The 144,179-nt window shown below is 36.4% G+C and overlaps 1 protein-coding gene across 3 annotated transcripts; it reads right to left on the minus strand.

Moving 5' to 3' along the window:
* Nucleotides 1-14,193: 14,193 nt before the first annotated feature.
* Nucleotides 14,194-119,536, minus strand: VCAN (versican). 3 transcript variants are annotated; one of them, XM_081274857.1, is made up of 15 exons: nucleotides 119,101-119,536; nucleotides 105,090-105,165; nucleotides 98,348-98,722; nucleotides 95,236-95,410; nucleotides 95,022-95,149; nucleotides 80,564-80,857; nucleotides 71,384-74,371; nucleotides 48,644-53,887; nucleotides 45,377-45,490; nucleotides 43,800-43,913; nucleotides 38,531-38,689; nucleotides 37,260-37,342; nucleotides 21,597-21,741; nucleotides 16,484-16,666; nucleotides 14,194-16,340 (listed from the first exon to the last, which is right to left on the minus strand). In XM_081274857.1, exons 2-15 carry the CDS (start codon nucleotides 105,157-105,159, stop codon nucleotides 16,213-16,215), a joined length of 10,200 nt encoding a protein of 3,399 aa, XP_081130983.1. In that variant the 5' UTR covers nucleotides 105,160-105,165; nucleotides 119,101-119,536; the 3' UTR covers nucleotides 14,194-16,212. The 3 variants fall into 3 exon arrangements, with proteins under 3 accessions (XP_081130983.1, XP_081130984.1, XP_081130985.1); XM_081274858.1 differs by lacking the exon at nucleotides 71,384-74,371; XM_081274859.1 differs by lacking the exon at nucleotides 48,644-53,887.
* Nucleotides 119,537-144,179: the final 24,643 nt, after the last annotated feature.

Below are 144,179 nucleotides of genomic sequence, written 5' to 3' on the forward strand. Positions count from 1 at the left end.
TTTATATAGTCTGTTTTCATTTAATCATGTATATGTTATGTTAAAGTATACTCACCTATCCCCATGATACTGGGATTGAAGCCAGGGCCTCAAGCATGCTAGACAAGTGCTCTACCTCTGAACTATCCTTAGTCCACACCTAAGTCTTAACAGTTTAGTCTTTCTTTCTTTCTTTCTTTCTTTCTTTCTTTCTTTCTTTCTTTCTTTCTTTCTTTCTTTCTTTCTTTCTTCTTTTCTTTTCTTTTGGGCCTTTTCAACTCACCTTACATGTCACCTTCTTAGGGTGACCTTCTGATACCATATAAATACTTTCTCCCACCTATTCTCATTCCCCTTCACAATAACTATTTTGCCTTCATAAAATTTTACATCAATTTATATTACATATATTTGTGTTTTTATTCATCCAGTGTCTTTTTTGATAATAGGACAATGCTTCATTACTACATTACTTAGCATCTAGCACAAGGTCTGGCACACAATGATCAATAATAAATATTTATTGAATGAAAGGAATAGGAAACAGAAATTTGGCTTTTAAAATGAACAAGCTATGAGAAATGGGGAGAAAGATTATGTTAAGATACAGTTCTGTAAGAATGGTCACTCATTGCTCAGACTTTCAGAAAAAATGTGTGTAAGGGGACAGTTGGACATTCATTCAACAGATACTATTAGGTGCTTATTAAGGGCCAGGTTCTCTTGTAGTCACTGGGAGTGGATGCAGTAGTGAGCAAACCAGATAAAAACCCCTGCCCTTATGGAGCCTACAGCCTAATGAGAGCAGGCAGGCAATAAACAAAATCCATAAGCCTATGACATGCTAAAAAATAAAAATAAAATCGAAGAAGGAAGTCAAGAAGTGTTAGACAGGGAGTTCAGAATTTTAAAAAGCTGTTCAAAGGAGGCTTCACTGAAAATCTGACATTTTAGTAAATATCTGAAGGAGGTAAGAGAACAAACCAAGTAGATGTCTGGAGCATGAGTGGACCAGGCAGAGGGAAAGCAAGTGCAAAGCACCAGGGTGAGATGGGATTGCATGCTCTGGGAACAGCAAGGAGGCTGATAAGGCCACTGCAGGTGAGCAGGAGGGAGAGCAGCAGCAGAAGGAATTAGAGAGCTGCTGGGTGTCAGGCTATTCCCACAAAAACATGGACCACTAGGGATTTTTGCTCTGGAGATATGAACACGCACAGGAAGATATTCAATAGTAGAATAACATGCTCTGACTTGGGTTTTAGCAGGTTCACAATAGAAAGTCTGTCAAGGTTAAACCAATGTGAAGCAAGGATGATCCCAGACAGTAGTCCAGAAGAAAGGTTAATGCTCAATCCAGGTACAAGATAAGGGTGGCATAGACCAGGGTGTTAGCAGTACAGGTGCTGAAATAGGGAAGAGGATGGATGGAGGAAGTAGGAGGGGAATCCAGGAGTTTGTATTTGGATGTGTTTATTTTTAGATCCTATTAATACTTAAGTACAGATGCATTATAGGCAATAGACTAGAGTTGAATAGAGAGGTCCCAGTTGAGTAATCAAGACATAAATAACATTTGCAGCCAAAAGACTGGATGACAATAATAAGGGAGAAAGTAGATAGAAGACATGTGGAAGAACAAGGAAGGAAGGTGCCCAAGGAGTAGAAAAAAATTTCAGTAGAATGTGCTTCTTGTAAGTCAAATGAAGGAAGTTTGTGTAGGAGTAATTCACATAAATAATCAACTGGATCAAATGCTAACTGGTATAATGTGCAGCCAATGTGTCCTCCTTGGCCAAATGATCTTTGAAAAAAACCCATCATTATTAGTTTTTTTTTTTTAAAGTTTGAGGCAGGAAGAGAATTCACATTTTTCTCAATGGTCAAAGAAGGACCTTGGTCAGGACAAGTGGTAGGTTCTACCCATATTACATTCTAAATCATTAAGCCTATGGATTTTCATTACAAAGCAAATTAGCCCGAAAGATGAAAGCTAATGATGAAGACTAAGTGCTGCATGTTATGGTTTCTACAACCCCCACAAGGATTTCAATGAGCTGGAATAGGATTTTTGCTCCCCAAACCCCAAGTTGTAGATGGAGATAGAGGCACTTAGAGCTGCTATTTGTATAGCAATATGGAATAATGGTTCTGGAGCAATACACACTGAAGAATTTGGGAGTCATTTCTGTGAATCACAAAGAAATATTTACCACTAGCTATTACTTCAACCATAACTTGAGAAATTTGCACATTTTTTTTCTGTTTTTTACAAGATGTATCAGCATAAGTGATAATACTGCAAGATTCAAAGCTTCAGATGGACCATTTCAGAGCCAAAAGCTAAGAAGAAAATTTATATATTGTACTATATTTTATAATGTAATGATTATTTATATGTATATATTTAGTATAATGTGTAGATATAAATAGTGATGGCATGTTCTGAGACTATTTTCCATTTTCAAAAAAAATTGAGTGATTAAATTTCATAAAATAATAATATCCCATTTGATTCTAAAATCCAATTTCATATTCTTTCAAAAGAGCCACCATTTCCACTGAGGCTGTGTTAGCAACCTCAGAGTATTAATTCAGTAAAGAAGATTAAATATTAATACAAGTGTGGGGTAGATCATTTTCTTCCTTTTTTTAAATTTAAAACTTCCATTTCAGTTTTCATCCTGAATACATGAGGGGAATATACATAGACCAAATAAAATTAAGGATATTAGCATGTCATAATTAATGCCAAATGACAAAAAATAATTTTTGCAAGCTACATTGAAATGAGCTTTCTTGGACCCTTGTTAATTATCTATAGTTCCAGGTTTAATATGAACCACTAACTACTATAGCTGACTTCAATCAGTCTCATTTGTGTTTTAAGTAATTACTGTTTAATAATGTATTATACATTACACAGATATTCATAGAGAACCTAAGTTTCAATTACCTGTCACTTCAAATCACAGGCTCCCAGTAATTAGCTTCTGCCACATAACTCACAATGGAACAGACAGATCCAAATTAATACAAAGAGGGAGCAAAACTACATAGCCAGCTTAGCATGAGCAGATTTCAAAATTACCCAGTGTGGGTACCTTTTAACATATTTCTGTATAGGAATTAAAAAACTCTCTGTTCAACCTTTACAAGTCTCCTGTGTATGTAATGAAAGAGATGACAGAGATACCCATCAGGTGAAGGTATACCTCTCAGGTGTCAGGATTTTATCAGTGATCCACTTTAAAATGCCTTCAACCCAGTCAAGCATTATTTCTAAAAGCAGAGATGATTCATATCATCTTTAGAATAAAATCTGAAGTCCTGATATGATCCATGAGGCTTTATATCAATTGTTCTCAGACCTGCTGTACATTAGAATCACCCCGAGGACTTAAATCAGATTCTGTGAGGAACAAAAATGGGGGTGAGGGAGGGAAGCGGGGAGGAGTGCAGGTGCTCAGTATGAGGATGTTTTTATGAGTTTGCCAGTTGTGACCAGGTTTGAGACCATTGTCCTAGGTGATCATGCCCACAGTAATGTCACCTGTGAATGTATTAGAACTGCAAATTTTCAGATCCCACTGAATGAGAAACTCTGGGAATTGAGCACCCTGGAAAATATAATAAGTACCTGAGGAAATGTTGCTGCCCACTGAAGTGTGAGAACCAACGCTCCAAGATCCTGGAGTTATAATATGCTTTACCCACCAGCAGCATCTGCACCACCTGGGAGCTTGTTAAACCTGAGGCATCACAGACCCCATCTTGGGACCTCCTGAGTCAAAATTTGCACTTAACAAGATCCCAAGGTGATTGGTAAATACATTTGGAAGCTCTACTCTAAGATAGTGTTTCTCAACCTTGGCTGTAAATGGAAGCCCTTAAGAAAGCCATAAAAAAATACAATAATAAAAATATACTCTGATGAGCTGAGCTATGCAATGGCTCTCTGTTCTCATTTCAGCACAGTGAGCTCTACCTTGATCCGTTTCACATATACCTATGTTTGGAAGAAGCTTTCATTGTAAAGAAGAAGGGCTCTCCACTTGTACGAAACAAACATGTTTGAAACCCTTTGGCCTCATCTACAGCCCTCTCTGATGGGACGATTTATGGGGATCACAATGGATAATATAACTGAGTCTGACACTTACCTCCATCAACACAGAAGGTTTCACAGCATCCCTAGCTGGTTCTTCCTGGGTATCCAGACATTCCCATGGATGCCCTTTAAGTTTCCTGCAGCCCTCCCAGTCAGTTTCCATGGCCCCTCTCCAACTATCGATCACTCTTTTCCCTCTTTGCAGCAATGTGTAAGCTTTGGTTTCAATCTCTCATAGCTCCTTGAGTTTCTTTCTCAAGGGGTAGATACGAATGGGACAGGTCTCTGTCCTTAACACTTCTCCACTAGAAATAAAAAGAAAAAAGAAAACTTTTCTGGGCTGGGGATGTGGCTCAAGCGGTAGCGCGCTCGCCTGGCATGCGTGCAGCCCGGGTTCGATCCTCAGCACCACATACCAACAAAGATGTTGTGTCCGCCGAGAACTAAAAAATAAATATTAAAAAAAAATTCTCTCTCTCTCTCTCTCTCTCCTCTCTCACTCTCTCTTTAAAAAAAAAAACCTTCTTTCTATAGATATTTACTAACCCAATAGCTCCCATAGAAATGAATTCATAAAAAAATTTTTCTAAGAATCATCTCTTCACAGTTTATTGAACAACCCCAAACTGTAAACCCTAACTATCTTATGTGACTAAGTTGTTGAACAGATATTTTTTGGTGGATAGCATTTTTTTTTAGTCCATTATAGAGATGTATAACACTGGGGTTCATTTTGATGTAATTATACAACCATGGAATATTATTTGCTCTAATTCAGTCCCGTATTTCCTCTTTCCCCGCCATTTTCCCTCTCCATGTTCACCTTTCTCTTTTCTGCTAGCTTTCCATCTATTTACTTAAGTTTTTTTTTTAATTAGTGCATTACAAATACACATAAAGGCATAATCCACTGTGGCATAATATACTCATAGGAAGTTTAATAGACTTCATTTCACCCCTCTTCTCCTTTCCTGCCTTCCTCCCTCCCCTCAATCCCCTTCATCTACTCCATTGATAAATCTTCTATTTTCAGTCTTACAGATATTGAATCTAAAGAAGAGTCTTAGCTAGGAGATATATGCTGGGCCCTGTTCCTACATTTTCTGACTTCAGGCAGATCTACTTTCAACCACCCTGACTCTGCTCTGTTGGCTGTGGTCTGACAATTGTGGTCCCGCCCTCCATGGGGTCAACCCAGGATCTTTCAATGGTGTTCAGGACACACAAAGGGGCTTTCCTGTCCACTTTGACCATCAGAACACAGAACAAAGTAGACATGCAAGAACTAAAGTTCAGCTAAAATGATATTTGGCCAGCACATTGTGCATCTGCTTACAAGGTAACAGATGACATGGAAAAAATATTTGGGACAATACTTTCAAGATGTCCTTATTTGGTACAGAATTATTGCAAGCTACTTGTTGCTTGAATGCAAATCTTTCATCCTACCCTGATTCCAACTTGAACTCACAATTTGTAGTTTCCAACAAAGCTTAATTTACTTTGAAATATCTTCAATCCTGAGACAGATAACATACATGTTCAGTGTGTCAGAAGAGATGTTGGATATTTTCAGGCCATTTCTGGACAGTTGAAACTTTCACAGTTCCAGAACAATTACTAAAAAACAGAAGCATCTTATCCTATTGTAGTAATGATGTAATAAAGTCTGAAAAGAATCCAAGAAATAAAATAGAATAATTTCTGAAGTGCATATAATACTTGCTCAAAAGACGTTTGTTGAATCAATGAATAAAATGAATGTATGAAGAAATGAATTTGCACTCTTACATTTATAGTATAAATCTAAGTAGATTTCTTTTTCGGTACATTTCCTTTAAAAACAAAAATTGGATTGATTATGTAATCTCTATTCACTTCAAAAAAATCACATATTCACCATACTATTGCGAATATTCTTAGAACACATGTCCAAGCAGACCAGAGACTACTGTTAATGCTGGAAAGTGGACTGCATTTGCAAATTTCATGCGCTCATTTCTTGAATTCTGGGGTCAAGTTAAATGGCTATGTGGAGATTTGTCCACATCTTGCTGGAAAACAACTTCCAGTTCTGTTCTACTGCTAAATATTCACTTTGGTAAAATAGGCAACTGTGAAAGTCACAATGTACTGACATCCAATATGAAATGACTGATGTTCCTGATAACCCTGGAAGCTTAGATACATGTGATTGTATGCATATTTTTCTAAATATTTATTTGTATGATAGTCTTGAAATCTCAGTATCCTCTGTAATTCTTATTTGCTAAACCATTGTGCCACTAATTTAGTGGCAGATGACCATTTTTCTGGTGTAGAGTATATGAGACAAATGGCTTAACATTTTTCTTTGTTGTCCTCAGCTTCAGATGCTGCCAATTAATAGAACTGTTTGATCAATAATTAATGATTTTAAAAAAATTTAAAAAATATTTATTTATTTATGTATCTTTAGTTTTAGGTGGATACATTAGTTTGTTTTTATGTGGTGCCAAGGATCGAAACCAGTGCCCCACGCATGCTAGGTGAGCAGCCTACCATTAAGCCACCACCCCAGCCCCTTAATGCATTCTTTCTTATTTTTATTTTTACTAGTTCATAATAGTTATAAATAAGATTAGTATTCATTCTGATATTTATATAAATTCACGGAATATAATTTGCTTCAATTAAGTTCCTAGTACTTAACCTTACTCTCCCCTTCTTCTCTTCCCCTGATCACTTTCCTCTACTTTACTGATATCTTTATTTACACTTTTTGTAAAATTAGTGTCTTGTGGATATGCATAATGGTGAGATTTGATGGTTTCTGTTGTAAAGAGGTAAGGGGTTTCTGATCCAGTTTCAGTATGTTATTAACATCATCCCATTGACTTCCCTTTCTACAGGATCCCCTCTATGTAAGGAAATGTGTTACTGAGCTCCAGAGTCAGCCTTTCTGTGTGCACATTCTAGCTCTACTGCTTGGGCGCTAAGCAACTTTGGCAGTCGACACAATCTCCCTATGCCTCTGTTTCCTCATCAGTAAATAGGAATGACAAGAAATTGATGTGAATATTAAGAGAGGTGATTTAGTCATTCATTTAAGAAATATTTATTGAGTGCCTGCTACATGCTGGGCACATTGCAGGTGTTAGGGACATGATGATGTACAAGACAGAGGAGGCCCTGTGCTCATGGGGCTTACGTTCTTGTGAAGAGAAACAGATGGCAATGCAGTTAGGAGAGTGACTGGCACCCAATAAATAGTTCCTTCTACACATAGTTATTGGCCACACTTTAGAGCCATGTGCGTTAAAAATAATGATCTGATGCAAATCTTCTCTTGAACACTTACTTTCCTACTTGTGCTTTTCTATATTTTCCAGCAAGTTTACAATGAGCAGATATTACTTAGCTAATAAATTAACAAAAACAACGAAAGAGCAATGACATAATTTAATGCATATCTGAAAATGTTTTCATGGTGTCTGGTAGGCAGAGTTATGATTTAGGTAATGATTCCATAAACATTAATTGCTTGTGCTGTTTTCAACCTAGATGCATATTTTCCAACATTAGCACAGTGGCCCATTCATTCCCAGGTATTTTAGCATCTCTTATCCTTTGGTCTAATCTCTATTCTTTGTGGATGAACAGGACTGTTTTTTTTTTAATGTTTTAAGCCCTCACTTAATTAAAAATAATTCTACATCTGTTTCATCCTTCTATAATCAGATATTTCCAAACCTCTTGCTGATGTTTTTCCTGTTAATGAGCTTCTAATTTTTCTTGGTTTTCCACATAAATTATTTTCTCTATTTGGCATGAGTGTTTTAAAGTATTTCTATCTTCCTCAACTCTACATGCAAATGTTATACTTAATATTTTTTCTCCTTTTGTAATCAGAGCATCAGTAAATCCAAGTGCCTGACTTTTAATAACATGTTTTGGTTCAACTTAGATTAATAATCTCCAGAATCCCAGCAAGATCTTTCTCCAAAACCATGAATGAGATTACTCTCATTCTTCAGGAATTACTTTGCTAATTTTTTAAAATTTATTTTCCTAGATTAGTTTTTCTTTGTATTATACATTTATTTCAAAATTCATAAATTACACTTTTGAACTACATACTGTTGTTATTGTTAATTGTTGTTAATTTTTTAGCTAAGTAATATCTGTTCATTGTAAACTTGATGAAAAATACAGAAAAGCACAAATAGGAAAGTAAGTGTTCAAGAGAAGATTTGCATCAGATCATAATAAGAGTATCTTCAATTTACTTCACACTTTAGGAGCAGAGTCTTAAAGTTAAAAGTCAAAGGATTGTCACATAGTAAATGATAAAGGTGCTAGTTATTAGGAAGCCTGAGTAATACAGATGTTCCCACATTCAATTTTAAGAAGTGGCACTTCCTTTTAGTGCTAAAATAGTATTCCCAAGACCACATGTTACTTGACCAAAAATATAAATTATCAGACTCCTTTCCCCCAAAACTTTGTTTATTTATTCCATTATGGAATGCTACCCTGTTCCAGAAATCTACCTTGTATGTCAATCTGGCCCCAGCCAGCCTTCTGGTACTGGGATTATTACTCCAGACAAACTTTATGGCTTCATAACACTGTTGCTGATCTTTCTCCCTCTTTGCTATACCCAAATGAAGCCATAGTTCATTTTTTTTCAATTTTGAAAAACAATTATGACAGAACAAAAATATATGGAGCACCTGAGGAAATAAAGAATTGTAACATGCTGAGCAATATTTAAAACTTTGCAGTTTATCAGATTACTTAAAAATTTCCTAGGCCCTGCTACAGATTTATACTAGAAGTTTCTCTTAGTTTCAGCACCTCTTCCACCATGTTGCTGAAACCATCTTCCCTCTTTAACAGAGAAGGCCTCCTGCCAAGAATTTCCAGCTCCCTGGAATCAAGACCCAGAGAAAATAAACAGAATATGTAGTAAAGCAAAAATTTAATCTAAAAGATACAATGTTTTTTTTTAAAAGAATAGCATCTATGTTTTAATGTAGGGCAGCTCAGCTTCTCTGTTTGCCAATTCATTGGGAAGGATGATCTTGGTCTTAGCTTGTGTAACTGAAGGCCCCCAGATTCCAGATGGTTTCTTCAAAATGAAAGGGAGAAATTCTTCTTTGAAAGATAAAGGAATACCTCTATCCAGAGAAATAAAATCTGCTTGCATGTTTAAAATGGCAATCTCCTTTCCCTTCTTGCCCTACTCTGTTCATGGATAAGCTTTAAGGTTTCAAACATACTGGGGTTTAGTCTCAGAGAAACTTGCTGTGCACGTACATAACTTTCCTACTCTTTTCTTGACTCCAAATTATAAAAGCATTGAAAACAGAACTTGATTGTGATCTGAAGTATCATGTTTTATTTTTTAAACTAAAATAGGACCAACCAGTCAACAGTGTGGCCATGTTTATGGAGAACAGAGGCAAAAAAAAAAAATGACTGGTAGTTGCGACAATCACATGGTTAATGTTTAGTGATTAAAAAGACAGAACTAAAGACAAAACCTTATACAAACACGTGATGAAATGCTATGGAAGAAGCCCAAAGGTACTAATATAGAGACTTCCAGAATGTCATGTAGCATCCTATGATTGATATGAACTGGGTTACTTCCATAATTTCCCTGAAGAAATACATAAGAGGATCCTTAAAAATCCAATGGGAAATAGATGAGCCATCAGATTGGACAAATCAAAGAGAGTTGAACAAAGGGGCTATTTACACAGGTGAGCAGCTTAAGAAAATCTCAGTTTACAGCACAGTGTTCCTAGGTCAGTGACAACAGGGTCTCACTGAGTTGCTTAGTGCCTCACTTTTGCTGAGGCAGCTTTGAACTGCTATCCTCCTGTCTCAGCCTCCCAAGCCACCACTGGGATTACAGATGTACGCCACCATGCCTGGCCTCAGTTTTTAAATTTATTGTAAATCCTGCATTTAAAACTTTGCTACAGGTCTTTAAGAAATGGATATTTTAATCACAATATTTTATTCAGTTTTCCCTTTAGCAAAAGCCTTTCTCACTGCTTCTTTATAAAACCAGAGACCCATTCATAAGCTAGAAAGTAACAACCACCTGACAGATACAACACATGCTCACAAATGCAGACCCTCGCTGCACTAGAAGCCTGATAAAACTGTGCAGTGTACTGGTCTCCAAACCTAGACTGCCTACATTGGAAGTATGCCAACATACTCCAAGGAATTCATAGGCATACCAAGGAAAGCAATTTCCAAAGCTTTACCATCCATATGGCATCTTTCCTAACACTCATCTTCCAAAAATGATGTTTGTAGTGGAGGCTGCAATTCCACTTTTGTATCTCTCTTTACATTAATTCTAACAAATTCTAGAATGTGTCAGAATCATCTGGAATGCTTTGCAAAAGCCCAGATTGCTGTCGCCTTTCCCAAAATCTCCAGTTCAGTGGAGTAGGGTCTGAAGATTTGCTCTTCTTACAAATTCCTAGATACTATGTTGTTGTTTCAGGAAACAAACTTTGAAAACCAGAGACCAAATAACTGTCCTTTTGCTATTTCATTAAATAAATATATAATAACTTAAAACCAACCACCTTATGAAACACACCACTCATCAATTTCAAGTCTTATGTTGTGTTACCATGGAATGTAAATCTCTGAACAAAGACAATGAATGATTTTTTATAACTGTAAGAAATTTTTTTCAAGTAAAATGTTTCTGAAAAAAATCAGAACTTCATTGTGCCATAGCTGAAAGGCAATGGAAAATAACTTTTGATAGAACACCATACACCACTTTTTTTTTTTTTTTTTTGAGGATACCAGGGATTAAACTCTGGGCCACTCAACCACTGAACCACATCCCCAGCCCTATTTTTTGCATTTTATTTAGAGACAGGGTCTCATTGCATCACTTAGGACCATACTGAGTTGCTAAGGCTGGCTTTGAACCTACAATCCTTCTGCCTCAGCTTCCCGAGCTGCTGGGATTACAGGCATATGCCACCACGTTGAGCCCACCATACAACTTTTGCCAATAAGTCTTTAAGAGCATAAAAAATTGGGTAGCACTGTGTAATAAAACTACCATTTCCATCTAGTTATTTATGTGGAAAAAAAAATCCCTGTGTTTAAATCTATAAAAACAGAGTAGGAATAGAAGCTGCTAAACCATGCTACAATCTAATTGTAAGTTATGCTTATCCATGGAAAAGTGAATTGGGAAAAACTTCTCTAGTCATATCTCACTAAGATGTGTTCCTAATACATTTTTTAAATTTATCTAATTATCTTTCAAATTTTATAATGTTTTATATTATTTTGATCAATAAATTATACATCAATAAATTATAATGATAGCTCAGTCCAGGAAATTGCTAACTTTTATAGCTTTAGGTTCATAAGAAAAACTTAACTTTCAAATTTTAAGTACAAATTTTGATGCATATATATCTGGAACACTTTCAAACATGTAAATGTTTAATATTTAGAAAAAATCCATGGGGAGGGTCTAATGAAAACACTGAGTCCAAAGAAGATTTTAAAAAACATGTAAAATTTCTGACTACCTAAAAATCTTCAAGTTTTTCTTAAAAGAATAGTGGTATGTACATATTAAATTACTGTGATATCTCACCCAGCATGATGGTACACTCCTGTAATCCCTGCAGTTCAGGAACCTGGCAGGAGGATCACGAGTTCAAAGCCAGCCTCAGCAACAGCAAGGCACTAAGCAACTCAGTGAGACCCTGTCTCTAAATAAAATACAAAATAGGGCTGGGGATGTGGCTCAGTGGTCTAGTGCCCTGAGTTCAATCTCCAGTACCCCTCCCTACCAAAAACAGAAAAAGAAAGTAATCACTGTGATATCTAAATTCCATTGAATACCTTTAAAAGAATGATGTATGTGCATATTTTAGAATGGTAACATTTGAAACATGCCAAAAATGACATTTTTTTAAAATCATTTAACTTCTTGATGAAATCCAAATTTTGTTGATAATTTAAAATTTGAGGGGGTACATACATAGTTTTAAATTGTTATTTTGATATAAACACCATCAAAAATAATTTAAAAGTAACTGCCTAAGGAGGTGAACTTTTATAAGGTTTGGCAGGGATCATTTGATGGACTCAGACTAAATTCTGAATTAAATTTCAATTAAAACTCAGACTTTGCTTATTCTGTAAACACCTTAACAAAAACCTTTCTTGTTCTATTTTGGCATTTGCTCTTTCTTGTCCAGCTGGGATCCAAACACATAGAAATGAGTAATGGTAGGAAAAGATTATACAGTCTTGAATGACTCATTCAAAGACCTTTATAAACTTTCTGTTTAGACTTGTTTTAGAAAGCATCATTCGGGTAAATTATTCTGATTTGTTTAGCAAATATGAGTTGCAGCGCAGAAAAAAAAAAGATGCACCAATGTGAGAGCTAACACATCATTGTGGACATTGCTCTTCAAAAACTGTTTCTCTGCACCTCTAATATTAGGCAGAATAAAAAGAAGCACATAAAAATGGATATCCTTGAATCTTCAATTACTTGATAACATTTGTTACCTAGGACATATTTTGTCTCAGATTCTTGTCTTGGGGAATAGTCCTGCATAGGTCATGCACAAAATCAACTCTGAACCATTTTTACAACCTATTTGCATTTTTTCAATCCACTTCCAAACTTGATAACTTTGTTGTAGATGATAAATGATTTCTAGGCAATTGGCTCATGGCTAACCTAATTCCTGCTCCCTATAATATATTGAAAATTCACTTCTGATCAGCAATGGTCTAGTTACTAACACACTAAAATGACATTTCTCCCTATAAAATCTCTCTTAACTCTTTTCCATTTCCAGATGGAAAGCCCACCTCTCTTAATAGCCCCCCATGACAGAGGCACATACTTCTTCCTGATGTGACAGTCTTTAAAAATGTCCACTTCTTTACAAAAGACCACCTCTTGCTGACTTTGAATAATACAAGTCTCCTTAAACTTCTCACTCTGTCCCAGTGTTCCGAACATCCCACAGATTCCATTATTTGTACCTAAATACATCAAAAAGTAAGAGGATTCCAAATTTAATAAAGGCATATTTGCATGATGCAAATTACTGCATACTTCCGTGGGTCATTTATATTCAACTTCTGTGTAAAAGAAATGATGGGATATGCACAGAAAGGACAGCTCAAAAATGAAGAGAATCTCTTCTATGTCTATTCATGTTTGACTCCATGAGTAGTTTTGATATTCCAAAAAAGAAACCTCAAAATAATTTTCAACCCACATTTGTGCTTTCCGATAGCTCCTATACAACATCATGATATATAATGAATTCTTTCAGATTGTTAATATAGATGCTGTATAAAAAAATGGGCTGTCATATACTTCCCATAGAATGTTATCCAGTATAAAAAACTTTATGTGGGTAGAGACATGTCTAGCTCATTCACTGATGAATCCTCTGGGCATAGCACAGTGCCTGGCACACACTAAAAATTTAGGAAATAGTGAACAAATAAAAAATGAAGGACTAGATGGATAACTGAATAGATTAGAACTTGATGTCTTTGACATCTGATAATGATTTAGACATGAGCATTTATCCAGTAAATTGAGCTTCTAAATATATAAAAATAAGGAACATAACGTTTTACGTTTTTCTTGGGAATGGCATGCAGGCTGTAGAGAATATCTGCTTCCACTACACACTAACTATGTACTTTTAGACACATAATTTGATATCACTCTGCTAGATCCCTCATCAAACAGTAACAGCATGCCTTTTATCTACCTTTTGTGAGATAATGTATGCAAAACACCTGGCTTGGTTCATAGGAAGCAGTCTCTAATGTGAGCTTTACTTTTCCTATTGCATATTTCTTTCGTGTTTGAGATTAATGCATAGTATGTATATAAAAAAACACTACCAGAATTACTGAATTTTTGCAAGTACACATATAATCATCATTTTATAGACATAAATCATTTCATCCAAGTCAGAAACTGCTTCTCTATGATGGAACCATAATATAAAAATGTTGGTGCACATCGGGATTTAAAGTTATAAATAACCAGACAAGTCACAGTATAGTAAAAGAAGGATTTTAGGTTTCTTTGGTGAAACAAAAGCAGATATAAAAAGTTACAAAGATTTTAGATTTTCATTCACAAAAAAAGTCATTCACATTTTACACTATACACGTTATAATATAAATACAAGAAAGTATTATGTGCATTGTAATGAAAAAAGAAAAAAACAAAAACCTAATAGGTCAACACCATGTTTTTCAGTGTTCTAGAACATCTAAGGGTGGGTTACATTTAATGCAGGAACCAAGGGAACTTGCTTAAAGACACCTTGTATGATTGTGAGCTATAGTCATTCTTTCTAAGCCAAAGAGTTTTCATGAAAAACAATCAATGTTGGGTTAACTCCCATCTGCTGTTATTCTAAGTTTTCTTTCCCTTTTTTAAAAATTTAAATTAAATTTTTTATACTGATACATAAAAACATTAAAGGGTTACATACTTATGGGATATCATGTGATCATTCAATACCTGTATACATTGTGTAATATTTAAATCAGGTTACACATGTCTATCTCCTCAGACATGTGTCATTCCTATTTGCATTTTATTTGTCGTCTACCCTTCTTAATGTTGCTGTAACTGAAACTAGGGAAAGAGTTGTAAATGCCTTCTTCCCATTACAGTTTTCTTCACACATTAAATTAAGTGGATAAGGATTCAAAGTCATCTTCAGCAGTCACTTTATTCAAATAGGAAGGAGAAAATGGAGTGGGAAGAGATAGGAGAAATTTCCACATATACACTCCACCTGATGGGAAGAAATGCCCACACTATCTCTACAAAAACACTCAGGACATGGGCAAACACCACTTGCTGAAAGCCATACACTTTTCCACTCTTTTTATAGTAAACACTCGATGCATTCTATCCATCACATTATTTAATCAGGGACAAAGTACCTCTATTATATGTTCCAAACTGTGTGAGCAAAGTATAAAGGCTAACACTGAAAAGTAACTAGCATACTACACCAATTTTCAGGTCTTGGGGAAAATAACATCGAATAAATTAAATCAGTATGGCTTACTTCATTTATTTATGTATGCTTCACAGCTGCAGCATTCATACATGAACATTCAAAACTTTATAAAAGATTAAAATGGTTATATATACAAAATTTCTCTTTTTTTCTGCATGTGTGTGGTTTTAACAATCCCCCACCCTCCAGAGCCCTCAGTCTCTATCCATGTGAAATGCCTTGAATCTGTAACCTTACCAGAGTTAGTGTTATGAAAGCTATTAAAAAGTAGACCTGGTTGAGTTAATAATTAGCACTTTGACCCCTAAAAAAAAATGCTCCTGGTCATAGAAAAGTCCTCTGTTCAGGCCTTTCTTGTGAGTGAAGAAAAAGGGATGCAGCAAAGAAGAGGTCCACAGTGGAGTCCTTAGTTCCATCAGGATCCCATTAGCCAGGTTTTAGCATCACTCGGAGGCAAACCGCACCTCTGACTGAGATGGGTGCAGTTCGGTCCAAGGTTTTGTTTGCTAGTTGCCCAGGAAAAGCTATCCTCAGTCTTGCTGTCAAAGAGCAAGTGAAACCATTTCCAGCCTAAACAAACTACATATAAGCAGCCAAACCAATGATTAAAGACCTGTAAAGTCTCCATAATCATCATTAAATATGCCAGAACTCAGTGTGATTTTTTAAATTTTATATACAGGATTAAAATCAACATTAAATCATCTTATTTACATGGCCACTGGTGCTAAAATTGAGTGTTTTAAATAGTACAGTAGGCTGGTGGACATGATGAAATGGTCTGCACCGAGACAAATAGAAAACTAAAGAAATCGGATAGGCTGGAAACGCTCACTTTCTGCCCTCATTTACTTTCATTGTGTTTGCTTTCTTTTTAAATGCCAATACTTTCACTTAAAATGTTTTGGGAGCACAGCAACCCCAAATGACTGGAATGTGGTCCAAAAATCCAAACCAACTGATAATACTTCTCGAGGTGATAGGAAAGGCACAGGAAGTTAGGACTTTGGCTGAAATGATGAAAACACATATTCGCCATTTTAGGGATCAGCGCCTGGACTCCTGCCACCTCCGGCTCCAACGATGATCATGTTTTGATGTATTTACTGAATTGTCCTTTGCTGATGAGGAATTTTTAAAATATTTCTTAGAATAAGTCCTTTGGTATGCAGATGCTACATGGAAGAAAAGAAAGAAAGAAAGAAAACACAACAATATTACTTGCTCCATACCCTAAACTATCCATACCACAGCCGAAAAATGAGGTTCTAGAAGTGGTTATAGCACGGTTGTCCATTCTTTCTAAAGGACCACTTACGGTTCATGCAGGTAATTTTAGGCATAGCCCATTTTCCATTTCCTAGGCATCGGATGGTTGGAAGGTGGCGTTGAATGAAACCATCTTTGCAGTGATATCTAATCAAGGAGTTGATTTCATAACGAGGTTTCATCTTTCCAAAAGTCTTGGCATTTTCTACAACAGGGGGCTGGCCGCAAGCAACTAAGGAAAAGTAAATTTGGTTATTTCCAAATAATCTAAGTATTTCAATGAGTGTGGATCTCACACTCACTCTCTCTTTCTTTTCCTCTTTCTCTTATAGCACCAAACCAGACACCTTCATAAAAGGCAATCATCTAGAATCAAAATTAAAAATTGTTCAAGATAAAAATTAATTTGAGTCTCTGGGCCTAGTTTGAATCTCAGATTAAGTTAACTTGAATCACATTTTATTAAAGAACCATAAAACTAAGTAATCATACATTCATTTGGCATGGCCACTTTTCCGAAAAATTCCAAATTACAAAGCACCTGTCCTCAACACCATCCCACAATTTTTATTTATTACCCACCCTTGCTTGGGATAATAATAACTTCATAACAATTAGCTATTTATTATCACTTCCTGAGAAAATGTACAATGTATAATAACATTATAGTTTTAAAATGGGGAATACACTCCACTTATGTTTGTTTGCTCTTTTCTATTCTGTTTTGAAACAGGTTGAAATTACAAGTAGTAATCATGCCTCAGTTTTATAATTACAAATATAATTTTAAACTCTCGAGAAGAGTCAATAAGGGCAAAGCTAGAAATACTTATTTATCATTTTAAATTAAAATGAAAAATTCTAGTCATCAAAAAAAAAACTTAGCCATAAATAGAAATAATTTTAAAAGTAGAAATAAAAATTCCTATTTCAAAATTCAAGAAATGGAAAAATGATCCAATCAAATTTGTATTAACCTATATATCTATTCCATATTAGCATATTTATTTAAATGATACTTTTAAAATTGCTACAAATTTATTGTTTTGCTGCATTATTTCTTTAATAGAAATGTAACAGCTTAAATATAATTCTCCTTAACTGGCATTTCTTATCTATAGTTGAGGAATTCTGACACCACAGATCCATAAGAATATTTCACTTGTCTCAGGAATAATGCAAATCTTCAGTGAGAGTGTGGCTACCAAGAACCTTATTACCTTATATTAAAAGTTTATAATTATTAGACTTATTTGCATATTCAGAAGGCTGTCTAAATTTGCAATGACAAATTTGGGTTTGAAGTAAATGTTTAGTTTCTCTAATTTAGTTTTGCTTGATTCCAATCTGGATACCTGTGTACTGCTTCTGTTGTAATGTGAAAAGCCCATATGAGACTTCAGATACTAGCAAGCATCAGAGAGAATGAGATCCAAGTGGTCCAAGATTAAAATGATCAATTAGATCATTCATTATATGTGATTCTGTGCTATGCTGGTGAATTAGAAGTTTTTTTTTATTATTGGAAGAAAAGAATTGAATGATTTCTTCTAAAACTATTACTATGTGAAGATTATTTAAAAAGCTAAAATAATTCAGCAAGTATGACATTGGCAAGGACAGGAATACAGACTAGAAATAGATCCACACACAGATGTCTTGATATTTTATAGAAACAACAGTGTAGAGAAGGGGAAAGGGTAGTTTTAAAACTTGGGCAGTTGGAATTCATATGGAAAAATATATTTAGTCCCTTACCTCAGAGAATATATGAAAAAAAATCAATTCCAGGTGGTTTAAGTATATAAATATAAAAGATAAAACTATAAAATATTTCAAAAATAATATTAGAATATCTTTATGACTTTAGGGTAGGTATAGATTCTTTTAGACACAAAAAGCTTTAAACCATAAAGGAGTATTTGACAAAATTAAGAATTCTGTCCATCAAAAAATGCCCTAAGAGACAGTTACAGTGGTATATACCCATAATCCCAGCAATTCTGGAGGCTGAGGCAGGAGGATCACAAGTTCAAGGCCAACCTCAGCAATTTAGCAAGTCCCTAAGCAACTTATTGAGACCCTGTCTCAAAATAAAAACTAAAAAGGCTGGGGATGTAGTTCAGTGGTGGAGCATCCCTGGGTTCAATCCCTACTTCCAAAAAAAGAAAAGAAGCCATAAAATAAGGTCAAAGACAAGTTACAAACTGGGAGAAGTTTGTAGCATATATAATTGTCAGTTATTAGTGATAAGACTTTAAAAATAACTACAAATTAATATGTAAAAGATCAGCAAAAATATAAAAACTAAGCAAAAGACACAAACAGAAACTTTACCAAATAAGAGCGATATATAACCTACAAGTTTTTGAAAAGATATCCAGGGAGAAGTAATGAAGAAATGTTAAATTAAATCACAGAGGTATTGTTTTATACCCACCATATTGGCAAAAATTTCCAAGTCCAATAATACCAAATGTTGGCGAAGATATGGAGTGACAAGACCTCTTACACAGAGCTGCTGGGAGTGTGAATTGGCACAACTCCTTTGGTAAATAATTTGGTATTTTCTAGTAAATTTGATGATAACATGTATCCTATGAGTCAGCAACTTCACTTCTGGAAATATACCTGATAGAAACTTAACAAAAATCTACCAAGAACAAGTTTACAGATGTTCATAGAAACATTGCTATGATGTTACCATAAACACCAACTATAACCCAAATGTCCATTGACGGGAGAACTGATGAATAAAATACATGGACATAATGAAATGGTCCACAGCAGCACAAACAAAGGAAATATCAGTTACATGCATCAACATAGATAAGCTTCACAAACACAATGCTGCACAATGAGAAAGGCAAGGTAGAGAAGATACACAGTAGGATTTTGCTTATATAAAGTTCAAACATTGACAAAACTATAAACAATTTGTCGTTTAGGGATACAAGCATGTGCCAAGGAATTGATTCACTGTCTCAGGAGGGGGAATTGGAGAGTAAATGAATGGAATTAGAAGGACACCAAAGGTACTCCAAAGATGCTTGCATGGTGTGCATGAAGCATTCTTCTTTGAAAAAAAGTCTTTCTTACATATTATAACCCTCTTTACACATATTTAAGAATTAATTAAAATTATAACTACTAAGGTTGACTTAGACTTAAAGGCATTTAAAGTACCTGAAAGGAGAAAAGACTGTTTTACAAAAGTCTATAAACATTTATAAAACTCCTCTGGGCATTGATTAGGAAAAAACCACAATTGTATGTAAATAAAAATCAGACAGTGGGGAGATAAAATAATAAGTGTTTCTTCCTTCAATAAAATAGAGCCATCATTTTATCAAACTCATTTCCCATTGGAAAATGTAAAGAGTAAAAACATAATTTTTTGTGTGTGCCTTTTTTGGCTGGAGGGCAGGAGTTCTCCAGCCATTTTTGCCCTCTCCCTCAACACTCTCCCCCTTCCCAGAAACACTTGGCAATGTCTAGAGACACTTTTGGCTGCCACTATACAGAGGAGATGTGAAGTGTAGAGGGTGTCTCTGGCATTCAGAATATGGAAGGCAGGAATGATGTTAACCATTTTCCAACGTACCGCACAGCCTCCCACCATTAAGAACGATCTGGCTCAAATTCAGATGAACTGCTGTTGAGAAGCCCTGCTATAGGAAATACAAGGATGTTTAGGCCATAAATAGAAAGCATGACTCCAGGGGCTACTGGAAGACCTAAGAAGGCAAACATGACATATGGATAGAGACAAATTGTTTAGTAGAAACTTCTTACACAGGAAAAAATAAAACAGCAGATACTTGATTTGCTGTTAGTACAAGTTCCACCACAGAAGTGCTGGAGTAGGAGGCAGGTGAGAAAAGCTTCTTATGGAGCCAGGATATTGAGACTGAGCAGCAGAACAGCCACTGTTAAAGCCAAGTATCTTTCTTCTCTTCTACTAGAGTCTAAGACTGGTGTTTTTAAGTCTTGCTTAAAATATTTATACAATGTGTATTTTCAATTTTATTATTTTTATATTTGAAGATGAATCAAATGGGTTTTACATTTTGCATTTGAACCATTTACCCTTACCAGAGGTAGGTAAAAATCTTAGCCTCTGGACCAGATAATCATATTTTAATACTATCACAAAAAATAGTATTTAAAATTTTTATGAAATTTCAATGTGTTTAGGGAAGAGGACTATATAGCATACTTTAGAAATTCAAACATATCAACCAGTAATAAACACATGTTTACAAATTAGCTTTCTTTTTTTTTTAAAGAGGGAGAGAGTGGGAGAGAGAGAGAGAATTTTAATATTTAGTTTTTAGTTTTCAGCGGACACAACATCTTTGTTGGTATGTGGTGCTGAGGATCAAACCCGGGCCGCACGCATGCTAGGCGTGCGCGCTACCGCTTGAGCCACATCCCCAGCCCCACAAATTAGCTTTCTTGATAAATTTTTTTTTCTGTTTAATGTTAACCAAGCAATTCTTAGTATGGATCTTTCATTATAAATATCTTTATTTTGTCTCATCTTCAAAGTATTTAACTAAAGAGGCAAGGATGGCATTTTTTTTGTTTCATGGTTTATAAGCATAAGATAAATATTCTAAGGGAATGATTTAAAAACTATAATGCCTACAGAGATCAAGCAATTAGAAAAATAAGGAAAAGACTGAATGAAGACTGCAATGAACTGGAGACCAAGCTCTTACCAAGGGTGGCTCTCAGCTCCCTCTACCTCCCTCTACTGACAAACTTGAACATGAGATATTAATACCACATCTTCTTATTTTATGAGTGCCAAAAATCCAGAATATTTTATAATATTTTCAAATTTTTAACTCTTGACCACTTTTTAAAAAAATATTTTCTCTTAATTAAAATAACGAGATCTTAAGTCCTTGGACTAGCAGGTGTTCTTCTTAAAGGTACTACCTGGAAATTTTTCTATATAAATCTACACTGGTATGTTAAGCATGTGAAATCTGAGGTGGGAACAGTACTGAAAACAAACTTTAACTTTTTTGAAAGAGTTCACTAACTCTTCTAGAGCAATAAGAAGTGACAACACATATCCAGTTTGTATTCTTCCTGATTTCCGTTGATCACTGAAATGCAGATTATAGAATACTAAACGGGGTAATTGTTACCTGTTCCTTTCTTGCAGGTATAAGTGAGATGGTAATTGCAGGGAACATCATTCCATTGACCATTCTCATGCCAAATGATCACAACACAGTCTTCTCCAGCAGAAAAGAAGCTATCTGGCTGGTTGGGTCTCCAATTTTCATATTGCTGTAAAAGAAATTGAAAAAAGAAGAATAACTATTTGATGGTCAAAATGATAATCAATCTAAACAGATGGACTCAACAATTTTTGTGGAATCACATAGCTGAAGTAATTTCCATGATGAAGACTTTCAAACTCAAAGTAGAAAATATATGTGTCTCATGGTGTTTGTTTAACAAATATTTATTTTTTGGCAGTGAGATATCTTTGAGGAAATTTGGTCAAGATTTCTAAGTACATAGTCCACTGTCAATTTAAGAAATTGTATTGTATTATTATCATTGAACTCCTACTGGTAATCTAACAGTATCATGGTTATTTTTATGTTCTTTAAAATGCATAAAATGTCAGACCCATTTTACTTTTTATTTTCCAAAGTACTTTATTTGGCTATTTGCTCTGTTTTCCCTACCAAATATTTCCTTATTATATTTAATACTTGGGACATTAGATCCTCCCCCCCAAAAGCATTTATTTACCTAGCTATAAACTCAAATGTAATTACTATACTACAAAAAGACTGTATTTTTTCTTCTCAGAAAAGAAGTGGTTTTAAAACTTTTACATATGATAAACACCTAGATTTTCCATAAAATAATCTGTGAAAAGACAAAAATTTGAAAACCTCTACATCTCTTTGGATCACTTTGCTTAGCTTTAAAGACCTCCTCAATCAAGCCAAAATTAAGATAGGAGACTAGAGATTCCAGTCATGAGAAGGAGAGAGAGAGAGAGAGAGAGAGAGAGAGAGAGAGAGTCTTTGAAGAATAATAAAATTGCAGAGAATGAAGGGAAGCTTAATGAAGTTGCTTTTTTGCCAAAACACAGATGGAGGGCGTTTTTATTTCTCTGGGGAAAACCTAATCCTGAAAGAGATGAATTTAAATCCTAGTCTAGTAATATGAATGGTACCACAGAGTCCTCCCCCAGATGGCCCTGGGAAGGATGCTCAGAGGACCATGCTCAGCAAAGCACTCTGACTGGCAGGTTTCCCTGCAACCAGGAACTGACCTTGGCTCTGAAATGGGTTTCTAATTATTTCTCTATTTTTCTTTGCTTACTTCCTTTCCCTTGTCATCCCTCACACTCTACATACCAAGCCTCTTTTTTTTTTTTTAATTTGAAACTTCACTTTCATAGATAAGCAAATAAACAGAGGTATAAATGTCAGGTTCTGCTTGTTGCTTTTTGTTTTTAACAGATGAATTAAAGCAGGATAAATTGTTTAAAAAAACCCAAAAGAGTAAGAATTTATTAAATGAATTAAAACATATACTTAAAATTTTCCATGATCAAGAATTCCAGAGTTTTCCAAATATTTAATTTGAATTTCACAGCCCAATAGTTTCTAACTTACTTTCTAATTTGACCTCTTAAAACGAAACCAGTAAATGTCTTCAAAGGTGGAAAACTTCCAACCTCCTATTTTCAAAGGTGGAATTTTCCAACCACCCAATAATATGTGTAAAACATTCTTTAACCCACCCACATTGCCCATCTCCCTTTTCTTCTTCCTAACTTTTACTGTTTATTGAATTTCCTCTAGTAAAATATATGATCACTGTGGAAAGGATTTGGTTTCTTTTGTTTACTACTGGATCCTCAGTGCCACAGGAACTACATCAGGAACTAACTGATGATATTTAATAAGCAGCTTGATATTTAGAAATAACAAACCATAAAGGACATTACTTACACCTACTCTAATCAAAGATATTGCTTGCTGCTAGCAAATTTCAGGTGAGAAAAAGCAGCATAGGTTAAGCCTTTCTGCAAAATAGGTGGTGACATGTATCAACAGACTTAAAATCTTCCTGTCCTTGGACCTTGTAATTCTACTTCTAAGATTTTATCTAAAAAATAATCTGAGGCATGAAGAACAACAAATTATGGTATAGCCAGATAAAAGGAATACTATATAGCCATTAAATATTTTGTATTTAAAGAATATTTAAGGAAATAAGAAAGAGTAAAAGTAGTATTAAATTAAGATATGTAATGATACAGATTTTACACATACTCTCAGATATCTCTCTCTCTCTCTCTCTCTCTCTCTCTCTCTCTCTCTCTCTCTCTCTCCCTCTCGCTCTCTTTCTCTCCGTGTGTGTGTGTGTGTGTGTGTGTGTGTGTGTGTGGGTAAGACTAAAGGGAAATACATTAAAATCTTAGAAAGCTTTATCCTAATGAGACTGTAAGAAAATATTTTATTCAATGCATTTTTGCAAATTTTCTAAGTTCTTTCAGAGTGAGCATAAATTATTTTATATCAGTAAAAAGTGGTCATTATAAAATGTTCTAAAGTGTTTTCAAAAAACACTCAGATTTTCTAGCTAAATTTTTGCATCCCTCCTCAACAAATAACATTTTAAGTCAGCAAAATTACTCGAGTGCCATGTATTTTCAACTGACATTCCCTCCTGATCTGAACAATATCAGTCTCATTTTCACAGGGAAATGAAATTCAAATTCTATGCTACTTAAGTGATTCTTGGGGTTTAAGTTGCCCAGACCTCTGGTAAAACATTTAATTGTCTTTGGTGAGAATTACATTTGGCTTGTAGTAATGATTTAAAACGTGTGTTCCTGTTGTTACTTGGCAGAGCTGTGGCTTAATGGTGCAGGACCAAATTTTAGTTGTATGGTTTTTATAAGAATGTCTGACACCCACAGGCATGTCACAGTATTACCTCATATCTGAGTGCTCCATTGTGCACATTTATTTTGGCTAGGATGCTTTGATTTTTGCTCCATATTATTGCCAAACTGACTTAGCAAAGGAAACGCTAGTTTTCTGAACAACTTTCTTTGTTTCCTCCTTAATTCTTTTATAGCCTTATTTAATGTTACTTACAGGGAGAAAGATTATAAAAATAAATAAATAAATATGACTTCAGGTTCCAAAACATATTTCCTTTCTTTCAGTTCAATGTTAGGAAGAAATCCCTCCTCAGGAAATCAATTCTGAGTGGAATATAACAGGTCCTCTTTTCATATACAGTGCCTCTTTCTTACATATGGATATAGATTTTTGGCAGAGAGAAACTTACCACCTCCCACCCGGATTGTTTTTTTTCTCTCCTCATATAGAATTATGAGCAAACAACTTGGGCAATCTGTTCTTAACTGACCCACTTCTGGCCTGGTTGGGCGCAAAAGGAATTATTCTAAAAAGCCAACATGGGTTGGGGAAATTCATTTTAACACCTTTGATATAAACAAATGCCAGTCATGCCTCAGCATATCAGTGCCTCAGGTACTCATGTTTCTCACTCCAAACCCTTACCTCTTGTTACCTCCCCATGGATAAGAATTAGACCACAAGAATTAGATTGCCAGGAAAAGAACCCTAAAATTACATTGTACTTTCATTCTCTTCTGCTGGCAGAGAAAATCATGACATAAAATTCAAAGGGTCAACATGGAGGAAAGCCAGCTCACATGTAAACTTTTCTTGCATTTTATTATAAGATAATTATTTCATACCTATTATGAAATAATATTATTATTAAATTGTTTTATTTTTAAGTTCTAATTAAATAATGAGCTCTCCATGAATGTAAAAAAGAAAAATGTCAAAAAAAAAGAAAACCATTTCAATTAAATTGAATTCAGTCATTTTTCAGTTATTGTTTTCTCTTTCTCCCCCAAGTTGGATTCAAGTAAATCAGCTGCCAAAATAATAAAATGATTCAAAAAACCCTGGGCACAATCCAACAGTTAGTAAGTATGGTTCTTGGTTCTCTCACAGGAAAACTGTCTCCACCAACCAGAGTGTGCATTGAAAACCAATTCTCACACTGAAAGGAAAAAAAAAACTCACAGCAAGACTGAAGTTATTCATCACTCTACCAAAATATAAATACTGATTATTTCATTCCAAATAATCTTCCTTGTAAAAAAAAATTTACTCCTCTCTCACATTAACATAAAGGGGAAGATTCCTCCTGAAGGAAGGTCTTTGGCAGCAGGCACAGCTTCCCAGGCAACATCCCTCACCCTGAGAGTGACTTCACACCTTTGTGAATGAACTGGTTTTCTCAGAGTAGGTGGAGAGCTACTTTTCCTTTCCAGTCTCCGTAATTTTCCCAATTGATTCAGTCATCATACTGGGGGCAGAAGGTGAGGGGTAGTGTTTCCTGGGAGAAGTCTCTGCTTTTAAAAGCTATGGATAATCTTCTAAATTTAGACAGGGTCACATCAGTTCAAGGTGAGTCTCTGGTTGATTATATAGTGTGGAGAAGGTCCTAAAGGTCATTCAGAGATACCAGGTGATCTCTCTCCTAAAGACACACTACATGGACATGATCAATGGCTGTAAAATTTCAGCAGATAACTAGCATTACATTATGAGCAAAACAAACTGATAAGATGGGATATAACTAATTCACCTTTTCCTTATGTAGTGATGGGGAACTGACTTTCTGCTGTGGTTGGTCTAGCATGTGTTCAGAATATACACAAGATTTAGAATTAAACCAGGAGCTCCCCACCTACTTTCCTTTAAAAAAAGAGTTTCCTCAGGTTCAGTTTTGATATTTGTTTGAAAGAAAACAAGGTCATCTAGTATCAATTACAGCTGAAACAGCACACCTCAGCTAGTCTTTAGGTGATAGATATAGAAGTATGTAACTGTGAAGAAATCTATGAATTGTTGGGTAGAGAAGATGATGAGCTAGTGCCAGAAAGGTTCTTGCAGCATGGAATGGCTCACTTTTGCAATACTCCAAAGCAATGTTTTTTTACACACCAAGAGTTTTAAAGAACTATTTTTAAAAGGAAAACCTTGAGGGCACAAGGTCCAAGAATTTCTAGAACATTAGAGAATCTTGCTTTTAAATCCCTTTTTATCAACATCTTAAGACTAAGAAGTTCTAAAAGCAACTGTTTTCATCAAAACTTAAGCAATAATGAATGCTTCTTCAAAATACTCAACCCATTTCATATTTTTTTTCATTGAGTTAATTTAACTTAGTCAAATAACTGCAAAGAAAATCAATGATCACTGCTTTTCCTAAAGAATCACGTACTCTGTTTAGAATCTCTTGGTGTCGTTTCTCTGCTAGTTCCTAAATGGCACAATATAAATAAAAAGAAAACAGAGTTGTTCTAGACATCTAAAGTTAAATTTCATCTCCTTGGGAGTCATAAGTTTGTGATTTGCATCTCCCTCTCAGGAACACATGTGAGCATGAGCACACACATGCACACATCTCATATATACACTGCCAGTATTCTTGGCATTAGGGAAAGACATGGCTAAGCCACATATTCACACAGACTTGTGTAGCAGACAAATTCCTGGCAAAAATATAGTAGAGAAAAACCAAAATGGTCAGGAGAGTAGACGGGAATCGACCCCAAAACTGAGCTGCCCATTATATAAACTGGAGAGCTGATCCAACAATTCTAAATACTAGCCAGACACTGATTACAGTTCAAATTTGTGCTTCCTCATGTATACATGGAACTTCAAGTCTTGAATCTGTAACTACCAAGGACCTACCATATCTATATTTTTTCAACTTCAATGCAGTCATCTTGTACTGTTTCAAATTTACTATAATTTAGGTTATCTTGAATGGACAATTAAAGACTATGTTTTGGAAAAATTATGATTTTGCTAAACATGAACAATCACAGATATCCTGTTGATAAAAACTGTTATTGACACTTGTCCCAGGAGTCCCTTCTATGACACAATACATGTCATGATTTTTAGGAGAATTTACTAACTTCAAACTATAATTTGGAAATTTTTTTCTGTGAACAATCCACTTACTTCTCTTTGCCTACCCTCTAAACCAGCTAATTCAATTTATAATAAGAATTTCATGGAAAACCACAAACATCTTCTAGATTCACCTGCCAAGGAAACTAGCCAAGGAAAACCTTCTGCAGGGTTCTATTACCTGAATAAAGTGAAGGTTCAGGAAACACAAGCCCTGCTCTTTGCCTTATTTGCTAGAATTGTGCTAAACATGTGACTACACATATTAGCTTCACACGGGAATTGAAAAAAAAAACTGCCCTTGTTCCACATTTAACTTTTATGTTTACAATATCATTTACTCAATACTAGAAATTTCAAACTATTTAAATTGACAGGAACTTAGTCTGCAGAAAATACTATTCCTTCACAGATCTGGGTGGAGCTCCAAGAATGTCAAGTTTTGCAACACAAAATATAGTAATACCACTAGAGGGCGATATATCTCCACCGTTACAAAAGTATGGCACCAAATCCTCTAACAAAATGGAACTTAGAAATCCCCAAACAACCATCATTATTAAGTCCATGTAGCAAAAAAGATCAAAGGATTATCTGTGGTGTGTCCTCCCATTTTTATGAGTGAAAGCATTTGCTGGAAGAAAAAACCTCATCTAAATGGGGTTTTCCAATATGACAACATTCTATTTCATTACTGGCCACTGTAATTATAATCTGAAATTCTAACTAAAGCACTCATCTATGTCAGTTCATTCTTTTCCCTTTTATGTTTAATATAATTTGTATGTTTAATATAATTTGATGGTTTATATCAATTTTGAGGTTTCACCAGGAGCCAAGTCAAGGCTAGAACATCCACCTAAAATCCTTAGAACAAGGCAGATCATAAACATCTATGTACACAGTCAAAAGGTTTCCTAGATAAGATTTTAGGGGAAAACTTATCTAGATTAGCTCTGAAAACATGATACCTGTACTAAAAGCTGACTTCTATGTGTGTGATCTCTCTTTTTTTTTTTTTTAACCTGGGACCCATAGTGATATTGCTATATTCTCAGAACTGCAGCTTAAATCCAAATACACCTAATGCCAAGAGTGAGCAGATAACCATCATAGAATAAAAGCTAATTCCAAGTGGAAAACATTTTCCCAAGAGGAGAGGTCTCCATTTGAAACACACATTAAGAAATCAGCTTTTCACTAAATAACAAACTTAGAATTAACTACTCTGAGTTATCCCTAGCCGTTCAGATCATAGTTCAAATGGTCATCTGAAAAAAAGGTGATGAGGACCACTTATTACAGACATTAAAACATTTGGTAACTTTAAAATGACGTTTTTTTTTTTCTTGGTGACTCTGGTGCACAATGGACATTTGTTTGCAGTCCCTGGTGTGTTTTTAACTTTGCTTTATTTAACTTGTTCAGGGCAAATGACTTCCCTACAAGGTAGATGCCTTCCTCTGATCCCTGCGCTCTGGTCTGGGTCCTTATTTATTTATGTTTTAAGTGAGATTATGGTTTTGCTGTTGTCTTTTAGTTGAACGGGGTAATTCTCTGACCCACAGCTGAAAATAAAAGAGCAGCTTTGTTTTAAAGGAGAAAGGGACATTTGTTTTGATATCACCACCCTATGCCTGCATCCTGGAGTTGGATCCTACCAACGTGAATATGCTGAAAGGAAGAAAAACTAACTCAGGGTCTCCTGATAGTTGTTAAAGTGGCAATATGCCCATTATTTTCCTAGCTGGCAAATCCTCTGTGCAGGAGAGACAAATTGGCTGCTCCTGAGTACAACACTAATCTTGTGTAATAGCGTGAGCTCACTGCCTTACAAAGCAGTAATTATCAATAGCATTTTCAGAGGGATGTGAGTTACTTCCACTGTGAGACCACTGTGGAACAGGGGGCTCCAGGCAGAGCCCCACAGAGCAACTTGCATTTAATCCATGCAATGAATGGTGCCAGTGGGTCCTTTCACCCAACTGTTTGCACGGGTCTTCAGTCATGAAATGCTAGGGATCCAAATGTGAGGAGAGAGGAGAAAGTGCCAAAACTCATTCAACTATTTCTTGGGGGGGGGGTGCTTTTCCCATGGTTATGCATTTCCTTAGACTAAGTAGCAATTAAATTTAAACATCTGTGTGTGATTCTAAAGTTTCATAAAACCCTGTTGGTAAAACATCTCTGAGAGGGAACTGCAGCGTTGATAAGTTTCCTTCTTTTTTTTTTCTTTTTTTCAGAATAATCTTGTCAAGTGTGAAATGATTTTCCAGTGTAGTTAATTATTGTTTTTTCAGCTGTTCAACCTATCACTAGCTATTTGAACTCGGTGGAGAGGGGTTTTGTGCACTAGAACTACCCTATGACTCCGTAATTCTCATGCAGATTCAGAAGAACCAGTTCTTGATTTCAAATCAAATTAAACTGCAGCACAAGTAAGATTTTTTCATTATGAACTCAGTGGTCTTGGGTTGGAAGGAATCTGGGAAGTCTTCCACTCATTAGAAATATGTTAAAGAATGAGGAAAAAGCATGGTTTTTTTTGGCTGTTAGGTTAATACAATGAAGCCTGTGACGTTTAACATAATTAAATTAACATTGGTAATGCAGTGTGACTTGTTCACAAAGAAGTGGCATTTGGCTTGGAGCTAAAACCACACCACAGCTGACACATCTGCAAATATTTTATGGGAAGTCTCCTGAGAGTTTCAGGTAGAAAATGGAAAACTTAAGGGTTTGGGCTGGGGGTAGAATTTTTAAAATATATTTTTATTTTTCAAATGATCCACAATAATTATATGGGTTCATAGAGTATGGTGTAGCATTTCAATACATGTATGCAACGTGTGATAGTCACATCAGAGTAATTAGTCTATCCATCGCTTCAAACATTTATCTTTTCTCTGTATTGGAAACATTTACTCTCAACAAGTCATTTTAAATATTTTTTAAAAAGACAAAAAAAAAAAAAACCCTGAAGTTTTTAATGAGAGTCTTTTGTTTTACATTATTTTCTGCCAAACTATGTGCAGTCCTTTCAAACAAGCAGAAACCTGCAAACAAGCTTAGAAAGCACCGGAATGAGTTAATACTCCCGATTCTCTTTTCAGTGTCCAAAACATCTGGGAGAGGAAGGAGGATAGGAACTTTTGTGTTTATAGAAGGGTAATAATGATACATTCCTGCAGAAGAGGAATAATGGTTTATGGCCTATGACTTTTTACTTCTTTGCTCTGTCCCTTGTAAGAGTCTCTTTCTGGCTTATGGGCTATTCTTTATTGTTTCTATTTTTTTTTTTCAAAGCTGTGATGTCTCACAATAGTTTGCTTAATAGAATGATGTGTTGTCTCATGAAAGAGGAAAAGAAGTCTCTGGATTTAAAGTCAGATCCAGACCTATCTGGCAATTCCTGTGCCTCAACTCTAATCACCTAGGAGAGGAGGGCAAGTCAAATCACACTCCAGCAATACAAGCTTGCCAGGATGCACTCCGCCAATCAAAATGAAAAAAGAAAGTTCAGTTATCTTCCAGAAATATTTTTATGTAGAATTTTTAAGTACAAAAGAAAAAAAAATTGTACAATAAGTTTTTCTATTCATCAGTCTTTTGTGGCCATCCATCATAACCACCGTGGTGCACCTTAAGTTGGCTACAGCTAGAAAACAAGACATTTATGGATCTGTGAGTCCATGAATTGTTCTAGAAATTCCTGACTAGATTCAGACAAATACAGAAGGGAGAAAGTCTCTCTTCTCTCCCAACAGAAGGCTGGAGACTAAGAAGAGGAGGACAGAACACTTCCTCTCAGAAAGTGAAGCCAATGGCTTAAGAGGGGTCGACATCCAGCACTAACAAAATAGAAATGACTGGAATAAAAAATGCAAAGATGTAGAAAATGTGTGTGTGTGTGTGTGTGTGTGTACACGCATGCTTAATATTTAAGAATAAAATTAGGGCTTCTCTACAGAAAAAAAAAAATCAAACCTTCCAAAAGTCCCTCCATATTATAAAGGAACTAGATTTTATTCACTCTCTAATCTCTGGACATTGCCATGTAAGGAGTCAGTTTTCTCTGAAGTAAACATGTCTAATCCACTGAAGTGGCCAATCACAGGAATCCAGGTAAACTTTGATGGTGTTGGGGTGGGAAGGAGGAGAGAAGAGAGCACAGACCTTTCTCCATGGCCTCATGTAGAATACCCCTATGATAACTTTATTCTTGGGGGTCAAAGAAAGGAAGTGATAAGATGGCAAGAGCCTTAAATCTCTGAAATCACTAGGTGAGCTGTCACACACCTAAAATCCCAGAGGCTGGGGAGGCTGGACAGGAGAATAGCAAATTTGAGGCCAGCCTCAGCGACTTAGTGAGGCCCTAAGCAATTTAGTGTTACTCTTTGTCAACATAAAAAATAAAGAGCCAGTGGCAAAGCATCCCTGGGTTCAATCCCTAATACAAAAAAAAAAAAAAAAAAAAAGCTGAGAGCCACCATATGATTTTAACCCACTAGTTGAGGAGGAGCATTACACAGAGTTGTGTGGTTAAGGCGCCTAAGAATTCCCACTACCTCCTAAATTGTGCTGTCCCATGGACACGATATGGTTTTCAGTTGAAAAAAAATTCTGACAATTATTTTGCCAGGAAGTACATAGACAGAGAAATATAAATGATTCCAAAATGTTTCTTGATGTCTGGCTTCCTCTGTGCTAGCATGATAAGCTTCAGACAGCGGATCAATAAATGAAGTTCTCGCTTACATATAGCAATCAAATCATCCTTGGCCAACCAATTCAAAAAATCAAATGGGCTGATGATATTTAGGAGTGTTATTTCCTTTTACTTATTTCACTACATTTGGATATAAATGATAAAGATTTTTTTAAAAATCATGTTTTTCTTCAGAAAAGACATTAAATATGTGTCTAATTCAGGGGGAAAAAATTTTCCCTCAAATTTTTAAGTAATTGTTGTTTTCTTACAGATTCATAGAAAATTTGCCCTGATATCACTCAGACATATAGGAATGGCAGAAGCCAAAGTACACTTTCCATCTTTAACCTTTGAAGTTCATTACAAAGGTATTCCTAGAGGCAGCCATGGACACAACTGTTATCATTTCCAATAGAAACATTTGTTTCCTTTGGGATTAATACCTGTTGCAAGATATTATGTTCACCTATAAACTTTTGTTATTGAGGAACATATATTTTTTTTTCTTTTTGTCATTTTTGAGAATCTATTAGGTTTTACTTACTTGTGCAACTGTAAGTAGAGTTTATAATTTAGATAAACAAGAATTGTCACAGAGAGATTCATCTGCAAGACTTAATGTGATTATTTCAGGATTCAAAAGATACAGTGAGCAATGAATGCCTTTTGATTATCATGTGTTCACTCAGAAATATTTATAAAGTATCTATTCTATGCAAATTATCTACTATTTTCTGGAAAAAATAGAGATGGAAGTTAACCCCTGCTTCAGAAGGGTCAGTGTCAGGGAGTTAATCCCATGGGGCTCTGTGCTACAATGGGAATAGAATGAAAGGGCCATGGAGCACATAGGAGGAGCTCCGGTCATGCCCAAGTAGGAAGGCCTCTGGGAGGAAGGAGACTCTGGCTGCACAGGGCTTCTGTATGTTCTGAAATGAAATCAGAACAGGGGGTAAGAACAGGCTCAGCACCAGGGTCATGACTTACTCCAGAAACTGCTGGTTTTGAGATGCTATAGCTTAGAAGCTGGCAAATAGAGTTGCTGGGTTCTGTCTGTCATGCTAATAATTAGAATTTTATACCAAAAGCAAAGGGAAGACAAAGAAGAATTATAAGGAGGGAGTAAGAAGAGTTCACAGCCAGGGGAGAGTTCTTCACTGGCACCTGAAGGCAGAGCTGAAACACTTCAGATGAGTCATTCAGTTAAGAACTGGTCAAAGAAACAACTTCAAAGTCAGCTAATAGTATAGATGCTAGATAAAGTTCTCCATCTTTAAGATGTGTTTAACTAGGACAGTTCAACTTAGCGTCTTTGAAAATAATGTGGGAGCCAATGAAAGAAATGCATAATGGGAGGTTTTTTGTAAAGGTTTCTAATAAAGCACTGGGTTTGTTTCACTGTTAGGGATCAACAGTCAAGTTAAAGAATAACTGCTTAGGGGAAAGCCAAGTGACAAAGTGAAAACTGAAATGTGTTAAAGAGAAAGTAACTTAAACAAAAATCACAAGGTTCAAGCCTTTTGTGAAATTTATTGGGCAAATACCTCAAGTAAATAATGAAGGTGGTTCCTAAAATATAACAAAAACAAAAATTTGGTATTTTATCAATAATATCAACATCATATTATAGAAGCCAATAACATGGAATGAATCAATCAGAATCTGAAGAATAAAGAAAATTTAGATGATTTGGCCAAACGATATCACTAATTTAATATAAACATATGAATTGAATTAGTCTAGCTATCAAGCATAATCATGCTAAATATGACATAATTATACCACAAGCTTATTGGAAGTAGAATATAATTATTTTAATAAAAGAAATCATTGAAACCAATATCTAATATAAACTTGTTTGTTTTCCCTGAATCATATAACGGAACACCAAAAGATAGTAAAAGGTAAATACCAAAGTCTCTTTTTGTCTTAGCACTGTTTTAACTCCCAACAAGGATAAGGTCTAATAAATCTTTCAAACAAAAAAAATGGAGAGAGAGAGAGGGTACAGAGGAGGAGAAGAATCTTTCTAAAACATAAACAAAGCCCATAGATGTTGCATTCAGTCTAGTTAACACCATTTCAAAGTGTAAGCAGATACTGCTCACCCCAGAGAAGACCTGATGAGCTATTAGGGATATTTTCAAAAGCAAGAAACTTGGAGTAAACAGCGAAACAAAGGAGAACTATTTTACTCAAAGGCCAGCACACATATGGAACCTGTTAAGGGGATGGTGATTGTGGAAAGAAATACAAACGGGTTTAAGAGACACCTAGGCTGTCTCGGAAAGGAGGGGGGACAGAGGAAAGGGTGGATTCAAAAAGCAGGAAAGTGGGCCCAAGATCAGTCAAATGGGAGGGAGAGAGGCTGCTAGGCAGATGGTCTTTTCTGTTCCCAAATGTTCAAAGTTAAGGGACACTCCTTAGCACACTTTTATTTTACACAGAATGAATTAAGAAGAAACCAAAGGTCTGAGTTTTTTTCTGGAAGTACTTGTGTCATTTCTTGAATAAACTTTGCTTGTTTATGATGTTTGCTGCCTTCTTCAAATTAAGGCTTTTCTTAGCATGCACTTAATCCTTGGTTCTCAGTTAAAGGGATGAATTAATTAAGAGCAAGGTTCTACATTATATTGTATGGTTATCTATGAGAGCATCATCTATGCTATCTTCCTTTGAAAATTCCCAAGGAAGATCAATATTTCTCTTTCTACAAGGTGCGATGCTTACTAATTTACCAAATTCAGAGCCAATCTAGGCCATGGAAATGGTAATTTATTTTTTCACAGTATTTGTGTGCATTGAAACCTAATGGGCGCAGGTGAAAAAAAAATAGTTGAGTAACATTGCAGTGGCATGTGGAATAATAACATATTGAGTCACACTCACTAGTACGGACCTGGCAGGAAAGATAACATCCCTTAGTTATTCTACAGACCCACATAGCTGTAGATAGTAGCCAATATTCCATCTCATTAAGTTCACTGTGCTACGGGATGAGTCCTTATCCTAGACACCATCTGAAATAAAAGGCAGGGAAGAGAACCACTTCTTTGAAGAGATGAACTGCTAATGGGGAGACCAGAGTAAACATCTAGGAATACAATCTATGCTAAGAATGAAAACATATAATCATTCTAAATAACTAATGTAGATATTAAACAACCAGGACTTGGCTCAGTCAGGTCAGTGTGTAGTAAAGGATGGACTTTTCAAACACTCTAAATGACCAAATGCAGTTATTCTAGGCTCAAGCTGCAACATACAGGAACCCAGCCAGATCTGCAAGACACAAGTAAGTACCAAGCAGAACTGGCCACTTGAGCCTTGGACATTCCAGTTTCTGTAATAGAAATGGAAATTCACAAGGAGCTGCACTTTCCACTGGGCTATCTATCCACCAAATCCAGTTTATTCTACAAATATTCAATGAAGGAAAACTTGCTCAATGACAGTGCTAAATAATATATATTAACAAAATTCCAAAAATAATTTTAATTATCTTTAAGGTATAGAAAAAGTGCTTCCCATTGTATGTTCACTTATAAAATTAAATTATAAAATTTAAATGATCTGTCTTCAATAAAAAATTAATATATCAGGACTCATGTAATACCAACCACTATTAATCTAAGTGACCATTATTATACCCCTTAAGTACAGAAAATTAAAACATAGAGATGCAACTAATACAGGTACACCTTCTAGCTAGGACAATTAGAGGGAAATGGAGACATGGACCCTGCAATGGTGGCTCCCATAACTTTCAGGGAACACTTTTATAGACAAGCCAGTTTCCCTATTTTTTTAAACCAAAAAACTACTTATAAACTTGAGGGAGAAGTAGTATTGATTTAACATTCAGAGTGATGGCAGAGAGAGTAAGCCAGGCTTTATGTTAGGTGACTCAAAACTACCAGCGAGAGGAGACTGTGGCTTTGGAGACAGGCCTGAGTGCACACACCAGCCTCACCATTTAATAGCCTTGTGACTCAGGGCATATAGCTCAACCTGACTGAAGTTTCCTTCCTTTACCTGCAAAACAGGTGACAGAATTGAGCTCAGTGCACATCTAGATACAAACAGTACATAAGAGTACAGAGAAGCTCCCTGAACAGAGTAAAACTTCCAAACACAGATGTTACTCTGGCATTTGTAGTAGAATTGCCAAACTCACAAAATCCAGAAGAGTGGAAGGTATGAATAAAATTTAAGTACCTAAGCAATTCATACACAAAGAGAACTTAGTTATTTTAAATTTTTACTCTTTTATCGAATATAGAATTCGATTTACATTTACATCTAAGCTAGTAGATCCCATTATCTGAATTTTAAGTCAACATGGAACATGTAGAAAATAGAGCTACTGGAAGTGTTGCTAAACTAAATCTTGTCTGAGGCCTAGATGCTACTTTTTAATTATTCTCCCCTGGTGACTCTAGTGAACAGCGAGCACTGAGTACCAGCAGGTACCAATCACACCCAAACTGTTTCTAGAGAATTAGGCCCATATTGACCAGGAGTGATTCAACACAGCTTTATGTCTCTGATTTAAAAACCTACTGCAGTTTACTCAAAGTTGTGGCCAGCATTTCCAAGCCACTTTTTTCTTTAAGCAGTAGAAAAAAAATCAATATAAAGTTAGCAGTTTTTGAATGGAAGGGGATTCACAATATCATAAATCAACAATTTTCTTAAAGGAATCTATTTACTTGGATAAAAATGAGCCATGTTTTAGAGCAAATTTCCTTTGCAATTATGTAAGAGTAAACGGCATTTTAATTGGTCTTTATTCTGAAGCTAAAAAAGATAGCCATCTGAAACACAAACTCATGGTGATTATCTAGTTTTCCCTTCAATGAAAATTTGTTATAATCCTCTTTGAAAGAGAGCCATAGTCATCAGAGACAATGCTGATGGATGTTGGATCAATTAGTTTGAAACATTTTTGTCACTCTCCCCAGTCTCTGAGTGACCTTGAGTCAGTCACTGAACTTGTCTCCAATCTAATGCATCCTCTGTCACATGCAACCAGCACACAGCACCAAGCTTCTAGAATTGTGTTCTTCTCATTAGCATCTTACCAGTGCGCTGCCATCAGTCCAACGGAAGTCATGTTCAAACATCTTATCGTTGAGGCCTATCCACTGATAATCATGGCCCACACCTAAGGCATGGGAAACAACACATTCTCACTACCTTTCCCATAAATGGATAAAAATATAGCAAAGAAAATTATTTTCATACTGAATCATGCATCTTCTTGCTATAATTTTATTTAGTTGTGCATAGAAAAAAACCCAAAAAGCTAATTTGAAAACACTGTGAGACATTAAAATATCAGACACAGACAATAACTTCCCTAGCCATTTACTATAATTAAATACTTTTTCCATTCTTACTCATGATTGAAATTTTCCACTTATTTTTGTTAATTTAGGTAATTGGCAAAAATTCAGTGGCCCAATAAAACATAGCAGATATTATTCATTCTACCCTCACTTTGGAAGCCACATGTTTCTTCTCAAAGCATTTTTAACAGTTAAGATATTTCTCAAAAATTATCCTCAAAATATTTTCTTTTACCATGAGATGAGTCACTAATTTAATGAAGTTAAATGGACCTCTATCCAGATTACAAATTAATAATCAAACTTCAAAAAGATTGCAGACATCATGGGAACATGTTCAATAGGGCACTGAACAGTGCTTCATGAGAAAAAAAATAGTTCTATATATTTGCTACATAAAATCTAGTTGCCCTCTTCTGCTATAGTTTAAGAAGCTATTAAACAGCTCTGGTATTAGGTTTCATGAGCTTTCAGTCTCCACCTATTCATGTTCTTAATATGTAGCTCACTTTCTATGGTCTAAAATAATTAGAAACTTGGATGAGAACCAAATGCACAAAGGGTAGGATTAGGCTGTTATTCATAATTCAATCTTAACTAATAAGACAAAAACAATTGAAAGCAACTTTAACTTTAGGCAATACATACAAATGTTCAAAATAGAGACTATAAAAATAACTAAGGTGAGAAGTATACTGAATTGCAAGAAACAGCCATTTCTATAAATCAAAAACTTATCGTATAATAATTGCTTGTGATTCTACCTACAGCCTGTTTCACCCATTAACTTCTGGCAGGCTGAGTAATGGCTTCCTCATAGGATAGCTGAATATTTCCCAAACTGGAAGAGTCATATAAGTGAGATTAGGCAGTTCACAGCAGAGGAATTTAATAAACTGAATCGAGACTGAAGAAGGTACATCTTTTCAGATGGATATGGAGAAAACTAAGAAAATGGTGAGAAGAGTGAAATTTCAGAAAACTCATGTTTATCTGGTACATACGATTCACAAACATTTGTTCCTCATGAGACAGGATGCTGGTGAGATGGGCACCCTGCAGACGGCACTCCCTTTCAGCCGCATCCCATGTGCGTCGGTGGGCGAAGTACTTGTAGCACTGCCCTTGGAATTTATGCCAGCCGTAGTCACACGTCTCAGTGTCTGAAGAGAAACAAGGCAGGAGCTTATTAAACTCACCTACGTCATGCAAACTTGGCTGCCCAGTAAGAGTGTTGATAGGATACCCAAGCCAATATCTATGCAATGTCCCTGAAGTAACTGATTCGTAGAAGTTGGTCATGATGACAAAGAAATCATTATAAAGTAAGCCCAACGGATCCTAGCAAAGTGGGTGGTTTTACATCTTTGGACTAAAAAGGCAGTATCTAACTGCAACTTCCTTGATTAGAGCCAGTTTCAACAGAGGAGAAAACTGGAAGAGCAGCCAGCCAAAACCTCCTAGGCTGCAAGTGTCTGCTGACTTACTCGGAAGCAGTGGAGACAATTCCTTACCCACAGGACTTTCCTAAGAGAATCATTCAAGTGATAAGCATTTTGGGTAACAAGATTATGCACGCTCTATTTGAATAACAACTTCCAAGGCTCTGGGAATAGTCTTTCCCACTACCCAAAGAGGTATCTTGGGGGCCAAAGGGCTCTTGTCATATGGAATTTGCAAAAAGAAAAATCAATCTTGTTTAGGCAGCTTTGGGGATGAAGCCTGAATGTGTGCGCTCTTCCACCAAAGAGCGGGAAACCAGGGGACTCCCAGAGCAAATGCATCAGACTTTTATTAGAAACGAAATACCTGAGTTCTTTAACTTAGTACTTAGTACTCCCTTCCCACCATGTCATATATGTGTGCACACATGTGTGTTCTCTCTTTTTCAAATAAATAGCCTGCTGCAACTGATAATATGGTGTGATGAAAATATTTTTCAAACATATCTGAAGTTTACACCATGAGGAAGCTTCGGCTTTCCTCTCTATTTTGCCAATTTTGATGTATATTCTCAAAAGAGTAGGTTTGCTAGTAGAACTGTGCACTCATGCTAGTAGAACTGTGCACATACTCTTCATACTAAATAAATATCAACAGAAACAATTTTGACTTTTACAAAATATATCTCACAAATATACTGAAGCAGTTACATGTAAAAGCTAACAAAATCTCCTGGGTTATTTTATAAGCATACCTTCTTCCCTAATTCCAATAATCCATGAAGGAAACAGAAGCCTACTAGATTAAATGAATGATGTTTCATATGGTGGAATTGGGCCAAATAAAAACTCAAGCTATCTTCCAATTCTCACTGAATTTACTCCTCTTCCCATGGTCATGGGGAAGTATCCTCTCTAAGAGTTTTAATTTCTTTCCTGGCTTCATTGATTCAGACCATGTTCATGCAACAGATGCGGCTTATCTTGGAGGGCAGCATTCATGTTAGTTTAGTCTATCAGGCCCGTTGTTTAGTTACAACTTGCTGACTAATTGTTTTGAATAATGTGTACTGGAAGTTTTGAGTTTATTAAAGTGTTGTTTTGAGATCACCAAATCTCACGGGAAAGACCTAAGGTCACAGTCAGATGGTTTGGTGTAAAAACAGTACTCAGCACCACACAATAAAGCAAATTTTGGTCACTTGGATTGTAGTTTTATTTTGGGGAAATTCATTTGGAAGAATTCAGATGTGAGGTGGGGAGGGGAGGAAGCAGATCTTCACACAGGGGCAGGGTTCTTTTATAGAGGAGGAGTGCTGAAAAACATTTTAGGATATTCTCACTACCAAAGTCATTACTGTGATATTGTAATAGCTTAGCTTTCCTGAACCTGGGAAGCTTTCACTTATTTTAAGATACAGTTTAAAATTCTAGAGGGTCATCACTTCTCGAACAATACATGAGAAAAAGAAATCTCTGCACTCTTTCTTCTGTTAACCTGAGTGATTTCAGTTTTCTTTTTTTCTTTTTGTCTTTTACTATTAAAATAGATTGTCATTAAGCATTTTTTCTCTTTTACAAAAAAAAAAAAAAATGACCCTAAAATTTAGATGCATGACCACGTCATTGTTACACAATGCTGCTATGGTTTGTTTCTCTAGGTTCATGTGCTGAAAGTTTGGTCTCCAGTGAGGCAGCATGAAGAGGTGGTAGAACATTTAGGAGATGAGGCCTGGAGGAAGGTAATTAGGTCCTGGGGGCTGCACCCTCCTGGTGGATTCACACTATCTCATAGAATGAGTTGAGTCCAGTAGGAGCAGATTAGTTTTCACTAGAGTATGTTGTTATGAAAGGAATAAGCCTTGCCCCTCCAACATCTCTTTCTTCCTGTCTCACCATGTTATCTCTCCCTTCTACCTGAGGCCAGTTGCCTTTCTGCTTCTCCATCAGTTGTGATGTAGCAAGAAGCTCTCACTAGAAACTAAACAGATGGGGTCACTCTATCTTGGACATTCAGCTCCCCAAACTGGAAACTAAATACACAGGTGTTTCTTCCTTTTTTTCCCACATTTTTACTGGTGCATTATAGTTGTACATAATAATGGGATTTGTTGTAACATCTTTTCTTTATAAAGTACCCAGTATTATCTGTTATAGCACCATAAAAACTAAGACAAATGCCCTTCCCAAGGTATATTCTTATGAGAAACCAATTCTAAAAAATACGGAGATGAGTTTCTGTCAAAATCAAGGTGAGAGAATTTATCTCTACTGTCTAAACCATAGCTTTCTAATGAATGTGTGTGTGTATGTGTGTGTGTGTGTATACATACACACACAATATAATTTAACAGAATGGCTTTTTATATTTTTTAAAAGCCTAGTACCCACACAGACCAACTTAATTTTTATCATTCATGAATTCAACAAATATGTAATGAAGGACTGTATATCAAGAGGCATCTTCCAGAATTCTATTCTGACAGAAAATATCAGGATTAGTCTACCTGTTTTTCCACCTTTACCTGAGTAATGTGAATCACATTTCATTTACTAAAAGGCAACATTTTGGAATGATATATTTTTTTAAAAAAAAATCATTTGGCTTGAAGAAAAGACATCTTATGCTTTAAAACCACTCTCACATATAGGTTACAATTCCAGATTTACAGTTGTGAAACTCCTGTTCCTGACCACAGAAGCTGAAATCATTACTCTTAATCTTCTCCCCTAAAAATATTTTTTATGCTGTACAGATAATGTTTTCAACACCTGTGATAAAGGGCTGTTAAGGAGTTAGGAACACTCTGACCCTCCATCCTGGTAAACAGCATCATGGCTGGACTGGGGCAATCTATGCATGCAGAGCTGTTTCTCTAACAGTCCCAGAGCACTTCTCGATTTTCTGTCTGTTATGATTCCACCAAAATATGTCCCCTACTTCAGAGTTACTGAGACTTAAGTTACTAACACAGAGAAAAGGTCAGCTGAAGAAATAATGACACAGTCATCGTGGAACTTTGGATGGAAAACTGTTTAGACAACAATGCTGCTGTTAATGAAGAAAACATTTGTTCTTAGGCAACCTGAAAAGAAGAGCAACAAGTCCTTCAGTGTCCTGGCAATAAATCACAGGAGCACAGCTGCACTGGGTAAGCAGACGGGGGTAGATGTTTCTCAGCAAGTAGAGTGAATAAAAGTTAAACTTGATTGAAGATAAAATAGAATATGCCTGAGAGTTAGGTGGTCCCAGAAATGAAGAAACAACTTAAAACTTTTTTTTTCAATTTCTTTATAAAAAAAAGTGGGGGAGGAAACTGGCCCCCAAATCCCTTCTAAGAATCTATTGCCACTCAATCCATCAGCTACACAAATAAGATATTTATCTCTTAGAACTGCTTTAGAAGTACTGAGAAAAACTCAGGCTTTAAAGTTAACCTGGGTTTGTTTTGCCCATTCTATAAATTAGCTATGTAATCTTGGGTACAACTCTTCTCTCTGATCTTCAGTTTCTAACACACTTAATGCATAGAAATGTTGGGTCAGTCAAATGAAATAATGTACCTGGAAGCAATTAGTAAACTACAAAATTATAAAACAAGTAGTAGCTTTTTTCTTTCTCTGCTGAAAGTTAGTCACCAAAGTCAGGGACCTTTTTTTTAAAAAAACCTGCTATTGTTTTTCAGAGCTCCATCTCCAGTGGCCAGGCCAGTGTATGGAAAAGAGTAGATACTAAATAAACACTTTTTGAACAAATCCATTTGTAAATTTTTCCTGTACTTGAAATTAGGGGAAGCCAGGATCATTTTAACACATTTGACCACTCCAAGTGTCTCACCCTTTTGTGCTTTTTTTTTTACTTTAAAGAGAATCTAGCTTAGTCTAATTTCATGTTTAAAATTATGAAACATACTCACCATATGCAATAAGAAAAGAAACCCCCCACTAAACTTAGCCATTGCCCAGCCCCTTGTAACAGTAATTCAGTACATGCAGCATTTTAGCTTTGCTTTAATTATAGTGACTCTGAATTAACTCTGCAAAGCAGAATGTGTGGCCAGACCAATGTGTCTAAGTGTCTAATACTTTTTCATTTTGTCTGTTGGAATGGAAGTTTGGCACTGCACACTTTTATCAAAGCCAAACCACTGTATGACTTTAAGAAGAGGAAACCGACATTCCAAAGCTGAGTGTGCTGAGCGTGCAATCTGTTTCTGATTGATGGGCTAAGAAATGTTACCATTAACCACCTAAAATATACTCTTAGGTTGGCCTTAAAATGGAAATTACAGGGATCATGAGATTTTAGCCCTTTATTTCATTCAGAAAAAAAAAGCAGATGCTTCTTTAGTAGGAAAATTTCCTGGTGAGCAGACTCACATCTTTTACATAGAATGTGCCAAGTTAAGGCCAATGCATTCTAACAACTTTATCAATACGTTCTCCAGATATGATTGACTATGAAAAATAAGTTCATGAGTCTCAAGTGCTTAGGAGAAAAATTAAGACAACACTGAATCCAGCACTCCTTGGTACACAAGCCACATTAAGGTCAATGTCTAGTTTGTCCCTAGGAAGAATATACATAATGATACTCCTTTTGTGACTAGATGTCCTTGAATTCAGCTTGGTGAGTCTGTCTGCAACTCCATTCTATCAACAAATCAATCATAATGAAGTCAGCACTATGGCTGAGCTATTCACACTTGAGGAAACCTAACACACTTGGGTAACCTGTGAATTTGCTCCATGGGAAAAAACATACAGTCAAGCCAAAATTTTGAAAAACATCAATTAACATTCATCTTACAAATGCTGTTATAGCTCTTACCTTGTTCACAAAGTGCACCAACGTAGCTTGGAAGACAGAGGCATCTAAATGTATTGAAACCATCAACACATGTGGCTCCATTCCGACAGGGATTAGAGTGACATTCATCAAAATCTGAAATAAAATTTGAAAGCCCACAAAAATACTTTCAAAAAGGGTGAAATAAATCTGTTTAGTGTGAGATTGCCAGATAGATAAAGGATAGCCAATTACATTTGAATTTCAAGTTACATAAAAACATAATGTTTTAGCAAAAGTATGTCCCCTGCAGATTTAAGGGCAAACTTGACTAAAAAACAAAAAACAAAACAAAATACCTTTTTAATCTGAAATTCAAACTTAACTGAACAACTTTATATTTTTTGAATTGGTTAACCTAAGAAAATTTCAAAGATAGGGTTATTGTCTTCATTGCTATTAGGTGAATCCCTTAAACCCTAAAATTGATTTTAAAAGCCCCCCTAAACTTCCCACCTCCAATCCTAGCTTATGCTCTGATTACTTCACATGTGAAATATGCAAAATACCTAGCTGCCTCTGGACCCTTTCCTCCTAGATAGATGCTTCATTCTACAGACTCTCGTCCTTTTTGTACATAGTCCAGATAATTTTATTCTTTTGTTCTCACACTTTCCATGGAGCCCAGTCACCCAAGGCAGCAATTCTCAAAGTATGGTCCCTGGATCAGCAGCATCAGCATTGCCTGAGAGTATTAGAAATGCATGTTCAGGTCCTACTTCAGACCTCCTGAATCAGATGCTGTGAGATAGGGAAAGCAATTTGTGTTTTACCAAGCCCTCTGGGTGATTTGATGCCTGACAGTGTTTCAAAGCCACTCAACTAGAATATGAATCAAAACTATTTGGTCTTTGAATTCAGGACATTCTCAGAGATCAGGATCTTCTAGACCCCCCCCCCCTTGTTATTCTCTCACAACATACCCGCCCCCTCCCCCACCCTTAATTGGCATACCTGAATACTTGCAGCCACTCAAATGGCTCTGTACTTTGTGGTCTGTATGGTCCATCTCTCCCTGAACCATCTATCAAATCCTCCCCACCTTCAAAGATCTCTAGCAAATGCAACCTTACTACATAGGCCTCTGTGATTACCCCAATGAAAGTAATGACTGTATTCCCATAGCATTTTGCAATCGCATTAAAAATTTAATTAAGAATTAAGGAAGTTATCCCAAAACCTAAATTATAAGTAGAGCTTTCTAAAAACATTTTTTATTAAATTGGTTATGTATTTAAATGCAAAAATAAAGGTTAGATGAAAATGTCAATATATATGCATCTTTACATTTATAAAGTCCATTTTAAAAAATCACAAAAAAAAGAATAACCGACCTCAGTAGGAGTTACTTAGTCTTAATTGTAGCAACAGAATTCAGTCAACCCCTGTCCCCATTCCCATATCCCAATTAATTACTCTGAGATTTTAATTTCATTTCATATAGAGTTCATCTACACATGGGTCTCCCTAAAATCTCTGATGGATTCAACAATACAAATTCTCCCACTATATAGCTTCTGGAAGAGAACTACAGTGCCTGGGCCAAGAAGAGGCCTTACCAAGTTCACACTGGTCTCCACTGTATCCTGGCACACAGGTGCATACATAAGCGGTTTCGGTAGGATAGCAGGTACCTCCATTAAGGCATGGGTTTGTTTTGCACCGGTCAGTTCCTGCCATGTTCAGGAAAATAAGAAAAAAAAACAATTAGGCTCATATCTAAGGTTTCAACATATTATAGCATAAAATGCCACTTATTGCTACCATAATATAAGCTTTACCATAGCAGTTTAAAAACACTACATAGAAAAATTAACATTAACTTTACTCTGGAGTGTTTCTTGGCATTATAACAAAATGTGGCAAATTGTATCTATTCATTTATAGGATTCAATTATTATTTTTCAACAGAGTTTTTATACTTTATCTGGCAACTAATATGGTCTACTGCAGATTTAGTTGGCATGATAATGGTAATTGATTTTAGTCAAAAATGATTACACATATGTGCACAGTGGATGGAACATGTATTCTTTTGAACGGGGTTAGTTCATGTGAAATGGCTGGATACATGGAACATGCATTCTTTTTAGCAGACTGCTTGTTACCATCATTTGAATTATTATTGCCTTTTACCACTTAATGCTCAGAAACTGTTTTTCTTCGAAAGTGTGCACTGAAGTCTCTTCTGCTACATTAATATGCTTTTTCCAAAAACACGTTCCAAATGTACTCCTTTAAACTATACTTGAAGAAAAGCAACACATGGATTAAACTCTACTGCACAAAAACAAACCCCAATATAAAAACCTCACCTAAAATAAAACCCACAATTTGTATTACAATTTTCTTGTTAAAATATATTTAAAACCAACCCTCCTAGGAGATCAATGGAAAGGCCAAGGACATAAATTTATGAGGACAAATAATCTAAAATATATTTTCTAAATGCAAAACTTTTACACCATTTGATTCTTATACTTTTGTGGCAATATTGCTTGGAGAAGCCTACTTTCAATTAAGGTTTACATTGATTTTTTAAAATAGTCTTTCAGAACTGCTTAATTCTCTAAATGTTCAAAAATCCAAATGAGAGTTGAAAGTTTCAGACAATAATTGAAATAAAATAGAGTGTATATGGAATATTACTATATTTTAGAGAATCAAAAGTCCTGAGACCCTAAAATAATTACACATGAAAAGATGTCCAACTTCTGATGAAACATTGGCTGTAAAAGAGTTATTCCCACACAAGAAAGTCAAACTCAAACTTTCTGAGTTTTAAGTAGACTCAAAAAAACCAGAATGACTTGATGGATATACATTCCTATTTGGAGTTCACATTAAAATTAGGCAAATTCAGATGCGCACGTCGACTTCTTAAAAAATTACCCTATTTTTTCCAAGACACTTTTTCCTACAGTTCCAAAAACAAGCCTTCCTAGCAATTTGTGCTTTCTGCAGTTGAAAGGACACGGCCTTGATGACACTGCCTCAGCCAGTGACATATTTACACTTGTGTACAATCAAATAAAACCTATGTGTAAGACTGAATTGAGCTCACAAATTCAGAGGCCTACTTCTCCCACCATAACATGAAACACCATGCTGAGACCATGAGTCAAAGAGTTGGTGAGAAAGTTGGTCTTTCTGTGAACTTGAAGAAGTTTGCATTAGGAGAAAAGTCTGACTTTCAGGAATTTAATTTTTTCCTAAATAGTTCATATTAGCCTCTGAAAGTTGAATCTTCAACAGAAAGACCAAGCAATTCCATCTGAGCCCCTGTTCACTGAATTAAACTGAAGTGACTAATTTGTTTTGCAATGAAGGCGCAAACTTCAATTCTCAGTAAGTTTTGTGGACTAGATAACTGATACACACTTCTCACTCATTTATCAAACTTAACTCTCCATATATTTATACAGTTATTGTCAATTATCTCTACACCATATTTTAACAACCAGATGTTTCAAATAAATTGCAAAAAAATAAAAGTTGGCCAGATTATTAAATTATCGGTTACAGATTAAATATACAGGGACAGCAAAAAAATTCAATGTCAGCCATCTTTGATCAATTTTATTTTAGAAAGACTCCAAAACATTTATGAAAAAATTGCACTTTCTATTTTACTCTTTCTAAAGCACAAGATAAAGCATTAGTGACACAAAAAATAATACCGATATATATCAGAAGAATAATTCTAGCAATAGTTACGACATATATCATATTCATTAAAATTAAACATTTATTTTCAACCAACACAGCCTGTAAAGTACAGCCTTTGGTCTTTGTTCAGGTAGCAGCTAACTGGTGTGGTTACTTATGGGGTTGATGGACATTGTTATTTAAATAATAACATTCTAGGAAAAAGCTGACTCCTCAAGATTCTCAGCCTAGATTAAGAAGAAAATAAATAAATTCTACTAAGTAATGCTCAAAGATTTCTAGTTTACATATTATTAAACATCAATTCTTCACTTTTGTACTAAAATGGAAATAAGCAGAGGGCAATAAAAAGAACATGGATTTTAGAATGGGGCTGATGAATTCAAATTCTATTCTGCCACAATGTGGCTGTGCAACCTTGGGCAAGCTGCTGACCATCTCCATGATCTACTCTTTCAATGGAGATAATAATGGTAACATCAAACAAAGTGATCTATAGGAAGTAGTATTAAGTTCATGTTTTTGGTATATTCAGTTAAGAAACAGAAATCTCTTAACAGGCAGAACATGAATATACACTAAATACATATCCACTATAGCTCGGCACTATTAGAAGAATTATGTAGACTACCTCAATCAGGAAAATTACATTGAAGTATGAACTTATAACTGACATCGAGCAAACTGTGAAATATTTATTAGAGCTAGTTACTACTCTCAAATGTTAAAGGCCTGACTGATTTTGATAATTAGCATATAGTATACATCAGTGAGATAGTTAAAAAAGATATAGGGCATCTTTTTTTTCTGTTTTTAAAACTAGGGTATATAGCTATAGGATCTATAAAAAATCAATAGTTGTGAGTAAATACACATTGAGTTTTTTATAACATTATTTCATTTTATCCATGTTACAACTATGTTTTTAAAACACAGAAAAGCACAAAGTATATCTGTAAAGCCCCAGCAAGACTCTATACTTACTTCCATTGTATCTCATTACGAGCTTAATACTGTGGCATGGCCTGCTGTTACATCAACAGTGCAAGAAAACACCCCTAATTTAACATCCCAATAGAAATGATATACATATACATCTTAGAACCAAGGGACTGTTTCCAGATTTGGAAGCAGATTTGTCAATGTTGTGATCTTACCTGGTAAAAAGACTGCTGTGCCTTCCACTGACTCTTCATTAATGCCAATCAGCAAAGCAGTTTCATTAGAAGTTTCCAGAAGGGAAAATGGTGGTGTTGCAAGCTCAGTATTTAACTCCACAGTGCTTACTGTTGCCTGATTGGAAGCAAGAGTTCTCACCGATAGTGATAGTTGCTTTTCTGATACTGCTACTGTGGGACCCTCCCTTCCGGGGAAAGCTGCATGTGTTTCAGGGTTTATTTCCAAAGAAGAAGGAATTGTGGGCCTCTCCAAAGTCTGTGGGCTGGGCTGAGGCACCACACTTGCCTCAACCCTGGAAGTTGCAGAAGCAGAAGTAGAATGTGGCCATGGTGCAGCACCTTCTAACTGAATTTCGCTGGCAGCTGTAATAATAGTTCCAGCCTCAGGTTCCCCCACACTGGGCAACACCTCAACTATTTCTCCAGAAAACTGGTCATTGGCTTTGTTTTGGAAATCTTGGGAAGTCTCAGTGCCTTCCTCGGCAATTAGTTGTGTGGGAGAAGCTTCCTTTTCTTCCAATAAATTAGATTTACTTGCTTCCTCCAAAGGTTCTAATGCTGGGTCAGGGGATGAGGATGGAGGATGGGTTACCTGAAAGTATTCATCATTGGATGCCTTGACAGTTGCTTCAATATCTGTATGAACTTCCTGGAGAGAATCCTCTGTAGACCTCTGAGATGGGCCAGCAGCTGTACCTGGCAGAGCACTTGGCTGGGGAACCTCTGTGTGTTCATAGGTTTCTCCGCCTGAGTAGGCAGGGAATGGAGAGGATGATGTCTGAGAAGACAACTTTGCCAATGCTGAGCCTGCTAATGTTGTATCAGTGTAATAAGAGGGACTGGACCCCTCCAACACCTCAGGGGCTTCTGTTAAACTCTGAGCTGTAAGGAGGATATTACCAATACTTACATAAGGAGTGGGATCTATCAATGTTTCCTCAGCCCCTGAAGAGAATTCTGGCTGAAAAGAAGGACTCATATATTTCTTTTCTTCATACTCCTCCTGTGTCTTGTCCAAATGACCCAACGTTGATATCATTTCACTTTGGTCTGCAATAGCTTGACTATCAGACAAAGTGCTTGATTCAAATATGTCATCCAGAGGTTTTGCTTCAATTTTCAGTTCTTCCATCTCTGGATTAACTGTGGCAGAACTTCTAGGAATGGGCAGAGAAGTTTCTGTGGGAAGGAAAATATCTAATTCCGTTTCTGTGGTAGGGATAGGGATCCCAGTTGCAAAGTTAAAGCCCACGTGATCGAATTGGTTTCCAGTATCAGGAGTCATTGATTCGTGATATGTTGCCTGAGTATTACTAGCCAGAAAAGTATCACCAGAGCTCTCAAATGGCTCCTCAGCTAAAGAACGGTTGGCAGCCGCCACATCCAGCTCTTGAACCCGGATGCCTTCTTCATTACTGCCACGTGGTTCTGATGGCACCTCTGGTTCTATGTCTGTTTGCATTCCAAGGATATCTTCATATATAGGCTTAGTGTGATCGATATCTATGATAGTATTTTTATCTGATGTCAGTTCAGGAAGAATTTCAAGAATGGTGCTCTCAGTAATTGTCAATATTAAATCCTTATCATCTTTGTCTACATCAAGGATAATATTTTCGGTGGCTTTTCTTCTGGTAGGTTTTAAGGTGGCATCCTCGAATCCTATGAAATGATCTTGGAAACTACCGGAGATACTTTCTGTGGGTGCCTCATGGGACACCATGCCTGACGGGGTGCTCCTTGTCTCAGGGGAGGTTTCATTCTGCTCTGAACGAAGAGGCAGCACCACAGAAACCGCTGGGGATCCATCAGCAGCTACAGCTTCAGCACTTGGCACTTCAGAATGCTTCTCCAGAAAGCTATCAAAAACATATGTGGTGCTTCTTTGCCCAGTTGCCTCAGTAGTTCCAGCAGCGTGGATTGAATTAGAGAGATCCACTTCCCCAGATCCTTCTCCAGAATTTTCATCAAACAACTCAGACAGCTTTGGTGCTGGTGTAACAAATTCTTGGGCCATTTCAAGACCAGGGGTTCTTGTCAGAAAACCAGTGGGAGCATTTGCTATTTCTTTATTTTCTGCCGTTGAAGAATACTCACTGGAGAGTTGCTGTGTTACAGTTTGTGGTCTACTAGTCTGGATTTCTTCTTCCCATTTGAGGGTCTGACTTTGAGGATGTTCAATGTCTGTGGAGACAGAGCTAGGTGCCGTGGTGGGTCCTGCTGTTCCAGTGTTGCCTGAGACTTCTGTTAAGCTTGTATTGGGTGCCCCTTCACTACTTTTGGAGACATCATCTGTTTTGGAAATGAGGGGTCCAACTTCACTCACCACATTTTCCACTCTCTCATCGTCTTTAGTTCCATCGCTGAAGATACTTGTTTCTAAACTTGCCACTTGAGAAGTGTGAGGATATACTGTGCTAATAATTTGTTCCATTTCAGAAAATTTTACTGACACTGTAGGCAGAGTAGGCAAAACTTCTTCTCCTGATCCCAGACCAGAGGATAAGAGATCAGTATCCAACTCTTGAATTGTTGGTCTCATACCTTTGGGAAAGAGCTTTATACTTTCTTCATCTTTAGTTGATAAGTTTGTGACTGCATTTTCAGCCGGTATAGATTCAGTCACTAAGGCAGTAGTTAAGAAGAAATGTGACTCTGCAGTAGGCTCAGGGAGAGAGGTATATGACTCTAGGCTTTTTACATCTGGATCTGGAGTAGACATGTGAACCAAGGAAACGCCAATTTGCTTATCAGTACTGTAAGTTTTCTTTGCAGGATAATCTGTAGTCTGGAGTTCAATTTCGGTAAGTGTTTGTGAATCAAAAGTTGTTTGTTCTGGTCCAAGAGAGCTTTGGGAGGATTCTAAAGATTTGTGTTCTTGACTCTTTTCCTCTGATTCTGCTTCACTCTCAATCCCTTGACTCACAGGATTGGTGTTTTGCCTGGACCATAATCTGGCTGGCTCCATCGTTTGCAGAAAGTCCATTGAAGCTGTGCCATTGACCTTTACTTCCCCCTTTCCTGTTGGATCTGCAGTACTTTCAGCTTCTGCTGTTGGCAGAATTGTGGATCTTTTATCCACTTCATCAATAGCATCCGTTTCTCTGAATCCTGGGTTAATAAATGGAGACTCTGTATCCAAAATGTTTTCCACAACTGTGGGAAGCACTAGGTCAACAGAGCTGCTGACTGTGACCTGTTGCTCACCTGAACCCTCAGCAGAAGCTGTAAACTCTTCCCAGGGGAAAACTGACATGCTGACCATGGTGCTATTGGGTGCTTCTGAGTTAGGCATGTGATTGCTGTGATCTGAAGTAGGTTTGGTAGGTAATAAAATCTGGGTATTCCTAAATGCTTCATCCGCAGAACCTTCCATCATCACTGTTTCTTCTTTTGTTATGGGATGAGATACTGTTGAGTATTCCATTAAGTCACCACTGAAATCTTCTTCCAAAGGAAAACCTGTAGGAATGACCCTTATTTCTGCCCCATAATTTGGTTCTCCTGGTACCTCTGAAATTAATTTTTCCTTGGATGTTTGGCTTATAATTTCAGTGACTCTTCTGTCAATTACAGTACTCAAAAATGGTCCTGTAGGCTCAGAGGAGAATGTTGTTTCCACATGGGGAGACGAAGTGCCAGCTTCCTTTTCAGTTTGAATTTCTGGTTCTAAATTTAAAGAAAATGAAGAAACAGTCGTGGTTTCTGGGTCAGCAGCAGCTTCTCCAGAGCCCTGCTCAATAGAGAGAGAGACAGGGCCACCTGAAAGAGTGGTCAGCCTTTCTGGGTCCCCTGGTTGGCTAGTACTGCTGTGTTCAAAGGGCTGTGCCCCCGAATTGACTAAAACATTTGTCTCTGTAAAGACAAGCGTAGAACTTGTCATTTCATCTGAAAATTGTGTGAGCGTTGGCGAGGATATCAAACTTTTCCTGGTAGCTGTATCAGTAGATGTAGGTTCATTTGAACTTCCTAATTCAGGGTGTAAAATTAATTGATCTGCTCTCTGTGTCAGTGACTCTACCTCAAAGGTAGACGTTGTACCTGTTGTTCCCTCCTCCTCCTCCTTCCTTTCCTTTCCCTCAAGGGATGTACTGAAAACCCACTTGGAATTTTCTGTTTCACTTATGAATTTTGTAGGCATGACTTCTATGGAAGGTTCTTCAGAAACTGAGTCAATGGTGGTCGCAGGACCATCAAAAAGATTTTCTGTGATCATTATCTTGCCAGTGTCTAAAGTAAAGAGTGTATCTGTGGTATTTTTTGATAAATCAGTTACCATGTTCAACATGTTATCTTTAAAATCTTCCACTTCCCCAGAGCTTTCCAGGATTGGAATTGCAGAACTTCCTGAGAGCTCCACAATTTGTCTAGGAGTTATTTCTATCCAGCTTTCCATTGTAGAGAAAAGGCCATCAGGCCGTGGATTTTCTGCTAGGGTAACTGATTCATTCTCTGAAACATTTATTGCCGCAGAACTTGGATCCATCCTGAGAGTATATGTGACAGAAGTACTTTTTTCCACCTCTTCACCTAAAGTTACCTGTGTGGCCCTTGAAAAGATCATTTTCTGAGATACTTGGTCAATGGCAGACTCTCCTGAAGACTCTTCAGAAAAGGGAGATACAGGTTCAGGATGCTCATGCATCAGATTTTCAAGTTTAGGACCTCTCTCTGTAATTAACTCTGCCCCTTCTGTGGTTTTTCCTTCATGGGATGCGGCTGTGGGGAACATATCAGGCTCACCACTTGAAAATTGTTCTGGTGTTTCAGGGTAAGTGTCAGGTTTCCATGTAATTTCCAGAAATTCAGTGGTTTCTTTAGATTCATTAGGTTGCACAACAGTAGACAATTCTGTCTCTGCTACTTCAAATTGTTGGGTATCACTTTCAGAGCTCTCTGAGAAATTTTGAGAAGGTGCAACACTTTCAAACTGGCCACGCCTAGCTTCTGCAGCTTCGGGGTCCTTGGGCACAGTGGTGACTAGGTGCTTCCCATTAATGTACTGCACAGAAGGTGTGGTGGTTACATCAGTAGCATTTTCACAGTCTTCATTTTCCCCTTCATTTTCACTGTGGTATATTTCTATTTCAAATATTTCAGGTAAATCAGGTAAAATTTCAGCAATTAGTTCGTGCACTGGATCTGTTTCTTCACTACAAGGTTCATCTTCTTTAGATTCTGAATCTATTGGATGACCAATTACACTCAAATCACTCATTCGACCTGAAAAAAACAAAGAGTTTTCACAATACTTAAATAGAAGCTTTGGCAGTGCATGACAGAAGAAATCGATAGCAAAGGCTGATCACATTCATAGACACAAAGAAGGATTCGAATGTTCTCACATTAAGTGCAATCATCCTTCTACAGGTTCTCAGTCTTCAAATTTGCAGCTTTGTATTAACAATAAGAAAGATAAATCTCAAGTTACAGAAACAGGTTACACAAACTCTTCAACGTGTTTAACAAAGGCAACAAAGTCCTTAAAACAAAATAAGGAATCACATTTGCACGGTAATTTTGCAATGTAACAATTTATCTTTGTGTGAACTACAAAAAAAAATTAAAAATTAAGACTATTTCACCAGACCATATACAAAAAGTGATTGATCATTGTTCTATATGACAGGGGATGCTTATACACTCTATTCAGTAAGAAGATGAGAAGATTCCTTCTGCCTCTTCATAATCTGTCTGAAAGAAAATTGTTTCTAGAAAAATAAAAGAGCAATGGACACCCCCTACCCACTATGGCAGTAGGACAGGAGCCTAGCCACACCTCAGGAAGCCCTGAGTGGCAGGGCCTTGGCAAGGAGTGTTCACTGGAAGGACCAGGAAGGAAGAGTCTTCCATCCCTGTACACCTTTATCCTTCAGGAGATGTGACCTGAGTTAGGTCAATTTAGCTCTTGTTATTAGTATTCTCTCTGAAGAAAGTTCAGGAGTCACATATAAATATTATAAGTAGCATACTTCAAATAATACATATCATCAGAACATTCCCTGGATTGTCAATTGCCACATGGTACCAACCACTAATGTCAATGGGCTTTTCCACCACCAGAAATAGACCAGCAAAGCTCCACGCTCTCATCATCGTGGTATTCAACTCTCCTAGGAGAGGGTTCTACCATTATAGCTACCCTATGTCTGGTTACACAGTAGTACACAGAGGTGCCTCTGATGCACCAAGCCAGGACACAGATAAAGGACCACACAGTGCCTTACTATCCTGCATGAAGAAACATTCCTGCAGAATTAGTTTTTGGTTTAGCCCCAATCCACGCGACACAGGCTTAGGCTGAAGTTGAGATATACACAGAAGGAACGATTATCATGGAACCTATTCTGCCTCCCCAATTTGCCATCTCTAATGGGGGAAAACACTGTTTTCTCCTGGTATGTTCCTGTTGCAAGAAAAGAGGCAGTTCTCCTCCATGGGATGTTCCTGTTGCAAGAAAAGAGGCAGTTCCCCTCCATGCTTGGAGGCCTCAATATCTAGCATTTACTGTTTAATCAGAAAAGGAAAAAAATTCTATTCAGGAGAGATCAGAATCATATGGCTGTGCATCAAGATTATGCATCAAGATTGATAAATAGATACTATATGAATTCTCAATGGAAACTCTATGGAAGCTTATTAAATTTCTTTAAATTTAAAAAAACCAAAGACCAAAGGACTTTCATGTAATAAAAGACACATACTATATTTACTTTTCTCTTTCATTAAAATAAAAACAAAAAAGAAAAGTTCTCTCTGTATCCTACCACATCTTCACTAAATTGTCTCATTAAAATGCTATTTGTGTAGGTTTGCATTATTCTTACCCTATCTATATGTCCTTCCTACTTATTTTTCACACACTACAGCTCATTTTGTTTATTTCCATCCATTCCACCTTATACATTAAACTTTTAACTATGTAAGCTAAGGCATATGGGTATTCAAATGAATGAGAAAATATCTCTGTAATGTAGGTAAGTGAGATCAATGCCTGACTCCAATGTACTATAAAAATATAAAATGAATACAGGCTCTTTCTGGATAGATATCACAGCTATACCTAATTACCAAATTTGAGAAAATGATTAAATCTTCGGATTTTCTTAGAAATACAATTAAAAAGGAGAGGAGGAGGGAATAATAGAAGTTCATTGGATTAGACAAAAGGGAATGAGGGGAAGGAAGGGGAAATTGGAATAAGAAAGATGGTAGAATGAATCAGACATAACTTTTCCATGCTCATATATGAATACATGGCCAGTGTAACTCCACATCATGTTCAACCATAAGAATTGGATCCTGATTAGAATAATTTATACTCCATGTATGCATAATATGTCAAAATACATTCTACTGTCATGTGTATCTAAAAATAACAAATAAAAAATAATAGAAAAAAAGAAGAAATTTGTTCAGTATTAATCCATTAAAGTTGTTATTTCGATCTTAAGCACCCAGTGTGTATATGCTTTAAAAGATGACAGATTAACATTTTCAGATAATGACACCTTAATACAGTTTGCATTGAGGGAAGACTTTTGTGTTACAAAAAAGAATGCGAACCATGAAAATCAAAGGTAAATCAGTAGAGGAGAAGGAAGGAACCATGGGGAGGGAAGAGGGGAGAGAAATTGGTAACAATGGAAAATGATACTGGCCAAATTAAATTCCTATGTTGTGTGCATTTGTAACAAATCCCACCACTATGTACAACTATAATGCACCAGTAAAAAATATGAAAAAAAGAATGTGAAGAAAATGTTTGAACTATGTGAAACAATACATTTTAAATGTCCTTTGCACAAATGAATCTTTTAAAATATCACATCAACTATTTAATCACTAAATAAGTAGTTTCTTGTTGTCTAGCAGTATTTTAATATAGTTGAGTAAAGCCAGACTTAATGGTAAGTATTCTGTACAACTTTATGAATTTTAACTGGATTTTCAAAAATATGCAGATCTTTAACTGTTTATACTCTCATATGCAACTCTTTTATGTTGTTTTATTAGACATAAATAAAATTAGTACTCATTAAGAAGTATTCCACACAGGTACACTAAGTTCACACCTATGGTGGCTTGATGCCACAGTATCACTTACTTAAGTGTAAAAAAATGATTTTAAATGAGAAACATCAGTTAGTGCCAAGCATATAAAGAACGCCTAAAACATTTTGCACCATTTAATAAATAACGGAGTTAAAACTAGCCATTCCAACAGGCTTCTCCAGCCAAATACAGGATAAATATGGAAACATCTGCTCAACATTATATATTTATAAAGTCTTGGGACAAGAGTAGTGTAAAAACCTTCACTGTTATTATAGATTCGTAGGAGTTCCTAAATAAAGTCCTTACTTTTAAAAAATAAAAACATAAAAACACATTCCTTCACATGGAGGTTTTGTGAAGTGTGGTGCCAGTGGTTCTACAAGAGTGCGATGGAGCAGAGACATTAAGGTGTGACAATGTGTCAAATGCTCACTGGGGATCATGTGCTCACTTACACAGAGAGAACTCTAACTGCAAATCAATAGTTTACATAATTTAGTTAACCATCAACAAGTCGACTTTGGTTCATTAAAGAGCATGGAATTCACTCTATGTTCTCCCATTTTAGCTCCAATGAACAAAGTAAAACATTCTTTCAATTCATTTTCCACTTGGATAAAGAACTATAGTACTTCCTATTGCTCATAAACCTAAGAGGTTTAACATTTTAGACCATCATGACAGAGTATTTTATAATCTCAACCCTTAGACGCAATATATTCCATTTTATGACCAAAATAAATATCACAATATTTAGATCACAGCAATAAAAACATATCAGAGACATAATCTTTGCACACATTCATTTCACAACCACAGGACTGCTTCATACTGGGTCTTTGCCTGCAAAATTAAGCTCACTGCCATAACCATGTGTTCCATGCTAACTGTACTATCGCCCCAGGAGCCAACTCACTGCACAGAATTTACTAAGTGTTTTTAATGCTTCGGACCCCATGGATGACACTATCTTGTCAACTTCACAGAGACTCAGTCAGGTGCTCCATCTACTCCTACCTCTTCCTGAAGCAAATGCTTTTGTCAGTAAGTTAGAGAACTGGACTGACCCTTATAATTCTTTTCTCCCAATTATAAGGTGAAACTTGCTGAGTGTCCATATAGTCAACATGCGTATCATTAAATTTAGGTTAAGATTCCTCCCTTCACTCACCTCCCTAACATAAGATCTGACTTGAGTTCAGAATGGTAGAAAACAGAAACATAAACCAATTTCATTCTGTTTTTCATTGTGCCAAGAAGCTGACAGTGACCAAAGAATAATCAGCTCATCATAATAAACAGAGAGCAGGAAGAAAATCAATATAAATAATATGCTTGTTAAATATATAAAATGATAAATATTATAAATACAATTATTTATAAATTAATATTATAAATTTTATAGATAAATAATAAATTTAGGTTGTAAATTTGGGTAATAAATAATAAAATTGGGTATAGCTGCTATAATATTTTATAGATAAATATTATAACGAAATATTTATAAGTAAATATTATAAATTAAATATTATAAATATTTGGTAAATACTATAAAATGTTTCTTCTAAATACATTTTACTATGCATATTTGAGAGTGCAATCTGATGTTATGATAGAAAGATAGATGAACAAATAGCTATAAATAGATAGTAAAATGGTCACTATAGAGAAACAAACTGACAGCTGTCAGTTCAGTGATACATTTTGTGTCATCAGCAGCTAAAATTCACTTATTTAACACAAGTCCTGGTATATAATCCTATTAGCCATGGTCCTCATGTTATACATCAGATCTCTAAGAAAATTTTCTACTAAATGGGGTTTATATAAAACAAAAATACAAAATGAAAGTTAAAATTATTTTGTTTCTTTTTTATGAAAGGAATATCCCCACAATGAAGCAACTAATATTTATTTTTTAAATAAATGTGCTCTTATTGCATTTCTTAATATTGTTTTGAGGGTGGTAAAATGTAAGTTATGCAGGACTTTCAAGTTAAATTTTTTTGCCAACAGATTCTCTATATATCAATCTATACTCTATTCTGTCTGCATATCTAGTTTGTTCCCATACTTCTAGCATATTATGGTGAGAGAGGCCAGTGGCATAAAAATCTATAGATAGGTGAATTTTATTCCTGCTAAGTGATCCAAAGTCCCATCAATAATCTCTCATAGCTCGCCAAATCCTACTTGCTCCTCTTTGTCTATTATTCATCTTCCAAAATGACTTCTTCATCTCCCCTTCCTGCCACCACCCCACCTACCACACATATTATTAGAGAATTGCAACAGCTATAATTATTGCCAACCAGGCAAGTTTCTTTGTTCAGTGCAGCAGGGGACACCTGTGCTATTATGAAAGTAGTGTCTCCTTCCAAAATAGGGATCTGCTCTCTTTCACACTAACAGAGCAACCTAATGTAGTTATTGACATTCTAAGCTCTTAGATGAACAAGTCCTTATAAAAGACTGCTCTATTTTAGAATTTTACTCTAAGAATAATATAACTTTTATTTGGATTTCAAGAGTCAAACCACAGAACTCTGTAGACTGTATGTATAATCTTTTCTATGTTTATGTGAACGTATTTTAACAGCTTGACTTGAATATACTAGTACCATGGTTAATAGGGATTTTAATGACATTTCACACAAAGCTTTATTGCTAGCTGACCTCAAACATTCACCAAGTATTTTTAAGTACTTCATGGTAGAGTTTTGTAGACACAGCACAAGTCTTTCAGTCATGCTGTTTCCAGACAAAAAACCATAGCTGCTCCAATGCATAGGCAGCTGGTTAAAGTTCATATCCTCTAGGGGATTTTATAAGTTAAGAGCTTTTAATTAAATGTAAGTAATATCAATCTACTCAGCAAAGATATATAAGGATCACATTTTTATTACTAAAATGAATTCCAATGTAATGTAGAACAAAAAATTTTCTTCCTTATTTCAAAAATACAATAGATAGTCATACTGAAATGCCTGAGAAATACTTACAGAATTTAAAGAGTGAATGCTTAAAATTATTTATAATGTTTAAATTTTTGGACACATACCTATAGATCTAATAATAAGAAACAAATATTTCAATTTCATTCCCCTTTCATATATCCCCTCTTTTTTATATATACTTTTATTTTATTTATTTATTGTTACATGGTGCTGTGGATCGAACCCAGGGCCTTGCATGTGCTAGGCGAGCGCTCTATCTCTGAGCCACAAACCCAGTCCCCCTCTTTTTATTTTTTTTGTACCCAAGGTCACTTAACTACTGAGCCACATCCCTAGCCCTTCTTATTTTTTATTTTGAAACAGGGTCTCACTAAGCGTAAAGTTGCTAAGTGAGGCTGGCTTTAAACTTGCAATCCTCTGGTTTCAGCATCCTGAGTCACTTGGATTGCAAGAATTTGTCGCCACACCCAGCACCTTCATATATTCTCAACTAAAATAAAATGCTGATTGGCACTTTCAGAAACAAATACAAGCAATTAATGTGAATTTTATCCAGATTCAATATCCTGAATCCTCAACATTTTTTAAAAAGGGTGCCAACTCAATATGTTAAAAAAACATTTGAATGTAGTAATTATAGTATCAACATCTTTCCCAAGTCTTGTCAGATATTTTTGCTTCCCTAATTAGTCCCATGATTAACTATCATGTGATATTTGTATCAATACTCAATCCTCCCAGGGATGAGAGAGATTAAGGAGAAGATCAAAAGATCAATATTGAGTTCTGTGACCCATATCTCCTTATTAGCTCTGCTAGCTGAGGTCCATTTAGTGTATCACTAGAGCACATTACCTCAAAATGACAGCTTTCTGTGCTGTACAAGAAGTTCAACATTTCTCAATTCATGAAGTATATACCCAGAAATGGTGATATATGTGCATAAATAATATGAGTGCTTTGATGGCCTCACTTTTAAGAGGCAGACATGCTATGGAGATGATAAATGAGAATCATCTCTTCTCCCAACTTCAGATAATCCTCAAATAATGTCATTCCTTCAAGTGGAAAGAATGTGTTTAGATACAGCTGAGTGGCCTAAGTGACTTGAGGACATGCCACCGAGTGAGGGCTTGGCTTGCTTATAGAAAAGGCCCAAAGGATTTCCTATCTTCCTAATTTTGAAGAGTGAGGGATTTCCTGGAGGGCAGAGTCAAGTAATTTTAGGACCTTTGAGCAACTTCTGAACAGTGAAACAGAGCTATATGAAAATGATGTAATTCTAGTAATTTAGGTTTCTAAATTTTTCCTTAAAAAATAGAGCTAAGAAACAAAAACCCATCACAGGACAGCCCTTTCATTATCCTCTTCACTTAGCATTCTAACATTTTCAAATCCCTTGCTGGATGGATAGGTGATAGAGAGATGATAGATAACAGATACACAGATAACCACATATTCTAATATGGGCAAAATGCTTTGTTTAGAATAAAGGACTTAAAAGTAAGCAAAAGCTTTAACTAAAGTCAAACAAAGGCCTCTTTAAGCTCCTAGAAGTTTATCTACTAAACTTTACAAACACTAATTTATTTTTAATCAAGCCCCTTGCTTTGTTCAAAGTTGGCAGTAGTTTTTGGTCATGTCTTCCACCTGGCCTCTCCAATAGGGTATTCAGATGGTTCACTAACTGGCCCACACTGCCCCTTCTTCAGTTCTCTCTTGTCATTTTCTGAGTCTGTGCACTGGAGCCCAGCAGCCCATATCCCTATCTCTGTGTCTGCCACACACACACACACCCGCCTCCTGCACACCCCACTCTCACTTTAGGCTTGTCAGGAAATCAGTGCTTCACAAGCACTGGATGGTCAAGTTCATCCTCTTTGAACTTGACCATCCAGTTATGAAACCCTAGACATTCTATATATCTTTTCTAAAACTTCTCAGCCCCAAGTGACTATATCTTTGATGTGTATGCCATGAGATTTATTTCATGTGGTTTCTGACTTATAAATTTCCCAGGTGTTTCATTTATTGCTCACCTTCCTAAATTCCATTTGCCAAAATTGAAGTGAACGGTCCTTTAAACACATAATGCTCTCCATACTTTACTCACTTAGCCCCTCTTTTGAGAGTTGCATTGTAAGAATGGCTGCATAGGTTTTTATCATCAAGAATGAAAAAGTCCACATTCTGTTGGATCAATACTTTCTTTGAAAGATCTGTATCTTGGACTGAAGGACTGTTGTTCTTTGGCTGCAACTACAGCTCAAAGTCTGACATACAATTAACAAAATCTTACCAAAAACTCAAACAGTAAAGATTTTTGTGGTTATAAAATCTACTTAATTTCAATACTTTTTTTAATCATTTATTTTCCTTTCGAATCCACACAGACATATCAAGACAGTAATCACTATACTTCTCAAATGTAAATATAAATTGCACAAACTCACTTTGGTAGTATAGCCAAAAGAATCCTTAAGCCATAAGAATCCTTAAGCCATAAGCATATTTCCTTTTAATTCCGATGTTTGCAGACAGAAGTAGATAGGAGTACAACAAAGTGAGGTATATAGTTCCAAGCAATTAAAAATGTACTTCCCATCCTTCACTACTAATTTTGATTCAACTATCATTATTCCTGAATCTTAAAAACATAGATTTCAATGATATTCAATTTTATTTTCTTCTTTATTTACAGAAGCCAATATTCCTTAACATCTGTAAAAAAACAATACACTCCTCCAGATCTGAGCAAAGACCACCATTTCACTCAGGGAACACTGAGTCAGATAAATACTTTCCTCTCCAAATTGGTGGCATATAAGTATATACCGACAAAGGCTGAAAACAGCCTCCTCCCAGGGCCCTTCCCTTTTAACTGGCCCCTGAAGTTCAGAAAGCCTTTGTTAAGAGTTGTGTTCATCACTCACTGTTCATCAAAATCATGTGGGATCAATTTTTAAAATACAAATATCTAACAAAAAAATTAAAGTAAAAAAGGAAACAAAAATACAAATGTCTTAGCTCCATCATTAGAAATTCAGATTCCAAGTGTCTAGTGGGGAGGGGGCTGTGGTTATTTTTATTTGGAGGCTCCTTGATAAGAAGCAGTGTGGGCAATATTTAAGCACCGGGTGATTTCCCATCACTCCTCAAACATCCCACAAAATAGCATCATGAGTGGTCAGCAGCTAGTGCCTGGCTGGCGTGTCCCTGGGCCCTCCAGGAAAACTAAATGGGTGCTACAGGAGCAGGTGAGCACCCTGAGTTGCTTGTGAGATCATTTATGAAACTTTACCTGCCAAAGATGCTTCTTATCTTAACTTATTTCATATTAGTCTCTAAAATTCTGTTCAGAGCAAACATTGGCCCTTACTACATACTCTCTTGCTTACTAATTACTTTAAGTTGCCTTCCCAATTAAGTTATAAATTGTTATTTTCCTTTCCCCAGTTACATAATGTGTTTATCAAATGCCTGTATTTCAACAAACTTCTAAAACATGTTCTAGGGGTGAGCATTCGAAGATAGGCTGAGAATTTTATCTTTGGATAGTAAAGTAGGTTCCCAATAAAGTAGAAGAAGTAGATTTCCAATAGGGAAATGGCGACTGTATTCTATTCCAGCATATTCTCCGGAATTATACATTATTATATTACTTTTCCCTTTCTCATCTCAGAAAAACTAAACCTTTCACAGCATAAGGACAAAGAAACTGAACTGCTCTCATGAGAATCAAGAAGACTGTGCTATAAGGTGACAAGATGAAGTCACTAAAAGCCAGTCAAGGTGTTTACTGTATACTGATTTACTGTACGTCTGTGCAAACAAGTTGGGCATATCACAGTGATAGAGTACTTCAATTAAACTTTACCCTTCACACCAGAGATTATTTCTGAGTTAAAAATCTCCAGTTTAGACTCTAAATTATTTATGGAGAAAGACTGTATAAATTACCCTAAACATTCGAGCAAGTATTTAGAAGGTTCTCCATAATTCATTTTCCTCTAAAGTATCAATTCACTGTTTTTAAGAATATTATATCCTGGGCTGGGGATGTGGCTCAAGCGGTAGCGCGCTTGCCTGGCATGCGTGTGGCCCGGGTTCGATCCTCAGCACCACATACCAACAAAGATGTTGTGTCCGCCGAAAACTAAAAAATAAATATTAAAAAAAAAATTCTCTCTCTCTCTCACTCTCTCTTTTAAAAAAAAAGAATATTATATCCTTTATTTTCTTGCCAATAGATGTTTCTCCCTCATGACTCATACTAAAAAATAAAACGGGCACTCTCTAAGGAACAGCATTTTAATGCAATTAAATAGGTTCTCCGTTGTCCATTTGATGCTCTAAAATTTCATAATTTCTATCATCTCTATTATGCTGTAAAAAAATTCAAAACACTTAGATGCACATGAAAAAACATACACCAGTTTTCACTAAAACACCTCTACCCTAGCTAATTATGTCCTAATCCTGGAATTGATTTCTTCACAACCAACTGTTTTTTGTATATGAAGAACTAGTCTCACTGAGGACTAATGCTATACATATTCTAAACTGATAAAAATAGGCAACATCTTCTTAAAAACATAAAAATTTTCAGCTTCACCTCATTAAAATGCAACCTCAGAGAGTGTTCTTTTTTCCTTTCTTTTTATTACTATCGCTCCTCTCACCACCACATCTCTCCAGCTACACCCCTCCCCCAAAAAAGTTCTGAACTCTGTCTGGACCTGTGAATACATTTTTTATTCATTGCACAAATGAATGATCTAAGAGCTTTTAAGAAAGAAGAATGTAATCCCTGTGTAGAGAACTGGGGGTTTCCTTGGCAACAACAAAAAGACAGCAGGGAATGGCCATGCGGTCTATGAATAAGCAAGAAGAGGCCAGTCCCAACACCTGGACACACTTGTAAAGAATTGTGGTTAAAAAAAAATCTCTTTTTTTTTCAGACAAAAAGTTAAATTGGTAGTTGGTTGAAATCCTAAGCCCAATTTTCACACACATCCAAAAAAAAACATAAAACTAATGAATTCTACTCTGAGGTACAACAGAATCAATGCTATATTGAAGTTTCAATAAAAGCTGTAGCTGCTTCTTATTTGTACAAAGCAGCATAACCCTAAACTAACATAACCACAAAGGATTAAAACTTTAACATGCTCTTTCAGTCAAGCAGATCCCAAGTACAATTATACTGGGCTCCTTGAGACATAAATCATCTTGAATTTTGAGATGGTTTAACTTTTAGCTATTTAGTACAAAACAGTCTATATTTCCTACATTTAGAAGTTTGGATCAACAATAATTTCTGGAGTTGAGAGAAGTTCATTTGTGCTAAGCAGTTCCCCTGTGCCAAGCACCATGCTTCCTGCCTTCCTCACTTAAGGAATACTACATGTGAGACACACCTACCCCAGCAGCTGGCCTGTGGAAACCCTGTACTTGAAGCAATCTTGTGAGGGTGTGGTATTATGAGACAGATAAGACCTACAGAGGGTGAGCAATTTATCAAGACCAAATAGATCCTAAATGATAGTATTGACCATGAATCTAAGTCTCTTTCCAAAGGCTCTACTACATCAATTACCTTTTTCCTGAAACCCTATAGAATAAATTGACTACCTATTCATGTTCATTCAGAATAGTACGGTGTATACTTCAAAAACTCCAATTCTAGTGTAGTTGGTACATAGTGATTATTTAGCTGTTAAATAAATTACAAAATATATGTATGTATGATATATATGTATACATGTGCATAGGCATATTAGACAGATGTACAAATATACCGATATACAATTTCAGTTTCATAACCCCTGTGATTTGGAAAGAACGTGGGTCAAACTTTAGAAAATATTCTATATAAAACTAGTTATTACATACATCTTCTAGTAAAAACATTCTGGCAGGAAAATTAATACATTTCTGGATCTACATTGCACATAAGCAAATGAAAGACTGACTCCACATTCTGCAACTTAGAGTACCTGTTCTGTGATTCTGCTGATTCAACATTTACTTGAATTTAGAGATCACATACCTTTAAGTCACCTTTAAGTATGCTGACACTCTTTAAAAGTACTTTTGTGTCATTTAATTTTGCAAGTGCGTAGTACTAAACCATGATACCTTGTGGGAATATATTTTAAAAGCTAAACACACTTACAGAAGATGCTATCTTTATCAAAATGTAATAACTGTTGAAACACACAAAAGTGTAATAACACTCCTTCCTGGGAAACCAGGCTTAATATCTTTGGTTTCAACGTGTAGGTTTTGGGTTAATCCTAAGAAGGCATTCTGTTTCTGAAGCTGGCCATGCCTTCTCTGATCATTACCCTATTTTTAAAAATGGGTAGTTATACTTGGTGTTTCTTAACCCTACTGGGGAGTCTTGATTGGGAAGCAACTGGCAAATAACTGGATTCCAATAATTTGGTTTTAATCTACCACTCGATCAGGATTGGCTTAATTGTCTTCTTCTTTTGAAATATTCCTTAACTTCTTGTCTGATTCCTTCCTTTGATGATCTCTTCTGTCACTTATAGTCTGTCATACCATATTATGTAGTGTGTAATTATATATTTGATTATGTTAATATTTTCCCCAATATGCACTGAAAGCCTTGGCAACAGAGTCTATGGTTTATTTTTTTTTTCTCCCTCTACCCTTTAATATCTGAAAAAGGACCAGGCATGTTGTAGCTTTACCTAAAGATGATTCTTGACTGACTATGCTCTGCTCAAAGATGATGTATTCATCATTCTCAATATAGCTGCTAATAATAGTTATGTGGTTATTTGTCTTTGGATAACACTTCTTCCTTGGTGGTAGTTTTAGTACTGGTAAGTTGTAATTGCCAATGCTAATTTCAGAAAGTATTCATTTTATGAAGGAGACATCAAAGTTTCTTTTGGCTCTCTAGGCAATACCTCCTTTGTTATTAAACCTCAACCTTTAAAGAAAACACTTTGAATTGTTTAAAGGTTTTCCTCAAGATTAGTAAGTTAAAAAAATACACAGTGGAGTTTGAAAAATGAAATTCTCTGTGTACATTTCTGTATGTGTAGGTATGTGTTACATATACAAAATAATTCATTTACAAGGATTATCTACAGTACAGTGTTAACATCACTAACAATTTAGAAACAGGTCAATTTTTTCCCCATCACACTATTGGAAATAAGGGAAGATAAAAGTTCTCTTCCCTTTTCATTATTTGAATAATTGAAGAAGAACTCTATCCTTTTCTAGACTGTGGGTAGTCAATGAGCAATGGGATAAGACATCCTAATGCCCTGCAGAGGGGAAAAAAAATATGCTTCTCTAGTAGTAACCACAAGTGTAGCTCAGCAAAGGCAGCCACCTATGTGTGCAGTGCAGACACCAACTCATCTTCTTTTGTGGATGGACTATGAAATTCTGCAGGAAAGAAGCAGCCAAGAACTGCAGAATCAAATAGCACCATGCTATCAAATAGCACCATGCTATTTTCTTGCCATTGAAGGTATCTTCCCATAGTAACATTAACCAAATCTAAGATATATACTTTTTTTTTCAGTTGTCAGTAGACCTTTTTTTTCTTTTTTTTTTTTCAGTAGACCTTTTTAGTTTTTACTTATTTATATGTGGTGCTGAGAATCAAACCCACTCCCTCACACATGCTAGGCAAGTGCTCTGCAACTAAACCATAACCCCAGTCCTAAATTATATACTCTCAACAAACCAAAAGAATGCCACTGAGAAATTAGTCTTTCCAGTGTCTATGCTTTTTTTAGGAATTGATGGATAGGGAAGTACCTGATTTTTAAAAGTTATATGAGGTTATATTGCATAAACATAACTGTCTAAAAAGCAATGACTATGCAATCAATAATATAAATATTGGTATTTGACCAGATATATCTTGTTCTCAGAGCCAATATTCCTTATTCTTATCCTCTCCACAACATCACAGTATTCAGAAAATAATTATTATTGAGCTTTATTTATATCTCTCAGTTTTATTGATAAAAAAATTAATCATATGGGAGTTAATGCTGAATTTTATAAACAATAATATATAATAATTCTCCATTAGGAAATTGAGCAAACTGAACTCTAATTTTGATGCCCAAAATTCTTCCTCAGAATCTAATTAACCTGTAATAGCATTATATTAGTAATTTTATCAGTACTTTAATTTTTATATCACTTTAGTTTAATTTTGGCTTTATGTCTGCCTTATATTTATATTTGTGTAGAAATAAATGATAAAACCAATAAAAAGAAAATATAACAAGACAATATCAAGAAGGCCTGACACACAGTAGCATATATGAACTCGTTCATATAAAAAAACTAAGAACTGCCTATTTTAAGGTTATAACTAAGTATTTGTCTAATAATATTGGTATTTAAAGTCCAGATTTCCAAATTATTCTCTAACTTAAAGATACCAGTATATCAGGTTTTTAAAAAACTTATAGTTCTATTACATTAACTTGTAACATTTCAAATGATTTAGTATAGTGCTTTTAAAAAAAAATTCTAGAATTGAAACTCTTCTTACACCTTCAAACTCTGTAGCCTTTATATGTATTCACAAAGAAAACCTTTCAACAATTTTTCAAAATGCAGGTGTGCAAATTACTCCTGAAATAGACAGGAGTCAAGTGTTCAGTATCCCCTGAACCACTGTTAAACACACCCCATAGCATTTTTCAGCTCATAAAACTTTAATGAGCTGAAAAGTTCCTTCAGATTTTTTTAACTGCTAACCAGTTGCCCTCCAGCCACAGCACCCTTAAGTTGCTATTAAGATCCACTTGAACAAATATAACATAAGCATGTCCTGAGTAGCATGTTTTATTTCATAGCATTAAAAAAAAGAAATCAAGATTTATATGACTTGCTGAGTGCAGCAAAAAATTATGAATGCCTTGGTATAATGTAGCATGGGTGGTATTTTTGCTTATTTAGATACAAAGTATATGTAAAGGTCAATTCTATTCAGAGGAATAGATTTATACAAGTTTATACATGCACCAAGGATTTTCCAGTCTGGAAAAATGTGCCTTGGTACATAAAAAGGTTAGTTTTCCAGGCATATATGCACTTTCCCTTATTAATGTATGCACCTGCCTTAGAACTCATTAATTGAACATGTGCTTTAGGGTTTTCCCTTGCCAAAGTTCAAAATGATGGAAAATTGAATTTCTTATTGGAAACAAATAATATTAGTGTAAGTAAGCAGTTGGGCCTGAGTAAATAAATCTCGTTGTTTTATAAAGACAATAAACAATGGTTTTATTATTAAGGACAGCATATATAGAACACACAAAACTAGAGATGATAGATTGCTCAATAGATAACATACCTCCACACACACACACTCTTACACATGCACTGAAACCCCACCTGATGGAGGTATACAAATATTCCACAGTTTTCTGACCAATTATAAATCAACATAAAACAAAATTAGCTGGAAGAGGAGCAGAGCTCCACATTTTAAAAGTGGGAGGGGAAAAATACACCTATTCATATCTCCCAGGTCTGTATGAATTTATGTCAATAACTCACATAAAACTATACCCTTAGGGGCTGGGGTTGTGGCTCAGTGGAAAGCACTTGCCTAGCACATGCAAGGCCCTGGGTTCAATCCTCAGCACCACATAAAAATAAATAAAACAAAGGTATTGTGTCCAACTAAAACTAAAAATATAAATATTAAAAAAAAACTAGACCCTTAGTATAAATTGCTTCAGGCTGGGTTATTCAGATTCTCTGTTTTGAATAATCACTTATAAACTTAAGTGTTTTGTTTTTGTTTTCCTAAAGACTGCCAACTCTCCTCGGGTAATCTAAGGTGCTATGTATCCTCAACTTAGCTTGTTCCATTTTGTAATTTGATTGTCCTAACAATGTACAATCTCCCATTTAAAAGAATTGGTAGATGAAGAACATTTGTACTGCATTTTATGTTATTCAATTCAACTCAATATTTACATTAACAGAGTAATATAAATTGAGGAAAACCTCTGTAGAATAAGTTGCTCAAGTACTTTTCCAAATTCTCCAATTATGTATTGGCAGTAATTTCCTCCTTGTTTCTCTTCACTTCCCCGCCCCCACCCATGGTTACATCTTTCTCTCTCTTTTCTAATTCTACTAACAGCAATCATAATTCCTATTTCTTGGTAACTTCTCTTTTCTACTCAGCTCTGAGAGACAGAAAAGGAATGTAGAAGAAAGGAAATATGTAATGGTTTCCAAGAAACAGCACCATTAACAAGGAAAGCATGCCTCTTTAAACTGCAGAGAAGTGGAGATTAAGTTCAGCGCTGGGGGTATGTTCTCTTATCAACTATTCATTGCCATGCAAACAGTTTACACTGAAACAATTCTGGATATACAAAGTCTATAGAAACCATGAATTTCCATATTTCCAACTGGATGCTAACTGACCTGAAAATAGAGCTACCAGCCTACTTCCCACAGGTGTGCTCCTGAGCACTCTAGAGAAAGCATCACTCTTCAGAAAAATGAGACCCAAAGGGAGTAAGAAACCCTACCAAAACGATATCCTTGCAGTCTGGCTTCTCAAAGCCAGGTCAAGGAAAAATGAATGCTTATTCATTTAATTCTTAAATTAAAATTAGAAAAGAACAATTTCCTAAAATCAGTGATCTTAGGTTTTAAAATGAAAAGAGACAAGCTTGAATTCATCTATTGATGGACCCATCATCAAAACCAATGATTCACTGGTGCATGTGCTACGCATTTTCAACTCAACTTACCAAATTTAAAAGAATTAAGCAATTAAAGAATTAGGCAAGAATAAGTCACTTTTGATAATGACAATTGCAAGTATTAATCAGTATAAAGAAACAGCATTTAAGAATTCTGTCAGAGAGCTAAAATATTTGAGTTGGAATAGAAGGCATTGCAAACATTCCTAGAGAAAAAAGTTAAATAATAATATAAACAATATTACAGCCTAGTGTTTTCAAACAAAGGTCTGCTTACATATCCATCTTCTGAAATTCCATTAGATACAATGAATTATAATAACACCTAGAAATGAGCTAGATTGCATTCCTAATAGTGCCGCATTGAGGTACTAAAAACAACATATCAAGGTACTAAAAACAATAGGTTAAAACTATGTTGAATTTGCATGAAAATATATTTAAACTATTACCCACCTACAAGTTGCATAATAAACCTGCAAAATCATGGGGAAAAAAATCAAAGCAAATGGTTAGATGTCTTTCTGTCAACACTAGGGATATGCAAAAATGTTTTAGCTGTCCACATTGTAAGTACCAAGGGTTAATAGTTACAGACCAATGGAATGTTAACACAGTCTAGTGCTACACTTGAGTAGTAATGTATGGAAAGACACTGAAATTAAAACATTTTGTTCTGCATGTTCTGAAGTGATGTAACGGTGATGATTTGGTTATATTAGATGGTAAAGCAGGGCTTCTTATGACTTTAAAACAAAATCGTATCTAACATTCTTCCAAATTGTTTAACATATTCTTCCAATTCTTGTACAAATATATGAAGCTAATACATTTTTTTTCACACTCCAGTTATCTTCTAATGGCAGCATTTGGTATGTTGATTAATTTTTTCCAAAAAGTAACTTTCAATATAAAATGCTGATTGCCTTGAAAGGCATGTCTAGAAAGCAAAGACTTACCTGTCTTGTTTTCTCTGACCTCAATAATATAAACATTTACATCAGGGTGGAATTTTGTCCCCTCCGGGGGTTGTGGAGTGGAAAATGCCTGAGGTCTGAAGGCCTCTTTGCCTTCCACAGTAGGTGGTCTTGTTGGCTGTGTAGCAGAAATACTTGACGTGGTGAAATACTCTCTATCAATATCGGTTTCTGTTTCCTTAGTTACAATATCAACAAGGGTGGTGGGAGGAACATGAGATGTTGATTGTGCAATGAGTACCATGTCTCGTGTTGTTTTCTCGCCAAGGTCCCTGTCAATGAGAAGTGGTTTTTCAGTGAATGCGATAGATGGCTTGAATGCTGGGATTGTGTAGAGTCTGTCTACTGGGCTGAAGGCAATGGGGATGTCACTTGGAATCGTAGCTTTGACTGTTGAAAATTCTGCAAGATCTGTGGCTTTGGGCTTTTCAAATAACCCTGAACCTATATCAATATAATCTAGAGAGGTTTTCTCTCTTTTCTCAGTAGTGGCTTCCTCTACAAACTGGGTAACACGGGTGATCAGAGGACTCAAAGGTGACGCAAATTCTGTTGTACTACTACCTTCTGCTTCATATTTTTCTTCAGGTTCTGGAGTTAAAAATTCTTTGGGCCTGACACTTGGTATTAGTGTTACAATTTCATCTGTTTCTGCTTTGTGCTCAGTTACAGCACCAGGTGGATAAGACTCAATTTTTCCAAATGGAGTTGTTTCTAAAATCGGGACTCTCGTAAAACCTGTTCCCAATATATCTTCAGAGACTGTAAATGCTGATCCGTCACCCTCTTCATCCAATGATATGGTTGCCTCCTTGGGGGGGCCCACTGTAGAACTCAGAGCAGGAACTGGTTTCCCTGAAGTCGGTTCATCCCAAGGGAATTCTTCCTGACTTGTTCCCTGTGAGATTTCTGTTGTTCTCAGAGTTTCAGGAGACACAGTTGCTTCTGGGTGAATATGTTCAATGACACGTATGTCTTGAGAGGGCTCCCTTAGAACTTCACCTTCTGATGGAGCAGGAGGTACTAACACACCCCATTCTGTCTTGGGAATTACAGAGAGAGGAATGGTATAGGAAATGTCTACATAGGTAGTAGGCTCCTGGGTGCTACTATAATTAACAAATGTTACTCCTTCCACATCTGAAGTGTATGCAAAGGGAGAGACAGTAGGTTCTGGCTTAGAGATGTCTATATCTTCTTCTTCATCCATGGCACTTCCTTCTGTGGTTTCATGAACTTGTTCTTCTGTGCTTGTGGTAGGTGGAACTCTTTCTTCAGTGGTTGAAGGTCTAGAAGTTGACTTTTCTGCTATACTAATAGATGTAGTTGGCTGAAATTTAACTGTGAATTTCCCATGATCTGTGAACTTTTCTAATGGCTTTTGAGCACTATCTGGAATAAGAGTAAATTCATCTCCTCCATCTTGAGTAAAGCTTGGGATTTCTTGATCCTTTCCATTTGCTCCCATAGTGGTGAGTAAGACAGGAGGAAATTCTGGAGAGTGTGCATGTTCTGTGGACTCTAAAGGCTTTGATGTTGCATTGTCTTCATCCCATGACCACTTTGATACAGTGACCACCTCCACACTTAAAGTACTGTGGGTTGAATGCACTGTGGTAATATCTTCCTCATACTTGGCAGTACCTTGATAGCCATCTGTTCCTAATCCAACCAGAGCTGTTCCACTGTCTTCCTCAACATCTTTTGCTTCTGTTGGCTTCACAGTTGGCTTCATTGTCATCCACGATGGGGAATCAAAAGATGTGGTCATTTCCATAGTAGATTGTGTAAAATGAATTTGATCTGAAGGAGACGTAGAGCGCTTCATTTCAGAGAAGTCTTCTTCCTCTGTTTTACCTATAAATGGATCTTTGGTGAACTTTTCCTGTATTCCAACATCTGTATGAGGACCCGTTCCCATCTCTGGCCTCAGTGTTTCTGTTCTTTCTCTTCCTTGTGTCATTTCTGTTTGTGGTGAGGGGTAAATAACTGTAGATATTCCCTCTACTAATATTTTATCACCAGAATAAGGGAACAATCCTACTTCTGTAATGTGCTGTGATGGGAAAGGTGTAGTAGACAAAGATGGGCTAAATATATCTTCAGTTATCCTACCATTTGTTTGTTTCTCTTCCCAGCTGTCTATCGAAGATCCATCGTTGTCAGGCATCGTTATGGGGGAAACAGTTGTGGATGCTGAGATTGACTCCAAGTCCTCTAACTGAGAGTGGGTGGTGTCTTCTGAAGTCTTTGATACTGTAATGACTTCGGGTATTTGGCTAAGGACCAAGGTACCCTGATCAGATCTAGCTGTAAGTGTTCTGTCTTCACTATCTTCTTTTCCCAAGGTGAATTCAGAGTGACTTGTGCTCACCAAATCAGGAGTGGTGCTTACTGTTTTCTCTTCAGTTTTGGATTCTGAGGTCATTTCTGTGGATACAAATGGTGTTTTGGTTACAAATGATTCCTTGGAAGGAGTGTGCTTTGAGATTTCCATAGATGTTACTAAAGGGCCCACTTCTATTTGCTCAATCTGTGTTACTGATTCTTTTGTTTCTGTATCTTCCATGATACCATCCCAAGAATCAGTAGCATGCTGGGAGACAACAGTTGTACTTTGGAGCATTCCTTCCTTAATTTCAGATATGTCTGGCTTTTCAAGTGGTCCTGAAGCAGAAGGTGAGTAGTAGTCCATATCCCAAGGCTTCTCAGAACTCCCAACAGACGTGTGTGACACAGTGGCTAATCTGTCTGTGATCGCCTGAGATTGGGTGGTGGCTTTCTGTTCAAAATTGACCATATTTCCTATAGGAGGGAACTTTTTTGTAATGATAGGTAATGTGGTGACTAAAGGGATGATTGGTGTAGTTCTGTCGAGTACCATTTGTGGTTCTTTGGATAAACTGGGTGATGTAGTTTCTGCGAGGATATTCAATTCGACGGTTGTAGACTCTGTTATATTCTGTTTAGCTAGAAAAATAATTTCAAAGAGTTGATTAGACAAGTCACTAAAAATAAAAAAAATGCTGTATGTCCAGTGTTTGTTAAATGCTGCTGTGTTATTTTCAGGTGAACCCAAAGTATTTAGTGATGGAAAGGAGTCTAAAAATTGTACTTAACCCAAAGACAGATAATTGAACAGTTACTGAAATTCGTAAGTTGTTTTATATTGTAAGGGAATGAATTTTTGCCCACAGGTATGACTGCATGTTCTCAATTAAGGAAAATGAACACAATATAGTTTCAACATATAGAGAAGTCCAAAAAAGTGGAAATTCAGATTCTGGAGGCACAGGAGCTTATTTATCATAACCAACAGCAGCACCTTGACACCTAGTGGGAAAACTTGACACTATTATTCTGGAAGCTACTGTGCCCTGCCACTAGCTCTCTCCACACCCTCCCTCCTTCTCAAACTGCACAGCGTCTCAGGGGAGAGGGAGTGTCACAGACTGCAAAACAACAAAAAAACCACATCAAATGCAACTGAGTTACAAACCATTACATTGTCCATCATGTGGAGACTTTCATAAAAACAGGATATTAAATTTTTTTATACCAATCTTCACTTGATTCCAGGTGTTGGACATTTGTCTCCATCTTCCTTTCAACTCTGTAGATTTATTTCTAACAAGTTATACAGTGTGTCTGGCAGAGGATGGTTGGCATGTGTTGTTCTACATTGTGGTTCTATGTTCTATACACTACGTTTGACCATCCTCAGGGTCTTGGTCCTACTCTTAGTTTAATATAAAACACAAACTTACAGGAAGTACAGTGCCTACATGATATGTTTTATGTCCATAATTATAAGTCACTGGATCTACCCTGAGCATCAGGAAAAGGGTAGAGCCTGGAAATATAAAGGGATGTATCATCATAAAAAGCCATTTTATAATGTCTCCAGATTGACAGAGAATGGCTGGGCTGTTTAAAGAAATTTAAATAGTGCACTAAAATGACTACTATAAATAAAACTCCTTCTTGACACAGGGAAGCTGCAGCAGCCTAGCATATAAATATTTGCTTTTTAAGAAAATAGTATTTTTGAAAATCAAAATTAGTTGCCACTGAACTCAGATAGGAAGTATTCTAAGGAAACTCATAATTCTTGTTTTGTTACATCCTGTAGGACTTACAGCTGGTTGTACAGGTAATGCCCATTCTCTCTGATAATAGCTGTAATATCTGCAGAATCTATAATATCTGGAATCTTCTTTTTAATAATCCCCAAACAGGACCTCTTGAGAAACAAAATTAGGTACTTTTTGGCTCCATCTTCTCTGTCAAAACTTAATGATAAAATGATGTGATTTTATAGTAATCAGAATAGCGCAGTAATAGGTTCCTTACTTTTTGTCTGGCACGTGCTGTTATCAGCTATCATCATGTCCTAAATCATTTTAGAGCCCAGAATCATCAATTTTATAAGGAAAACTTGGTGACCATTTACATTGTTGTGCATGTAAATGTTCTTTAAATCCTGTCACTATTTATCCTCTTTTATTAAAACAAAATTAAACAAAACAAAACAAAAAAGAACTGAAGTCTTTAAAAAAAAAAAGTTAAACAATCTTTCTTTCTCCCTGTTTCTTAGGAAAAACTCTTTCTGCCTTCATTTCCTGAAAAAAAGTACTGATCCACTTTGATTGACAAGAACAACTTAAAGACCCAAAATGTGGTTGGCTATTTTTCTTTTAATTCAATTCTCTATCCTCTGAAATTTCATAACCGTTACCTCATTTACTGCCAAATATCATGTTTGTCTTATAATAGCATTCTTTGGGGAAATAGTAAAAAATATGTACAGTGAAAGTTCCCATGGAAACATAATATAACCTTTTACAAAACTACATATTAGAGAAAATCTAATCATATTATTATTAATAACAACAAAAAAGCTAATTTTACCTTTTCCCTCTGAGTATTTCCATGGCTGATGAAATTAACTTAAAAGAAGGTGATATTGCTTTGGGGCCAAAGAAAAGTCTTGTGAATTGGGTCTTCCCACATTCCAACCCACGCTCTCTGCTAGCAACTCTCTATAATGCTGTGAAAATATTTTTATAGTATTTTTTAAATGGACTCAAAACTAAATAAACATATATCATTGTTAATTATTACTATACAGTTCGATATTGCTGTCTTCTAGCCTTGTCATATAGTAAAGTGTTAGCAGTATATCTCTGCCTTACAAAGCCAGGATTTATGTGATTTTGTTTTGAGAAAAAAAAAGGATTTTGATAATTTTAGAACCCCATTTAAGAAAGTCTGCTTACAATTACGTTAATTAATTCTACAACCCAGAATGAAAAACCTCAGACTTCCTTTTGGGGTTGGGTGGCTTTTTCGTCAACTTAACAGCTGACTTCCATCATAGCTCAGTGTATCTGGTCATCTGTGCCATTTGTTGCGGGCCATTCCAAAAAAGGAAATAATTTTCTAAGTGTACAAATACCTACAAAGAAACGTCTTAAGAAAAAATATCACTGTGTTACTGATGACTTATGAAGATGAAAACACAACTCTAGAGTACTCTAAAAGTATCCCCCCCCCCTCAGAAGGTACATTCACATAGAGACGTTTTGGTCTTGGAAAACTACCAGTGTTCCGTCAACTTCATTATTGAGGAAGCCAACAAAACCCAGCATATTTCTGTTCCCACAAAAGTTCCCTTCCAACCTTTGCAGCTGTCTGCCCCACAGATGTTTTACATCACAGTACTTATGGTATTTTATGTCCTATGGACTATCTTCTCTGTGCTTCTGTTGCAAGACATGAGGCAGATTTTCCTAATAAAATATAAAACCCCTATTAGCAGCATGATAGTTGATTTAACTCCTACCCCACACTATCTACATAATGGATTAATTTTAAATTGGTTCTTCTGTATTAAATGATACATATAAATATATATAAACATGAGAAGAGGTCACAGATGGAGGGGATATTTGATAGGTTGACCCTGGGTTCACAGTTGAGGGAAGTCGTAAAGTCAAAACAGTGAAATTAGAGTTTGAACTATCTGTTAAAAGTTCCATGAGTGACTGAATCCTGATTCAAATCTAATAGACAGGAATCATTTTTGAAATACAAAATTAGAGAAGGATTACCATTAGCACCATAGGGCCAATTTTGATTTAGTTTAGGTCACAAAAAAAAAAAAAAAATAGTGATGTGACCACAGGTTGGAAGGGCATGTCAATTTTAAATGTAAACAGATATATAGACTAGTATATAAAGTGGCAGGAACCAATTTAGTCTGCTCTAGACCACTATTTCTAATTCCAAACTTAATCAAACAGAGGGATTTGAAAAGCAATGAAGGATCAAAACAAAATTATATGATGATTAGGGGTTTAGAAATTCAGATTTTTGAAACAGGGAAATTATTACAATTAGAGAAGATCCTGAGGGACAAACAATTGTGTTCAATAGAAATGACTGTTATTTAGATACTGGTCTCCAATTTAAAAGGGAAATATGGATTCAAACTCTTAGATAATTAGAAATAATGTTCAAACTCTTAGATAATTATAAAAACTATCGGAGGGTAATAGTCATTAAAATCTTAGAACAGCTTTTCTAGGAATCACGCCCTTCTCCTTCTCTTGGGGATCTTAATAATATGCAACATAGATTTTCATTAGTTTTGGATGGTTTTGATTCATTTAAATTTGGGGATACACGGAGTGAACTCTCAAAGCCCTTTGTATTACTTTCTGAATTTCACAGAACATGTTTAATTCTGAGGTCAAAGAAAAAATAAAAAGTTCACAGTCTAGTTTAATCATGAAGGGGAACTAGGAAAACTTTACTTCACCAAGACATTCATTCACCTGTTGTTCAAATTTATTTAACCAGAATAGATTCTAACTGTATTTATTATCAGTTATTGTAAGGGTACTATTCTGACTTATGAGGAAAAAGGGAATTACAGTAAAATAAGATTTAGAATATTTACTCGAGTGGTTTAAAAAAACAATTTCCATGTTTGATAAAAGCAAATGAGAAAACTATGGGCATATCGAAAATTCTACTACTTAACCAGCCAGCCGTCCATCACTGGAAATCATTATTAGGACTATAGCTGAGTCCATGACTCCTGCAAATGTTCCCCTACATAATTTAGTCACTACTGGACTATGTGGGAAAAGTGGACATTGATCATTGAGAATGTTTCTCAAAGTCTTTAAAAATATATAATATCCTTAAATAATGTGTTAGAAATTTGAAGAAGCTATGGATACTGTGTGTAGTTTAAGGAAGGCTTTCCTGTTATAACTGAACTTTCTTAACGTCTTATGTGCTGAATGAATTCTGAATGTGCTTAGGTCTTGGGCAAGGAGGAAATAAACAAGGATCTGGACTCCAGTCTAGGGAGAAAAGAACCCAGTTATGAACCCATTCTATTTATAAGTTATATACATTTAAATGAATTAGAAAATAATAGAACTAAACCTTCAAACATATTTCCTATTTTATGTAGATTTTTAGTAGGTGATTAATCTATTTAAATCTAAGTATCTCATTATTTATTTTATACACTCATGTGAATTTTTCATTTAAATAAATAATTTAAAACACAGGAGGATGAATTCTTTGCTACTGTTTGTGGTGACAGACAGATTTTGATTTCAGTTTTACCCTTGGGAAGAAAACATGTTATTTAAAAGTTTTCTAGTGCCAGTTTTATAAAGCACAGAAAAAGTCAACTGGGTAAGGCCCTCTGGATGATCTGCTCCTCCCTGATGTTAGCCTTTCCCTTCCCTCCTACACATAATCTGACCTTGTTCCTTCATCACATCAGCTACTTCATACAAAGCTGATATTAGAGCCTAAGTTATCTGGAAATCAGTGTAGTATGACTGCAACTTCAAGAAATGTATATACACCTACTTTTATAATAAGGTTTTTGTTAATTGTTGTTGTTTTCCTGAAAATGATTAGGAAAGACTTTTTCTGTTGTTTCAGGGTCTGAAAACAAAAGCTCATATTTTCAATGGCCTTTTGTGAATCAGCCAGCTTGTATCAAGCTAATACACAACACATGGCTTTAACACTCAGAAAGTTGAGTCCAGAGGAAGAAGTGCAAGCAGAGGCATCTTGCCGGGAGACAGAAAGAAGTATGTGGAAAGAAACCTTTCCATTGAACTAACATCTATTCTGTTGACTACTTGACATTATAGCTCTGTCCTTTGCACTGACGAATACAGCTGCATATTTAGTTTAGAAACCAATTACATAATTACCCTACTGTTTTTTCTACTCATTGATGTTGAATATTGCTATAACAAGATACATTGGCAATCTAGTAAAAAAAAAACTATGATATTTCAATATAATATGACTTAGTTGGACATCCACAAGGTCCCCCAAAACTCTAGGCATTCATTGTTTAGCTAGTACAATATAGACCCTACAGTAGATATTACAATAAGCTTATAGTTACTTTCTTGTTTAAAGCATTCTACAATCATGATACTATGTCATGTGATTATTGTTGCCAAAATAACATAATTGAAGATAGCCTGTTTGCTTTACTTGCTACAAAGGGGACATACTATACTTCAATTAATTCAGTATAGATTTAATCATTAAAAGGCACATATCCATTACTTGAAATAAGATGAGATACATGGATATTTTTATTGACAGTATGGTTCATTTTTAAGTGGGAATTGAATGTTATAATGATCCATGTCAGCTCTAATTACTCACCTGCAATTACAGAAATCTAAATTCTCTGCCATTTCAAAGAAAGTGATATCAAATAAGACAAACAGAATTCAAGGATTTACCCAGTAACAGTTGGTCTCAACATTATAGCACCAACAACAAAAAAATTGTATTTGAGGACTTAAATAATATAAAACAATTATTCAGAATTATTCTGTGATTCTGGGTACAACATATAAAGTTAAGACCTTAACCAAATATTTCCCCATCCCCTCTAAAAATCCATTTGTCACCCTTCCTCTTGTTTTAGCCATCTTGTTGCTGTTCAATGTGCTTGCTTCTGAAGGTCCCTGAACTGTTTCCATTCTGTGCACATACTGCAAGATATGGAATCCATTCCAATGGCTAGTTGAACGTCTGTGCATGCCTTTCAAGTATCTTTTTTTTAAATCTAAAAAATTTAAAAAGATATTAAACACTTACGTTTAAAGCAGTAGGCATCAAATCTGCTATCAGGGGGAGGGAAGCCTGTCTGGTTCTCAAAACGATACAGGGTTCTCACCCCAAGTAGACCACCTCCACACTGCGCCCTGGCCACAGTCACAGGGTGGCGCACACTGGCATCCGACAGCCACCCATAATCACACTGGTCAAAGCCATTCCTCCATGCCGCCTGGAGTTCCCCCACCGTCGCCAGCCTGGCGTCCTGGTTCTCACACTCTTCTTCAGCCTCCTCAAAGGTGAATTTATTGGGAGCAGTGATGTGGAACACATCACCTGAAATAAGAAGAAGGGGGGGAAATCCTTAGGTTTTCTATTCATTTCTTTCCTGTTTTGATAAGCACAGACAAGGAGGAGTGACACTTTTCATAGCAAGGTAACAGCTTCTGAAACTGTAAATCAGAAAATATAAGGGATATTTTGATATAATTATTAGTAATATATAATAAGAACAATACATCAGAAAAGTTTTGTTCTATGTGCATGACTCTGAGTTTGTGTTTGTGTGTGTGTGTGTGTGTGTATCCACAAGAAGTTCCCCTTCCCTGCTCCTACAATATCTCCCTCTGTATTAAATGTTATATATATATTCCCATAGGCCATAGAAGCCGTCATTTAATAATTCCTTAAAATGAACAAATCTTTCCAAGCGGTTCATTGGGTTCCAGGAAATGGATTTTCTTTTCAATGAAAGAGCCTGTGATATACTTGTAACAATTTATGCTGGAAGGAGGAAGCTGTATTGATCTACACATGGTGATTTCACTTTGTTTATACCAAAATCAAGTAGTAATTCTATGACCCCACTCCCCACATGCCACTACCTTCAGAATAGATTGACTCCCATTAAACCCCAAATAAGAAAACTTCCAGATGTTTGAAGGCAGTAAGGGACTGAAGCAATGGGACACTGTTTCCTGCTTCCTGTTCCAAGCTCCATGTTGGTTTTTAGGCTGTGGCCCAGAAAGCAGCATAGGCCAAGGGTGTATGGGTGTTGACATCAGCTAGCACCCAGCCAGCCAAAAGGACCCAAGCCCCTTTGGAGGAACATTATTTTTCTACTTGCTCTGCCCAGACAGGATACTTTTTAGAATCTGTCTACCCAAAAGGGGCACTTTTTTTCTAATTTTTACAAAGGCACCAATAAGTACCAGCAGGGGCTCTAACTAGATTCAAGAGACATTTATGTTTGCTAATTGAATAACAGGGAAAGCCTGGACATTTGTTTTGTTTACCATCAGATTATTTAGCAGAGGGCTTATTCAGTATCAGTCAACATGTTGCAATAAAGTATGCTGGAAATTTTACAGATTGTTAAGTTGGAATTTTATTTGAGTAACTTGTCTAACAATTTGCCAAGAAAAATTCCACTCAAATTAAATGATGCTTTTCACATATGAGCACAAGTGGCCAAAAGACAGAGGTAGGATTAGAGAACACCTAAGCAAATACAGCAGACACAAAGAGGAATAAAAAAAATGAGAGAGGAAGCTGAAATATCGATAGTTCATAATTGTAGCAGCTGCAGGTCCCATTTCTATCTCATTATGGTTGATCTCTGATTCTGTGATATATTATACAACAGGGATACAAAGAGCACTCATGATTTGAATCTTCACTGGACTTAAGCCAGAAATAACAAGCAACTGTTTAAACTGAATAGGGCCATTACTCTGAGTGTGTGATAACTTCATGAAAAAAAAAAAAAAAGGAAAACAGCCAAAGCACACACATCAATTTTTCTCTAAATTTAAAATTGCTACTGAGAAAAATAGGCCAAATCCTAATAAGAGTTATTGGAAGAAGAGAGAGAAAATTTTCTTTTACCTGTCTGAAAGAAGTGGTAGAGGTAAGAATAGGTTTTTATATTTAACTATCTATTTCAGCAAAGAACAATAATCTCAAATCCAAAAATCCACAAGAAGTTCCCCTTCCCTGCTCCCACAATGTCTTCCTCCCTATTAAATGTTAAAAAGCATAAAAGCCACAATACCACTCACAGAGTACGTACTCAATAATATTTGTTAAATGAATGGCATTTCAAGTTCTTGCTAAGAAATAAGGTCTCTTTTTTCAATTCTCCCCAAATAGCACACTAAGTAATATTAACTCTAGTGCAGTGCTTTGGATGGCTTCTGCCTGTTACAGGTAATCCATCTCCTATGGACTGACCTGGCTCAAACATGGAAAATAGCAGAAGTAGAAGCAAGATCACCCTGAGCAGTCAATTCATCTCAGTGTCACATTTATATTGGGCCTGAAAGGGATGCAAGTGTCCAGGAGGACAGAATGCCAACACTTGTGCCCCAAACGTAGAACACTTGGCCTTGCTATTATAGGGAAATATCAGCACTGTTGCCTCTAGTTTCATGCCATTTGCACTTTAAAGCAAAAACCACTGTTGCTTCTAAGTAACAAGAGTGATCAGCCAGACAGAGCAGGGCAAAGAAATGTCATTAACTGAATAAAACTCCACTCTTCAAATAGCACTGTGAGGGGACCTTAACTTCTCCAAATAAGCCCAGACCAAAGGGCTAAATGAGGAGAAATGACAGAATGATAATTAGACTCCCATTTTTAAGCAGCAAACATGTTTGAGATATTGAAGGAAAGAAATAGCCTGGTTAAAAAGGATTCCCTTACTATTAAATCAATATAGGCTGACTTATGGAACTTCTCATGTAGAAATTCCTATTGAATCTGACTTTATAGCAAAATTTTAATTAATTTAATCATTTATTTAGAGGGTATAATTTCCATTTATCTCTCTGATACCTATAAAATGATTTTATTACTCTGATCAAATTTTGTTATCATCAGAGTACTTGTTTTCCTTTTCATTAATATGTAGGAATTTTTCAAACATTGCAAATAAAAATTTTTGAAAAATGTACTAGAGGGGCTAGGGTTGTGACTCAGTGATAAAGAGCTTGATTAGCATGTGTGAGGTACTGGGTTCGATTCTCAATACCACATATAAATAAATAAAATAAAGGTCAATCAACAACTAAAAATATATATATATATATATATATATATATATATATATATATATATATATATATATATACTGGAAGAGACATCACCATTAGGTTTCATGTAACTCAGCTGGGAAAAGGATGATTTAATTGGATCAGTTGAGTTTACTTTCAGGTAACAAATGAGAAAATTCATCTACAAAGGCAATGAGAGATCAGCCATCATATAGGGAATAACTGTCATTTTGTTTCAGAATGAGAAAAAAATAAAAAACATTTACTTTAACCCTGTTCCAAAGTTAACTACCTAAACTTCCTAAATCCTAATTGTTTAGCATGAAAATTAACTTGCTCACCTATAAAACCTAATGATAAGGTGAAGTCTTTACATTATAGAACTCTCTCCATGTCTTTAATTTCTTACTGGATAATCCTGAATTCATACAAAATATGATAAGTTGTATGTCCAAACTTCTGTCCTCTCTGTGTATCAACCTCCGAAACATCACCCCCAGGACATCTGTACATGGATCTGTTTAATTGAATAGTTTGAAGAACATTGCTCTAAGACACTGACTGCTCTTGTGTATCAATCAAGAGGATTCTGAATTGATTTACAATAGACATGACTCAGTATTAAGTTTCTGGACACCTCTGTATAAATCTTCAGACAGAAGCAGAGTGAACAGACCAGGTAACAAAATCAGAGCAGGAGAGAACAAAGCCAAATGTACATGAAGTCACTTGCCTCCCAAGATTGTGTCCAAGACAACAAGTGAGCAAAGAAAGGAATAGGGCAGAGCCAAAAACCCTGAGCAAGGGTCTGAAACAGCAATTTAAGCCAAATACAAAGGACTTGTGTCTTAAAAAGAATCTCATTTTGCAAAAGGTAAGCCAAGGTACCAACAATAAAAGCAGCAGATTTCTCCTCAATAATATATCACAGAAAATAACTGAACACTGTTACGCTGGAAAGAGCAGTCAAGTTGTTAACATTCAAAGTTTTTATTGATCTACTTTCAATTTTTCCATGCATAGTTCAGAATTACGTAAAAATCAAATAGATATTCTCACAGCACAATGGAATGAAACTGGACAGAAATGAAGTCTGAATTAATGACAATAAAGTAAATCCAGGCATGGTTTCAGAAAGGAACAGTCATATGAGGATGTGTCAAAAGATAAAATCTGAAGTCTAGAGGCAAAGCCAAGTCAGGAACCAGAGACAAAAGAGAAAGCCATTGATTACAGCAAACATGAGAAGTCAAGCAAAGCAACTGGGGACATTTGCTTAGTTGTGCTCTCTCAACATGACCTAATTGGCCCAGCTGCATAAGCTCCCACCCTGAGGCTACCTTACAGGCAACTTTTTGCCTCTGATGTGAATAATGAAAATTCCTTCCAACCTTTTATCTCAGAACCACATTAGAGCTAGGTGGGGGATGCAGAGTCTTCTGAGAGAAAATGCTATTTAATTAGCATAGGATGAGGTTGTGTTCTATCTCAGTTCTGGACACTTGCACCAAACAGTTTAATGTAATTTCAGATATCTGATATTTTTCCTCTTAGAAAACAAATGTCTTTTGTATAGTTTGACAAAAATTCAATTACTATTAAGTTGCAGAAGTAGCCTCATCAAAACAGCTACATGGATAAGATACTTAATCTAATTTATAGCTAAAGCACAGATTTGGAACATGGTAATTTACCCATGAGAGCATTTTCATTTTCTCTAATTAGAGAGCAAAAAAAAAAAAAATCAGTAAATATACAAAATTTCTTTTATATACACAATGTAACACATTAGTTTAGATAAAATGTCAACTTATAAGAATTTGCTGAGGTTTATATGTATATATTCATATTTGTATGTACATAATGCAGAACAGAGGATTTCACATAGAGAAGAATTTGCATATTCATAGATAAAACATATTTGCAGTATTTTAAGTCATATTTTTTTCCCAAAATTTCAACTTAAATGCATCTAGCTTTGAATTAATTGTTACATCAATTTTCCAGGGATGATCTACAAAAAAAAACTAGAACACATTGTTGGTTGAGATTTTAATAAATGATAACATTCCTAAATTTAATTCTTCTTAATCATGGGAATTAATGCCAGTAGAAATATTAAAGGAAAATTAATGTGATTATTAGTCATAAAAGACTCCCTGGAAACTGGACCATTCCTGTTCTTCTTCCACACTTTTGATCATTATGTGGAAAAGCGGCTTCTTGGATGACTAAAAAAATGACACTTTGAAATGGCAAACAATGATGAAAACAAACCAAAACAGTAATAATAATCCAAAATATTGGAAAGCTCAAGTATATAAACTCAGGAGTCACTCAGCAAAATTATTAGGGAGCCCAAGACTAGAGGAAAACTGGGATACAATCTTTCTCTCCCACTGACAATTGTGTGCAATCACCAAAGGGAAATTGATCACAGATAATTATGCAATTCTGTCATAGGCTGCAGATAATGGGCTGCTGTCTGTGGTAGTCAACCCTGAGAGAGTTCCACAATTTTCTAGATGAATGTATTTCCCAAGTAGTGTCATAAAAGTTCAAGTTTCTTCTGTTCATTTGTGTTTATAATTGGACTATACTGAACTGTTTGATGTGAACATCAATTTCTATAAACTGATTATGAGGCCCTTTGCCCTGGGCTTATTTTTTTCATTATGAAAGTTTAGGAGATATGAATGGTTTTACATTTCCTCAAAATTTGAGTCAAATAGTATGTAAGTAAAAACAAAAAGTATGCATTTATCTACAGATATGATAAGTGAGCTGGAAGAAATCACATTCAATGAGCATCTAAATACCCATATGATAAAACCATTTATATCAAATATACCAATGTCATAGTGATAACAATTCAACATCATTGAACTTGAAGTGTTGACTTTGTTAAAAGAAAGGCACCCACTTGCTCTCTCAATTACCCTCCCCCTGTCTCCCCCCTTGCTCTCTACCAACATCTATATATAGAAGATCTTAGCAGAAAGGACTAATGGACTACTACGTATTATCTTCTGAATCACAAAATCCATCAGCTGTACATGTCTGGTTAACAACTAACATATACTGATAAATAATCTTTAAAGAACCAGCATTTGTAGATTATTCAAAAGTGTGGCAATTCTCCCTAAAATTTAGTCTTATATCCTGCACAAAATACAACCTTCTGTTAACAGTGACAAGAAAATACTGGAGCTGCTAAAATAAATTCACTCCATTTTACAACCTAGAGTTAGCATAAGACTCACAATGTTTCTAATTTGAGAATAAAGAGTCTAGAAGCTTCCCAATTTCTTACTTTTCTCTGGCTAAAGTAAAAGTGTAGTGTGGTTTAAAATCATAGAATTTGGTTTTGACATTTTAAACTTCTAGTTAACAATTAGAATATTATCATTAGTCTACCATGATAGTTAATATTCTCTAAAACATATTACAGTAATTTGAAAGCAAACCTGAATATTTCCAAATGTATTATTATATAAGATCTCATGCATATCATTTTGAAGACACAAGAAGATCCCACTAAAATATAGACATGCTTTTATGGTTTTCAGGATGTCTGATCCCATTGTTTCCCATTGACAGAGCATCGAATTTTAATTAGTAAGAAAGAGGTTCCAAACAATTTCTGGGTTTCTGAGCCTTCAAAATATGTAAAAGATTGAATGTGCTATTTGATTTGACAGGCATAGTATGGCCTCAGGTCAACACAGAAGGATCAGCCTCTTTTGATTTACTTGGGGTTTTTCATAGCTGAGGTAAATGGCCACTGTATTTCCAAAGAAGCTCTTTGTATTCAGAGGTCCTTAGAAGCAAAGACTATCACATGCTTCAAGGGGTTCAGATTAAGACATTTTTAATTATATTTGCTAACATTATTGTTATGGTTTGGATGTCAGGTGTGCTCATGTGTGAGACAATACAAGAAGGTTTGGAGGAGAAATGTTTGAGTTATGACAGCCTTAACCCAATCAGTGAAATTAATCATTGGATAGGATTAACTGAGTGGCAACTGAAGGCAGGTGAAGTGTGGCCAGAGGAGGTGGGGCATTGGGAGTATGGCTTTAGGGTATATATTTGTATTTGGCCAGTGAAGTGACCCCCACCCTCTGCTTTCTGATCATCATGTTAGCTGCTTCCCTCCACCACACTCTTCCACCATGATATAACCTGCCTCACATAAAACCATGATCCCCCAAATAAAGATTTCCTCCTCTATAATTGTTCTGGTTGGATCTTTTAATCATAGTGGCAAAAGTGACTAAAACAGAAGTTGGTACCAGGATTAGGGTTTTGGCTGTTACTAACCTGACCATGTAGTTCAGAAGCTTTTAGAGCTTTTTGGAATTTGTGAGTGGAATTCTGAGATGCTTAGCAGTGCAAGATAGAAGGGCTTTAGATTGTTGTAAGCAAAGTTTAATGGCCAATTCTGTAGGAGATCAGAAGATCACAAAGCCAATAGGACTGTGGACAGTGAAGACAGGTCTCATGAGTAAAGAAGGATACTATTGGAATTTGGAGGAGAGGCCATTTGGGGTATTTTTTAGCTAAGAAGTTGTCTGTACTTTGTCCATGTCCTATGACTTTGAGACTGATTTTAAAAGTGATGTACTTCTTCATCTGATGGAAGAAATGTATAGATAGCATAGCATTGGAGCAGTGGCGGATATTGCTGGTGGCTTTTAGCTGAGTTACTGTGATATTCAGAAGCAGAAAGCAGAACAGAACAATTTGAAAAACTTGAACTTGAAGGGTGAGAGTAAAACTGGGACTAATGGGGCTGGGGATGTGGCTCAAGCGGTAGCGCGCTCGCCTGGCATGCGTGCGGCCCGGGTTCGATCCTCAGCACCACATACAAAACAAAGATGTTGTGTCCGCCGAAAACTAAAATAAAAAAAAATAAACAAATAAATTCTCTCTCTCTCTCTCTCTCTCTCTCTCTCCTCTCTCTTAAAAAAAAAAAAAAAAAACTGGGACTAATGAAGTTGTTAAAAACATTATTGCCACTAAAGAAATGCTAAAAGCCTTGCCCAGAGACAATAAGAAAGATGGCTTAAGGGTATCTCAGGAATTGGCAATATCCTGTCCATCTCAGACTCAAGGAAATAAAAGTAAAACTTCTCTTAAGAAGAGACCAATGGGTTAACCTTCTTGCACAAGGGGGCCTAGGAAGTTTTTTAAACATGCTCAGCTACTCAGGAACTCAGAGGCTTCTGCACCTAGGGACCCTGGAGGCTTGGTTAGGGCTCAAGACGGCAGCAGACCTTGGCATCAACCATGAGCTGCTGGTTCTACAAGACTAAAGGATGCTGAAGAGGGGGAATCATGGAGGCTTCCACCAGAATTTCAAATGAAGGTGTGGGGCCAGTCAAAGTGCAACAGGGTCAGAGTCTCTTCAGACACCCCCTGAGACATTGATTGTGTAGAGATTTGAGGAGGAAGCCGAAGCTGCAGTGCAGATACCCAAGATTAAGAAATGTCAGTTACATGGGACATTGTCCTAGAAAAGCTCAGGAATTGAGCAGAGACAAGCCTGATGTTCTGCCTCACCTCAAGACCTGAGGAATGGATCATACTGTCTTTGAACTGAGCCTCCTAAAACTGTGAGATGCCAAGACAAGAGAAAGGTCACTTGGGCTGCAACCAACAAGGCCACAGGGGTGGATCTACACAAGCCCTTTAGACAGAATATCACATTGCCAATTGCCCCCAGATGCTGGACATGGAGCTATGGGACCTTTTTGGTTTTGTCCAGCTAGATTTCAGTCTTGCATTGGTCCTATCTCATCTTTCTATGCCCCTATTCTTGTAAATGGAAATGTTTATTCTGTAACTTTATATATTGGAAACTTGTAAATCACTGTTGATTTTTACAGGAACTCATGATGCAAGTTTGCCCTGAGTCTCAGAGGAGACTTTGAACTTGAACTTTTGAGCAATCCTTGAATTGTTTAGACTCTGGGGACTCTTGGAGTTGGACTAAATGTATTTAGCTTTGTGAGATGGTGATGAACTTTTGGGGGCCAAGAGTGAAATGTTATGATTTGGGTGTAAGGCATCCCCCAAAAAGTTCATGTGAGAGACAATGAAAGAAGGTTTAGAGGAGAAATAACTGGGATATGAGAGCCTTAACCCAATTAGTGAATTAATCACTGGATGGGATTAAGTGGTAACTAAAAGCAGGAGGGGTGTGGCTTAAGATGGTAGGGCATTGGGGGTGTGACTGTGGGGTATAATTTGTATCTGACAAAAGGAACTCTCTCTCTCTTTGCCTCTAATCATCATATGAGCTGCTTCCCTCCACCATACTCTTTCACCATGATGTCCTGCCTCACCTCAAGACCTGAGGAATGGATCATACTGTCTTTGAACTGAGCCTCCTAAAACTGTGAGATGCCAAATAAACTTTTTCTCCTCTATATTTTCTTGTTGAGTTTTTTAGTAACAACAGCCAAAAAAAAAATAAATAGCTGATTAAAAGAATAATAAAATGAAGAAGACTAAAAAGCAGTTCATATGAATAGACAAGTACAGCAACATTGTAAGACACAAGACCAATATATAAAAATCAGTTGCATTTCTACATACTTATGATAATAATCAGAAAAAGAAATTAAGAAAATTCCATTTATATTTGCATCCAAAAGAATAAAATACTTAAAACTAAACAAAAGAACAGTAAAACTTATACTCTGAAAACTACAAGACATTGTTGAATGAAATTTTAAAATGTCTTTAAACCCAGAAAGATATATCCCATGTTCAGGGATCAGAAAACTTCATATTGTTAAGATGGTAATTTACTCCAAGTTGGTCTAGCACTTCATTGTTGTTTCTATCAGAATTCTTGATAGCTTTTCTATAGAAAGTGACAAGCTTCTAAAATTCATGTGAGAGCTCAATGGACCCAGAATAGCTAAAATGGTTTTGAAAAGAAGAGTAAAGCTCTCACGATTTCCAATTTCAAATTTTACTATAAAACAATAGGAAAAAAGACAATGGCATAAGAGTAGATGTATAGATCAATGGAACAGAGCTGAGAGTACAGAAGCAAAGCTATATATCTATGGTCAATTGCTTTTTAACAGGATGCTAGGAGCATTAAATGGAGAAAGCGTAGATTTTTAAAGAAATGGTGCTGGAAAAAATGGAAGCACACATGCAAAACCCTAACCCTAATGCTAACCCTTAGTGAATCTGGTGAACAAAGCAAAGCATTCTTTTAAATGCTATTAAAATGGAAAGGTGGTGGCATCAAGCAGTTTCCAAAAAAAGAAGAAGGTTGGAAGAAAACTGCAATTACCTCCAAGTATTTCTTGGTAACTATTTTGTGTCCTAGTTTCAAAATAAGCCATTGAGAGTGTCTCAGAAAGATACAGAAGTTTATGGCCTTGTCTTTACTAAGAGCTTATAGTAGTTTCACAGAAATAAAACTAGCAACATTTTATATTTGATGAACACTGAGAAACCAGAAACCAACAAAATACATGGAACCAACTCTAACTAAAGTAAGAGTTCATATCAAATATATCTCAATGTGAGCTAGAATAACCAAAAAGGGGGTCCCAGAAGAAGTAAGTTTTCAAGTACAGATAAGATCAGAATGTTGAGAAGATGAGGACAAAGGAGACCTGCAGGAGCAGCAAGCAGGGGGTCTGGAGGGTCAGGTGCAGGTGTGCAGGGTCATTCTGGAGAGGAGGAAAATGAGGGTAAATAGGTGACAGTTGATCAGGCTTTGGCTAGCAGATTTCAAGACAAACAGAGTCCACAGTGTAGGTCTGTTAAGGAGCTGCAAAGCATACATAAAAACCAGGAATTATAATAGTAGGGTAGTTAATCTAATGAAGTAAAAGCCAAAGGGTAGGGCAACATAGAAGATACAGGCCATGCAAAGACAGCATGTGGGTCTCCTGGGTTATGGGAGAATGAGGTCTTGGATCAATCATTTGTCAGGTCAGGGCACAAGACTGCATATATGGACTTATTTGCAAAGGAACTCAGTGGCCCAACCATGACAGAAGGCAGTCTGACCACATCTGCCACCCTCTGATTTATCTGTAGGGACAATAAAAGGCCTAAGAAAAAGGAACTCTGTTGTTATGAGTACTTGCTATCATAAAGAAATCAAATAGTCAACCTATAAATTTTGTTTAAAAGGAAGTGAAGTTTTTCAAAGTTCAAATGTATATTTTTTAGGTGAAATATTTATACTGTATTCCTCACAATCCCCTCTTATTTATCTTATTTAGGGATGGACACACACACGTACACCTCTGAATAAATGCCATATGAAGTCACAGAAAGAATACTTTCAGAATTATTTAAGCCCTCCAATGGCAACACAGGTGTGTTCCTGTGTCCCTGACTTTCTTCAGGGAATCAGACACCAGGTTATTTCCAAACAATACAATTTAGGAATATGATATTCTAATTAGAGAATAAAGTTATTTCATACAATTTGGATGGAATAATTTAGAAATTTTTATTTTACTACAGTGTTATTTTTAACTATTCAATTAATGTTCAAGCATTAATTAAACCAATCCTTTTTAATTATTCAACTAATATTCAAGCAAGCTATTTTTCATATTAAAAATGACCCTTCTTCATAAAGTGTCTCATTCCCAGTTATTCCCTATATCTTTCAAGTATCATGACTCCAACAGACTTTAGTAGCATATTGCACTTATAATACTTAATATCAATTTTATTTTTAAGAAATCTTTGGAAAAGAAATTTCACAGTTTATCAGGATTCTTTTGACATTCAATAATATTCATTGTCAAAAAAATTTTCCTATATTGAACATAATTCACAGAGTTGCGATTTTAACTCCTTTCTTCTTAAGAATTCAGTGGAAATAAAGAGCTTCTCATATACCCATAGCTATAATAACAGCTATTATTTATTAAGCACTTACTCTATGCCACACACCGTGATAAAAGCTTTTTAACACATTATCTTATTCAACCTTCCTGCTACAATTAAAAAGCAAGTATTTCTATTGTTTTCTTCTAACAGAAGAAACTGAAGCTTCTCTAAGCCCAGGATCTCACAAGTAGTAAATGACAGAGCTGGGACTCAATTGAGGGCCTCCCTATTCTTAACTATTCTTAATTATGGAGCTGGGTTACACTGAGGCAGAAACTGCTTCCACACGGAACATTTGCCTTGGAAGCAACTACGCTTACAGAGGTAGGAAGGACTCTGTGAAGACAACTAAATCCTTGCTCATTACAGATGTTGCACATATCCTCAGAGCCACTCTTCTGACACAGCCTAATTCATAAACACTGTTTGTGACACTCTGAGAAGAAGGCAAGGGTGAAGCTCCAGTGAATGGAATGTGGGTGGGAGATCCCTGGCAGGACTTTTACCACCAAGACTTTCTAACAGTACTTTCAGAGAGACTGGAATTTCTGGGATTTCTGCAGATACCTCCTCTGAGCGAGCTTTAAATAATTCTCTTGAAGTTGGGGAGTCTAAAATCTTAGAGAGGAGGATTTTAGTAGCTCCATTGGGGTAAACTGAAGGAAAGACACACAGAAGGGCCCATAGGGTGCTCCTGCAGATGGTATCATGGGAACAAAAATCTGTCTTTCCATCAAACAGTCTGGCTTGGGATGCTTGTCCACATTTTAATCAGGTCCTCAATTTGTATCTGAATACCCACCATTTTAATAATATTTGGTAAAGATCTTACATATACTTTTTCAAAAACTACCTGTGTTTTAGTGTATCATGCTGGAATGGTAAGTTTCAGTATTACCAGCATTCCAGATATTTTTATGACACTCTGATATATTATTCTAAATTTAAACAACAGAGATATAAATTTCTACCCTACTGAAAGAGCATTAGTCAAATTCATTCCCTAAAACCAGATTCACCAACCAACCGTCTCCTATTCTATTTTTATAATTATTAAATAAAAGGAAGAGAAAAGTTCTAGTTTTACATATATTTACCATAGAGTGGATGTTACACATGTTTTTCTTTTCCTCTACAAAAATATGGAAGCTGTTAGCATCTGAAGTTTTGGTTTTAAACATACATTTGCTAGTCTTAAATGACAGTGAGATTCTTAAAATGCTGGAGAACCACAGTAAAGTACCGTTTCTGAAAGCAGTCTTCCTTTCAAATCAATTCAAAGTGTTAGGAAGATAGAAGCTACCTACATTCTAGATTTCAGGCTCTATGGTCATTTGCTCAATTAATACAATATAAGATCACAGGCCAAGCATGGAGGCAGGCACCTACCCTAGCTATTCAGGGAGGCTAAGACAAGAGGATTGATTTAGTCCAGGAGTATATAACAAAACTCCAACTTGAAAGAAAAAAAAAAGAAAAAAGAAAGATATCCAAAATGAAAATCATATAAATAGAATCCCAGAATCTTACTGTTGGAATGGACCAAGAAATTATATAATCCAATCTTTTCCTTTTACACATTTAAATAGTCGGGGTCATACTTTTTATGTGTATGCAGCCAAAATTGAAATTATCATTCAATTTAATACCTTGATATGAGCTTTTAAATGTTTTAATTTTTTATTTATCAGTGCATAATAGAGGAAGTACTAGAGACTAAAATGGAGAAAACTATGTTATATGCATATATGAAAATGTCAAAATGAACCCCACTAATATTTATAGCATAATGCACTACTTGTGCTTTTAAGTCCATTCACAGAGTAATAAAAACTTCTATTCCATGTGTTTTTATAATAAATCTGCCTGATACCCCTTAGATAATGTCAGCACTATTCAATCAAACTTGTCTTTAAAAACCTCTAACTCAGGCAAAAGTAAAAAGAGCCAAAAATCAATCAGACTCAAAGCATCTTCAAGCAAGGGCTTTATCTTAAATCGCTTCAAAATTCTAACAGCTGAGTACCTAGCAAATAGGTATTTTTAAATATATACATTTTAAAATTTTGATTGGTTGAATGAATAAATGATTGCTCTAAACATCAGTGTAACACAGTAAACAGGCAGGAAACTGAAACCCCTTCTGGGGCTAGTTTACAGAGTTGTTTAGTTGAGCTCTGAGTGTTTATCAGTACTCAGATGCCCAGTGGTTTGCCATCACAGAGTTTTACCTGAAGTCCTCACTAAAATAGACACCACCCTTACAGTTTCTATTCTTAATGCTCTAAAAGTGCATTGGAAGCAGTCCAAGAGCAGCATGACTATAAGAAAACCTGCCATTAGCAAAAGACATTTTGAACCTGCAAAATCATTTACACACTCCTCCTTCCTTCTTCACTTTAATTTGATCCTATTTTACCACAAAATCATATAGTCATTTAAACCAAGTGCTGCTGTGTAGAATCCAAATAAGTCTGAAGACTTGCCCTCTTCCAATATGCTTCTGGTCTTTTATCAATTTTCTTAGTTAAAATGAAGCTACAAAAACTTGAACATCTTACCATCCAGATGATCCACGTAACAATATACATCATAAGTTTCCTGAGGAGAACGGAATCCATAGGTCCTGACTCCTTCCTTCCCCATCATATCTCCATAACAGCCTTCTCGGGGAGTCCGGATGGGGTACCTAGAAAAGAATAAAGGGTTAGTAAGTGGCATTTTCTTCTCATTGTCAATTAATGAGTTAAAACCCTTGGCCCCCAGACTTCTCACCTAACAGTCTGATCAGACAGCCAGCCAGCATCACACTGCTCAAATCCATCTTCGTAGGCAGCAAAGAGCTGCTCCGGGGTTGCTATGACTGCTCCAATGTCCAAGCAAGCCTTCTGAGCAGTTTCAAAATTCAGAGTGTACCTGCTGGTTGATGCCCTGTAGTGAAACACAACCCCTGCCAAGACAATAGCAATTACAAGCATGTCCAAATCTTCCACTTTATTGTGGGCAATTTCTCAATGGAGTTATATATCAAATTAGCTAATCACCATAATGGTGCTATGATAAGTCTTAATTTTAGTTATGCAAAATCACGTTGACTTGAGGAGTTTCAAGAACACCATTCATCCAGGTGTCACATTCTGCTCCACTAGAACATTAACTAGCCAGGAATTTTTGTTGTTGTTGTTGTTAACATGTAAAAAAATTAAGAAAGAGACTTGTCACTAAATCCTAAGTGGTAGATACTTGTCCTAATTGGGACCCTAGTAGGTTCTGTGGAAGATTCAAAGACTTAAGGCAATCACAAATCAACATCTCTACTTCATCCTTTTACCCAGGGCCAATCATGAGAAGGACTTGAAACATTCATCTTTTCTTTGAAAATGTTCACTGAGTCCTTTTTTCCCAACATAAAACATAGGAAGCCTTACTATCAGAGATAATATGCTAGGTAGAAAGGACACTGGACCATATACGAATGACAAGAAGGATTTCAATACCTAGTGTGCTCCCTGCTCATCTACAAGTCAAGCTCCCCAAGTCTTAATTTCCTCTCCCATGAAGTGAATCTAATGTTACCTTCATTATTTGATTGATTTAAAGGTCAAACTAGGAAAATTATTTTAAAATATTAGCTGGGTTATTATGTGCTACCCAAACATGTAAAATATGCACTGTATGAATAGTGTACCTTAGGGTCTCTGCAATGACAAGTAAGTAATCTCAAAGAAGGCTTGAAACAAAGTTCTCCAGACTCCTTTGAGTAGAGCAAGGCATCCTGGTATTTGCCTCAAATTTCACTTTTTTTGGTATTTTTGGATTTGCCTAAACCAGTGGTTTTGAACCTTGCTGCAAGACTAACAGAATTGTCCAAGGGGTAAGGAAAGAACAACTGAGGGGGTGGGATTATGGGCCTTCTCTCTCCATTTCAACAAGAGCATTTCCATTTTTAACTGGAGTAAATATCATGACTCATTTCTAAAAGACATCACATTGAGTCAAATTAATATGCCAGGGAAGTCACAGGAAAACGAAAATTGGGGCAACTGGGTGTTATGAGTGAAATTTATTGAGTCATGTCATTTAAAACCACTTTTTGTTGTTTGGAATGAATGGTTTCCATGAGATCAGCCACCCTCCTCTTATTCCCACCAATTTCCTGGGGTTGACAGCAGTCCCTCTTCCACAACCTGACTTCCAGCTGTGAGACTCTCCTACATGTCTGTCCTTAGATGGTCTCCCTCTTCCAGGAAAGTGTATGCCAATAAAGTACCTACAGTGGAACACACTAGCCATCTCATAGATCAGCCCCTATGATCAATGTCAATATAAAAAGACTTGAACAGACACCAAGTAGATGCTCTAACATTCATTTTCCTGTATCTAATCTCTCATGACTCAAAAAAAAAAAAAATCACCAAATGCCAATTTGTACCTTTATAGACCTCTCGAAAATTGTCAGGAAGTATGTATGATACAATCTGGTAAGTATGAGAGATAGCTTAAAATGCTCAGTAAGGCCTAAGCAAGAATTTAAATGGTTTTAAATTAGTTTTATAGTCATCAGTGCTTCAAATAATTTTCTTGGTAATTAAAAATCTTCCACGTGTACTGAAGATTGGTTGTAAAGGGGGAAAAGAGGGGCAGGGTCTATGTAAGTATGGATCTATGCAAGTATCTGCAATTGTTGGAATAATTTGAAGACCCCATGGGGCAAAGGGGATTAAGTGGAGGATTTTCATTGTTTCAGAGGGGCAAGGGGCAAATCCATTGCTAATTCTTTAATGATGAAAAATTGTAAGAAGTAATTAAATCCCTTTGGGGAAATTAAAAAGTGATAGATGCATATATATAAGAAGAGTGGTACAAACTTAGGTTAACTAAAATAAATGATGGAAAGTTTAGAAGAGCGAAGGATATTTAGTGGGTAGCTGGGTGATACAAAAATGCATTTACAGAACGGAAACGTTAAAGGATGCTCAGTAAGTTAGTCTTTTGCATCTGGGAATTCGAAGTATTTCCTTTTGGCTAAACAAGAAAGAGTTTTAGTAAAATCCTTTGTATATATTTCTGAAAGGTAAATATTTTATAGGGAAATGGAGGGTTGGAAGAAAATGTGTTCCGTCATGTCTAGGTATTAGAATTTTGCTTAATAACATGCCAAACAGTCTGCTTTCAAGAGCTATGTCATTATGTGTGTACCCAATTAGAGCAATTTTTCTTTGCTTTGTCTCCTATCTTAAATTCAAGTGACATATAAACTTCACTGGAAGGAAGGTAAGATTAAAATGTCTCTTTGGATAACAACTGCTGCATTAACCTTAATAAATTTTCACTGATTTCTTATTTTGATCCAATTCAAATATTTATTGAGTCTTGGCCTTTTTAAGACATCATGATATATACCATGGTACTTACTAAATATCTTATTTCTTCAATGTAAGTTAAGATAAAATTTATATTTCTCAAAATCAAACTCAAGGATTTGAATGATCACACTAAGAAAATTAGAAAAGGAAAAATTTTGTGAATGCATGTATAGGTGCATATACAAATACACAAATAGTTAAATAAAATGTATCAGCTTTTATAGTCTTGTAAAGTAATCATTGATAGGTCTCAACATCAAAGTGATGATAATTGACTGTGTGTCAGGTCTTGAGGTATTCATTATTTCCAGTGTTCTATATTACATAACAGTGAAGTTGCTGCACAAGTCACCTGCCTTGACTTCTTAATGAAAAGCAGTTTATTCTGAAAACTGGACTACTGTGTTGATGGATGTATTTTCCAGACATCAAGCAACCATTTGTTTTTGCATACCGGCTCACACCACCTCCAAACCAGATATCATGCTATATATACCCTCGGATGATTCACTAAGCCTTACCATCCACAGTCAGAGACACTGTGTCTTGGGTGTCTTCAATTCCATACATGACATCGCAGCGGTAGAGGCCTGTGTCGCTAGCTCGCAGTTTGACCATGGTGAGGGAGGCGTCGCCCACGGCCTCCGGATGGGTAGGCACAGACACTCTACCTTTGTAGCCCTGACCAAGCTTGATATTCCCATTTTGGGCTACAAGAACTGTAGTCTCCTTTAAATCTTTTCCATTTTTGTCCACTTCAATCTTAGACCACTTGATTCGGAGAAATTCACTGGTGTTATAATTGGGTGGTAAGGTAGGCATGGTTGAAAAATGACAAGGTAGGCTGACTTTTCCAGACAGAGAGCCCTTAACAGGTGGGCTTTTTTCCATTTTGACTAAAGGAAAAAGAAAATATGGCATTAACAGTCCTGAAAATCACAAATGAAATTTATTAAATATATGAAGGGATAAGAACCCCTTACAGTGGTTACATCTTCAATATGTGAACTAATTAGATGATTTTTATATAAAGGAGATACATACAATTTAAATAATGTTCTATAACAAAGACAGAGGTTAATGAAGTTCATTTGAATGTACTGAAATGTAGAGGTCATTTTAAAGTATTTGTAAATTAGCATTTAACATGAAAAAAAAGTGATAAAATAAGTGGGGGAAAGCAAGCAATAAGGCTGTGGGTGTGTAGCTCATTGCTAGAGTTGGTCCTAGCAAGCATGAGGCCCTGGGTTCCACCCCCAGCACCACAGAAGGAAGGAAAGAGGGGAAGGGAGGTGGGAAGGGAAAAGAAAAAAAGCTGGGGAGAGAAAGAAAGAAAAAAATTTCAGCAAACAATTAAGAAAGGAGGGGGTTGACCAGAGTCCCTAGAATCTATCCTGAAGGCTAAACAGACTAGACCCTTGTTAGGAAAACTCATTGAAAGGTGAAAATTATGTTCAGAGGTCAGAAAACAAAAACAAAAAAAAATTTAAGATAACTGCCACAATACCTTAGAGGAAATGAAAATTGAAGGAGGAAGTGAGGATTTTTTTTTTCTAAAGCACTTCACAGGACTGGAGAAAGGGGAATTTAACATTTAAAGGGCTCTCTTTGGTCTGCTATTTGAACCAAAGTCTTTCATTACAATGGCAAATCCAACTGCAATCACTTTGTAGTGATTGAGTGACCTCTCATTATGTCCTGTGAGAAAGCTGGCCTCTGTTCACCTAACCCTCCTAAAATATTTTTCTGTTTAAGTCTTTAAACTTTTAATGACAAAGAATACACTGACTACAATTTAACACCATTGCGTGCAAAATGAAATGTCCTTTCACTCTTACCGGAATTCATTCTGCTCTTTCCTGCTCTCCTCCCATCTTCTAACCTCTGTTAATTAAGTTAGAATGTGTGGGTAATAATAGAAATGGTCCTTGACACACAAACAATGCCCACTTCAACAAGCTAATAGTAGCTTCCAGGTGAAGAAAAATAATGAACTTTAATCATGGCATAAATTATGAGACTCTTTTTCATCTATTTCATATTAACAAAATTATATGTATCTAGTACTGTGGTCAAAGGTATGCATGACACATAGCTCAGTGTGGACACACATCAGAAGTGATACAGCTGTCAGTTAACCCTGCACATTCATTTGGGAATGAGTCATTTTGAAAATTCCTGGAAGATACTATGTAGATAATATATCCTCCAAAAAATTGGTCTCTGTTGCTAAAGATTAGAATTTCACTTTAAAAACATTGATCTATGAAACCTTTTATATGATACAAATAAATCTAAAATGATACATTATTGTATTTAGTGTACTTCTTATAAAAATTCCCAATCTATCTCAAATTTATAATGGTCATTGCTACCACACATTTTTAATCATTTTATTAATCTATGTGCAGCTTTTCCAAACAGAACTAAAGCACTTAAAAAGATCATTTAAAAATAAAACACAATGTGCTATTAGCAACAGTAAGTTACTCTTTAAAATGTTATTATGATGCTGGGGAATGATAGTGGCCAAATTATATTGCTATATTGTGTGCATGTATGAGTATGTTACGACCAATCCCACCATTATGTACAACTATAATGCACCAATTTAAAAAAAAGTGAAATGTTGCTTTTGTAATGCAATAGCAAGGTTCCATTTTTAATGATTTTCTTGACTTAGAAAATAAATTTTCTGATACAAAGCTCACCCTTAGAGTAGAATTGCTCCAATCCCTTACTAAGGATGCCCACTAAGAGTAAGTGACAAGCTTCAAACTGATTGAAACCAGATCAGAGCCAGAACACAGCTCTCTTTATACCTAATGGAGAAGACTTAGTTTGGGTATTTATTGGGTTCTTCCCCTGACTCTAGATTAAATCATGTAAGTTTTCATTTTATTTACTGTTCTGTATCCAAACTCACCCTACTTCTATACTTTTTATTATGCAAACCAAAATCTTTTGGAAATTTAATGACCTTTTAAACAAATCCATGAAGTCCACAGAAGACATCCTAAGAGTAACTTCTACCTGGTTCATATTCCTTTAATTTGAACTCAATTAGGAAGATGATGAAAAACAAAGATATCTTTTTTTTTGGTCAACAATAGGATTCTAAGAAGAGGAGGGGTGAGAATTCTGTAACTTGAAATTCTCCTAATGTACACTCAGCAGATGTTCTAGGAAAACTTATCTTTCTTCCTGAAAATCAATTATTCACTTCAAATAAAATATAGTAAGTTTCCACAAATAAAATACTGTTTTTAATTAAATATTGCTTTTTAATGAAAAAATAAATAGCTTTACCATGAACTTTAATCATGGCATAAATTGTGAAATTCTTTTTCATCTATGTCCTTAGAAAATAGTCTTGGATAATTGACTTCTAATTTCTTAGTATTTATTAATAAATTATGATTCTTTTCACAACTTTGGTGCATAGGGCAGACATGAGAATCAGCTGGTCTATCCAGCTTAGATAGGATGTTTATAGACATAAGAAAATTAAAAGCTTTGGTCAGATATAAACACATAGTCATGTAGAACCCAATCTTAATGATAAAATTAACAAAAAGCAGTGTGGTCAAATATTTTGTGTATTAAATCTTGGGTCTTAATTCACTGGTCACAAGACCTAAGCTTACAAAATCTAAATATTTTAAGAAGCAAATTTAATAGTTCTGCATGCACTCTGTATAGACTATGCAATCTTTTTTTTTTTTTTTTTAATGTGCAACCTTCAGGGATTTGTCTGAAACTGACAATGCAAGAAATAAAAATGAATCTTAACAAAAACTTTCACTGTTCCCACCACACCAGATGGTTTGTGGCCTGAATGAGTACAGTAAGAGAGAAAGCTCTAAGTAATGAATTATCAATTACCCCTCATTCTGTCAGTAGATTCTGCAGAGTAAGGATTATGTAAATTCCATCTGCACAACTGGATCAACTACACACAGAGAGACCTGAGCCAAATAAATGTCAGGTAGAGACGATGGAAATTTATCATTCTCAAAAAACACCATTATGTTCTAGCTCACTCATTTGCTCTTGACTATGCACATGTCTCCATTTCTTATTATTACAGAAATATTACCATAACTAGGTCAATGCTAGATAATCAATGATCACTACAATTTATAATCTAATATGATATATTTTCTATGGCAAAGAGCTCTTTGTGTGTTAAAATAAAGCTAATAACCAGTAGACAAGGTGCTCATTAATGTTTGCCCCAGACCTCTTAAGTGCCTGAGAAATAAACAGAGAAAACCTTAGGACAAAAGAACATGCTTGTATCAACTCAATAAATTACTGCTGTAATATTGTATATCTTGTAGTTTTTAATTTTTTGCCTCTCAAAAGAAGAAATTAAATTCCCTGAAGACAGCCTCAAAATAATTACATCCCAATAGTGATCATGTGTTTACAAAGTACAGGGCCTGATATGTACAAATCACTCAATATTGTTGATTATTACTATTTTTTAATACTATGAAAGAGCTACACTGTATGTTGTTTTATTTTGCTTTTAATTGTGTCAGCTCTTTCTGTAAGTCTAAACTTAAGTGGTGGGATGTTTGCCTACTACTTCCTCTATAGTTTCCCCTCCATTACTGGCCACCCCTTTCCAGACCCCTTGTGATTAACCCTCTCTCTTCACTGGATGCTGTTGCCCTTTCCTCTCTGTTGCCCTTCGCCTTCATTTCCTGAAGCCTTTTAAAAGGACAGCTCTTGAACTCTTGGACTGTTAACAGATGGGGGAACCTAGACTCTGATAGTTCATTGCCTGAGCCCTTCATGGTGGCATTCATTCATTCATTCCCTCACTCACTCAGTCAACACATTAAATGTTTCGGTGCTGGTAGTGCAGCAGGTCCTCTGCTAGAAGATAAATGACAGCCCTTTTGCAGCTTATAGTCTACTTCAAACAGCTTATAATAACAGAGAGGCATGTGTTGTGATAGTTGTGATATCACAGGGTACAAAGGAAACACATAGATGGAGGAAGGCTTGTATGTTGGCCTGAAAGGGGGACAGAAAAACAGGAAAGGGAAAGAAGGGAAATAATGCCAGGATTCAGTGCATTCTAGATTCTTCTCCTCCCTCACCAGACTCCATCTTCTATTGGTGGGTCTGAGTCCAACTTAGCATCACTTTACCTCTTTACCCACCCAAATCACATCTCTCCATTGGTGTTGGCTACCACCTGACACAAGCTACCCTATTTCATGTACCAGCTACCAAAATAACCCCCTAAATAATTTTCCTGCTGCCACTCTTGCTCTTTTTAGCCAAATATTCATGAAGCAGCAAAAATGAAATTTTAAAAACATTTATGAACTCATGTCTTCATGGCTAAAGACACTCTTCAGAGACTCATTGCTCTTGGAATAAAATCACATCTTCTCTAGAGCTTGCAATGCCCTATATACAAAGCCTAACAATGGAGAAGAACATGCATTGCTGAGACTACCTTGGTTCTTCCCCTTGCTCAGCTACTCAATGGGTGTGGGGCTTTGAACAAGTTACTTAGCCCTTGGTTTTCTGTATATCATACATTAATAATAAATGTTTCAATGAATTAGTATTAAGCACCTAAAGCAGTTCCTCATTCATAGGGAATTCTAGTCTAGATGTTATTATTTATAAGAGCTGGTCCTCTGTTTATTTCTGTCTATATTCCCTACCTTCCTCTTAATCACTGTTTTCCAACTACAGTAACCTTTCTGTTGTTTAAACACATTACATATCTTCCTTACTTAGGGCCAGATCTTGATGGCTGGCTACTCCTTAACATTCTCATTTCAGCTTTAATGATACTTTCTCAAAAAGAATACTCTCCCCAACCCAAACCTTTCTCTATGATTTCAGTCTATTTTCATCAATCACAAAAAGGTAAAAAACTTATATAGTTTATTTTCTTATTGCCTGTTTCCTAGGGGATTAAGCTTAATAGAAGTTAGGACAATGTATTATTTCTCTGCTGGTATATCCCCAGACACCCAGAATAATATTTCCAAACTAAAAGTACTCAAAAGATATTGCACATAGGTAAATAAATGAGTGGGTGGGTGAGAGAATCAATGGATGGACACAGGGATGGATGCATGGATGATAGAGGGAGTAACACTCAAACCTTGAGTACTGAAGAATGAATTAAAGCAGAGCTGTGGAAAACAGGAGGAGTAGCAAGCAAAAGGAATTACATGTGGAAAACTAGGAAAGATAAAAGTATGTGCATGTGCAAATTAGTTTACAAAGTCTGAAGCAAGGAGCGTGAAGAAGAAATGGAAGTTAGGTATGGAGTGTACAGAGACAGAAGGTCAGTGAAGTGCAGGAAAGTCTTTTCTTCAAATTCTTTGGTATGTCCTTTGAATAATGAACTTGGGATTATGGACCCCTAACCATGTGGATATAGAATTTTAAGCTAAGAAAAACAGTGCATATGCACTTGCCCAGTTACCCTTTTAAAAAGAAACAAAAGGGGGAAGGTAGGGACAAATCCTTGCTGTCAAACTTCTCTTTATCTTCTTGACTTTTTTCAAACTCTAGCCTCTTAAGTTTTTAAAAATCTGGTGTGTGTGTGTGTGTGTGTGTGTGTGTGTGTGTGTGTATGTATTATGGGGATTTAACCCAGGGGTTCTCTATCACTGAACCACACCCCCAGCCTTTATTTTTTTAATATTTATTTTTAGTTGTAGTTGGACACTTTATTTTATTTATTTATTTTTATGTGGTGCTGAGGATCAAACTCAGGGACTTGAATGTGCTAGGCCAGTGCTCTACTGATAAGCCACAACCCCAGCGCCCCCAGCCTTTTTTAATCTTTTCCCTGATTGGCCTCAAACTAGGGATCCTCCTGTCTCTGCTTCTCCAGTAGCTAGGACTACAGGTGTGCACCACAACTCCAGGTAATCTTTTTGTTTGTTTGTTTACTTTTCTCGTATAGAAAAGTCTTTGAGAAGCAGTTCTGAAGAAGTTAGAATTTCAAAATATATCCAATGCCATATGAGACTTTTTGCACAGTTCAAGAGGAATCTGGATAGTTAGCAACCTGCTCATTATTTCATTTTGATTTATTTAAAATCACTGTTTACAGCCTAATACAATTTTAACCAAAAGTTTGGGGCACTAGAGAGATTATAATTTTTTTACAAAAAAAAGAAATACTTATTCTAGTGATTCCATACTGTCATTCCACCCACTGGTATTTAAATTTTTACTTTAGTTAGTAATAAAGAAATTTTCACTACTCACCTTTATGCATTGCATGAGTTACTATTAAAGTTGAGCACATCCATAAGATGCTTTTTATGTTTATCAACATCTTGTCCTAGACATGAGAAAAACAAAAAGTAAATCGCAAGCATTCAGACTCATGGCAGGCCATAAATCACATGTTATTTGTTCATTGTATGTAATAAGAGTAAAAGAAGTAGCTCCTCTTGGATTGTGAAAACAGGAGGAAACTTGTAATAGGAAAAGTTATCTCAATACTCTGATTATTAGTTTGAATGTCACCCAAGACAGTAGTTACCAAAATAATCCCATAACCCAATTCAGGGATATATAACAGTGCGAATATGAATAACAGTCACAACTGAGTAGGCTGTAGGAAGAACAAGAGAGACCACAGCCTAAGTAACTAGCAGCTAGGACCTGGCACAAAGAGGGAAAAGCAACCACAGAGTCGATTTAGAAACAGGAAGTTGATCATAGAACAAGAAAAGATGAGGAAGGTGAAAAAATGGAGCAGAAATGTTGAAAGTAAGATGAATGTAAGGTGAGAAGGAACCTATTGGTGATTAAGGCACATGATATCAAAACAGAGAGTAAAGACTTCAGTGCATGTTTTAGAGCATGGACCCCACTGAGTTTCTAGCTGGTTAAACCAAAAAACAAATATAAGGAGCTATGGATTACACAAGTGGACAATGATTGCCCTCAGTTTTAAAACAGACCCTACTTTTTGAAAGTCTCAAGAGCAAATATTGAAAGAAAACACCCTGCATAGAGAGCCAGGAAACTGCTCTGACTTATTGTGTAACTTTAAGGAAGATGTTTGACAATATATGGATCTTAAAATGATGCCCTCCCAGCTTGGATTTCTATGAAACTGTAATTATGAGGAGGATAAGAACCAGTGTCGGGGACTGCTATAGTTTGGATCTTAAATATCTCCTAAAGTCCCACATGTTAAAAGCTTGCTCCTCAGTTTGGAACAATTGGAAGTTGAAAGAAACCTTTAAGAGGAGGACTTAGTGCGAGGTCTTATGTCAATGGCATGACCCTGGCAGGAGACTCTGGGACTCCCCTCTCTTTCCTAATTGTTTTGCTTCCCAGTCCCCATGAGGCGAGCAGTAACCACCAAGGAAGCCAAGAATGTTTCCTTAAAGGCATTCTTCTTTTTTCTAACAAAACTCCAGCTCCATTCTAGTGTCTCCCCCTAAGTAAAGCCATGTACTTCCGAGAAGCCTAAGTCAAACCCCATTCCAAGAAGATGATTGTGGTATCCTAAGTAGATTATAAGTGGCCTCATTTCCTTTTCCAGTGTTTTGTTTTGTAATGATACATGGTTGAATTTTGGCTGATTAAATATAAGGAATTCCCTGCTTCTGGGTGGGGTAGGGAACTCCTGGGAAAGATATATCCATCTTTTTTTTTAATTTTCCTTTTTTTTTATTAGTTGTTCACAACATTACAAAGCTCTTGACATATCATATTTCATACATTAGATTGAAGTGGGTTATGAACCCCCAATTTTACCCCAAATGCAGATTGCAGAATCACGTCAGTTACACATCCACAATTTTACATAATGCCCTATTAGTAATTGTTGTATTCTGCTACCTTTCCTATCCCCTACTATCCCCCCTTTCCTCCCCTCCCATCTTCTCTCTCTACCCCATCTACTGTAATTCATTTCTCTCCTTGTTTATTTTCCCATTCCCCTCACAACCTCTTATATGTAATTTTGTATAGCAATGAGGGTCTCCCTTCATTTCCATGCAATTTCCCTTTTCTCTCCCTTTCCCTCCCATCTCATGTCTCTGTTTAATGTTAATCTTTTCTTCCTGCTCTTCCTCCCTGCTCTGTTCTTAGTTGCTCTCATTATATCAAAGAAGACATTTAGTATTTGTTTTTTAGGGATTGGCTAGCTTCACTAAGCATAATCTGCTCTAGTGCCATCCATTTCCCTACAAATTCCATGATGTTGTCATTTTTTGGTGCTGCATAATACTCTATGGTGTATAAATGCCACATTTTTTTATCCATTCATCTATTGAAGGGCATCTGGGTTGGTTCCACAGTCTAGCTATTGTGAATTGTGCTGCTATGAACATCGATGTGGCAGTATCCCTGTAGCATGCTCTTTTAAGGTCTTCAGGGAATAGTCCGAGAAGGGCAATAGCAGGGTCAAATGGTGGTTCCATTCCTATCTTTCCCAGGAATCTCCAAACTACTTTCCAAATTGGCCGCACCAATTTGCAGTCCCACCAGCAATGTACAAGAGTACCCTTTTCTCCACATCCTCGCCAGCACTTGTTGTTGTTTGACTTCATAGTGGCTGCCAATCTTACTGGAGTGAGATGGTATCTTAGGGTGGTTTTGATTTGCATTTCTCTGACTGCTAGAGATGGTGAGCATTTTTTCATGTACTTGTTGATTGATTGTATATCCTCCTCTGAGAAGTGTCTGTTCAGGTCCTTGGCCCATTTGTTGATTGGGTTATTTGTTATCTTATTGTCTAATTTTTTGAGTTCTTTGTATACTCTGGATATTAGGGCTCTATCTGAAGTGTGAGGAGTAAAAATTTGTTCCCAGGATGTAGGCTCCCTATTTACCTCTCTTATTGTTTCTCTTGCTGAGAAAAAACTTTTTAGTTTAAGTAAGTCCCATTTGTTGATTCTTGTTATTAACTCTTGTGCTATGGGTGTCCTATTAAGGAATTTGGAGCCCGACCCCACTATATATAGATCAGAGCCAACTCTTTCTTCTATCAGATGCAGAGTCTCTGATTTGATATCAAGCTCCTTGATCCATTTTGAGTTAACTTTTGTGCATGGCGAGAGAAAGGGATTCAGTTTCATTTTGTTGCATATGGATTTCCAGTTTTCCCAACACCATTTGTTGAAGATGCTATCCTTCCTCCATTGCATGCTTTTAGCCCCTTTATCAAATATAAGATAGTTGTAACTTTGTGGATTAGTCTCTGTGTCCTCTATTCTATACCATTGGTCCACCCGCCTGTTTTGGTACCAGTACCATGCTGTTTTTGTCACTATTGCTCTGTAATATAGTTTGAAATCTGGTATTGCTATACCGCCTGATTCACACTTCCTGTTTAGAATTGCTTTTGCTATTCTGGGTCTTTTATTTTTCCATATGAATTTCATGATTGCTTTATCTATTTCTACAAGATATATCCATCTTAAGAAGAGAAAAAAGAGGAAGAGATGGCCACTTTTCTTCACTGACATTGTCGTGAAAGAACATGTCTCCTGAAAATGTTGTAGGTGTCTCGAACACCTGAGTATAGGTGATAGCCTCTCAGAATGAAGCTGAGAAAGAACCAGGAAAGACAAGGCTTCAATGAGTCCTCAAGTGTTAGACCTCAAGTGGCCCATACCTTTGAACTTCCTTGTATATGAGCTAATAAATTCTTTATGTTTAAACCCTTTGCTATAATTTGGATTTTAAGTGTCCCTAAAAGCCTAGGGATAAAGCTTAGACCCAGCTTGGTGTCATTGGGAGGGACAGATGGCTTAAAGGAATGGCCTGGTAGTAGATCTTTAAATCATTGGGGGCATACCACAAAAGGGGATCATGAGACCCTGGTCCTTTCTGTCTCTCTCTTTCTTTCCCCGGCCATGAGGTGAGCAGTTTCGCTCTGCCACATGCTCCCGCCATCATGTACTGCCATACCACAGGACTAAAACCAAAAGGGCCAACTAATCAAGGATTGAAGGCTCCAGTAATGTGAGTCAAAAGTCTTTTCTCTTTACAAGGTGATTATCTCAGGTATTTGCTACAGTAATGGAAAGCTGACTCACATATCCAGTGAAGTTTAAATAAAATCAGGGTTTTTGTAATTTGTAGCTGAAGACATACTGACACATATTTGAGTAGATGCCCTAAATAACTTCCTTGACCTTCCTTAGAAAACAACTAAATTATGATCTAAGAAACCTAGATTGAAAAGAAGTAAATGTTCTAAGACTCCAAGTCCAATTTGTGCTCCAATTCAACTTCATAATTTATGACAGCTATTTATTTTTTTTTTAATATTATTCTACATCTGGCTTTATTTTGTGTATCTTGAAATAAGAGTTAGAACCTTTCTAAAATGTAATTGTAAACTTCTATAATTCTAACTATGGCCTGAGGCACATTTTTTAAACCAAATTACACTACAAATCTCAGATTTTCCATCTGTAGATCAATTGATAATTCACAGTAAGAAAACATACAGTTAATAATCCTAAATTCACCTTGATTACTGAGTTTGTATTTATCATATAATCACTGGGATATACTAATAGACTTTGTTAAATCCTAACTGAGCAATGCCATATTTTCTACACTTGGATTTCCTCTAAGACACCTCAGTAAGCTGGTATGGCTTACAAGTTTATATTTTACTTGCGTCTCGATGACATTACATTTCAGAAAAAAAAATTAATAATAAAGATGTCAATTTCACAGCCAGCATGAAAGTTTAGGTTGTATCATAAAATGCTACTAAATACAATGTATTTCATGAGTATTAACTAAATCCAGATAAGAAACTTTTTTCATTATACTTATAAATTAATAATTTCCTACTTGCCTACAAGAAAACTTGTTCTCCCTTTTTTAACTTGTGTCCAGGAAACCTTTATAAGCATAATTTAAAATTTTGATTCCACTATGAAACAGCACCGAATTCAAGTCCTGCATCCACTATCAGATTTAATGCAAATGACTGTATTTATAAGCATAATTTTCTACAGCAATTCAAGAGTGAACATTAGTACTTATTAATGACGTGATTATAAGAATTGAAAAAGTAATCCCATAAAATATTTGCTCAGTAACACAGTGGATTCAATACTCAATATTTATTATTAAAATTATTAATTCGGGGGGGCTGGGATTGTGGCTCAGTGGTAGAGTGCTTGCCTGGCTGCTTGAAGCACAGGGTTCCATCCTCAGCACCACATATAAATAAAAATAAAGATATTGTGTCCACATAAAACTAGAGAATTTTTTAAAAATTTCTAATTCAGGGTTTCTACAAGTGTTCAAATTCTGTCCTAATATCACTAATAATTAAAACTATTTAAAGCTCTAGATTATAATCTAGGTTGTCACATACAATAGCAATGTACAATTTTGTGCTTATAATAAATTACCCTGCAACTTGTTGCTATGTACTTTGAATCATTGTGTACAAATATGTTTTATCTCCTCTGTAGACCAGTAGGCTTCAGGAATAGTATCTTATTCAAACTTCTAATTTTCACAATATTTCCACAAAGCCTGCAGAGCAGATCCTTAAAGAATGTTGGTTGACCATGACCAATAGTTCCATTTCTTTTTCAAGACCAATAACTTTTCAGGACAGGGGCACTCTATCACTAAGCTGACCCTTTGTTTTGGTGCCAATAATTCCTTATGAATTAATAATCTCTTACAGGGCTAATTAATACTTGAAATACATTTGTTTCAGTCCAGTTGAATATTTACCATCACCTCATATCTGGTATTTGTCAATATCTACAGTGTCAAATCTCATAACAAAACTAACGAAGAAAGTTGTGAGCCTCATTCAAGGATGGTCTTCTGCATCCTCATTTCCTACCCAAAAAAAAGATACTCAAAATTCTAATTCTTTGGGCCATACTTAATACTTATAAAAGCATCTTTATTCTTTGAAGGTGGGGGTGGTCCTTCAACTATACAAGTAAAACAAGTATACTCATTACTTGCCCTAGGACTGCCCCTAAGACTAGAGGAAGGAAGCCAGTGCATTAAATATATAGGGAAGAGCCCAGTGTTGTGGCACCTGCCTTTAATCCCAGCTGGGGACTGAGGCAGGAGGACCCCAAGTTCAAGGTCAGTCTGGCAATTTAGCAAGACCCTGCCTCAAAACAAAGGGTTAGCCCCTGTTTTCAATCCCCAGTAACACACACTTGCACACAGGTGTGCACACGCACACCCCAAAATAGAGAGAAAAAAGAAAGAAAGAACTTAGTGTTTTCCTGTCTTTAGGCTAGGTCCTGATCTCTTTTTGTGAATAAGCAAAAGATGTTATAATGCTAGGTCTGTGTTCCTAGTGGCCAATCATCAGCAATAATTTTGCAGCAGTTCTCCCCCTTGAGTCCCTGTGCTTGAGGTCATCACTGCCCAAATGAGCCTCTTATCCATTTCTACTCTAGGGTCCCTGTAGCCACCGGCATTTGCAACGCTCAAATTAAAGGATGGTCATTTATCTGTTTAGTAAATTTGTCAGAGTGCTTGTACTGCCACAGAGTCACATTCCCATTGCTTCTTCCCCAGAGTCTATGTTTTAGTTCTCTAATTTTCTTAAGGCTATGCTTGTGTCCTTGATTATTAAAATATACTGTTTGTCTTCTGCATTTGATCTTTTTAAGTGGAAAACTCTCAAAGACTCTGTTTTTAGCACCACTCCAACCTTCATTTCCATTCTTCTGCTCTTCCGTGTCTGTCTTGTAAGCACTGTTTGTTAGTGATAACAAGTCTGTGTGCATGGAAAGACCTGGAAGATATGAGAACCAGTGCCTATATTTAGCCTTCTACTTCAGTAAAGTCAATGAGAAGAGAAAAGAGCCATCAAACAATCAAGGTACAGATGACTGAAACTGTTCCGTTGCCTGGGAGACAAAATGACAAGGTCAACAGGACTCCTGTCCATGAGAACTGTCTGCAGAGAGGAGGGTCATGCCAGGAATAGGCTGCCTCAGAGAGAGCCAAGCCTCTCTATTAAACAGATATTTAGTATTCTCCCTTGATTTTAGAGAAGTCCAACTGAGCAAGGGGTGACTTCAGGACGCAGACACAGAGGTTTTGTCTGCAATTCTGCTACTTAGTTACCCTAGACAACCAATTGTCTAGGGTACCTTGGTCACAAAGTGGATGCAGTGAGCATTGCTTTTCATATTACTCCTCTCTTCTTCTCTTGAGAAGAACTGCTGTAATTCAGAGAGACATCTGGTGGTTTAGACATGAAGTTTCATGAATTTGTGTCACAGTAGTCATTATAGCGCATACACTAGAGACTCAATTCCTGAACCTGGGCTTAGCTAAGCTTTTTTGTATTGTTGTCCCTCAGTCCTGCACTGTTCTCTGACAACTGCTTCCTTTATTACTCCACCTTTCATGTGTTCTATTTTCATTATAGCACATGTTATCATTTTACTTATGTGTTTGGGAATTACCTTTCTCTAATCATCATAATAGAAATTCCAAGAAAGCAGTCTTTGATGTTTTGTTCACTCCTGTGTCCATAGTGCCTAAGATTTTCAGTAAATATTTGTTAAAAGGATGAATATATATCCGTTTTTACATAATTAGATGCATACAATATAAACAGTTCTGTGCTTTACTTTCTTGCTCCAAGTCACCACATTCTATTTTTCTATTACTTTCATTTCTTTTCTGTTATTTTCATAAATAGATATAGTAATAACTTTTATTTAACCAGTTCTCCATAAGGAAGCTTTAAGATGTTTCCAAATTTTTGCTATTAAAAACAGTGCTGCAGGGCTGGCGTGGTAGCTCGTAGTACAGCCCTTGCCTGGCATGTGTGAGGTGCTGGGTTCAATCCTCAGCACCACATAGAAAGAAAGAAAGAAAGAAAGAAAGAAAGAAAGAAAGAAAGAAAGAAAGAAAGAAAGAAAGAAAGTTTTTGTGTCCATCTACAACTAAAAAAAAAATGTAGGTGGACATGGTGGTGCACACCTATAATCCCAGGGGCTCAGGAGGCTGAAGCAAGACGATTGCAAGTCTAAGGCCATCCTCAACAACTTAGTGAGGCCCTAAGCAATTTACCAAGATCCTGTCTCAAAATAAAAATAAAAATAAAAGGTCAGGGATGTGGCTCAAGAAAAGAAAAATAAACAATGCTGCAAAGTATATCTTTATCCATTCTTCTTGGGGACATTTGTACCAGTATCTAAATGATACTATGTAGCAGTAGAATTGTTAGGTCAGAGGATATATGTGTTTATAAAAACTTGATGGTAAATCAAAAAAGTTGATTGCCGAACTATTTTTTAGAGAAGATAAACGTATTTGCACTCCCACAATATCTGATGAGACTCAGTTTTTCTACAACCTGGACAACACACTTGTTTCTCAAACCTTTTTTCTTTTCTGTGCAGACTGATGAAAAAAATGGTACAGCAGAACATTGGTACTTATTATTCAAATTATAAATGAGTCTATACATATGTTCATATTATTAAAAACATTTCTATTTCTCCTTGACACTACCTGTGTATAGCTTTTGTCCCTTTAAAAAATATAGATTCCTTTATTTTAATTGTTCCTAAGCTTTCTGGCTATATTTAAAGTTATTAGCCCTTTGTCTTAAATGTGTTGCAGATTGTCTCCAAATGTGCTATGTTTGTATATATAACTTAATTATTATTGAATCAGACTTATCATATTTTCTGGTTTGGCTTCTGGGTGTATGTTTTGCTTAGGACAGGTCTTTCTTCTCCTGGCTTATTTATTTATTTATTTATTTTTTGGAAATCCCATGTCTTCCTCTAATCAGTTTTTTAGTAACTTCTTTTTAAAAAAATCATTCCTTACATTTCATATTCATCTTTAAAATATTTTAGAATGAGAAATAGATATTGATTTATTTTAAGTTGACCACTTGTCCCCAAATCATTTATTGAATAATTCTTCTTTTTCACTGAATGACTGTGCCATTTGAGTCTATTTCTGAACTTTTACTTCTGATTAATAAAACTGAAAAATTTTTAGACAGTGTGTCCCTCTCTGCATCATTTTGTTTAATAAAAAACACCTGATTTGGATATGCTGTTATTATTAAGGTTACAAGATTAGATCAATATGAATTTCATGGGCACAATATATTATCATCCCAAATTTGTATAGTTTTTTACTTTTCAAAGCCCCTTCATAGGTATTTACTCTTTTGATCTTTATGAATGCAGATTCATTTAATCAATTGTGACATTAAAGATCCAGAAGTTCTGTCTTTACTTGCTTTTCCTAACTGGAGGGTCAAACTCAAACTTTATGATTTCAAGGCTAATGTTTACCCTGCTGTACCTCAGGTAATATCAAATCAGTAATCTAATAGTGAAAAATATATAATTTATTAAATGTTATATGTGTTTATTATAAAATATGTAACCTCATTTTATAGACATAAAAACTTCTTAAAAATCTTAGGAAAATGAAGTAGGATGTCTACTATATATAATAAGTATAGAAATAAATTTAAATGTAGATCTACATTTGTATCTTTCATATTAGGAAACATAACAGGCAAATGTATTAAACAAAGATCCTTTGTTCTGACCATTGAAAGACAACCAGAGGCACATTCAGTGATAAGAACTTAACAGTGTCTGAAAACACTGCATGTACACATATGTTTGTACATTTTATACATATATACTTGTATATTTTAATGTATACAATTTACTAAGTCTGGATTACAAGAAGAAACTGGCAAAAATTCACTAATCCAAATGGAGCTTGGCCAAGACATTTGCCTTTACTCTCCCTTGTTCTGATTCCAAATCAGAGAGAGTACAGGCTTTGTGTTTTCTGGTAAAGCACAAACCTATGCAACAATTAGCATATTTTCTCAAACCTGAGCAAATAACCCCCAACAATGAGTGTTTGTCTGTCCTAACAGATTTCTTTAGGTGGGTGGTGAAAAAATAACCTACTATAGCCATTCATTGTTTCCTCAAAAGAACCATGTGTCTTGAGAGTTTCTACTCCTTCACAGAGAAATATCCCATTAAAATACACTGTCTATTGATGTTTATCCGTGAATAAAGTCAACAAAAATGTTTAAACTCCACCAGGAAAGTACAGCTTAGTTATAAGACTGTGGGAGACAGACTAAGTTGATCTTTGCGCTCTCAAAGGTTCTGATGTTCAATTAGTGATCAATCATTAACTACAGAGTACTTAACCATAATAATGTAAGAAAAGAAAGAACAATGGTTGTATCTTTAACATTAATTATATTCAGCTTTGAGTTAGCTATTTAGATCCTTTCCAAACAAAATTTACTAGTATGTACATACAGATATCTTGGAATATCAGAGATATCACCCTTCAATTTGCAAATAGGAGAAAGAAAGACAGACAAACAGGAAATCTACATCTGTAGACACATAAACCTAAGAAGTTTCTTTTCAAACTTCATTTTTAAAAACAATTAGTTTAATCTATGAAGAATTTTAATTGTTTTAATCTATCAAGAAAAATGAAACTTTGAACTCTTACATAAATCCTAAGTGATTGTCTTATATCTTATCCCTCTTTCCACCACCCACAAGATTAAGGACTGGAGACTTCCTGTTGGAGGAAGCAATGGCTCAATCCTTTGGATTCTATTGGAACACTGGGAACAGGTATATACAATTATAAAATATTCCTTTCTTAAAGATTAGAACTAGAAGCTAGACTCTTTAAGACCTCTTTGATACACTCTGTTCTTAGGTTTCAAAGTTACTTATTCCCCAAACTGGGGAATTGTGGCTTCCATGGTGCCTTCCTGCTTTCCTATTATATTAATCTCACAATATCTTATTTTAGGACTTTATATGATTATTTTCACAACAGGCTTTGTACAATTGCCAAGCAGCACCTAAAACAACTTAGGTTACAGTTTTTAGAAGGAAACAAAAGGAAAGTGGATCAATTCGTTACAGAATTTAAGGTGATAGGAGAGACCATTAAAACAGTTTTTCCGAAATAGAAGAACTAGGCAAATTTAAAATGCAACTTTAGCAGCATCTAGTCTACGCCACTTTCTCCTAGGTCTCTCCTTCAGTCATTTGTTCTGAACTCATACGTGGTCCTGACCCACTCTAAGGCTCCTGATTGATGCACAAGGACCTCAGTTACACCCACAACCCTTTAATGCTTGCCCCCATGCAATTCTGTTTGTCCTTTGACAGTCTGGACCGTGATTAATCTTGTAATTGACTAAAAGTGTTCTTTAGACAGACTCGAATGTATTTAAAAACTAATATAATAGAGTACATGATAAGCTCCTCTCGTCTCATTTTTGTGCCAAAATAAAAATAAAAAGAGTTGGCTTGGAATACATCTTCACCTCTTCCTCATCTCAATGCAAAAAAAAAAAAAAAAAAAAAAAAAGAAGAAGAAAAAAAGCCACTCTGTATCTCTCCTAACACTTCTAAGAAGTAAGACGAAAAGGAGGGGAAAAAAACCTTAAATAATAGTCTTTTAATAAAAGTTTAGCGCCATTTGAATAGAAGTTGGGTTTGCTCCAGCTGCAGACGCTCAGCCGGCCGGGAGCGCTGGGTGCGCGGCCTCCCTGCACTCCGCTAGACCAGGGCCCCGCCTTCCTCTGTCCTGCCCGGGTCCAGCTTCGCCCCGCCCCCGTTGGCCGCTGTAACCAGGGTAATCAGGCTGAATTGACTGCCGGCGCGGCTGTGCAGCTGTCTCCGAGCCCAGGAAGTCACACCCGTCTCGGGCCCAGAGCTGAAGCTCCAGCCCACGTGGCGGCTGGCGAAACCCGGTGCTGAGGGGAGTGTCTGGCGCGGTTCCTCCCCCTCGCGGGCTGAGTAAGTGAAGGCTGCCCACAGCCCAGCCCCAGCTCCTGTAGGTGGAGCTGGACCACCTCGGCTCATTAAGTTCCTTCTCACCCTTCCATCTCAGCACGCCTCTCCAGATGCATTTGTTATCGTTTGTGAGCGTGAAAAAGCGAAATTTGGTCAAAAATCTTAAAAGGAGTTCTTTCGGTTCTCGGGCGTTTGCGTTCAGCTACCCCATGTCCATTCCTTTCTTTTCCTCCTTCCCTTCATTGTCCCATTTCCTTCCCCTCCCCTTCCTTTCCTTTCTTTTTCCTCCAGGCTCCCGACTTCTCAATTTCCATGTGTAACGTGCGTCCTGAAGTTGAAGAATTTAAGATTTAGATTATGGGTCCTCCTTTTGCAATATCCTGGGGCGGGGCCTTAGCATTGGTTTCAAGTAGTCATGCGCCTCGCTCAAATTTGTAAAAGTAGGTATTCTGTATTATCTTTCTTGAAGATACTCAAGATTGTGCGTCTAGAACCCCTAAACTTAGATCTGTCCTTGGCGTTGTGTTAGTCTAAGCGGCAGACTGGACTCAGAGCGCTGCGTGCAGCCCAGCAAACTCTTGGAAAAGGCTCCTGTGCACCTTGAAAGACAAAAGTCTCTTCTTTCAGCTTTTCGAAACCCCTAGATTTACGACGCGGATTCTGAAGTGGAAAATTACAAAAGGGAAAGCGAGTGCCTTCTATCCTTGAACAGAAGGTTGTGAAGTCGGCCCGGTTCTCTTGCTTTGGGGAGCGCCCCTTCTCCACTTGTGCTAGACTTCTCCATCAGGGGGCGCCCACATCCGCCAAAAACTCCCCATTCCTAGACATCTGGGTTTTGCAAGTCCGAAACACTGAGCTGGGGGCAGATCCGAGGAAGCGCACCGCCTTCCTCGCTCCGCCCTCCCAGCCTGCCTCCTCGGACAGAGAAGGCTGAGATTTCACACTAGCCATTCATTTGTCAGCCGTGGGGGAGGGGACGCAGGAGTGAGATCGAGCACAGGCTGGGAGAGGGGAAGGCAGTTAAAGAAGATGGAGACAGAAAGGGAGACACAAAGATGAGAAGGGAACGCGCCACGAGATGGTCTTTCTGCTGTGGGTGTGTGCCCGGTGGTACAGCTTTTCAGGCGCGCGTTAGACTTCCCCCTCCCTCAGAATTTCCCAGGGACCCGCAGGACTTGCCGAGACGCAGCTGGACCTGAGAGCAAATAGTTTAGGCTCTGACACTATTTTCCTACCCCGTTCCCCATAGCCTAACACTCTGACCGCTCCACGCCCGATGACCCAGCGAGCCGGGACAACAGATTGCCCCTGGTCTGCTCGCCTCAAGGAAGTCTCTCTGCAGCACCCACGCCTACTCAGGGCTATGGGACCCTGCAGCCGAGGGCGTCCCCTGGGACTTCCGACACACTCACTCCGCAGCCATTCCACCCGCCAGTAAAGTTGCTCAACTTTACTGGGAGGGGGTAGGGATATGGAAGGGAACCGAGAGAAGGCTGGAACCAGAGGCCCCTGATTTGGGACCCCGCGCCACCTTTGTCTAGAGAGAGCCCTGGGCGCTGGTTTGCTTATACAGACGGGAGCGACAACTCCCATTTCTCTCCTAAGGGTGAGAAAAAAATCCCTGCCTATACCTGCGGGTTCTGAGCAAGCTTTCCCGCCCAGGAGCCTCCGAGATCCCCGCGGTGCTCCAAGAACCCCACCCCCATCTCCTTCTCCTTCCCCGCTGGCCCCGGAGCACCGCGCGCAGGACAAAAGAACACAGGGTCTTCGGGAGAGAACTGTGACATCCCCCAAGTCGTCAAAGAGACTCAACCCTGGACCCCGGACCTCCCGGGTCAGCCCCCCTCCCATACTGCCTGCGGCTGAGGGGGTCACGTCCGCGCAGGTCCCGGGCTGCTAAGGCGTAAGGTTGCACTGTCAGGAGCTGCCCAGAAGTGGCTTTCCAGGAACGGCAGGCACTGACCACACACCAGGGACCAGGAAACCAGGTGGTCTGCACCAAGGTGGCTTCAGGGACTTGTACGTGGGCAAGTCTCGGGAGCCCCCATTCAAACTTTTGCCTCAAGCTGGTTAACAACAAAGACAAAATCAAGGTGCCAGGGGTCCTTCCCCTCCTTCCAGCTCGAGATACCACGACTTTTCCAGGATTTCTCTACAAATCCCTTCCCCCAGTTCCGTTAGTCCTACTACCTCCACCCCACCCGGGGTTTCTTTTGTCTGGATCTTTTCGGCACCAAGGTCCCTCTGTATTTTTGTCTCCAAAAATCCCTTTGAAAGTTACCTGAATTTTTAAGTGCAAATATTTCCTTAACTTTACGTTACAGCTACTTTTCTTTCCCTTAATTAAATCCTTCCACCAACTGCAATGTACCTCCTTTTTCTGAGCTGAAGGCTTTTTTTTTTCTCCCTCCTATAAGTTTCTTTTAAAGGGGGAACAAAAGAAACGTGATTACCTTGAAAGGCGGTTTTTTTGCAGTTTGGGTAAAAAATTCACCGCAGCGCTGTGCAAATGGACTCGGCGTTGCCCGTGAGAGTCACATAGGAAGCGTGGTGGCCTGGGGAAGGGTGTGGAGGGTGCGGGACGTTGCTGAAGGATGAGGGAGGATGCGGGGCTGGCCGCAAATCCCGGTCCCAGCGCCTGTCCACAGCACCTAAGGTTCGCGGCTGTTGCGCCCGCGCTCCTGGAGTTCTTCCCCAGAAAGGCTCGGGGCAGCTCGCCTGCAAGTTCAAATGCGGGTTGTGACACCCATCATCATTATATCACTGTACCGTCAGCGCCGAGGAGGAGACTCAGCAAGGAGAAGGAGGAGGGAGAGGAGGAGGGTTCATTCACAGGCTCCAGAAGCGCTCCGCAGCTTCAACCACTCCTAAGAGCCCAGGCTAGGAAAGCAGGCGGAGGGGCGGAAAGGCAGTGCTCCGCGCCTGTGGTAGGGACCGCCTGCCTCCCTCCCCAGGCACTCCCACTTCTCAGCGTTTCTTCCTGAGGAGAAGTACCAATCGGCTTGGGGACAGCAGCGCTCCCCATTCAGCGACTCACTCAGTAACATCGTGCTCGCGGAAACCACTGCCTTCCCACCCCTTCCCCACCCCCACTTCCCCGCCCCCCATGCTGCCAGTCCTGAATTAGGGGAAAGGAGCCCCCAGGCTTTTGTAGGGTAGGCAAACACAAAACAATTGAATATGGTCAGTCCTTCCCAGGAGCAAAGGAAACTCTGTAAAATCAGCAAAGAACTTGGCTACAGTGCGTTTATGCGCCCACTGAGCTTGCCTGTCGCAAATAAGAAGTGTCAGGCTCAAGAGTCCTGCCAACCTGAAAGAGACACTGAGAAAATGAGATCCTTCTGAGTCCTAGAGAGAAAGTGTAAGAATTCCCCACTACCCTCCCCGGGGAACTGCCCAATGGGGAGCCTGGTGGCACCGCAATACACAAAGACCCTGGTAATAAAAGGCTGGACAGGAAATACCCCCAGGCAAATCCCTCGTTGGATTCAAAGAGAATCCTCTTCCTTTACCACAAATCCTCATCTCTCCACGGAAATCTAGACTCTGCATTCTTCGTTCTTCCCTTCCCTCTGTCTTTCAAAGTGTCCCTTATAGTAAAATATTTATTTATTTATTTCTGAGAAACAGAGACTCCTTGGAGGTAACAATCATCTTCCATGTTTTCAGGAACTAGGACCATAATCTTTCATGGGTTCATGAGATTTTTTTTGTTAAGCCCACCCCCTATGTAAACAACACCCCCTATGCAGAAAGAATCCCCTGCATTGTGTCACAAAAGATTTCCAATTGGACCTTTCAGAGCAAAGGGTCAATCGGTTGACACAAAGGATTTCTGCCCTCAGAAAGAAGGAATTGGGATTTTCTTTTTCTTTGAAGTCAAGTATGATTTAATACAATGAGAACAAAATAAGTCCTAGGTGCATGTCAGTATAACACTAGATATACTGGAAAGGATAGCAAACTTTCCTCTCTACACTAATAGGGAAGTATCCTCATAATTCTCATGGAAGGTTCTACTTAGAAAAGTGTATCAAACGCCGGACCTCAGAATAGTAGTGATTGAAGGAGAAAGTCAGCTTCACTCTGAATTTCTTAATCAAAGATTTTAAATGATAAATAGGTGAAAGTTTCATCAGGACCATTTCAATTCTCAAAATGTGCACTTTTCATTTCTTTTTTTAAATCTGTTCACTACAGTAAGCCATGTAACTATCAATCATACAATTTGAAAATAAGTTTGCTTGTTTTTGTAATGAACTGTTTATCCTACCATTAGTTATACTACCATTCTTAACACTGAAATTTTATTACATCAAGTGTTTAGAAAAGAATCAGATGTCAACCTTTCCATTTAATGTATAATCAAAGTACAGAAAGTGACTCTTCCAAAGTCACACAATTAAAAGCAGAGTTTTTATCAGAGTACAACTTTCACTCAAGATGACTTCATTCAGAAAGAAGAAAAATGAAACAAAATGAATTTTCATTGAAATTTGTACTCTAGGCATTGAGGGTGGATGTTTTTCTGAATGTCTTCAAGATGTGTATCAGTATTTATGTTTTTACATTTGAGTAGACTTAATTTGAGTCGAAGAGTTTAAGTGAGTTGTCCAAGACCACTTTGTGATAGATCTGCCACTCAAAAATCTTATCATCTCTTCATTACCCTACGCTCCTTTCATAATATAGTTAAGTAACAAAACATTTATACAAAAGAGAACTGGAGCAGAAAATTAATATTGGTATATTAATATCCATGGATATGCAGATAGTTAACACTCACCATAAATAAAACCATTTGCATGTGATAGAACTGTATAAAAAGCTGTGGGTCAGATATTCCTTACATTATGAAGTTTTCTTTTATCTTGTCAAGTGTGTTTCTCAAGCTCTTGTATGTTTACAATTTCTTATACCATTCATAGACATTACAACCCTTGACCAAGTAGTTCCACAGGGCAAAGGCACTTTCTTAGGCAGCCTCAACTATTCAGAATATAGACAGTACTGAAAAACTTTCTATTGCATGCCTTGTCTCTTCTATGGCTTGTAACATTATTATTTGGAAAATTAAGCACTAGTTCAGGTTGTCAAATAACTGAAATGATACACCTTGAATATATGTTTCTTTTCTCTAGAGCAGATTTCCCCCTTCAGCTATCTATAACAGAGAAAGAAAAAAATATATATACTAGGTATATTCAGGATAGAGTCTATAGCTATCTATGTAATTCTTCTTGAGGGCTTTCTTTCTTTTTTCTTCAAATAGAATAGGAAAGCAGTTATTTCTTATTCTCCAATGTCTGACAAAACTATCAGAAGTCTTTGAATGGGAAAATATTTGTGTAGCTTTTGTAACTATAACTATACTTACCTGTCTATTACACTCAAGCCTAAATCAAATGGTAATTAAAATCTCTTTCTGAGTCCTCCTTGAAATCAAATCCTTGCATTGGGGATGATGTTTATGTAAACACCAAGATTCCAGATAGTGATAAAGCCAGGCCCACATTCAGACATTTGGTACCTAGGAGAGACCATAAGCCAAAAACAGGGTGCCTCGCTTTCTTGTCTTGATCTTGTCTTTAGAAACTTGGCTGAGCTTGGGGCAGCCAGCCAATAAATCTCCCTCCAAGGCTCTTTAGGATCATTTCTCTCTCTCTCTCTCTCTCTCTCTCTCGGGGGGTGGGTACCAGGGATTGAACTCAGGGGCACTCAAACACTGAGCCACATCCCCAGTTCTATTTTTATTTAGAGACAGGGTCTCACTGAGTTGCTTAGTGCTCCACCATTGCTGGGGCCGACTTTCAACTTGCAATCCTCCTGCCTCAGCCTCCAGAGCTGCTGGGATTACACGCATGTGCCACTGTGCTGGGCATATTCTCCTCTTTTATTGATCAGGTGAAGCATTCTTATAAGTGGTATTATCTATTGCTGCACTAGGAATGACAAGATTCCAGTCCTATTCAAATTTAGAAAACTAATAGTTCATGTTCAGTTCCCTGATCTAACTGAACATGGGCACAAGGAACCAACTATGCTCTCTGGATGGTGAAAGAATGCTACAGATTTTAAATATACCTTTACTGACTTTCAAAAACTCTAGAAAAGGGGAAAAGGAATTCTCTAAGACTGTGTCATAAACATTTTTTAAAAAACTTTACAGATTAGGGGCAAATATTCTAACCAACACTTTAAATCCTTTTTGGTTTTCTAGGAAAATCAGAGTAAAAGTCTTTGTTGCCACTTTTTAAAAATAAAAAGAAATCCTGTAAAAGACAAAGTGATCATGACAACCTCATTGTACTTTAACCTGAAGTATATAAATGACTCAGATAAACTAATTCAGAAAAACATCTTTAGAGAGCCATGAACAATTAGATTTTTCCTGGAAATCAGATACTGAGTCTGTATCACCCCAACCTCTAAATCAAAATATTACAGTAAAGTATTCTTTTTTTAATAAAATAGTTTTCTTCTTTCCTGTAAAGTCCTGTACATGGTTGGGTAGTTTTCTCCAGAACTTAGCTGGAAGACCATCTACATCATGAGGGAACTATGCAAGCCAAAGCCAAGTTCCAACATGGAGTGATGGGAGAGGCCCTGCTGCAGAAAGGAGATGACTTCATTAGGGAAAAGAGAGGCTCTCAGAGTCGGTCCACAAGGCAGCCAAATGGCTCAGCACATCTGCACTCGCCCAGGGAGGCTGCCTGGAGCAGAGCATCAAAAACACTATCATTTTTTTATAAAGAAAAAGGTCAAGGAATGAAGAAAGTAGTCTAACTGAATCGAACCAAAGATAGTATCACTCTTACTCCCTTCCTTTGTCACTTTCTTCGACTCTTTTCCTTCCTTCCCCAGAGCCTGAAAAATATAGGACATTTTTATAAAGCATTCCTCTGCCTGAATCAAGAAGAGTCAGGTTTCTGAACACAAGGAAGCGGTAGAGATCTTAGTATCTCTGAGGCAAGGCACAGAATAATGCAGAGGGTTTCTGAAGAGGCAAAACTTTTGCAGTTGCCATATACCAGTCTCCATTTATTTAATTAGACTACAATGAGACCCAGACAAGGACTTAATGAAAGCTGCTGCTCTGTTAGTACTAAAGACACCAAGTCATCTTTAGGGTCTCTGTGGTAAAGGAAGGTGGGAGGTAAGACAGGAAACAAAGAAACTTCCACACAGTGGGAAGAATGTTTGGGAAACTCCAGAGTGGATATCAGAACAGGGTACAGAAGAAACAAGCAGGCATTCTATTTTTATTCTATCAGTTAAAAGAATTGCAGGACCTGGGGAGGGTGGCAGGGAGGGAATTGCAGGACTACTTGAATGCCAAAGACTTTAGGCTCTTGTCCCAAAACATGAGTGATAAGATTTTAACCCTATAAAACTATGAAAATCGAATATTTGTTGCAATGGTTCAAGAAAATAGAAGATTCCAAAAATAGTTAACACAAATAGACTGTTTTCCATTTTTCTTCTAATTGGTTCAATTAAAAAATTGTTGAGCACAACATTTTATGTGCATTGTTTTAGACATTAGGCATTTAGACCTTACTCAAAAAATTAATGTCATCCTCAAGGAGTTTATATTCGCTGTACAAAAAAAAAAATTAATTCACTAGAGAAGCCAAGGTTTTCATTTTTCTACATAATGAGTAATAAATTTAGAGGGAAAACTATATATATATATAAAATTTCATTTCCATTACCTGGTTTTAAAGCATACCAGTGACACAAATGGATCAAGGGACAATCACAGTTCAACACACCTACCTCCTTTACTGGAGAATCTCTTCCATGCATGTACTCTACCAACATGGGATCCCAGGAACTAACTTTATTGCATATGAAGAAATCATATTTCTTATTTTCTCATAATAAAAACAATTCAATGAAAAGGAAATGCAGTGGAATGAATCTAAAATAACTATCCTATGTACACGTATGTGAATACATCACGGTGAATTTCACTGTTATTTACATCCACAAGACTAAGGTCCTAATTAGAATGAGATATATTCCATGCTTGTATAATTACATCAAAATGGACTCTAACATCATATATAACTAAAAAGAGCCGATTTTTAAAAGTGACATAGTCACAGAAGACAAAGAAACAAAAGGATTTTTTATCAAAATACTAATTTAATGCTGAGGAATGAAATTGATAAAGCCAGGCCCACAATTTATGTTATATGCATATACAAATATGTCCCAATTAATCCCACTATAAAATTCATGAGTATAATACACAATAAAAGTGTTTTTGGAAAAGACAAAAAAAGTGAATGAATTGACCCAGGAAATCAGTTTTGAATCTCTTTACAATTCACTTCAGTATTCCTCATTCTCTTCTCCTTGAATTCTGTTTTAAATACATTTTAAGGTATTCCTGGTTTTCTCTTTCATTAGTAAGCTAAAGAAAATGTGTCTTGTGTTCAATGATGAATAAGATAAATTTTGCTATTGTTATATCTGTTCACTGTTCATAACAATAAAATCTCAAGAAACTTTGGGATATCTATGTGGGAAAATTGTATATATTGATTAATTTGGTAAATATTCATTTTCTTCTTATAAAAAAACTTATCATAAAGTTAAAATAATGCGATTTTAAATATAACATCCAATTTAAAGACACCTCTCAAAAAAAAGTTGAGAATATATAATGACCTTTTTCGTCCCCCATTTAACCAATTCTTCTGAAATTTTTTTGTCTGCTTTTCTCTCTGGGGAGCTACTATGACTGCCTCCTACCTCCAACATCACCTCACAGAAGGTCTCTCTCAGTTTGGATCCCACAGAAACAAATTCCAGAGAAAGAGATTCAAATGCTAATCGTTTATTTGGGAGGCGAGGTCTCCAAGTACCTACAGGGAAATATGGAATGATACAAGGAAGAGAAGGAGAACAGTGAAGGGTGTGTTTCAAACAGGTTGCATTACAGGTGATGGGAATTCATTCCCATGGGGGATGCTGAGGAACAGTCAACAGCAGGAACTTCAGAGGTGTCCCATCTCAGCTATGAGGGAGAGTTTATACACTTGTTGGTTGAAAGCTTCTCCAAGGAGGTGCAAGCATTCTGAACTCTGGTTTATTTCCACAAGGAACAAGAGACCAGGGAAAGTTCTAAGTGAAAAGACATAGAGGCTGCAATTGGAAATCTGGCTGGCATGCACAGAAAATGAAAAAGGTGAGGGACTGTGAATGACATTTGTTGTAATTCCCAATATTCTTGTCACTACAGATAGGATTGCAGGACTGGCAATAACAGGTGTCCTACACTGATTGGAGCAGGATGCAAATGTTGGGGTATCAAAGAATATGAATCCTTCATCAACTCCTTCCTCTCAGCCCACCTTACCACCCCCCCACGATGATCATCATTTTTTTTTTACTATTTATTTTAGATTTAAAATAAATAGTAAAAAAAAAAAAAAAAAAAAGAGCTCAATGGCATGTACTTGGAGTTCATTTAGGTTTCTGAGCCTCTACCTTTCACACACCTAGTGCTGCCTCCTTAGCAAAATCACCTGGTTGAGTCTCTGCTACTTCTCCCTGTCAGAGACCTGCTTAACTCCCAGGAAAACCAGCCAGATGTGGCATGAAAACTGTTGTTCAGGGTATCATCAATGAATCTTAAACTTATGGTAGTTGTGGTCAGAATGACTGTAAATGCACCTGATTGGGGTCTCTTTGTGCTATGTTCATATTAGAGTTCCTTAGCATGGTCCTAGGACCCTAGTAGATGTGCTCACTCCCTCTCCCTCCCTTTTTCTCTCTCTCTCCAAATATTAGCAATCTAATTTTTACCCTCTTTGCTCTTTTCTAATCATATATTTGATTAGAGAGAGGAGAGAAAGAGAAAGAGAGAGTATGGCTATTTCCATTAGTAATGTTCTATGTCCTGAGAACTTTGCTAGAGACTAGAGATGAAAATAGGTTTAAAGCATAGACAGACTACAACACAATGCCTAGCTGAGGCCAGGAGGATAACATAAGAAAGCAAAGCAGGCAGAGAATTAAACAATAGAAAGCAGTGAGGAGTATGATACACTAGAGAGCTCATTGCGGCTTCCAGCCAATTATGATGTGGTGCTCTTGGACCAGTACTTCTGGTCCTTAAAACATTAAATAGACCAAATAAAAGGAGACAGTTAGGGACTAGGAATATAGCCCAGTTGGTAAAGTGCTTGCTTCGCATGCACAAGGCCCTGGGTTCAATCCCCAGCACCACAAAAAAAAAAAAAAAAAAAGAAGAAGAAGAAGAAGAAAAAAAGTAGACAGTGGGCTGACTGAGGGTTGCTAGGGTACAACCCTAAGTTTAAATGACTAAGGGAATGATAATGAGAAGGGAGCAAGGGAAGGAGTAATTTTATTCTCCTTATTTATGCTCTCCTCTTTATTCCCTCTCCTTTTTCTATCAGTAAACACCTTTATGAATTTGCAACAAGTCATGCATTCTGTAGAAGTTTAGGAAGATTAGAAAGCAGAAGTAGCAACAACAGGAAGAGTTTTAGGAAGGTAAGACACAATACAAAAGCACTGAAAAAATAAGAGAGGCTGAGACCAAAACATACAAGGCAGGCCAGATGCCCCAGACCTGCTCAGCTCCCTCTGTGCTACCAGTATCCTTGGATCCAGGGGCCAAGAAAGTCCCCCTTTCCCCTAACAGTTGAGGGAGTCAAATCCCTAGCAACCCAAGTGGCAAATGTAGTTGTTTTCCTAAGTGGGTCTTAAACAATAGTACTGCTAATTCTATATTCCCTATCTGTGTTCTTAACCAGTTGGCTTCTAGTGATTTTGTACATTGAAAATCATGTATTCTGAGATCCAAAACAAAAGTTTTCCACTATTCATAAACATAGAGCAGCAGATTAGGCTGTAAATAAATAGCAGTAGATAATCCTACACTGTGGCAAAGATAATGACATTTTTAGAGGGAAGGAAGAAGTGGAAAAGCTGGTTTCAAGAATGCTTGGACTTGAGGATTAAGCCAGAGATTTAATTATAATTGGGAACTGTCTCCTAAAATAACCAGAGATGGCTAATCAAGACATAAGATAGGTAAAACAATAGAATAATCTGAAAGCAGATAGTGACAATGTGGAAACAGATGAATAGACAACACTTGGAAAACAATGGGAAGAGTAGGAAAGAGCAAAGATGGTTAAAAAAAAAGTACATTGCTTGAAATGAAGCTATTTGGTAAATTTTCCTCAGTCAGGTTAAAAATGAATTTTTATTCTCTCTTCCCACTCACCAAACTGGTAGGTCAAATGTCCTCTTCCCATTGAGATTAAAGGTCCTTAATCTTAGATAGGATTCCATATATCTGTACTAATTAAGATTATTTTTCCCTCCCCAAGCTTGTGGCTCAAGGGACGTGAGCTGGGAGGGAAGGGCTCTGATGTTCTCCTCTTCCTTTCCCTCACCAACTCTGGAGACAGGCTGTTCTTGGACCTCTGCTCTTGCTCTTGTCTGGGCTTCAACCCCCTCCCTCTCCTTTTTCTAATTTAGTATTTTTTATTGATGCAGTATAATTAAACATAATAGTGGAATTCATTATGACATATTCTTACATGCCTATTGCATAATTTCATTAATATTTATTAAAGTATAACTGATAAATTAAAAACTATATATACTCAAAGTGAACATGATGTTGAGGTATATATTGTAAAATTATTTCCATGATCAAGCTAGTTTACATTCCCATATATTTAACATCTACTCTCTTGGCAATTTTGTTTTGTTTTTGTGATGGGGGTCTCACTAAGTGACCCATGCTGGCTTTAAACTTTCAATCCTCCTCTCTCTGCCTCCAAAGAAGCTGAGATTACATGCATGTGCCACCAGCTGAGCTTAGTAAAATTTTAAGTATACAATGCAGTATTATTAACTATAGTCACCACAATGTATATGAGGTCTCCAGAGTTTATTCATCAGATACCTGCTGTTTTGCAACCTATGACTAACATTTCTCTATTAATCTAACCCTGTGACCCCTGGTAACTATCCTTCAGCTTTCCGCTTTATTGAGTTTAACTTTCTAGATTCCTCATACTAATGAAATTAGACAGTATTTGTTTTTCTGTGTCTGGCTTATTTCACACAGTATGATGTCCTCAGTTTCATCCATGCTGTCACAAGTGCCGTAACTTCCTTCATTTTTAGGACTGGATCTATATTTACACACACACACACAAATTTTATCCTTTTATTAGTCAATGGACACAGGTTGTTTTCAAATAGTACTACCTATTTGAAATAATACTATTGCTAGTCACAATAATACTATTGTGACTAGCGCTACAATGACCATGGAAGTGCAGATAGCTCTTCAACATACTGATTTTATTTTCAGAAGATGTTTATCAAGAAGTGGGATTGCTGGATCACAAGGTAGTACTATTTTTAATTTTTTGAGAAAACCCTATACTGTCTACATGATGGGACTACCGATTTACACTCCTATTAACAATGTATAAATGGTAAAGGGTCCCTTTTCTCCATATCCTCAACATATATTCTCTTTCAACATTTTGATAATAGCTCTAGATAATGGGTTTGAAAAGATATCTCATTGTGATTTGTATTTGATTTTTCCAATGATTAGTGTGATATTGAGCATTTTTCATGTCTGTTGGTCATTTATATGTCTTTCTTGGAAAAATGTCTGCTAAATTTACCTATTTTTAATGATATTGTTATTGTTATTATTGTTATTGGATTATATTCATTCCTTATATGTTTTGGATATGGACTTTTTTCAGCTAAATAACTTGCAAATATTTTCTCCCATCTCCTTTTGTTTATGGTTTCCTCTAGCTGTGCAGAAACTTTTTCACTAAGTCTTATATTCTTTGTTCTTGTCACCCGTGTTTATAGTGTCATACCAAAAATCATTGGTAATCAATGCCAGGAAGCATTGCCCCTAGGTTTTCTTATAGGAGTTTCATGGCTGCAAGTCATATGTTCAAATATATATTTTGAGTAATATATTTTGAGTAATTTTTGTAATATATTTTGAGTAATTTTTGCATATAATGTAAAATATGAATCCAATTTTATTTTTTTATGAATGTGGACATCCAGTTTTTCCAGTGCCATTTATTGAAGAGACTATCCTTTCCCCATTGTGTATTTTTGTCAAAGATTAGTTGAATGTATAGAAAGACTTCTAGTCTTTCCACACTGTTTCATTAATTAATGTGTCACTTTTTATGCCAGTAACATGCACTTTTGATTACTCTGACTTTAAAATATAATTAAATCAGGAAATGTAATTCCTTCAACTTTGTTCTTACCCAGGACCAAGCATTTTGTTATAAAAATAAAAAATTGGCTAGTGCAAGTATTATTGAAATTTTGATAGAGATTGTGTGGAATCTGTAGATTGCTTTGGGTAGCATGATCGTTTTGACAATATAATTCTTTTGAAACACCTACACTGGATATGTTTCCATTTACTTGTGCTTCTTCAATTTCTTTCATCAAGGTTTTACAGTTTTCATTCTAGAGCTATTTTGCCTTGTTAATTTATGTTATTCCTAAGTAGTTTATTCTTGCTCATGCTATTAAAAATGGAACTATTTTCTTTCTTCCTTTCTTTTTTTTCTTTCTTTCTTTTCTGGATAGATTGTTATTAAGGTATAGAAATGCAACTAATGTTTGTATGTTGATTTTTATATTCTGCAACTTTACTGGATTTATTTGTTGTATTAGTGTGTTTTCTGTTGCCATAACAAAATATATAAGGCTGGATATTTTTTAAAGAAAAGAGGTTTATTTAGCTCATAGTTCTGGAGATTCAGGAGCATGGTACCAGCATCCTGGTAATGGTTCCCACTGGCTGCATCACAACATGGCTGAAGACATCACGCAGGAGTTCATGAAAGAGGAAGAAATCACATGGTAATACAGAAATCCAGAGACAATCTTTTTTTGTTGTTGTTTTTAAATAACTACCCAGTATTATTTTTGCTTCAAGGAAGTCAAATGTCAATACACAAAGCTACAAGTTATATATTTGATAAGAGATTTCCATCCAAAATATACAAGGAAGTATACAATTCAAAAATGAAACAACAGCTGGGCATGCTGGTGCACACCTATAATCCTAGTGACTCAGGAGACTTGAGACAGAAGGATCACAAGTTTAAGACCAATCTCAGCACTTTAGTGAGGCCCTAAGCAACTTAGTAAGACTCTGTCTCAAAATAAAAAATAAAAAGGTATAGATATGTAGCTCAGTGGTAAAGTGTTCCTAGGTTCTATCCACAGTACACAAAACAAAAACAAACAAAAGAATCCAAAGAAAAGACAAATCATCCTAATTTTAAATGGACAAAGAACCTAAATAGACATTTTCCCAAAAAAAAGAAATATGAGTAACTACTAAGAACATTCAAAGATGCTTGATATCATTATGTATCAGGAAAATACAATTCAAAATAATGAGGTACAACTTTACACTAACTAGAATGGTGTATTAGGGTTTTCTAGAGGAACAGAACTGTCAAGATATGTACATATGTATATTTATGAAAGAGAATTTATTAGATTGGTTTACACAATCAGAAGCTGGATCATCTTGCAATGGACATTTGTAGGCTGAAGAGCCAGAGAAACCTAACTGCTCCGTACAAAAAACTGGAAGGCTCAGAACAAGAGAGATCAATGATGCTGCTTCAGACCAAGACTGAAGAAGGCCTCGAACCTATCTGGAGAATCAATGGAAAACTGAAGAAACTGAAATCTGACACCAACAGATGATAGCAACAGCAATTGACACACCTGATCAAGAATCAAGCTTGCATCCACTGTGGTGGAATGTTATAGTTTGAATCTGAATATTCCCCAAAGGCTCATATATTGAAGGCTTAGTCCTCAATGAAGCAATATTCAGAGGTAGGACTTTTGGGAAAAAGATTGGGTCATGAGGGCTCTACCCTCATCAATGAACTAATCCATTATAGCTGAATACAGTATCAGAAGGTGATGGAAACTTGGGAGGAGGACCCTAGTTGAAGGGAGTGGGTCCTTTGGATCATGACCTTGGGGATCATATCTTGTCCCTTTTTCCTCACATGTTCTCACTCTCTTTCTCTGCTTCTCAGCCACCATAAGGTGAGTAACTCTGTTCTACTAAATCTTCTCCACCATGACACTCCACTTCATCATAAGCCCATAGCCAAGGAGCCAGCCAACCATGCATTAAAGCCTTTGAAACAATGGGCCAAAATAAATCTTCCCTCCTTAAATTGATTTTCTCAGGCATTTTGTCACAACTATGAAAAGGTGACAAACACAGATGACTGGAATCAAAATGTCAGATAACAACAGATGTTGGTGACAATGTGGAGAAGTCAGAAACCTCATCCACTGTTGGTGGGAATGCAGCCACTTTGGAAAACAGTATGAAAATTCCTTGAAAGGTTAAATATAGAATTACTACTTTACCCAATTCCACTTCTAGATATATGCCCCAAAGAAATGAAAACATATATCCACATAAAAACTTGTCTATATGGCTTTATAGGTACATCATTTATAATAAGCAAAAAGTAGAAAAAATCCAAAATTCATCAACTGATAGATAGATGGATAAATAAAATGTGGTATTTATAATGGAATAATTTTCTGTATTAAAAAGAAATGAAATACTGATACATTCTACATGGTGAGTGAATCTTGAAGACATTATACTATAGGAAATAAATTAGTGACAAAGACTACTTCTTGAATTATTTCTTTAACCCAAAGTGTTCAGAATAGGCACATCTGTACAGACAGAAAGATAGTGGTAGCCTAGGTCTGGGGGATGGGAGAGGGCAAGACATTGTGACTACTAGTGGGCATGGGGCTTCATTTTTCGAAATGTCCTGAAATATGTCAGTGCTGGTGGATGCATAACTCTATGACTATACTAAAAATTATTTAATTGTACACTTTAAGTGGCTGAATTGTACAGTATGTAAATTGTATATCCATAGAGATGTTATAAAAAAGTAAAGGTGTATTTTTTAAAATTACCTGGGATGCTTGTTAAAATTGAGGATATATAATCTCTCCTTCAGAGTTACTAACTTGGAATTTCCATGATTAAATTCCAGAATGTGCAAGGCAAATGAGTACACTGGAGCATTCTTATATACACCAAGTTCATCAATCAACAGTAAATCTATCCAACAATGAGTTTATATTTTTATTGTAGCTTTTTCTAGGTAGTTTTCCTGGAAGAATTACAGTATCTGAAGTTCACCAGTTGAGAAATAGTTTAGATAAAAAACAACTAATCCTCTTCTCAGTGTTAATAAAGACAATTGAAGGGAAGATTCTTTTTTTTTTTTTTTGCTTTCTCATTACTGTGCTAAATTATAAAAATCAAAAGCAACAAAAGGAAACTCAGTAAAATAGCAGTAATTCAAAGTAGAAATTTCCACTATTATCTTCTCTACAAAAAAAAGAAAGAAAAAGAAAAAAAAGAAAGAAAGAGAGGAGAGAGGGGGAGAGAGAGAGAGAGAGAGAGAGAGAGAGAGAGAGAGAGAGAGAGAGAGAGACACAAGCTCCCTAGAAAATTGTATTCTACTTGCCCTTTGGTCACTTACCACTGGGATGAGCCTTCATCTTCCACACATCAAACCCAGCCAGTTAGTTTTACAGTGTTTGCTTCCTCAGAATGAAAGTTGGGGTGGGATTATGTCAATTTCAGTTATATGACAATGATTATTAAGAAATGAGATTTTCATGCTGAAAGTAATTTACTCCTGGGCTGCATAATGAATTTTACTCTTTTACAAAAATCACTTAATCTTTTAACTATCTCTATTATATAAATAGTCTCCAACTTAGAATTGTTCAATTTAAGATTTTTTAACATCATGATAACGTGAAAGTGAGCTGCACTCACATTTTAAATTTTATATTGAAACATCTTATGGTACCCCCAACATAGGTACAATTTTATGTGTCGATTTAAATAATAAAAAAAGAATTCCAAAATTTTGTTTTGAATTTTTATCTTCTGTCAGGCTAGCAACTTGCCTAACAATGCTCTCTCATGATACCTAGCAGCTGCAACATGTCACACTCCCAATCAGCCACACAATTGCAAGAATAAACCCCATACTCTATGATGGATGATAAGCTACGGCTTTCAGTAGGTTAGGTGTACTAAATGCATTTTTGACTTGAAATATTTTCAACTTGCAATGAATTTATCAGGACATAATCTACCATAAATTGAGGAGCATCTCTCTATGTGGAATTGATCCCCTCTTGCAACTTCTAGTTGCTCCTTAACTTAGTTGTCCCCCAATAGGTCACCCCTTTTAATGTATCATGCTGGAAATTTCTCATAACTATGAGAAAAACATTTCCCAAATTCTCTTGCAGGCAGACAGTCAGGACTATATGATTAAATTCTGACTAAAATGATTGAAGGGGTGGTAATGTGAGCAACTTCTAGGATATGTCCTTAAAGGATGACAACATAGCCTCATTTTAATCTTTCCTCCGTGCTGTTAACTGTGAAATGTGGATGTTGTAGCTCACTTGGATCCAATATACGAGGGCATCACCACAGGGACAAAAGAGAAGGGGCCTGGGCCTCTGATGCTATGTATCATCCATTCCAGTATTAATCTGTTCACATGCATTATTCAAATCATTCCATAAGAGAGAAACAAACTTACAGTTTGTATGACACTAATTTTGAAGGTTGGCCACACATGGTGAACCTGTATTCTAAAAGATGCAGTTTACTTATCATAGTAGTTGTGCTGGGAATTTTCACATTGCACTGTGCATGACCTCTGTATGTTCATGTCACATTTCTGAGAAGAAGACAAAAAAAATCTCAATTAGCCACACACTTGGTAAACCTGCATCCCAAGGCCCTATAAAGGATTTTAGAATCTAAGAAGAAAAATGTGTTTCTTTCATTATAAAATGAATTATAATAATATATCAATCTTCCTAGTGAAGAGGTAAAAACATCTTTTTGTTGTTGTATATGGAAACAATACCTTTATTTTAAAATTTATTTTATTTTTATATGGTGCTGAGGATCAAACCCAGTGCCTCACATGTGCAATAGGCAAATGCTCTGCCACTGAGCTGCAAACCCTGCCCAGGTGAAGACATTTTAAGTACTAGAATCAATATTAATCAAAATAAAAGTAAAAAATTGAAACAAAAGGAAAACTAGAGACAATGCTCACGTTAGATGTTTTTCAGCATTCTCAGAGAGAGAGGATACCACCATAAATCTAACAGCCAAAGCAAAAAGTTGTGTACCAAGGCAGTTTGTAAGACCTGTACATGTGTGTCTATCATTTGCATGATTAAGACGGAAATTTGAGCACCCATATTATACTTGCATGTGCCAGAAAGTGATTGCACTTCCTAAGATCTCTTTGTATTCATAATTACTTGATTTGTGAACCAAATATGTGGTTTGATGATGGAGCAAGATACACAGTAACTCCATTTGGGAGGTCCAATTTAACATAAATTACTGAAGACCTTTTTTTTTAATGGAAGAAGGATAAAATATAGTATTCAAATTTAGCTCATATAAATTTTTGATATTTGGAGACTCATTTATTTGAAGAATACAATTTTATTTTCTGCACTTAACACTGCATTTCAATTGGGAGTTGTATTTAAATAAGGATAATTTGTAGCTTAACTTAAAAAAGTGCAAATTATAGTTTTTATTAGTAAAATATATATTAGCCTTCAGCCTTAAGAAAAATAGTGCCCAATTTTTATTTTTATAGGAAGTATAATAATGTTCTGAATTTATCTGCCAGTTGCTACAAAATACATGCACCACATTTTCTTTATGCATTCATCTATTGAAGGACACTTAGGTTAGGTTTATAGTTTAACTATTGTGAATTAAGCTGCTATAAACATTGACATGGCTGTCTCACTATAGAATGCTGGTTTTAAATCCTTTGAGTATACACCAAGGAGTGGGATAGCTGGGTCAAATGGTGGTTCTATTCCAAGTTTTCTGAGGAATCTCCATACTGTTTTTCATAGTGATTACACCAATTTGTATTTCTATCAAAAGTGTATGAGCTTTATCTCCACATCTTCACCAACATTTATTGTTGCCTGTATTCTTGATGATTGCCATTCTCACTAGAGTGAGATGAATTCTTAGAGTAGTTTTGATTTGCATTTTTCTAATTGCTAGAGATGTGAACATTTTCTTAATGACAATCTTGAAAAAGCTATTATTTTTCTAGCTTTATTGGGGAGAAACTGAAGTACAGAAAGGAAGGAAATGACCTCAAGCAGTCAAGATAGGACAGATTCCCACTGTTATTTTATGTGCCACATACCAGCTATGTCTTTAGAGTTGTTTATTTTCATCATTTTTGGAGAAGGTAAGAGAAAGGGGTTGGGGCTGGGAGATCAGAGGTGAGATCATAGCAATCAAGTTTACATATCCCCTGAAAGCATAATAGCATGGATTTATTATCATAAGTTTTGTTTTTCTCAGATCTGAGATGCCCTCTGGTTCAAAGTATAACTCTCTTTAGGAAAAGGTTGCAGCTGAAATTCCAACTTGTAAGTGTATTATAACTTTCCCAGGGAGTTGTTACTATTTCCATAGGATACCACTTATTTATTTACCTTTTCTTTACTAAACTGAAGCTGAACAGAACGCAGACCTCTCTGCCTGCACTCCTCCTAGGAAAAAAAAAAGGGTGGGGGGCGGGGTGGGGGGAGAGGAACGCATGGGACCAAACTACTTATCGCACATAAGTGGCCTCAGACTTGGTTAAGTGCTCTGTAAATCCTTACCATCCTGGACATTCTGATAAACACTGTTCCGGGGATATTTTATTTTGATTTTGATAATTTGGCTTCTACACCATTCAGTTTTACAGAAGAACAAGAAAAAAATCAATTGGTGTTTTGTTCCACCTCTCTTAGTCCATTAAATGCTTCTTTTTACATTTTTCCCCTTTAATAAAGCTTTAAAGTCACACAACATGATAGCTGCAGCCTTGGTGTTAGTGTCACAGATAGAAATGTTCTTGACTTAAGCTCAGTAGGACTTTTTGTAAGAACTTTACCATGTTCTCAGACTCCTATCAGTCTCTGAGGTAGTCATAATAAACATGAACTGAAGCTTCAAATCTTCAGGAAATTCTGACCTTTCAAAACAAAACAAAACGCAAGCTGTCTTTGGGGGTTTTTCCAAAGTTAATGGAATATTTACAAATTGGGTCAATAATCTATAAAAGTAAAACCAGGGATTGCTTAAGAAGATAACTACAAAACCTCTGTTAATATGGTGCTAAAAATTACAGACCTAAAATTTCCTAACAAAAGTAAGACAGTGATTTTATAAGATTAAGCCTCCTTAAGAGGCAAATGGGCATTAAATATTTGGCATTTCAAATGTTCCACTTTCTTGAAGAGGAAGGGAATATAGGAAAGCAGCTTATGACATTTTCACACAAGTGTGAAGTATGTTTCATAAACACCCATTCATTTACTAACATAGCTTTGAGGTGTTTCGGTTACTATTTAAAACTCAGCTTACCACTAAAAGTTTAGTCCAGACCAACATTATTTTCATTTCACTGATACACAGCGTACAGACACTGAGCTCTTAAAAACCCAGGTCACAGGCTGTGACCTGATATGTGTGCTGGAGCTAGCCTCAAGTTCCTCCATGTTTGTTATCTCATGGTCACAAAAAGTAATGAGTTTCATATTTAAGCATTTCTAAAAAATATAATAACCTAATTAACTCTTAATGAACACTATTCACTTTCCAGAAATTTACGGTCCAATTATTGATAATTTTCCTGTAACAAGTGGACTGAAAAGTTCATTTCCTGGTGATTTCTACCTTTGAAAACATTTTGCTTCTTTAGAGGATCCTGCTTGCTTTTGTGTATGTTGTTTCTATGGCCTCTAAACTTCTTTATCTGCTTGCTACCTTTATCTATGTGGAAAAACAACTGAACACAATGTGCAGGCCTGGATTAAGTTTATACTACTCCATAAAGTTTTCTTGAATGGAAATCCTTACTCTGCTTCACTTCATCCTCCCAGCAGCTGCTTCCAAGGGGAATGGGTTACTATAATCTCCATGGGATTCTATTTTTACCTCACCCTAATAAACTACAATTGATGGAATGAGTGTGTGTGTGTGTGTGTGTGTGTGTGTGTGTGTATGTATCTCAGCAGGCTACCTGAGTTCAAAATGTGACTTAACCATTTTAGTGGCTAGACATTCTTGGAAAGATTTTTTAATTCCACCTTCTCCCTGAAAAGAAGTACCCAGTCTATTCATTTGTAAAATAGGAATTGTAATATTATCTATCACACAGGGTTTTGTGTCCTTGAAGGACATAATGCAAACAGAGGACTTTGCTCAAGGTCCAGCACATGGCAGTAGCTCTCATAAATGATCAGTTATCAGGCTACTGCCTAAAAACAATCTCTCGTTTTAAAATATGAGAAAAAAATTGCTGCTTCATGACACTTATTTTTAAAAAACAACTTTATTAAAATATAGGCATTAATATCAAATTGGTCATTAGATTGATATATTATAACTGTTAATTATAATAAGTATGTTCAGTATTAATGGTACAGCTCTCCCTGAAGATGGACAGTAGTGATGGTAGTACAACAATGTGCATCTACTGAATGCCACTGAATTGTACACTTAGAAATAGTAAAAATGGCAAATTTTGTATATATAAATCTTACCACAATCTAGAAAATACTTTTAAATATAAAATAATATTTTTAAATGCTAGGTAGCAAACATCATATTTGGGAAAACTTTTGATATATGGGTCTATATTTGATGTACGGACACCATCATCACAGTTAAAGTAAACGTATCCATCACCTCCAAGATTCACTGTGGCCCTTTGTGCTCTCTCCCACCATTCCCGCCCACCCTCAGCAAACCACCAATCTTTCTTCCACTGTAGATTAGTATACATTTTCTAGAATTTTATGTAAATGAAATCATTGTGCACTCTGCACTTTCTAGATTCTTTTTTAAAAGATTTACCCATGTAGTTGTATCAACAGATTATTCCTTTTGTTGTGGCTGGGTAAAATTCCCTTGTGTGGATTCTGTCATGGTGTGTTTACCCATTCACCTATAAATGCCCATTTGAGTTGCTTCCAGTTTTTGTTTTTTGCTATAAAGACACTACAAACATTCACAGGCTAGTATTTCTATAGATATATGTTTTCATTTCTTTGGGTGAATAAGAGCTGGATCTTATGATAGGGAAATAGATCTAGGCCTTTTTATTCCATTTCACTCAGAAATGTTTCTTCTATGTCCTAGTTCTTATGGCGTGAGCAGTTTAATTTATAAAGTAAACCAAGAAATATGTGATCATTAACTGAAATAGCAGTCATACATCATGCCTTATAATATATAATTTTGCAGTGGGCACCAAATAATCTTATTATTTATAGTGTGCTACATTTAGATATTGGATCTCTATTATAAAGGAGATTGAACACAGGCAAGATGCAAGTTCTTATCTATTAATCTGGGGAAAAGAGAATCAAGGGGAATAGACAGTCTTTCCTGGCCTGCTTGTCGATTTTACATCATTTGCATTAGCACCAGAGATGACAGCAAAGTACTTGCTCAACTCTGAACCCATTAAATTGTAAGAACTTAATAAAGGAAAGTTGTTGATCCAGTTTGAGGAGCTTATTAGAAACCCAATTACACGTCAGCTGAGCTGCAAGGGATACTTACAGGGAATTTTCACTTTATTCTACTTTAGCTCTGATGCGGTTCATCAAGCAACTCTCATTAAATAGGTTTTGTAAAGAACCCACTTGCCCTAGGCAGTCTGGTGGCTGATTAACAGATATCATGCTAGGCACTGTATCTTTTCTGATGTCAACAGGGTGCTTCATCTGTGAAGAGCCCATTTCCTGTCTTGGAGGGGTCAGTGAAAGCTAATGTAGCCCTCATCCAACAACCCAAAAGGAAGGCCATTCCCCTGAGATGTTCTTATCTGAGCCACTGGCCATCATTTTCTAGGAAGTCAGAGGAGAGCTCATGGGCTTGTGGCTCTGAACGTTCTAATTAGGGCACACTTTAGTATCCATTCCCCCCAGGATTATCCTTCCATCTTCACATCGCTTCATATGAAAGCCAATTCAGATGAGAAAATTATTCTAGCCTTTGGTAAAACAATACACATGGACACATCTGAGGCAGTGGGGGAGGAAAGTGGCAGACCTGCAGAGGAAGTGAAATATTTCCCAGAAGCTTGGGCAAGGTCTGGGGAAGTCCCTCCCAGGTAGTATGTATCCTGAGGCAAAGAGGAAGGAGAACTCACTATAATGTGTTAATTTATAACAAATTCTTTTCATTCAGGTTCAGACTGGGAAAGGAACCAGGGAGGTGAATTTCCCTCCTTGTGGGTAAAAGGCCTGTCTATAAAGGTGCCCACTCTCCAAGAGCTTCAAACATCAAGTTGCTCAATGCTGAAGTGAGGCCGAACAAAGGCAACCATTAAGAGGGGAAGTGTGAGTGTGAAAACAAAGCCCAGGTGGGGAGGACCAAAGTCCTTTAAAAATACAAGAGCAATGCTTTGTGTTCCATTACTGAAAAATCTATTTTAACAAAATGCGGGGCACTAGAATATTTTAAAATATCTCTGGCAACAGAAATAACTTGAATCTAAAATAAAAGTCAACTCACCTTACAGATATTCAAACCAAATGAATGGATGTATTTTATTAGCTAGCTCAGTTATTCCAGGTCAAAATGGTACAAGATGATTAGCACCTGCTGACTCTCTTACTTTTCAGGTTATAATAATGGATGGGTGTGTGTTTGGATAGATGGATGAAGTCAAAATGAAGAAAAAAATATCTCCTATAAATACAGCACATGGGATTCTCCAATTTTTTTTTTCTTAAGATTGCTTTGTTGGGCTGAAATCTTTAATTTAATCAAGCTGTTTTCCCCCTAAAGTTTGTTACTAGTATAAGCAGCAGTGAGTTAGCTCTAGAAAGAGCGTTTGATGGATAACAAGAATGGCATATATAAGGGTATGTGAACAAGTTGGGTATAACTAGTGCTGTGCTGCTGTTTAGCAGTCGGCTTGCTGGGTTGGAGGTGGGGAATCCCTAATTCCTCATTCTTGCAAATTTTCATGGTGGGAACAATTTCAAGTTACCAATGTGATATCACCAAACACATATTTGGAAAGAGATGTACACAGTTGGCTCTCTACCCAGCTGAAGCTGTGGCAGAATCCCAGTAGCAAGGTACCAAAGCTGCTCACATTTTTGTTTCCCTCTAGATGTTTATTGATTGGTGCAACCATTTGTTTGTGCCTTCAGAAACACTATGGTGTACGTAGATCTAACAGATGGTTAATAATGACTCTTCTCCCTTTAATGTACGTTTCTTTATTACTGGTCTTCCTCCTCACCTTCAGGCTGAATTGCAAACTTTATTTGTTACTGTTGTTTGGGTTTATCTTGTTTTTTATCTGTTTTGTTATTTATTTATGTTTTGACCATTACCATCACTATTACAGTTTAGGCATTGCTAATCAAAAATTACAAAATCTGAAATGATTCAAGATATGAAATATTTTGAGTGGCAGCCTAATTCCACAAGTGGAAAATTCCACACCCACCTCATGTGATGGGTCATAGTCAAAATGCAGGGCACCAGAATATTATAAATTACCATCAGCCTTCATGTTGAAAGTATATATGAAAAATAAGTGAATTTGATGTTTAGATTTGGGTCACATTCCCAAAATATCTCATAATGTCTATGCAACTATTTCAAAATCCTAAAAAATTCAAAATCTGAAACACCCCTGGTCCCCAGCATTTCAGATAAAGGGCACTCAACCTGTACTAGCATTTGCTAAGTGCGAATAGAAAACAGCTGGTACATTATTAGAAGTGTAGATCATTGGTGTAAAGTAGAGCAAAGGGCTTACATTTACAGGAAAAAAACTCAAGACAAAAATGACCCATATTTCTCCATTCTGCTTTCAAGCATGATAGTTTCTCAAAGGAAATCAAACAGAATACAACTTAGGCTCGAGAGTAGCTTAAATTACTGAAGAAAATGTAAAGCTTTCTATTGTCCTCCTATGTAAAAATTTTTCTTCTAAAAGTGCTAGGGTTCAGTAACTTAAGTTCAATTAATATCTGTGCTGATGGATAAAAGTTGAGGTACAAAGAGCAGCTGAACTTTACCTTTAATGTTATAATAAATCATTTATCTTCAAAAAACCTAGATTCCTTTTGGAAAACTGGCAAGTAGTTCTACTTGAGAACAATTGGTTCAGAGCTGTTTATGCTTATGTTTCCTTGCTTCCCAACCTGTTTTCTGCCTCCCTCTATGTAACCCTTGTTCTCATACTCAGGTCCCATTCTGTTCTTCAGTACATCTCTCCTGTGTAACTTCCAGCTCAGACGCCAATTTCTAGCCAATCAGTGGTTCAAGAACCTGAAAGGAAGAAAAGAAAGAAGAAGAAATCCAAGGAAAGCAGACAGATGTGAAAGATGCTAAAAAGTGGAAACTCAGACTGATGGGTTCTAGACTTGTCTGGCCAGCAGATGTGTTTGGTTTGGATACCACAGAGCAAGATTTTTTTTTCCTTTTTTTTTAAAAAAAAAAAAATTTAACTAAAATGAATTCATTGCCAATTTTTAAAATGGCAAGTGTACTCATCTGTATGTCTGGCTTTACTTGGAAAAATGAGATGAGTGGCAACAGTTGGCCATAGCTGAGCAGGGGCTACTCCCTTAAGACAGGGTGTGTGCCCTCTAGTGAACTCTGGTCCCAATCCTTTGTCTTAGTTAATTCCAGGTTACCTTCATTCTTCTGGCCTCTTTGGGGATTAGTGGCTGTTTCTTCTGTAGAAAGAAATAAGATAGGATTTATTCTATTCCTGTCTGTGATTTTCTAGAGATATTTTCAGTTTTTGCAAGTTTACTTTAATTGATCACATCTTAATCAGAGAGCTACCTAAAATCAAACTCAAACTCCTAGCTAAATAAATTCTTTCACTGAACAAATATTTATTGAGTGTCTACTATGTACCTGACATTGTTTAGGAATCTATCTCATTATTTCAAATTTATATATCAGAGTTTCCTCTGAGGTGAAAATAAATGATTGAAAACAATTGATATCTGATAGTCTTATGAGTAAGATACAAATGCTTTTAATTATGCATATTCTGGATCACATTTCAGCAATGTATGACTTTGGCTTTGGTCATCAAATCCAAGCACAGCTTTAAGGATTCCAGAATGATGAAGTAACACTGCAGTAGATCAAAGTGCTCAACAGGATTAGTTTGAATATTTTAAAGATTTGTGATGCTGTTTTCTCAACTGTATTACATATAAGAAAAGCAATACAATTTTTAAAGTAGATTTGCCTCAAGAAGCAAGACTTAGACTTTGGTTTGAAGGTAACAGATGATCCAAAGCTTACTGCTTAATGTCTTTACTTGTTACCCAGAATTTTAGAGGGAAAAAGTGAAAGCAATGTAAGTACACATGGGTAAGTTTCCCTAAATCCTATTGTTACCCGCAAGCATCTTTTCGAAGATGCTAGTACACTCTGCATAAAAATTCTACTGCATTTCATTAATTCTATATGGCTATACTTCTAATTTTTGCTTTGTTACAGTAAAGGTAAGGCAGGAATTATTTGTTTTATTGACTCCCAGGTGCTATAGAATGAAAGCACATGTTTCTCCAAAATTCATATGGTGGAATGTAACCCCAAGGTGATGGTACTAACAGGTGGATTATGTGAGAGGTGATTAGACCATTTGGACTCTGCCTCATGAATTGGATTCGTTCTCTTATAAAAGGGGTTGAGGGAATTGGTAGCCCTTTTATCCCTTCTGTCATATGAGGATACAGAGTTTATCCTCTCAAGAGGATATAGAAAGTACCACCTTGAAAGGAAAGATTGGACCTTGACCATATACCAGGCCTACTGGTGCTTTGATCTTGGACTTTCTAGCTACAGAATGGTGAGAAATTTCTGTTTATAAATTATGCCATGTGTTAATATTCTATAGTTGCCATAATAATTTATCACAAAGTTGGTGGCTTATAACAACAGAAATTTATTCTCTCATAGTTATTGATTAGAGTCCTCAAACCAAGGAGTTGGCAAGGCAGCTCACCCTCCAAATACTTGGGTAGAGAACCCTACCCTGCCTCTTCCAGCTTCAGGAGACTGCAGGAGTTCCTTGGTTTGTGGCTGCATAATTTAAATGTCTGCTCTGTCTTCACACGCTTTTCTCCTTTCTATCTCTGTCTTCTTTGGACTCACCTAGGTAATCTAAGATGATCTCATCTTAAGATTCTTAACTTAGTTTTATCTGAAAAGGCCCCTTTTCCCAAATAAAGTCATATTCACAGGTTCCAAGTGCTAAATGTGAACTTGTTTTTTGTCAAGCCACCATTCAACAAACTATGGTATATTTCCCTG

This window comes from Spermophilus citellus (assembly GCF_964194105.1).
Source record: "Spermophilus citellus genome assembly, chromosome: 1".
Lineage (NCBI taxonomy): Eukaryota > Metazoa > Chordata > Mammalia > Rodentia > Sciuridae > Spermophilus > Spermophilus citellus.

Coding starts and splice junctions, on each gene's coding strand:
- VCAN (XM_081274857.1), bottom strand. CDS start 105,159: ATGTTGATAAACATAAAAAGCATCTTATGGATGTGCTCAACTTTAATA. Junction 98,723..105,089: donor AACTCATGCAATGCATAAAG/GTGAGTAGTGAA, acceptor TTTTTCCTTTAG/TCAAAATGGAAAAAAGCCCA. Junction 45,491..48,643: donor CACAGCAGTCTTTTTACCAG/GTAAGATCACAA, acceptor TGAACATGGCAG/GAACTGACCGGTGCAAAACA.